General features: G+C 48.1%; 2 protein-coding genes across 5 annotated transcripts; both read right to left on the bottom strand.

Moving 5' to 3' along the window:
• Positions 1 to 46,684: 46,684 nt before the first annotated feature.
• LOC135054788 (zinc finger protein 300-like) lies at positions 46,685 to 78,821 on the bottom strand. 3 transcript variants are annotated; one of them, XM_063958114.1, is made up of 5 exons: positions 78,453 to 78,821; positions 72,577 to 72,673; positions 71,968 to 72,156; positions 71,698 to 71,779; positions 46,685 to 49,973 (listed from the first exon to the last, which is right to left on the bottom strand). In XM_063958114.1, exons 2-5 carry the CDS (start codon positions 72,652 to 72,654, stop codon positions 47,656 to 47,658), a joined length of 2,667 nt encoding a protein of 888 aa, XP_063814184.1. In that variant the 5' UTR covers positions 72,655 to 72,673; positions 78,453 to 78,821; the 3' UTR covers positions 46,685 to 47,655. The 3 variants fall into 3 exon arrangements, with proteins under 3 accessions (XP_063814184.1, XP_063814185.1, XP_063814187.1); XM_063958115.1 differs by having other exon boundaries at positions 71,698 to 71,776; XM_063958117.1 differs by lacking the exon at positions 71,968 to 72,156 and having other exon boundaries at positions 71,698 to 71,776; positions 78,453 to 78,820.
• A 13,505-nt stretch (positions 78,822 to 92,326) lies between these two features.
• Positions 92,327 to 130,044, bottom strand: LOC135054787 (zinc finger protein 432-like). 2 transcript variants are annotated; one of them, XM_063958112.1, is made up of 6 exons: positions 129,960 to 130,041; positions 115,216 to 115,576; positions 106,525 to 106,621; positions 105,563 to 105,751; positions 105,403 to 105,481; positions 92,327 to 95,233 (listed from the first exon to the last, which is right to left on the bottom strand). In XM_063958112.1, exons 2-6 carry the CDS (start codon positions 115,269 to 115,271, stop codon positions 92,871 to 92,873), a joined length of 2,784 nt encoding a protein of 927 aa, XP_063814182.1. In that variant the 5' UTR covers positions 115,272 to 115,576; positions 129,960 to 130,041; the 3' UTR covers positions 92,327 to 92,870. The 2 variants fall into 2 exon arrangements, with proteins under 2 accessions (XP_063814182.1, XP_063814183.1); XM_063958113.1 differs by lacking the exon at positions 115,216 to 115,576 and having other exon boundaries at positions 92,328 to 95,233; positions 129,960 to 130,044.
• Between the last annotated feature and the right edge of the window lie 14,135 nt (positions 130,045 to 144,179).

The raw sequence follows: 144,179 nt of genomic DNA, 5'->3' as shown, positions 1-144,179 counted from the left end.
GGCATGCCAGCGGCTCACAGAGCGCTGGGCATGCCCCCTCAGTGATGAAAACGGGGCATGGCTTGCGATCGTGGGTCCTCCGCGAAACCATGCCCCCTTTTCATAGGCCACACCTCCTTTTCGGGAGCGCGCGCGGCTTTGCCGCGCGTGTGTCCCTCTTTAGAAAACCAAGAACTTGGGAGGCATGAATACATAGGACAAATATTTCCATACAAATATAATACAGCATAATAGGCGCAAAGGTGAGCAGGAAATAAAAAGAATACATAACAAGGCAATAAAAAAAAGTCCAGATATAGTTCCTGAGAAGTACAGTAAAAGATCACCACGTACTTTACAGCACTGCTGTCAGAATACACAGCGCTTCGGGGAAAGAATTTAAATGTGCGGCCCTCTGATATTTTCCATTGCATTGCCATTTTGTGCATTGGAAGGGTGTGACTAGTTTATAGATCATTCCAATGTCAAATTCACAGATCTCATTACAGAATATAGCAATTGAAGAGGACACAGTCTATCTACAGGCACTTTTACTTAAAAGAACGACTGATACCACGCATCTATAAAACACTTATACAGATGTGTCCTCGTACATCTTTGCTCTGTGTCGGCAATCAGGTGTCCTAGTTGCAGCATGTTGTTGGCGTGCTAAGACACAAGAGAATCCACGCCATGCAGTACACAGCTTAACCACTGGGTGGCAAATGTTCCACTGATAAAAACTACAGTACTGAATTCAGGGCCCTCATTCCGAGTCGTTCGCTCTGTAAATTTCTTCGCATCGCAGCGATTTTCCGCTTAGTGCGCATGCGCAATGTCCGCACTGCGACTGCGCCAAGTAAATTTTGCTATGAAGAAAGTATTTTTACTCACGGCTTTTTCTTCGCTCCGGCGATCGTAGTGTGATTGATAGGAAATGGGTGTTACTGGGCGGAAACACGGCGTTTTATGGACGTGTGGATAAAAACGCTACCGTTTTCGGAAAAAACGCGGGAGTGGCTGGAGAAACGGGGGAGTGTCTGGGCGAACGCTGGGTGTGTTTGTGACGTCAAACCAGGAACGACAAGCACTGAACTGATCGCAGATGCCGAGTAAGTCTGAAGCTACTCTGAAACTGCTAAGTAGTTTGTAATCGCAATATTGCGAATACATTGTTCGCAATTTTAAGAAGCTAAGATACACTCCCAGTAGGCGGCGGCTTAGCGTGAGCAACTCTGCTAAAATCGCCTTGCGAGCGAACAACTCGGAATGAGGGCCCAGGTGCAGATTTATCAAGTCTTGAAGAGTGATACATTGCACGGTGATAAAGAACCCACCAATCAGCTCCTGTCATGTTACAGGCTGTGTTTGAAAAATGGAAGTTAGGAGCTGGTTGGCTGATACTGTATCATTATGCAATGTATCACTCTCCAAGGCTTGAATAATCTGCACCTACTGTATACTGTAGCAGTGAATGAAGATCCATGACAGCCTGACCAATTATGTATACTACTACTACAGTGTAAACAGTCGCAACAGGGTTTTTATTTTGCGTGTTTACAGAGTTATGGCTTTGCCGCTATCTCTAAAGACATTGTCACTAGCAGATTACTCAACATGACTCTAGTCGTTACACATACTGTATACAGTACCAAGGAACGGCAGTTGTGTAAAGACGCATTATCAGTTTTCAATAAACACTCACACTACTATACTGCACATATTCACCTAGATCTTTGCCAGTGCGCAGTCCCCTTTCTTTGACCAAGTAGGATCCGGTCTTCAGGAAACAATAAACCGCAGCTCTCGCTCCATGACAGTCACGCTGTACTATAGCGTCCAAATGACAGTTACCACATGGTTTTATTAGCCAATCATTGGGCGGTGCTAAAGAAACTACATTAGCTATTTGACGCATACACAGTGCAGTTTAGGAAAAATGACATCTGGTGGACAGAAAATTGTATCACACTCTCCATTTTTTTCAAGCATGCCATGATGTGATTTAATACACCAAGCTGTTAGGGCCGGTTCTACACCTTGTGGCGCCCAATGCGAACGTTTCCACTGGCGGTTCCCCCACCCCGTCCTGTGCGGCAAAACAGTTAGTGCTCGCCGGAGGCGCGCTGCATAAAATAGGGGTGTGGCTTCATAGGGGAGGGGCATGGCCACAGTTATGCCCCCAGATTTGCCCCAAGTAGTTGTGCCTCCCAGTTGATTTGCCCCCTGTAGCTGTGCCCCCAGTAGTTGTGCCCTCTGTTGCTGTGCCCCCTGTTACTTTTTACTAGTAGTTGTGCCCCGTTGCTTTTCCCCCAGTAGTTGTGCTCTCTGTTGCTGTGCCCCCAGTAGTTGTGCCCCAGTAGATTTGCCCCAGTAGTTGTGCCCCCTGTCGCTGTGCCCCTAGTAGTTGTGCCCTCTGCTGCTGTGCCCCCAGTAGTTGTGCTCTCTGCTGCTGTGCCCCCAGTACTTGTGCCCTCTGCTGCTGTACCCCCAGTAGTTGTGCCCCCTGTCGCTGTGCCCCTAGTAGTTGTGCCCTCTGCTGCTGTGCCCCCAGTAGTTGTGCTCTCTGCTGCTGTGCCCCCAGTACTTGTGCCCTCTGCTGCTGTACCCCCAGTAGTTGTGCCCTCTGCTGCTGTACCCCCAGTAGTTGTGCCCTCTGCTGCTGTGCCCCCAGTAGTTGTGCCCCCTGTCACTGTGTCCCCAGTACTTGTGCCCTCTGCTGCTGTACCCCCAGTAGTTGTGCCCTCTGCTGCTGTGCCCCCAGTAGTTGTGCTCTCTGCTGCTGTGCCCCCAGTACTTGTGCCCTCTGCTGCTGTACCCCCAGTAGTTGTGCCCTCTGCTGCTGTACCCCCAGTAGTTGTGCCCTCTGCTGCTGTGCCCCCAGTAGTTGTGCCCCCTGTCACTGTGTCCCCAGTACTTGTGCCCTCTGCTGCTGTACCCCCAGTAGTTGTGCCCTCTGCTGCTGTGCCCCCAGTAGTTGCGCCCTCTGCTGCTGTGCCCCCAGTAGTTGTGCCCCCTGTCGCTGTGCCCCCAGTAGTTGTGCCCCCTGTCGCTGTGCCCCCAGTACTTGTGCCCTCTGCTGCTGTACCCCCAGTAGTTGTGCCCTCTGCTGCTGTGCCCCCAGTAGTTGCGCCCTCTGCTGCTGTGCCCCCAGTAGTTGTGCCCCCTGTCGCTGTGCCCCCAGTACTTGTGCCCTCTGCTGCTGTACCCCCAGTAGTTGTGCCCTCTGCTGCTGTGCCCCCAGTAGTTGTGCCCTCTGCTGCTGTGCCCCCAGTAGTTGCGCCCTCTGCTGCTGTGCCCCCTGCACTGTCAAACACACAAAAAAGAAAGAAACAATACTTACCACTGCCCTGCTCCTGCTTCCCGAGTCCCGACTGCTGCTGCTCCTGCTCCGTCTGCCCGCCGTGGCTCCTCTCTCCATAGCAGCGCCGCACAGACACTAAAGGTCAATAATGACCTCTAGTGTCTGTCAGTGGAGCCGGCTGCAGCGGGCGACCACACAGCCCACGGCGTCTGCTGCAGCCGGGGAGCGGGGTGTGGGTAGGCGGCGGTGTCTGCAGCCGCGCCCCCAGGCGCAGGCACTGCTTTCCCACACTAAAAACCGCTCCTCCAAGCTGTGACATGGTAGGGCACAAGTAGCAGTGTACATTACATGTCATATGGACACATCTGTATCATACATTACAAAACCCACTGATATTGGCCATATTGCATCTGATTCTGCATGTTGCACTGCAGGGGGGCAGATGTAAAATGTGCAGAGAGTTAGATGTGGGTGGTGCGTGACCAAACTCATATATAAATTGCAGTGTAAAAATAAAGCTGTCCAGTATCTGCGGGCAACATGTAAAAGCAGCCAGTATTTACCCCACATGCAAATGTATTTGCACCCCTTGTATTGAAGCATGGTTAGTTCCAGGTGCACTCCTTGCACTTTTTGTTTTACTCCCACCTCAGAATCAGCCATGTTGTCAGCAATGTGCACATGAAATGCTACTGTCAGCCGGAGACCTTGCGCCATATCTGGCAACTTCTCTAGAACTGTGTAGAACGTTGGACACTCTTGATAGAGGCTCGTTAAACTTAGTGTTTTCAATACTTGCCTACCCTCCCGGAATGGCCGGGAGGTACCCGAAAATCGGGTCACCCTCCCGGCCCCCCGGAAAGGTGGGCAAGCCTCTCGTTTTCCCTTTCAGGCCCTCCACACTCCGCCTCGGCCGCCCACAGCAGGAACAGGTAGGCAAGTATGGTGTTTACTGATATATGTGGATCCATTGATATGTCCTCATAGAATGGCATATGCAACAGGCACTGCCTGTCAGGCAGCATGCGGCTGTACACTGGGAGTTGTTGTTGGTGGCGATATCAGCACTGTTCAGCCACAGGGAACCATGTAGACAATCTCAACTATCAACCAATAGAACTGTAGAAAACCCACCCCACCCCCCATCAACCTGCTCATATGACAAATTTGTAAAAGCTTAAAAATGTAGATTTTGACGTATTTCTCATTTGGAAAGTGGTAACTTCTTCACATATGTGAAAAATAAAAGTACAAATAAATTAGCTCCTGTCAGTTTTCAAATATAACCTGGAAAATGGCAGCAGTGGTGTAACTAGAGGCTTAACTCTCCTGGCAAAGTCTCAGGATGGGCCTCCTATTTGATCTCTATAAACTCTATAGTATCGTTTTATTAAAAGTTATAACTCTAAATCACTAACGAAAAGGAAGGATGGCCAATCTGTGCCCACCCTCCACAAATGATGCAGTAGGTACCAATGGAGCCAACAGGGAACCGGCAGATGAGTAGGGAGCGATACAGAATGCTGGTCTGAGGTACTGCATTGGGACAGACACACCAATCAGCAGACGCGGAGGTACTCTCAGGGACACCAACCTCCACAGACTGACCCTAATGACAGGAGGAGCTTCCTCAGATAAGAGGCAGACAGCAGAGGGTCAGGACTGCCCAGCGGGCAGCAGGTTTGGTGTGGTCATGGCAGATGATGATCCGGAAGCCCAGAAATTCAGGTCGTGGTTTCAGGCCTATCCAGATGGGTTGGATTCGGGTGACCGGCAGTTGGGAGACCGGCCGCTGGGAATCCGCTGGTCACCATACCGACGCTGGTGGGGGCTGAGCGCAACAAAGCTCCTTGCGGTCTCTCTGAGCTCGCCACGCAGTGTGCTCTGTGGCTCACTGCACTTGCCACAGGTTCTCGACACCCACAAGTGGGAATAGTTCCTGTCAGTTGAAATGCCGACCAGCGAGCTATTCAGGCTACGGGATCCCTGCATCGGTATTGTGACCGGCGGTCTCCCGACCACCGGTCACATAACCGCATCCCATCCAGACATCAGGAGGAATATGTAATAGCTTCTGAGTTTGTCAGAGGTGCAGAATGCCAGCCAATCTCTGACTTTTTTTTTTAAGCGGCTATCATTCTGCTTTAAAAAAAGTCCAAGATCGGCCATTATCCATTGCACCTCCGCCAAGGGGTGAGAGATGCAGGGGGAATCGGGAAGGTGTTAAAAAGGGAATGGGTGAGAGAGGGAAGGAGGAAGTGAGGAGTGTAGGGGGTGAGAGGGAAGGAGGGAGGGGATGAGAGGGAAGGAAAGAGTCAGAGGTGCAGCGAGTTAGAGAGGGAATAAGGGGGTGAGAGTTGCAGGTTGTAGAAGGGAGTAAGAGGTGCAGGGGTAAGAGTAAAGGAAGGCGTGTGAGAGGTAAGGAAGGGGAGAGAGGGGCAGGGGGTAAGAAAAAAGGAAGGCGTGAGAGAGGTAAGGAAGGGGTGAGAGATGTAGAGGGTAAGAGAAAAGGAAGGCATGTGAGAGGTAAGGAAGGGGTGAGAGGTGCAGGGGGTAAGAGAAAAGGAAGGCCTGTGAGAGGTAAGGAAGGGGTGAGAGGTGCAGGGGGTAAGAGAAAAGGAAGGCGTGAGAGAAGTAAGGAAGGGGTGAGAGGTGAAGGGGGTAAGAGAAAAGGAAGGCGTGAGAGAGGTAAGGAAGGGGTGAAAGGTGTAGAGGGTAAGAGAAAAGGAAGGCGTGAGAGAGGTAAGGAAGGGGTGAAAGATGTAGAGGGTAAGAGAAAAGGAAGGAGTGAGAGAGGTTAAGAAGGGGTGAGAGGTGTAGAGGGTAAGACAGAAGTAAGGAGGAAATGTTAAAAAGTATGTAAAATGAAGTTCAAAATACCGACCATTCTGTTAAAAGTTCATACCCCCACTTCCTAAAGGTCCACTTCTAGCACTGAGCTACTGTATAGTATATCAGTCTTTCATCATCAAATCCCAGCTACCAGTCACATATATAACATAACTTGGGTCCTACCAGGATGTAGCCCAGTTTTGCATAATTTTGAATGCATAATGAAATGAATTGTGTAGTCCACCTTTCTGACAATGGGCATTTTCCTCCATTAGCAGTGGCAGTTTCAGGTGCGAGCTAGCAGGGCGGCCGGTCAAGGGCACAGCTGTAGTCACCCGCAGGCGCCTGCCGCCCGCACTCTGCACAATGGCCCTCATTCCGAGTTGATCGCTCACTAGCTACTTTTAGCAGCAGTGCACACGCTAGGCCGCCGCCCTCTGGGAGTGTATTTTAGATTAGCAGAATAGCGAACGAAAGATTAGTAGAACTGCTACTAAATAATTTGCTGCAGTTTCTGAGTAGCTCCAGACCTACTCCTAGATTGCGATCACCTCAGTCCGTTTAGTTCCTGATTTGACGTCACAAACACGCCCTGAGTTCGGACAGCCACTCCCCCATTTCCCCAGCCACTCCTGCGTTTTTCAGCACACTCCCTGAAAACGCTGAGTTGCCGCCCAGAAACACCCCTTTCCTGTCAATCACACTACGAACACTCGAGCGACTGAAAAGCGTTGCTCGAGTCTGTGTAAAACTGCATAGTTTTGTGTGAAAGCACTTCGCATGTGCGCGCTGCGTACCATACGCATGCGCAGAACAGCCGGTTTTTAGCCTGATCTCTATGCTGCGAAAAACGGCAGCGAGCGATCAACTCGGAATGAACCCCCAATAACAATGGTTGCAGCTGACACCAAGGAGGAGAACGGGGGGACATACGCTAATGGTCCTACTTGACCTCTAGCATCTGGAGGAGGGCAGGGAGACAGACGCTAGAGGTCCTACTTGACCTCTCACATCTAACAGCACCAGGAACGCTGGAGGCGGGAAAAGATACAGAATTGCATCTTCTCGCATGTAAACCACTGACAACAAGCATGACCCCTCTGGCAACGAGCAGGAAACCCCTGGCAAAGAGTATGAAACCCCTTGCAATGAGCATGAGGGTCATTCCATGAAAATTGTACTTTTATGTAACGTTTGTTACCAGTTTTCATGACAAGTTGTGCATCAAAATGAAAGCATATCATGTACCACACAAACAACATTTACTTTGCACAAAATAGTCAAAACACATGAAATATATTTCAAAATGTAACTTTGATACCCGTGAGACCCCTGGCAACAAGCAGGAAACCCAGAGCATGAAACCCCTGATGAGCATGAAACCCTTGGCAACGAGCATGAGGCCCATGGCAATGAGCATGAAACCCCTGGCAATGAGCATGGAACCCAGAGCATGAAACCCTTGCCAACGAGCATGAGACCCCTGGCAACGAGCATGAAACCCCTGGCAGCGAGCAGGTAATTTAAAAGTAATTACAAGCCTACTGTGGGGCATAATTTGTAAGGGACATTATTGTGTGTGTAGAAAATAATGGTGCCAGGGGCATAACTATATGTGGCATAATGTGTAATGGGCATCACAGTGTATGGCATAATGTGTGATGGGCATTGCAATGTGTGCATAATATGTAATGGGCATTATGGTGTGTGGCATAACATGTAATGGGCATTACGGTGTGTGGTATAATGTGTAAAGAGCATTACGGTGTGGTATAAGTTGTAATAGGCATTACGGTAAGTAGCATAATGTGTAATGGGCGTTACGATGTGTGGCATAATGTGTAATGGGCATTACGGTGTGTGGCATAATGTGTAATGGGCATTACTGTGTGTAGCCTAAGTTGTAATAGGCATTATGGTGTGGCATAACATGTAAAGGGCATTACGGTGTTTGGCATAATGTGTAATGGACACTACGATGTGTGGTATAATGTGTAAGGAGCATTACAGTGTGTGGTGGAATGGGCATTATGGTGTGTGGCAAAATGGGCAATACGATGTGTGGCATAATGCGTAATGGGCATTACAGTGTGTGGAATAATGTGTAATGAGCATTATGGTATGTGGCATAGGGGGTAATTCCGAGTTGTTTGCTCGCATTGCACACGTTAGGCTGCCGCCCTCTGGGAGTGTATCTTAGCTTAGCAGAATAGCGATCAAAAGAGTAGCAGAATTGCGATTAAATAATTCTTAGCAGTTTCTGAGTAGCTCGAGACTTACTCCTACACTGCGATCAGCTCAGCCCGTTTCGTTCCTGGTTTGACGTCACAAACACGCCCTGCGTTCGGCCAGCCACTCCCCCGTTTCTTCAGACACTGCCGCGTTTTATCCTGGCACGCCTGCGTTTTTCCGCACACTCCCAGAAACACCCACTTCCTGTCAATCACACTCCGATCACTTCAACAATGAAAATTCTTTGTTTGGACGTGAGTAAATCTACTAAGTTTTGTGCTAAAATACTTAGCGCATGCGCACTGCGTACCATGCGCATTTTTGCCTTAATCGCTCTGTTGCGAAAATCAGCAACGAGCGAACAACTCGGAATGACCCCCATAATGTGTAAGGGGCATTACTAAGGAAGAAAAAATAAGATTTTACTCACCGGTAAATCTATTTCTTGTAGTCGGTAGTGGATGCTGGGGACTCCGTAAGGACCATGGGGAATAGACGGCTCCGCAGGAGACTGGGCACATGTAAAAAAAGCTTTAGGACTATCTGGTGTGCACTGGCTCCTCCCCCTATGACCCTCCTCCAAGCCTCAGTTAGGACACTATGCCCGGAAGAGCTGACACAATAAGGAAGGATTTTGAATCCCGGGTAAGACTCATACCAGCCACACCAATCACACCATATAACTCGTGATAGGAACCCCGGTTAACAGTATGATAACAATGGAACCTCTGAATAGATGGTTCACAATAACAACCCGATTTGTGTAACAATAACTATTTACAAGTATTGCAGACAATCCGCACTTGGGATGGGCGCCCAGCATCCACTACGGACTACGAGAAATAGATTTACCAGTGAGTAAAATCTTATTTTCTCTGACGTCCTAGTGGATGCTGGGGACTCCGTAAGGACCATGGGGATTATACCAAAGCTCCCAAACGGGCGGGAGAGTGCGGATGACTCTGCAGCACCGAATGAGAGAACTCAAGGTCCTTCTCAGCCAGGGTATAAAATTTGTAGAATTTTGCAACGTGTTTGCCCCTGACCAAGTAGCAGCTCGGCCAAGTTGTAGAGCCGAGACCCCTCGGGCAGCGGCCCAAGATGAGCCCCATTACTTGTGGAATGGGCTTTTACAGATTTAGGCTGCGGTAGTCCCACCGCAGAATGCGCAAGCTGAATAGTGCTACAAATCCAGCGCGCTATAGTCTGCTTAGAAGCAGGAGAACCCAGCTTGTTGGGTGCATCCAGGATAAACAGCGCGTCAGTTTTCCTGACTCCAGCCGTCCTGGAAATATAATTTTTCAGGGCCCTGACTACGTCCAGTAACTTGGAATCCTCCAGGTCCCTAGTAGCCGCAGGCACCACAATAGGTTGGTTCAAGTGAAAACCTGATACCACCTTCGGGAGAAAGTGAGGACGAGTCCTCAACTCTGCCCTATCCATATGGAAAGTCAGGTAAGGACTTTTTTACGACAAAGCCGCCAATTCTGACACATGCCTGGCCGAAGCCAGAGCCAACACATGACCACTTTTCATGTGAGATATTTCAAATCCACGGTTTTAAGTGGCTCAAACCAATGTGATTCCAGGAACTCCAAAATCACATTGAGATCCCAAGGTGCCACTGGGGCACAAAAAGGGGCTGAATATGCAGCACTCCCTTACAACGTCTGAACTTCAGGCTGACATCCTTCCTGGCTTTGATCAGGATAAGAATGACTTCCTCCGGAATGCCTTTTTCACTCAGGATCCGGTGTTCAACCGCCATGCCGTCAACGCAGCCGCGGTAAGTCTTTGAACAGACAGGGCCCCTGCTGCAGCAGATCCTGTCTGAGTGGCAGAGGCCATGGGTCCTCTGAAATCATCTCTTGAAGTTCCGGGTACCAAGCCCTTCTTGGCCAATCCGGAACAATGAGTATAGTTCTTACTCCTCTTTTTCTTATTATCCTCAGTACCTTGGGTATGAGAGGGAGAGGAGGGAACACATAAACCGACTGGTACACCCGCAGTGTCACTAGAGCTTCCACAGCGATCGCCTGAGGTTCCCTTTACCTGGCGCAATCTTTTTTTTTTTTTTTGAGGCGGGACGCCATCATGTCCACTTGCTTCGTACGAAGCTACCATTTTTCCCAGGACTCGTGTGCATTGATGTACCGACACCTGTCCCGGTCTTAGGAGGTTTCTGACTAGAGATGACAACTCCTCGGCTTTTTCCATTGGAAGAAACCCTTTTTTCTGGTCTGTTTCCAGAATCATTCCCAGGAACAGAAGACGTGTCGTCGGGACCAGCTGTGACTTTGGAATTGAGAATCCAGCCCTGCTGTTGCAGCACTTCCCGAGAAAGTGCTACCCCCTTACCAACTGTTCCTTGGACCTCGCCTTTATCAGGAGATCGTCCAAGTACGGGATAATTAAAATTCCCTTCTTGCGAAGGAGTATCATCATTTCGGTCATTACCCTGGTAAAGACCCTCGGTGCTGTGGATAATCCAAACGGCAGCGTCTGGAACTGATAGTGACAGTTCTGTACCACAACCTTGAGGTACTCCTGGTGAGGAGGGTAAATGGGGACATGCAGGTAAGTATCCTTGATGTCCAGGGAGACCATGTAATCCCCCTCTTCCAGCCTCGCAATAATCGCCCTGAGCGATTCCATCTTGAACTTGAATCTTTTGATATATGTGTTCAAGGATTTTAAATTTAAGATGGATCTCACCGAACCGTCCGGTTTCGGTACCACAAACATTGTGGAATAGTAACCCTTTCCTTGCTGAAGGAGGGGTACCTTGATAATCACTTGCTGTGAATATAGTTTTTGGATAGCCACCAACACTGCCTCCCTGGCAGAGGGAGTTGCCGGTACGGCAGATTTTAGGAAACGGCGGGGGGGGGAGACGTCTCAAATTCCAGCCTGTACCCCTGAGATACTGTTTGAAGAACCCCGGGATCCATCTGTGAGAGAGCCCACTGTGCATTGAAATTTCTGAGACGGGCCCCCACCGTACCCGGGTCCGCCTGAGCAGACCCAGCGTCATGCTGTGGACTTACCGGACGCAGGGGAGGACTTCTGCTCTTGGGAACTAGCTGTGTGCTGCAGCTTTTTCCTTCTACCTTTTCCTCTCGGCAGGAAAGATGAGCCTCTAGCCCTCTACTTTTCTGGGGCCGAAGGGACTGTACCTGATAATACAGTGCTTACTTTTGCTGTGGGGTAGCTTGTGGCAAATGTTTTGATTTCCCAGCCGTAGCTGTGGCAATGAGGTCTGAAAGACCATCCCCAAACAGTTCCACCCCCTTATAGGGCAAACTTCCATGTGCCGTTTTGAATCGGCATCGCCCGACCATTGCCGAGTCCATAACCCCCGTCTGGCGGCAATGGTTTTACATAGCGCTTATTAGTGATGCCAGTCGGCAAATATCCCTCTGTGCATCACGCATGTATAAGACAGCGTCTTTTTATAAATATTATCCGACAGGGAATCTGACCACGCAGCTGCCGCACTGCACATCCATGCCGAGGCAATAGCAGGTCTCAATATAATGCCCGTGTGTGTGTATATAGCTTTAAGGGTAGTTTTCTGCTTTTTATCAGCAGGTTACTTCAGGGCGGCCGTATCCGTGATGGTAGTGCCACCTTTTTTTAATAAGCGTGTAACCGCTTTATCTACCCTAGGGGGTATTTCCCAACGTGACCTATCCTCTGACGGAAAAGGGTACGCTGCTTAGAAATTATCAATTTCTTATCGGGGGAAGTCCACGCTTCCTCACACACCTCATATCAATTCCTCAGATACAGGAAAACTACTGGTAGTTTTCTGTCACCAAACATAATACCCTTTTTTGTGGTACCTGGGGTATTATCAGAAATGTGTAATACATTTTTCATTGCCTCAATCATGTAACGGGTGGCCCTATTGGAAGGTACACTAGTCTCATCGTCGTCGACACTGGAGTCGGTATCCGTGTCAACATCTGTGTCTGCCATCTGAGGTAGCGAGCGTTTTAGAGCCCCTGATGACATTTGAGACGCTTGGACAGGCACAAGCTGAGCAGCCGGCTGTCCTATGTCGTCAAACCTTTTATGTAAGGAGTTGACACTGTCACGTAATTCCTTCCATAAGTCCATCCACACCGGTGTCGACCCCGCAAGGGGTGACATCCCATTCACAGGCATTTGCTCCGCCTCCACATCATTATCCTCATCATACATGTCGACACAGCAGTACCGACACACAGCACACACACAGGGAATGCTCTGACAGAGGACAGGACTCCACAAAGCCCTTTGGGGAGACAGAGACAGAGTATGCCAGCACACACCAGAGCGCTATATATCACAGGGATATCACCTATAGAGAGTGTTTTCCCTTATAGCTGCATAATATATTTATACTGCGCCTAATTTGTGCACCCCCCCTCTCTTTTTTTTTTTTTTTTTTTTAAATTCTTTATTTTTCATTTTGCAAATTGAAACAGTTTCCATATAGTACAGTACATATGTCCAAAAATAAAACGTAGACATTAGTCTCATAGCATGGTGATTGTAGTTAAACAGACATATATATGTCATCTTACTCCTATATATCATACAACCGAAGACATAATATCTGGAATAAAGAGCTCCTCGTAACAGTATCACTCCTTAACATGGTAGCCATATGACATTCGAGGTAGTAAACAGTCGGACACAATTAATACTTAAAAAAAAAAAAAAGGGGGGGGGGGTGGACAAGGGGAAGAAAGGGAAAAAGGGGGAGGAGGGGAAATGAAGAGGGTCACATACATAAATCATACAGAAACCAGAGAGGAGGCTTCAACCGGTTCTGCCCTCAGTGTGTAGTCAGTGGTGCGTAATCAGCATAGGTCTTAGTGGTCTTGAACTCTATCCAGCAAAGCCAAGTGGCTAAGTAATCGGAGTATTTATCTAAGGCGGCAGAGTAAACATCCTCCATATGCATATAAAAATCAATGCGTTGGAACCATTCCCACATTATTGGTGGGCTGACGGACCGCCAGTGTACTGGGAGCACCGCTCTCGCCGCGTTACTCAAGTGTTTAAGTAGAGACTTCTTGTAATGAGACAGGGGGACATTCGAGTGTGAGAGAAGCCAAAAGTCCGGGCCCGTTGGTACTGGGCCTCCCAGAATCTCAGTGGATAGTTTAATAGTTGTGTTCCAAAAGGGGGCAATCGACGGGCAATCCCACCAAATGTGGATCAACGTGCCAGTATCCCTACCACAGCGCCAGCACAGGGGAGAGACTGACGGGTAAAATTTATGAAGAAGAGAGGGGCACCTGTACCATCTCGTCAATAATTTGTATTGTGTTTCCACAACCTCCAGGCTGGTGGAGCATTGTGCCATAACCTTGCAATGTGAATCCCAATGGATCTTAATTCCCCGATGTAGTAAATCTTTATCCCAGGCATCACAGAAAGAAGGGACAGTAGGGAAGCAGCCCTGCAGTAAGATTTTGTAAATACCCGACACTACATGTGATGGGGCCGACACCTGATTGCACATGGATTCATAGGGAGCAAGAGCCTTATAAAGGTCTATTGCCCCTTTCTGTGAGGTAATAAAATGGCGGACCTGGAGGTAAAACCAATAGTCCTTAGCGGGTATATCGCCCGTTGCCTGTATCTCGGAGAACGTTTTGAGTTTGCCACGTGCAAGCAGGTGTATTACCCTTGTCACACCCGCTCTCTCCCATCTAGAGGCAATTGTATTGGACTGTCCCGGGGGGAACAGTGGGTTATCAAAAATAGGCATTAGGGATGTCCGTCTAGACGATATTCCCATCTTGTAACGGAGTGTCCGCCATAGAGCCAAGGTGGGCCCCACAGTAGGGTGGAATGAGCGGCTAATTTTTGGAGACCAGGGCACTGCCTGCAAATTAAGATTAGTGGAAGAAGCCTCCAGATCAACCCACTGTTTCCTATATGAACCAGGACGAGACCAATCGACAATCCTATGCAGTATTGTGGCATGATAGTATGTTGAAATCATAGGCAGTTGTTGTCCGCCCTGAGACTTCAGTCTAAATAAATGGCTATGCTTGAACCTAGGTTTCCGCCCACCCCATATGAAGTGGCTGATCGCCTTGTGCGCTTCAGCTAGAAATTTAGGGGGGAGTTTCAGAGGGATGGTTTGAAAGAGATATAACAGCCTGGGAAGAATATTCATCTTTACTATATTTATGCGGCCTAGCCATGAGAACCTCTGCGTGAGCCAGCCCGCCATCTCTTGGCGCAGCTTGCGGAGAAGAGGGGTGTGGTTAATAGCAACTATGGTATCGAGTGTCGAGGGGATCTGGATCCCTAGGTATGTAATATGGGATTTCTGCCATGTAAATTGAAATGATTGCGCTAAAAGGCAAGCTGTAACAGGTGGGAGCGTAATATTCATTGCCGTGGACTTGGAATAATTGATTTTAAAATTTGATAGGCTTCCGAACCGCGTAAATTCTTTCATTAGGCTGGGCAGAGAGATCAAGGGGTTCGTTATGACCGTCAATAAGTCGTCTGCGAAGAGGGCCAAGCGGTGGCCAATCTTGACTACCTGCAGGCCCATGATGTTAGGGTTACATCTGATCGCACGGGCCAAGGCCTCCATACATAGGACAAAGATTAAAGGTGAGAGCGGACAGCCCTGGCGTGTGCCATTGGATATCGGTATTGGTTCGGAGAGAACGCCATTCACCCTAACCCGGGCAGATGGAGCTCTATACAATGAGAGAATCCTCTGCAAGAAAACATCTCCCAAACCCAGGCGTCTGAGCACCGCCTCCATAAAGTCCCAGTCTACCCGATCAAAGGCCTTTTCTGCATCTGTGGAGAGGAGCATAAGAGGGACATCATTTGCCTGTGCGTGCGCTATCAGATCAATGACTCTGATAGTATTATCCCTTGCCTCTCTGCCCATAACAAAACCTACCTGGTCGGGGTGTACTATATCTGGTAGTAGTGGCTTAAGACGATTGGCCATAAGTTTTGCAAATAATTTGATATCTACATTCAGCAGCGATATCGGTCTATAGCTAGAAGGGAGTGTCGGATCTTTGGATTTCTTCGGAATGACAGTAATATGGGCACTCAGGGACTGGCCCGATAGAGGGGTCGCTGATGATATGGCATTGCAGGCCTGCAGGAGAAGGGGGAGGAGCTTATCCTGAAAGGCCTTATAATATGTGATTGGGAAACCATCCGGTCCTGGGCTTTTACCATTGGGGGAAGACTTCAGGGCGGCCAGCAGTTCTTCCTCGGTGAAAGGGTCATCTAGGGTCTGTGCAACGCTTATCGGGATAGTTGGAAAAGTAATTTCGTCTAGAAATACCTGTATATCGCGTTTATGAGCTACGCGTGCAGATGGTGTACGTGTAGAGGTAAGATTATATAGAGCCGAGTAGTAAGTATGAAAAATCCCAGCTATTTCCGTATCAGAAGCATGGGACCGCCCGTCAGCGTCTGTGAGTTTAGGGATATATGTCAAGGATCTCTGGGCTCTAAGAGCACGTGCCAGAAGTTTACCGGGTCTATTTCCCCATCTATGGTATTTATGGCGACATTTACGAAACGCCCTGCGGGTACCATCGCTGAGCAAAGTATTAAGAGCTTGTCTCGCCGTTTGGAGATCAGCTAAAGTGTCGGACGCTAATGTGGATTTATGTGCCAATTCTAATTTTTTTATTTTCTCTAGCAAGGCGTTTCTACACTCAGCTTTTTGTTTTTTCAGGTATGTGCCCAGTTGTATGCACTTACCCCTTATCACACATTTATGCGCTTCCCACAATATCACCGGAGAGACATCACCAGTTGCGTTTGAGGAAATATAGTCCTCAATTGCCTTCTTAAGCTGGGCTCGGGATGCGGGGTCCCGAAGGAGTTGTTCATTGAACCGCCAGCGCCAGTGTTTAGGAGGTGGATGCCGGAGGCAAAGTGTGAACGTGACTGGGGCATGGTCGGATAGTGCTATTTGGCCGATGGTTGCATCAGTCAGTAGGTCTAGATGTGCATGGCTCACGCAGAGGTAATCTATTCGGGAGTAGGAGTTGTGCGGGGATGAGTAAAAGGTGAAATCCCTGTCTGATGGGTGTAGGAGACGCCAGGCGTCAACCAGTTGAAAGTCATGTAAGACAGCTCTAAACCGTCTGGATTCTCTAAGAGTAGTCCTCGGAGACCCAGAAGAGGAATCCAAGCGGGGTTCAAGGACCCAGTTAAAATCCCCTCCCACCACCAAAGTACCCACCAGGTGTTGTTCAACTAACTCCAGGGAGTCCCTGAGAAATCGGGTTTGGCCCTGGTTAGGAAGGTATAGATTAACAAAAGTGTATGTCTGATGGGCCATGGTAGCTCTAACCAGAATCCCTCTCCCATCACCTATCTACATTTCGGAAACATCCGTCAATCTCAGATGCTTGGCAAAGAGAATGGCGATACCTCTAGCCTTCGCTCCGGAGTAATCATTAAAGAAACCCTGTAGAAAGTGGCGAGAGCGGAGACCCGGAGAGGCCCCCCTCTTAAAATGTGTTTCTTGCAAGAAAACAACCTCCGCTTCATCAGTATGCAAGGTATGTAGTAGGCCTGACCTCTTTTCGGGGATGTTTAATCCTTTCACATTATAAGAGACGATTTTTAAACTAGCCATAATGGGAGGAACGTGGAAACTGACTCACTGGACGATATACCATAACTACAGCTCCAATACAATTTAGCACCAAGATCGACCTGAAGCTGGCGGTTGTATGTGAGGGAAGGGGTGAATGGGGAAACACAGGAGGAAAGAAAGGGGGACACGAATAACTCAACGTATAGAAGGGGTAGGAAAACAAAAACAAAAAACATATAAAACAACATAATATAGCAATCTCTGCATTGAAAGCCATGGGTAAGAACTAGATATCCCATGGTCTAAAAAATGTACAGCAGAGAAGGGGGTTCAAAGGGTGACAACGGGCGCAACTATCTTATGGTAATTAATTAAATGGGTAATTTAGGGGGATACGTCATGGCCAGGAAGGAGGCGGGCGGGTAAACAGAGAACAATCGCCAACCTCCCTCCCCGTCACTCAGTCTATGTAACCCACACAGAACTTCCGAAGCAAAGTTCGAGTTCAACCTCAACCATTAAAACATCGGTAAGCATTCCCAAAACAGGTTTAAGCCCACACTTTAAACAAACAGTGAGAGAATCAATGTGAGCTTTCAGTAAGAGAATGTGAGAGGGAGAGGAGAAGAAAAAAGATATCACATATCAGAGCGATGCATACATTCACGAGGCTTCTGAAACAGCATCAGTCTTGCCAGCTCGATTGCGTCGTCTGGAGTTGCCCACCTTTCTCCAAGGCTCCCTTCGGGGGAGTGATGTAGTGGGAAGTTGCAAGGGGTCCGTCCAATTAGGTAGCGACACGAACGGTAGTCCCAGTGCAGAGCAGAACGACGGGACGTCTTCATAGTCCTCTAGAACATAACGTGTCCCATCCCGGGTCACTTGGATACTTAAAGGGAATCCCCAACGGAACCTGATATCCTTCTTCCGAAGAGCTTCCGTGAGGGGGTGGAGAAGACGCCTCTGCTGTAGAGTTGTCCATGAAAGGTCCTGAAAGATCTGTATTTGATGGCCGTTGAAGTCTATAGACGGGACCTGTCTGGACTTCTGTAGGATAGTCTCTTTCACCTGAAAATAGTGCAGACGGCAAATGACGTCTCTAGGCCTTTCTGTGGGTGCTCCCTTTGGTCGGAGAGCCCGATGCACTCTGTCGAATATTATTTGGGAGTTGGGGTCTGTACCAAGAAGACTGTTGAATACTGTAGACAACGTCGCAGCTAGGCCCTGAGGGGGGACATCTTCCGGTAGACCTTTGACCCTCAGGTTGTTCCGCCTACCCCTGTTATCGATATCATCCAATCTACGTCTCATGTCAGCGGTGGTACGCGAGTATCGGGATACAAGGTCATGTAAATCAGCGAGCTTAGAGTCCGTCTCATCCCTGTGATCTTCCAGATCAACCACTCTATTCGCTACTTGCGTGAGGTCGGATTGGATGGAAGAGAGACTAGCCTGAAGAGAATCATGTATCCGCTTCTCCATGTTGGATAAATCCTGCTGAATGTCTTGACGAGTCGGAAGGGAGTGTAGCTGCGCAAGGACCGCCGCCATGTTGGCGGACTCCCTGCTGGCAGATCCAGATTGGCGTTTTTTGGGAGAAGAGGTTGGGGCCCCAGTATCCTCTATTCTATTTGATGGCAGGGATTCAGGGAGGAGCGTAGAGGCAATGGGGTCAGCTACAGGAGTACCAAATAACATACGGAAAGCTGCAGCTTGTGAAGTCGCGGATTTAGCTTTTGATGAGTTGCCAGAGCGCCGTCGCCTTGTCATTTGTCTGAGTAGAGAGAGCAGAATCCAGAACAGTGCCTCGTGAAAGGAAATATCAGGACATATCCCGGCAAGTGTTGCACCCCGTTATCCCCTCTGCGTGGTCCGGTCACATTATAGCAGAATACTTGTCAGGCTGGCCTCGATAGGCATTGGGGTCCGCTGCATGACTTCGTGCAGAGGAAGGTTGATTATGTCCTCCAGCTGGTCGTCATATAGCTCCAGCAAGCAGTCCGCAGCGGCGCCAGGGACCACTAGAAAGGCGACTGCCCTGGGACAGTGCAGACTCGTCGTAATCCTCTCCCTGATTCCGCGTCACCCCCCCCACTAACTCAGGGGAGCAGGGTATGAGATCAGGGTATGGATGCAGGGAAAAGGAAGGTTGAAGTGGGGCTGACAACAAGGCTAGTGATATGCGTGCAGGCAGGAGCTCTGGGATAATGCAGTCCTCCTAGTCGTCAGCTTAGCTACAATCCAGGTGGCCACTATGACAAGAGGGCACCACTGCTATCCTGGGGCAGCAGCTAAGATGGCCGCCGCGGCACACACAAAGCTGCCTCTCTCCCCTCTATTATCTTCCAGTGGAGCTGTGTGGGGGGTACCCCCAACCACTGCAGGGGACAGCAGGCTTCTGGGAGGCAGACAAGTTATGTGGGGAGGTCAGGAGGGGTCCCCCGTTGTCTTCCGGCGCGACCGCGGGGCACCCGCGTCCCGGAGCTCAAACCGCGGGTCGACACCCAGGGGGTCCCAGGTGGAGTGGGAGAGCCCGATGCCTGTGTTAAAAGGTGTATGGTAGAGGTTTATAAGCAGATGGGCCCCAGAGCACAGAGAAGGTAGACCACACCGCAAGGAGGTTTATTAATGTCAGAGGGGTCAGAGATGAGGACCCCCTCGGAGACGCACTGAGTCCCCCGCCTCCTGTTATATTATATGAGTGGCTGTGCAGGGAGGGAAGATGGCCGCCGCCGGAGGGTACTCACTGCCGGAGATGGTGCGGCGTCCTCCGCTTCCAGCCGTCAGGTAGGCTATCAGCCAGCACGGAGAGCCGAGGCAGCAGGTCCCCGCAAGCGATCCGGTGGGGGGGGGGGGAATAGAGATTCCCGGCACCCGCGAGCAGCTCCGTCTCCGATCCCGGAGACGTTTCAAAATCGAGGTCCCGGCTTCAGATGTGGGGGAGGGCCGCAATCCGCAGAAACAGCCCGAGCCGTTTCCCGACTCCGCAGCTCGCTCCCCCAGAGCAGGATCACGGTGTAAGAGGCCAAGGGGTATAAACAGGGAGAGTTGAGGCACAGAAGAAGGGTTTATAGGGCTTTCAGCTATCTTGCAGGCTGGAGCCCATGTAAAGTGCAACTTCCTCCGCTGCTGGCCAGGCCACGCCCCCCCCCTCTCTTTTTAACCCTTTTCTGTAGTGTAGGACTGCAGGGGAGAGCCAGGGAGCGATCCCTCCAGCGGAGCTGTGAGGGAAAATGGCGCCAGTGTGCTGAGGGAGATGGCTCCGCCCCTTTTTCGGCTGGCTTTCTCCCGCTATTGTAAAAGTTCTGGCAGAGGTTAATAAACACCCATAATGCCCCTGGGGCTATATATGGTGTCAGTTCGCCAGCCAAGGTGTTAATATTGCTGCTCAGGGCGCCCCCCCCCCCAGCGCCCTGCACCCATCAGTGACCGCAGTGTGTGGTGTGCATGAGGAGCAATGGCGCACAGCTGCAGTGCTGTGCGCTACCTTGGAGAAGACAGAAGTCTTCAGCCGCCGATTTTCCGGACCTTCTTGCTTCTGGCTCTGTAAGGGGGACGGCGGCGCGGCTCCGGGAACGGACGACGAGGTCGGGTCCTGTGTTCGATCCCTCTGGAGCTAATGGTGTCCAGTAGCCTAAGAAGCCCAAGCTACCACCACTTAGGTAGGTTCGCTTCTTCTCCCCTTAGTCCCTCGGTGCAGTGAGCCTGTTGCCAGCAGGTCTCACTGAAAATAAAAAACCTAACATATACTTTCTTCCTAGGAGCTCAGGAGAGCCCCTAGTGTGCATCCAGCTCAGCCGGGCACAGAAATCTAACTGAGGCTTGGAGGAGGGTCATACGGGGAGGAGCCAGTGCACACCAGATAGTCCTAAAGCTTTCTTTAGATGTGCCCAGTCTCCTGCGGCGCCGTCTATTCCCCATGGTCCTTACGGAGTCCCCAGCATCCACTTGGACGTCAGAGAAATGACAAATAATGTAAAGGGCATGAATCCGGTTTTATTGTACTGTTTTTTTGTTTTTCCTGAGTTGTATAAGGGGCTCTACCTGGCATAATGTGTATAAGTAGCTTTGGTCTACTGTGGCGTAATGTGTGTAAGGAGCTCTAACATGGCATAATGTGTATAAGGGTGTACTACTGTGTGGTTTAATGTGAATTGGTACTATTATGTGGCCACGCCCCTTTCCCACGATGCCATGCCCCTATTTTTTGCCACGTGCCTTTGGTATGCACTAACCCTGTTTTCCATGGGGGCGGAGCCAAAGGAAACTTTCGCCATGGGCGCCACAAGGTCTAGAACCGGCCCTGTTCATTAGCCAATATTTAGCACAAACATCCCTCACTGGCTCTGGCACTCTTTGAAACCCTGCAGATTGGACACCTTGGGGCTAATTTAGAGATGGGAGCAAAAAAATCCACAGAAAGTAGTATGCAGAGTAATACTGCGTGTGTAGAAATAAAGTACTGGACACTGCAATTTAGAGATAAGATAGGACATACCCCTCCCAACTCTAAATCTCTCTGCACGTTACATCTGTCTTGCCTGCAGTGCAACATGGTTTTACCAAGGTGCAAATCTGATCCTCCTTTTGCTTTATTCCCAATGGTAGAGCAGCCTCTTTATGCTGCCCCACCCTATAAAACTGGCCTCCAATATTGCCCCTACCCTATAATACTGGTCACCACGCTGATTTGCACTCATTTTATATCGGTTGAAAAAAACACTGTCCATGAAAGAGGGGGACTGTGTGGGTATGATGGGGTACTGTTGTCAAGGTGACACACACAGACCACCGCAACTGCAATACCCACTACAGCTGTCTGCAAGCGTTGGTCCCATCATAATGATTAAGGTGTTAGGCTGGGGGAAATATCACTGAAAACCAGCAGCAAGAATTGAGCTCCTCTGTGGAAGAGTGAAGTGGCGAGCCTATTGCTCGTGTCTCCTACATACATAACTAGGGAGCCATGAGTGGGTCCCAACCCTAGACCCACTAATGCCCACTCTCCCTCCACACATAGGGCCTAACTCAGACCTGATCGCAACAGCAACATTTTTATCTAATGGGCAAAACCATGTGCACTGCAGGTGGGGCAGATGTAACATGTGCAGAGAGAGTTACATTTGGGTGGGGTGTGTTCAAACTGAAATCTAAATTGCAGTGTAAAAATAAAGCAGCCAGTATTTACCCTGCACAGAAACAAAATAACCCACCCAAATCTAACTCTCTCTGCACGTTACATCTGCCCCACCTGCAGTGCACATGGTTTTGCCCATTAGAGAAAGATTTTGCTTTTGCAATCAGGTCTGAATTAGGCTCATAGCCTCCAGCACTGTGGTAAGGAAAGACAGCACAAGAAGCAATGCTTAGTGACAATGGGGGTTATTCAGGTTGGATCGCTCCTGTGAACTAAAAAATACACAAATCACAGCGCTTATTAAAAAGATATGTGCCTTTATTAATACAATGTAAAATTCAACAGTTAATAATACCAACAATCCCGTCCTGCGTATCGGCCGATCCTGCTAAGCATCAAACACAGTTATAATTGTAGCTCCTTATTAGTATGGTTAGTAAGTCAGTTTTCCACAGTCAGCTGATTAGTCAGTATCCTGACTTAAATTAATTAAGAGCACGTAACGGTGCAGTAATTAGTATCACTGATATTGATTAGTTGCAACAATTTGTTATTTTGATTAGTACAGCATGCTGTTCTCTTATGGCTTAAAGACAATGGCAGTGATCCACATAAGAAAATTAGTAATGAACCTGTTTTGGATTCTGGTCCCATTCATTGGTATCTCCCGGCTCCTGGTACTTTATCATCCCATCAGCGGTGCCATATCTGGAGTGTCCAATTGTTTGGAAAGTGCCTGCAGGTAATTTATAAAATCCGACCGGTACCGGACGAGTGCTGGGGGTCTCCTACGCGTTTCTCCGCCTCTATTACGTTCAGCGGCTTCCTCAGAGAAGTATAACCCCATGTCTCCGTGGCGGTGTTTAGATAGCGGTTATTCTCCCGCCTGTCACTGTACGTAGCGTCTCCTTTCCAAACCTCGTTTTCGAGTGGAGCGCATACGTAAATGCATTGTCACGCACACGTGACCTCTCTCGATCACGTGTCTGCTTCTCACGCCTCAGTTTCGAGTTACGAAGCTCCTTAGCCATTTGTCAGGTTCCACTTCAAGGATGCGTTCCACACATCTTCCGGAAATTTTAGTTAAAGTCTATTTATCTTATATACATGAATCATATATAAGTATAATCACATCAATTTAGGAGTTATTATTTCTTCCATAGGGATTTCTTCGTAGTGATTATTACTAACCATACGGAGACAATTAGATATGGATAAAAGTTTATATAAAATATATACATACATATAACATAGTAGTGTACTTAAACAAATGTATATAAAAAAAAACCAATGTTATCTGGTCATTTATTTGTATATAGTCGCCACTCAGATGTCTCCCACCAAGGGGAGGTAGATCACATATATTTTCTTTTTTCTATTTTATTAATCTTATTTTCCTTAGATACAACTTTTAAGCCTATCATAGGCAAACATTACTTTAATTTTATTTCTCATTATTAATATTTTTCATTATTATTTATTATTTATATATGGACATTTTCATATATCCATATTATGTATCCAAGATTCTATGCCCTCACTTATAACAAAATACACATACATCCCTTTATATACATCTACACATAGGGAGCTATGTGAAGTTATTCATCGAGGAGAGTAAGGAGGAAAAGAATACAGGGAGAAGGAGAAGTGAAAGAATGGGGAGTATGTTATATATTTTTAATAAGGAGTATGTTATATATTTTTAATATTATTATTTTTATTTTTATTATTATTACTATACAAAGAGAGAAACATAGGAGAATAAGAGCACAGCGCTAACATAGAGCTACTCATTTATTCTTATCAGGATTAATAAAGAGACCAAAGAGATACATATATATATATATATATATATATATATATATATATATACATGGTCAAATTAAGATACACATATATATAGGCATATACATAACAAAAAACAATATACATTATATAGTGTCACATATATATCTCCATATTAGACAGAGGTAGATATTGTATCTATGGCCATTCAGCACATCATGCCCACATACAAGTGAGCTGCTCCATCATCTATGTTCCAGAGTATTTTTAACAACTTTCAACCGTCTCTAGTGATTTTTAACAGATCTTAACAGTTTAACAGGAATAGTATTTCGAGAAAGGGATACAGGACCTATATATTGTTCAATTCTACTGTGTCATTTAGACCACATGGTGTTAGGGTCCCCAGAACATAGATCCAATATGCCTCTCTTTTACACAGTAAATTGAACTTATCCCCTCCACGCCTTGTTGGTCCTACTTGTTCTATTGCTTTAACTGACACGTTGTCCATACTTTGTTTTTGACAGCGTGATATGTGGAGTGAGAGAGGATGTGCACTATGTCCCCTCAGAATATTTCTCCTATGTTCGGAGAATCGTACATGGAGAGTACGCGTCGTACGCCCCACATACTGCTTTCCACATCCACATGTGATTAAATATATCACATATGTGGAATTACAGTTGAGAAATTTCCCTATCTGATATGTCTCCTTCGTGGAGAATGAGCTAAATTCCGTACTTTTTCTAAGGGAAGCCATGCACGTAGTACATGCATTCCTACCGCATTTATGGAAGCCGACTGGTTTGGACGGCAGCCAGGTCCCTGTCACAGGAAGGGAATTTTCAGAACTGGTGAAATGACTACGTACTAGCTTAGATTTCAAATTCTCTGATCTTCTAAAAGTAACCTGTCCAAGTGAATCCACTTGGTCTTTTAGTATCTCATCCATGTACAACAGATTAGTGTTCTTCTTAATAATCTTTTTTATTTCCTTTGCATGGCTATTGTATTGGGTGGTAAATGTTATTGATCTAAAGTTACCTTCTTTTTGGGCTCTATCCATCTTTTTTACCTTATCTACATCTACAAGCAATATATCTCTATCTATTTTTTCTACTTCTATTAGGGCTTTTTGTAACACCTCCGAGGGATAGCCTTGTTCCTCAAAGGCCCTCAATACCCCTTCTGCTTGTCGTCTGAATGTGTCACTAGATGAGCAATTCCTTTTTAGTCTAATTAGTTGACTTTTGGGGATATTCCTTTTCCACCCATTTAAATGAGAGCTTTCATAGTGAAGGTATCTATTCTGGTCGACAGGCTTTACATAGGTTTGAGTAATTAGCTTATCATCCTGTACTGTCAATGTGATGTCCAAAAAGTTAATCGTGACTGTGCTAAAAGAACAAGTGAACTTAAGACCAAATAAATTATTATTTAAACTTTCAGTGAAAACGTGTAGAGTGGATAGATCCCCTGTCCAAATCATAATGAGGTCATCAATATATCTACCATAGAGGGCCAGGTTCTCCCCGAGCCCGCCACCCCACACATGTTGCTCCTCCAGGAGCCCCATGTATAGGTTCGCGAAGCTCGGAGCGAGCCTGGTCCCCATAGCAGTCCCCCGTGTCTGTAAATAAAAAAGAGAATCAAAAGTGAAATAGTTGTGAGTAAGGATAAATCGAATAGCTTCCAAAATAAACTCTATTATATTAACTGCAACATGTGGACCCCTGTGTAGTTTCTCAATAATCCGGAAACTGAGCATGTGCTTCCCAATAATGCAAACATCTTGGGGCGTTCGGGGGGAGGGGCAGCCGGCAATTTCCGAAAGTGGCAAGGCCAAGGACTGCATCGCATATGCAGTTTCCTTGGCCTTGTAAGCCGCCCTGCGACAGGTAGTCTGAGTAAGCTCAGGCTTCAACCTGCCGCCTTCCGATGAACATCGCGACCGATGGTCGCAAAGTTCATCACAGACTGCTATACCGTCTTCTATCTCTAATGCAGGAAGGAGGTGGTATACACCGCTTCCTGCACTTGCATTGCTATGGATTACATTTGCAAAGCTGCAGCGAGCATCTTTGCAATTGCAATCCATGCCGAATGAGGGCCTATGACAGAGTTGAAGACAGGACTGTTTGGGGGCTACAGCTGTTGCCGGGTGGCTGAGGACCAAAGGCTGTGAAGGAATGCTTGGCAACAGCAGGCATAAAGCAGACTGGCTGGGTACAGTAACAGTGTGCGCCTGCCTTACCTCAAGCGCCAACCAGCCAAGGAGTGTGCCCAGTTATAGAGATGCCCCCATGGATTGGCACAATGGCTAAATAATATATAGAATTCTTTATCTGGATATTTATTTTGGTGTGAAAACTCATCCTATTTATACAATATGTGAGCTTGTAATATATGCCCTTACTTATCAATGAGTGATAAATTTCACTGTGAGTGATAAATTACACCAGACAATCCGCTCCTAACTGCCATGTTACAGACTGTGTTCGATTGAAAAGTTACAGTTAGGTGGGGTCATTCCGAGTTGCTCGCTCGCTAGCAGTTTTTAGCAGCCGTGCAAACGCATAGTCGCCCCCCATGGGGGAGTGTATTTCTCTTTGCAGGAGTGCGAATGCCTGTGCAGCAGATCGCCTGCAAACACATTTTGTGCAAAACAAGACCAGCCCTGTAGTTACTTATCCTGTGCGATGATTGCTACGACGAGTGACACGGTAATGACGTCAGATACCCGCCCAGCAAACGCCCGGCCACGCCTGCATTTTTCCAAACACTCCCAGAAAACGGTCAGTTGCCACGCAGAAACTCCTTGCGTTCGGCTGTGCGATTGGAATCGTCGCTAGAACCAGTGCAAAACCACAAAGGACTTTGTACCGTAAGATGCGCGTGCGCATTGCGGTGCATACGCATGCGCAGATTAGCCGTTTTTTTCACTGATCGCTATGCAGCGAACAACGGCAGCTAGCAATTAACCCGGAATGACCCCCTAGGAGCGGATTGCCTGGTGCAATTTATCAATCACGGTGAACTTTATCACTCATTGATAAATAAGGGCAACAGACTAGTGTGTTCTAGTAATCGCTGAGATGGGGCCACCGTGGTTACTTGTTAACGCCAGCTACATATGCTCCATCGGTGCATGCGGCTTTGTGGCATGATGCTGCCACAGCATTGTGCACCAGATGACATTGCCACTGATTTGTATCGAGTGTATCGTTTAGATTCATAAATGTCAGGACCTGTGGATTTTCTGGACTCAGTGGATTTTCTGGACGATCAGGATCGGAGGGTTGTTGGTTGGAGGCCGAATGTAAGGAACTTGGAAGTTTAATGGGATTTCTCCTCATAAGCAAAGTGGAACTATTTCTAGATGCTGGCACATGTACAGGTAGAGATCTGAGAATGCATGGTAGTACAGTCACTGTAGAGAAGGGTGAATATATAACCAGGAGCGTACTGCGGAGAGTATTGTGCTGGTGTTGAGGGTCTCTGTTGTGATGCTTGCAGTGATAGAACACTACAGCGGGTAGATGCAACACAGGAGACATTGGCAAGTCCAGCTGAGCCTCTTGTATGAAGAATATTACACAGCAGCACGTATAGTAGAAGTCTGTAGAGGATCCAGCTATGTAACTGGTGCTGAAGATGTGCACAACCATTAATGGAGCACACTGGGAACTGTGGAGAGCACCCAGCAATGGTGGCTGGTGCTGAATGGATACAGCAGCAGATGGAGCACACTGGTAACCGGCTATTCAGAGAAACCGAAAATTGAGCAATTATAGAACGACTGGGCATGTGTAGCGTTTGCATTGCGCACGCATGAGGGGTAATAGAGACAGAACTTACATACAGATCATAATCGCAATGATGCCACTGTTTGAATGACAGGAATCCAGCGTTTCTGGCCAGAAACCTGACTTTTTTCGGTGTTCGAAAAAACGCAGGCGTGCCCAGACATTTTTAGGGAGGGTTTCTGACCACTTCCAGGCCATCTCAGTCGCAGATTACGGACAGCCTCAGACCTACTCACATTTGCTCAGATAGCAAAGATTCTTATATGTTCCGGGAATTGCATATGTATCTGCGAGTGGATAGCGATCTGTAATGTATTCGCAATTTTGCACGGGGCGTTTTTTCTCCCTGTCGGGTGGCGCCTTTCTACTCGCAGACAACTGCAATTTCTCCGAATAACGATCTATGCTGAATGCTAGATCAATCTGCAACAAGCTGCCAACTATCCACGACCTCTTCATCTCCCACTCTTTTCACCTTCTCGCCATCACTGAAACCTGGCTCTTCTCCTCTGACACCACCCCTGCTGCCTTCTCCTACGGAGGCCTCTCTTTCACCTGTCAGACCTGATGGTCGCCAGGGTGGAGGTGGGCATCCTTCTCTCCCCTAACTCCACCTTTCGTGTCATCCCACCTGAGCCCTCTCTCACCTTCTCCACCTTCGAGGTCCACACTATCCGCCTCTTCTACCCCATTCACCTCCTTGTGGTAGTGATCTACCGGCCCCCTGGCCATTGTTCACTTTTTCTTGACAACTTTGCTGCCTGGCTTCCCCACTTTCTCTCCTCCGACCTCCCCTCTGTCATCCTCGGTGACTTTAACATCCCTATTGACATTACTAATGCCGCTTCCACTAATCTTCTCGCCCTTTCCACCTCCTTTGGACTTTCTCAATGGACCTCCACCCCTACTCACAAACTCGGCCACTCCCTCGACCTTGTCTTTACCCACCGATGTGATCTCTCTGATTTCTCCAACTCTTCCTTCCCCCTCTCTGACCACCATCTGCTTTCTTTCACCCTCTCATCCTCCTTCCTCCTTTCCAAGCCCAGACCCACCACCACCACCAGACGCAATCTCGGGTCTCTCAACCCCACTTTCATGTCCTCCCTTGAGACTTTCCTATCTCCTCTTTCCACTATAACTTGTCCCAACCAGACAGCCTCCTTCTATAACTCTTCCCTAACCGCTGCTCTCGACTCTGTGGCCCCCTCTCCTCTGTCCCCCTCCGCCGCTCCAAACCCCAACCCTGGCACACCAAACTAACACATTCCTTACAAAAATGCTCACGCTCCGCTGAACGCTCCTGGAGGAAATCTCACTCTCTGCCAGACTTCCTCCACTTCAAGTTTATTCTCTCCTCCTATAGCTCTGCTCTTTCCCTCGCCAAGCAATCCTTTTTCCAAGCACTCATCTCTTCTCAGTCCTCCTGTCCATGCCGTCTCTTTGAAACTTTCAACACTCTCCTTCGCCCCCCTCCTCCTCCCCTCCCATCCTCCCTCACTGCCACTGACTTTGCCTCCTTCTTCATCTCCAAAATTGAGGACATCCAACACGACATCTCCCGTCGTCACCCCCCTGCTTCCCCCCTGCCCCCTTTAGCCCTCCCCTCCATCTATCCCACCCTGTCCTGCTTCTGTCCCACTTCAGAAAAGGAAGTCCACTCCCTCATCTTATCCCCCCCCCCCTCCACCTGCCCCCTGGACCCCCTTCCCTCCCGTCTTCTCCGCTCCCTCTCCCCCACTGCCTGCTCCCACCTTGCTCACCTCTTTAACCTGTCCCTCTCCACCGGCATCTTCCACTCACCATTCAAACATGCTCTGGTCTCGCCTATTCTCAAAAAACCCAACCTCGACCCCTCATCACCCACTAACTACCGACCCATCTCTCTTCTCCCTTTCGCCTCCAAATTACTTGAACGACTAGTCTACAGCCGTCTCACAAGCTACCTCTCTGACAACTCCATCCTCGATCCACTACAATCTGGCCTTCGCCCACTCCACTCAACTGAGACTGCCCTGGTGAAAGTCACCAATGACCTGCTCTCGGCCAAATCCAGGGGCCACTTCTCTCTGCTCATCCTTCTGGACCTCTCTGCTGCCTTTGACACCGTAGATCATCCTCTCCTCCTCCGCACACTCCAAAACGCTGGCCTCTCTAGCACTGTCCTTGACTGGTTTTCTTCTTACCTCACTAACCGCACCTTCTCTGTGTCTGCCTCTGGCACCACCTCACACCCTTCCTGTTGGTGTCCCTCAGGGTTCTGTCCTAGGACCCCTTCTATTCTCCCTGTATACCTCTTCCCTGGGTGCACTCATTAACTCATTTGGCCTTCAATACCACCTCTATGCTGATGACACTCAACTCTACCTCTCATCTCCTGATCTGTCCCCCTCTGTCCTCTCTCAGGTTTCCAGCTGCCTCTCCGCAATCTCCTCCTGGATGTCTGAACGCTCTCTAAAGCTCAACATGGACAAAACTGAACTCATCATCTTCCCCCCATCCAGAGCAAGACCCCCGACCAATATCTCCATCATTGTTGACAACACCACCATCTCCCCCGTTCCCCAACTCCGCTGCTTGGGCGTCACTCTTGACTCCTCCCTCTCCTTTGCACCCCACATCCAAGCTCTGGCACAATCCTGTAGTTTCCAGCTACGCAACATTGCTCGTATCAGGCCATATCTCTCCCAGAGTGCAACTAAACTCATCATCCACTCACTGGTCATCTCACGACTTGACTACTGCAATGTCCTCCTCACTGGCCTCGCTTGCTCCCCTCCAATCTGTCCTGAACTCCGCAGCTAGGCTTATCTTCCTCTCCCGCCGCACCACATCTGCCACTCCCCTTCGACAAAATCTACACTGGCTCCCATTCCTCTACAGAATCCTCTTCAAACTCCTCACCCTCACATACAAGGCCCTCTCTATTTCCACTGCTCCCTACATCTCCAACCTCCTTTCCCTTCATACTCCCTCCCGCCCCCTACGGTCCACTAATGACCGTCGCCTCTCCACCGCCCTGGTCACTGCTTCCAATGCACAAGTTCAGGATTTTGCCCGTGCTGCACCCCTTCAGTGGAACGCACTCCCCCGCTCCATTAGACTCTCCCCGAACTTGCAAAGCTTCAAACGGACACTAAAAACCCACCTATTCATCAAAGCATACCCTCCCGATGCATAACCCAGTGCTGAAGCCGCGCCTCCACCCCCGTGCCTCCGGCCGTGAACATCTCGGCTTTGCTCGCATACTGCCATCAGGCTACCTCCCACTTGCCTGCACCTCTTGTCATCTGTCTGTCACCCCTCCCCACTAGATTGTTAGCTCTTCAGAGCAGGGCCCTCTTTCCTCGTTATCTAAGCCCTTGCCTCGACACCTTTCACTCGCAGCTCTCCCCTACTCAACGACCATCTTTATCCTGCTAGTAAAGGCTCATCTCCATCTATGGCCATCAGCCTCTAGTAGTACGATGATCACTCAATCAATACTTACATCTTAGCTGTTTTATGTCTTGAGAACGTGTGGTGCTCTGTTACCTGTACTCTATTTCTGTTATTTATTTATTTACTGTAATGCAATGTTTTGTCTCCCTGTACTGTCCTTTGTACGGCGCTGCGAAACACATGTGGCGCCTTATAAATAAAATGTAATAATAATAATAATAATTAGGACCCACATTAGAAGTTATCCTGGCAAGGATATCCTGGTCAGGGAGGAACTTAAATTGGGCACCCGGCCTGTTGATGGGCCACTGGAGTCATGTGCAGGAATCAGGAACAGGATAGGTTGGAAAATCATCACCTGACTGAAGGCATGATGGCAGCGCCCATGTTTTCCCGACAGTGATTGACTCCACATGTGGAAAAATAAGAATTTACTCACCGGTAATTCTATTTCTCGTAGTCCGTAGTGGATGCTGGGAACTCCGTAAGGACCATGGGGAATAGCGGGCTCCGAAGGAGACTGGGCACTCTAAGAAAGAATCAGGACTACCTGGTGTGCACTGTCTCCTCCCTCTATGCTCCTCCTCCAGACCTCAGTTAGGGAAACTGTGCCCGGAAGAGCTGACACAATAAGGAAAGGATTTGGAATCCCGGGTAAGACTCATACCAGCCACACCAATCACACCGTACAACTCGTGATACTATACCCAGTGACAATGTCTATAATATTTGTCCTATTAAAAACACGTTAAAGGTTAAAGAACACAGTACGCAATTGGCGTAAAAAGTACCGCAAGGGTACTCCCTTAACTATACCTTAAGGAATGTACTTATACTGTAAACCTCTGTGTAGTGGGAGAGTGTAGATGCAACACAGTATAACCTTATTACCTTTAAAGCTGTTCGAGCGTCACTGACGCTCTGAGATTACTTAATACTATAAGAAATACACAGATACCGTGCTCAGGGTCCAACGCCTAAATATATATTATGAATGATATACTTGCAAAAGAATTTAACACAATACAAGTCATACACTACAATATAACATAGACTACCTAACCAGATAACTACACAGGAAATACAATACAATACAATTACTATTTAAGGGAAAATAAGAGAGAAAGAGAAGGAGAGAGAGAGAGAGATTGAGAGAGATTGGCTCAGAGTAACAAGAAGATTAATATGATTGCGGAGAAACACTTACACATGTGAGGAACAATCGCTGCGCAGTCAGTCAATGCTGAGAATCTTTGTTTAGAAAGTACTTGAGCTTACCCATGCTGCCTGTCCCTATATACACAACACCCAGCAACACAATTGTCCCTACAATGCCGCATGGGGCAGAAGCTAGACTCCATTTTGGGAAAACTCCACTTGATTCCAAAGACTACACCACATGGCTGAAAGGGGGAGGGGAAAATACCCGGCAGCAGCCATTTTAGATTTGCAGGTCCAAACACATGGCACTCTCTACTACACCACAATCACATAGCAGAAAACACAAGGCTCCATTTTATTCCAAAATGTCCAAGCCTCAAAACAATGCATATGTTCTGATTTTACAATTCCAAACAATCTAAATCACCTTTCACAATTTCAATCCAACTTCCTAGAACCATCTTATTAAATCTCCATAGGCAAACAAATACCACAAATGCTATGCTACAGGTTGTCTAATGTTCCACTTCATCACAGACTTCACAGAGTATTCAGCACAAACAAGTTACAATCACACAGCTGCGCAAGCCTCACCATCCCCAAGCCATTTGTTTCTCCAAACCAACCACTCTATGCTTACCCATCATTCCACAACTACCCCACCACAAAACACACATTTAAAACTACTCTATGCCAATCAGCCATGAGATATTGAAATTATGATACTTAGCCTTTCGTAAGGAGCCTGGTGATGATCCAGCCATGCTTGCTGTGTGTCAGGTAGCTGTGTGAGTGAGTGAGTGAGCCCTGTGATCTCCAGTGGGTATATCATACCCTCATTCCAGCTCTGGGGGTGTGTCAACAACAAGATGTGTGTGTGTGTCCCTCACAGCATGTGAGCCAGCTGCATCAGTGGCCTTGGTTATGCAAAACAATGGGTGATGACCGACACATTCCTGTCTTGTGGGAAGCTATTGTTTGGCGAATACTGTCCCACTGTCCACTCTCAGTTGAGACAATGACATCTCAGCAATCATTCTTCTGTATACAAATCCAGCCCCATTTCGTAAACACAGGTGTTGGCCCTCCTCATTGAGTCTCAAAGCTCAGTGTAATTAAAGGCTATTGTACTCCGTCTGCGGGGAAGATACTGATTCGGAATACAATTAATCTTCAACCACTATTCCTGTGCTTTAGCTATGCATATGAAGATGTGAAGCCCTCACAACATGCAAACTATTGTTTGGGGGATCTCTAAGGTCAAAGAGCCATTTGAGACCCACTGATACCTGTTGGACTCAGGGGAATATTAACTTATAAAATACATTATATGGTTGAATTATGTAACGATTGAGTCGCACGCTGGGCACACAGAAACTCTACCGTAAATGCGCATACAGTGCGCCTGCGGGTGCACGTAACAGCGGGTATGCGCACGCACGGGAGAGCGCCCGCATGCGCAGCGCGGACATGTATGAGGTGCAAATATGGCAGTGTGCATAGTGATATTTTTCTGACTTTGACACCAGTTAACAGTATGAATAACAATTGAGCCTCTCAACAGATGGCTCCAAACAATAACCCTTTAGTTAGGCAATAACTATATACAAGTATTGCAGACAATCCGCACTAGGGATGGGCGCCCAGCGGCAGGCTGCTTCATTCATACTTTATTGGACAGCTGAGCCGTCGCTCAGCTCAGTTGTCCTGTCTGTGTGCAGCTGCTGCAGTGAGGACGGGAGCCGGGGAGCACAGCACCGCAGATCGGATCGGAAGTGAGATCCGATCTGCGGTGTGGCAGGGGGTGTGCTGCTTGGGGAGGCAAATATATATATATATATATATATATATATATATGTGTGTATATATATATATATATATATATATATATATATATTTTTTTTTTTCTGCCTTCTCTATTAGGGGCCCCACTCTCTTAAGTGCCCCGGGCCCCCCATGGTCTTAATCCGGCTCTGACTACGAGAAATAGAATTACCGATGAGTAAATTCTTATTTTCTCTGACGTCCTAGTGAATGCTGGGAACTCCGTAAGGACCATGGGGATTATACCAAAGCTCCCAAACGGGCGGGAGAGTGCGGATGACTCTGCAGCACCGAATGAGCAAACTCAAGGTCCTCCTCAGCCAGGGTATCAAACTTGTAGAATTTTGCAAATGTGTTTGAACCCGACCAAGTAGCAGCTCGGCAAAGTTGTAAGGCGCAGCCGCCCAAGAAGAGCCCACCTTCCTCGTGGAATGGGCTTTCTCTGACGTCCTAGTGGATGCTGGGGACTCCGTAAGGACCATGGGGATATAGACGGCTCCGCAGGAGACTGGGCACATCTAAAGAAAGATTTAGGACTATCTGGTGTGCACTGGCTCCTCCCCCTATGACCCTCCTCCAAGCCTCAGTTAGATTTCTGTGCCCGGCCGAGCTGGATGCACACTAGGGGCTCTCCTGAGCTCCTAGAAAGAAAGTATAGTTTAGGTTTTTTATTTTACAGTGAGACCTGCTGGCAACAGGCTCACTGCAACGAGGGACTAAGGGGAGAAGAAGCGAACCTACCTAACTGGTGGTAGCTTGGGCTTCTTAGGCTACTGGACACCATTAGCTCCAGAAGGATCGCACACAGGACCCGACCTCGTCGTCCGGTCCCGGAGCCGCGCCGCCGTCCCCCTTACAGAGCCAGAAGCAAGAAGGTCCGGAAAATCGGCGGCTGAAGACTTCTGTCTTCTCCAAGGTAGCGCACAGCACTGCAGCTGTGCGCCATTGCTCCTCATGCACACCACACACTGCGGTCACTGATGGGTGCAGGGCGGTGTGGGGGGGGGGCGGCGCCCTGAGCAGCAATATTTACACCTTGGCTGGCAAAACTAACACCATATATAACCCCAGGGGCTATATAGGTGTAAAAATACCCCTGCCAGAATTACAAAAACAGCGGGAGAAAGCCCGACGAAAAAGGGGCGGAGCCATCTCCCTCAGCACACTGGCGCCATTTTCCCTCACAGCTCCGCTGGAAGGATCGCTCCCTGGCTCTCCCCTGCAGTCCTGCACTACAGAAAGGGTTAAAAAGAGAGGGGGGGCACAAAATTTAGGCGCAGTATATTATAATAATGCAGCTATAAGGGAAAACACTCTCTATAGGTGATATCCCTGTGGTATATAGCGCTCTGGTGTGTGCTGGCATACTCTCCCTCTGTCTCCCCAAAGGGCTTTTTGGGGTCCTGTCCTCTGTCAGAGCATTCCCTGTGTGTGTGCTGTGTGTCGGTACTGCTGTGTCGACATGTATGATGAGGATAATGATGTGGAGGCAGAGCAAATGCCTGTGAATGTGATGTCACCCCCTGCGGGGTCGACACCTGTGTGGATGGACTTATGGAAGGAATTACGTGACAGTGTCAACATAAAAGGTGATGACATAGGACAGCCGGCTACTCAGCTTGTGCTTGTTCAAGCGTCTCAAATGTCATCAGGGGCTTTAAAACGCCCGCTACCTCAGATGGCAGACACAGATGTTGACACGGATACCGACTCCAGTGTCGACGACGACGAGACTAGTGTACCTTCCAATAGGGCCACCCGTTACATGAGTGAGGCAATGAAAAATGTATTACACATTTCTGATAATACCCCAGTTACCACTAAAAAGGGTATTATGTTTGGTGAGAAAAAACTACCAGTAGTTTTTCCTGCATCTGATTAATTAAATGAGGTGTGTGAGGAAACGTGGACTTCCCCCGATAAGAAATTGATAATTTCTAAGCAGCGTACCCTTTTTCGCAAGAGGATAGGTCACGTTGGGAAATACCCCCTAGGGTAGATAAAGTGTTTACACGCTTATCAAAAAAGGTGGCACTACCGTCTCCGGATACGGCCGCCCTAAAGGAACCTGCTGATAGAAAGCAGGAAACTACCCTTAAAGCTATATACACACACACGGGCATTATATTGAGACCAGCTATTGCCTCGGCATGGATGTGCAGTGCGGCAGTTGAGTGGTCAGATTCCCTGTCGGATAATATTGATACTATGGATAGGGACAATATTTTGCTGACAATAGAGCATATAAAAGACGCTGTCTTATACATGCGTGATGCACAGAGGGATATTTGCCGGCTGGCATCAAAAATAAGCGCCAGGCGGGGGTTATGGACTCGGCAATGGTCAGGCGATGCCGATTCAAAACGGCACATGGAAGTTTTGCCCTATATGGGGGTGGAACTGTTTGGGGATGGTCTTTCAGACCTCGTTTCCACAGCTACTGCTGGGAAATCAACTTTTTTGCCACAAGCTACCCCACAGCAAAAGAAAGCACCGTATTATCAGGTACAGTCCTTTCGGCCCCAGAAAAGCAAGAGGGCTAGAGGCTCATCTTTTCTGCCAAGAGGAAAAGGTAGAGTGAAAAAGCTGCAGCACACAGCTAGTTCACAAGAGCAGAAGTCCTCCCCTGCGTCCGGTAAGTCCACAGCATGACGCTGGGGCTGCTCAGGCGGACCCGGGTACGGTGGAGGCCCGTCTCAGAAATTTCAGCGCACAGTGGGCTCTCTCACAGGTGGATCCCTGGGTTCTGCAAACAGTATCTCAGGGGTACAGGCTGGAATTCGAGACGTCTCCCCCCCCCCCGCTGTTTCCTAAAATCTGCCTTACCGGCAACTCCCTCTGCCAGGGAGGCAGTGTTGGTGGCTATCCAAAAACTGTATGCACAGCACGTGATTGTCATGGTACCCCTCCTTCAACAAGGAAAGGGTTACTATTCCACAATGTTTGTGGTACCGAAACCGGACGGTTCGGTGAGACCCATCTTAAATTTAAAATCCTTGAACACATATATCAAAAGATTCAAGTTCAAGATGGAATCGCTCAGGGCGGTTATTGCGAACCTGGACGAGGGGGATTACATGGTCTCTCTGGACATCAAGGATGCTTACCTGCATGTCCCCATTTACCCTCCTCACCAGGAGTACCTCAGGTTTGTGGTACAGGACTGTCACTATCAGTTCCAGACGCTGCCGTTTGGATTATCCACGGCACCGAGGGTCTTTACCAAGGTAATGGCCGAAATGATGATAGTCTTTCGCAAGAAGGGAGTTTTAATTATCCCGTACTTGGACGATCTCCTGATAAAGGCGAGGTCAAAGGAGCAGTTGGTAGTGGGGGTAGCACTTTCTCGGGAAGTGCTGCAACAGCACGGCTGGATTCTCAATATTCCAAAGTCACAGCTGGTCCCGACGACACGTCTTCTGTTCCTGGGAATGATTCTGGCCACAGACCAGAAAAAAGTGTTTCTTCCAGTGGAAAAAGCCGAGGAGTTGTTATCTCTAGTCAGAAACCTCCTAAAACCGGGACAGGTGTCGGTACATCAATGCACACGAGTCCTGGGAAAAATGGTAGCTTCGTACGAAGCAATTCCATTTGGAAGGTTCCACGCAAGGATTTTCCAGTGGGACCTGTTGGACAAATGGTCCGGGTCCCATCTCCAGATGCAGCAGCGGATAACCCTGTCGGCAAGAACCAGGGTGTCGCTGCTGTGGTGGCTGCAGAGGGCTCATCTACTAGAGGGCCGCAGATTCGGAATACAGGACTGGGTCCTGGTGACCACGGATGCCAGCCTTCGGGGCTGGGGTGGTCACACAGGGAGTAAATTTCCAAGGACTGTGGTCCAAACAGGAGATTTCACTTCACATAAATATTCTGGAGCTAAGAGCCATTTACAAGGCCCTAAGCCAAGCAAGGCCCCTGCTTCAAAACCAGCCAGTACTGATCCAATCAGACAACATCACGGCGGTCGCCCATGTAAACAGGCAGGGCGGCACAAGAAGCAGGAGGGCAATGGCAGAAGCCACAAGGATTCTCCGTTGGGCGGAAAATCACGTGGTAGCACTGGCAGCAGTGTTCATTCCGGGAGTGGACAACTGGGAAGCAGACTTCCGCAGCAGGCACGACCTCCACCCGGGAGAATGGGGACTTCATCCAGAAATCTTCCAAATGCTGGTAAACCATTGGGAAAGACCACAGGTGGACATGATGGCGTCCCACCTCAACAAAAAGCTAAAAAGATATTGCGCCAGGTCAAGGGACCCTCAGGCGATCGCTGTGGACGCTCTAGTGACACTGTGGGTGTACCAGTCGGTTTATGTGTTCCCTCCTCTTCCTCTCATACCCAAGGTACTGAGGATAATAAGAAAAAGAGGAGTAAGAACTATACTCATTGTTCCAGATTGGCCAAGAAGGACTTGGTACCCGGAACTTCAAGAAATGATCTCAGAGGACCCATGGCCTCTGCCACTCAGACAGGACCTGCTGCAGCAGGGGCCCTGTCTGTTCCAAGACTTACCGCGGCTGCGTTGACGGCATGGCGGTTGAACACCGGATCCTGAGTGAAAAAGGCATTCCGGGTGAAGTCATTCCTACCCTGATCAAAGCCAGTAAGGATGTCAGCCTGAAGTTCAGACGTTGTAAAGGGAGTGCTGCATATTCAGCCCCTATTGTGCCCCCAGTGGCACCTTGGGATATCAATGTGGTTTTGGAGTTCCTGAAATCACATTGGTTTGAGCCACTTAAAACCGTGGATTTTAAATATCTCACATGGAAAGTGGTCATGTTGTTGGCTCTGGCTTCGGCCAGGCGTGTGTCAGAATTGGCTGCTTTGTCATGTAAAAGCCCTTACCTGACTTTCCATATGGATAGGGCAGAGTTGAGGACTCGTCCTCACTTTCTCCCGAAGGTGGTATCAGCTTTTCACTTGAACCAACCTATTGTGGTGCCTGCGGCTACTAGGGACTTGGAGGATTCCAAGTTACTGGACGTAGTCAGGGCCCTGAAAATTTATGTTTCCAGGACGGCTGGAGTCAGGAAAACTGACTCGCTGTTTATCCTGTATGCACCCAACAAGCTGGGTGCTCCTGCTTCTAAGCAGAGTATTGCGTGCTGGATTTGTAGCACTATTCAGCTTGCGCATTCTGCGGTGGGACTACCGCAGCCTAAATCTGTAAAAGCCCATTCCACAAGGAAGGTGGGCTCATCTTGGGCGTCTGCCCGAGGGGTCTCGGCTTTACAACTTGGCCGAGCTGCTACTTGGTCAGGGGCAAACACGTTTGCAAAATTCTACAAATTTGATACCCTGGCTGAGAAGGACCTTGAGTTCTCTCATTCGGTGCTGCAGAGTCATCCGCACTCTCCCGCCCGTTTGGGAGCTTTGGTATAATCCCCATGGTCCTTACGGAGTCCCCAGCATCCACTAGGACGTCAGAGAAAATAAGAATTTACTCACCGGTAATTCTATTTCTCGTAGTGGATGCTGGGCGCCCATCCCAAGTGCGGATTGTCTGCAATACTTGTAAATAGTTATTGTTACACAAATCGGGTTGTTATGGCGGGCCATCTGTTCAGAGGCTCCGTTGTTATCATACTGTTAACCGGGGTTCATATCACGAGTTGTACGGTGTGATTGGTGTGGCTGGTATGAGTCTTACCCGGGATTCAAAATCCTTCCTTATTGTGTCAGCTCTTCCGGGCACAGTGTCCTAACTGAGGCTTGGATGAGGGTCATAGGGGGAGGAGCCAGTGCACACCAGATTGTCCTAAATCTTTCTTTAGATGTGCCCAGTCTCCTGCGGAGCGGTCTATTTCCCCATGGTCCTTACGGAGTCCCCAGCATCCACTACGGTCTACGAGAAATAGAATTACCGGTGAGTAAATTCTTATTTTTACAGATTTAGGATGCGGCAGTCCAGCCGCAGAATGTGCAAGTTGAATCGTGCTACAAATCCAGCGAGCAATAGTCTGCTTTGAAGCAGGAGCACCCAGCTTGTTGGGTGCATACAGGATAAATAGCAAGTCAGTCTTCCTGACTCTATCCGTCCTGGAAACATAAATTTTCAGGGCCCTGACTACGTCCAGCAACTTGGAATCCTCCAAGTCCCGAGTAGCCGCAGGCACCACAATAGGTTGGTTCAAATGAAACACTGATACCACCTTAGGAAGAAATTGGGGACGAGTCGTCAATTCCGCCCTATCCATATGGAAAATCAGATAAGGGCTTTTACATGACAAAGCCGCCAATTCTGACACACGCCTGGCCGAAGCCAAGGCCAACAGCATGACCACTTTCCACGTGAGATATTTTAGCTCCACAGTTTTAAGTGGCTCAAACCAATGCGACTTTAGGAAATCCAACACCACGTTGAGATCCCAAGGTGCCACTGGAGGCACAAAGGGGGGCTGAATATGCAGCACTCCTTTAACACAAGTCTGAACTTCAGGCAGTGAAGCCAGTTCTTTTTGGAAGAAAATTGACAGAGCCGAAATCTGGACCTTAATGGAACCCAATTTTAGGCCCATAGTCACCCCTGACTGTAGGAAGTGCAGAAATCGACCCAGCTGGAATTCCTCCGTTGGGGCCTTCCTGGCCTCACACCAAGCAACAAATTTCCGCCATATGCGGTGATAATGTTTTGCGGTCACATCCTTCCTAGCTTTAATCAGCGTAGGAATGACTTCCTCCGGAATGCCTTTTTCCTTTAGGATCCGGTGTTCAACCGCCATCCCGTCAAACGCAGCCGCGGTAAGTCTTGGAACAGACAGGGCCCCTGCTGCAGCAGGTCCTGTCTGAGCGGCAGAGGCCATGGGTCCTCTGAGATCATTTCTTGAAGTTCTGGGTACCAAGCTCTTCTTGGCCAATCCGGAACAATGAGTATAGTTCTTACTCTTCTTCTTATTATCCTCAGTACCTTGGGTATGAGAGGAAGAGGAGGGAACACATAAACCGACTGGTACACCCATGGTGTCACTAGAGCGTCCACAGCTATCGCCTGAGGGTCCCTTGACCTGGCGCAATATGTTTTCAGCTTTTTGTTGAGGCTGGACGCCATCATGTCCACCTGTGGTCGTTCCCAACGGTTTACAATCATTTTGAAGACTTCTGGATGAAGTCCCCACTCTCCCGGGTGGAGGTCGTGTCTGCCGAGGAAGTCTGCTTCCCAGTTGTCCACTCCCGGAATGAACACTGCTGACAGTGCTACCACGTGATTTTCCGCCCATCGGAGAATCCTTGTGGCTTCTGCCATCGCCATCCTGCTTCTTGTGCCGCCCTGTCGGTTTACATGGGCGACCGCCGTGATGTTGTCTGACTGGATCAGCACCGGCTGGTTTTGAAGCAGGGGTCTTGCCTGACTTAGGGCATTGTAAATGGCCCTTAGTTCCAGAATATTTATGTGTAGGGAAGTCTCCTGGCTTGACCATAGTCCTCCGAAGCTTCTTCCCTGTGTGACTGCCCCCCAGCCTCGAAGGCTGGCATCCGTGGTCACCAGTTCCTGTATGCCGAATCTGCGGCCCTCTAGAAGATGAGCACTCTGCAGCCACCACAGAAGAGACACCCTGGCCCTCGGGGACAGGGTGATCAGCCGATGCATCTGAAGATGCGATCCGGACCACTTGTCCAACAGATCCCACTGATAGACCCTCGCATGGAACCTGCCGAAGGGAATGGCTTCGTATGAGGCCACCATCTTTCCCAGGACTCGCGTGCAGTGGTGCACCGACACCTGTTTTGGTTTTAGGAGGTCCCTGACCAGAGTCACTAGCTCCTGGGCCTTCTCCTCCGGGAGAAACACCTTCTTCTGTTCTGTGTCCAGAATCATGCCCAGGAAGGGCAGATGCGTCGTAGGAATCAGCTGCGACTTTGGAATATTCAGAATCCAGCCGTGCTGTTGTAACACTTCCCGAGATAGTGCTACTCCGACCAACAACTGCTCCCTGGACCTCGCCTTTATAAGGAGATCGTCCAAGTACGGGATAATTAAAACTCCCTTTTTCCGAAGGAGTATCATCATTTCGGCCATTACCTTGGTAAATACCCTCGGTGCCGTGGACAGACCAAACGGCAACGTCTGGAATTGGTAATGACAGTCCTGTACCACAAATCTGAGGTACTCCTGGTGAGGAGGGTAAATGGGGACATGCAGGTAAACATCCTTGATGTCCAGTGATACCATGTAATCCCCTTCGTTCAGGCTTGCAATAACCGCCCTGAGCGATTCCATCTTGAACTTGAACCTTCTTATATAAGTGTTCAAGGATTTCAAATTTCAAATGGGTCTCACCGAACCGTCCGGTTTCGGTACCACAAACATTGTGGAATAGTAACCCCGTCCTTGTTGAAGGAGGGGTACCTTGATTATCACCTGCTGAGAATACAGCTTGTGAATCGCCTCCAGCACTGCCTCCCTGTCTGGGGGAGTTGTTGGCAAGGCAGATTTGAGGAAACGGCGAGGGGGAGACGTCTCGAATTCCAGCTTATACCCCTGAGATACCACTTGTAGAATCCAGGGATCCACCTGTGAGCGAGCCCACTGGTCGCTGAAGTTTCTGAGGCGGGCCCCCACCGCACCTGGCTCCGCCTGTGGAGCCCCAGCGTCATGCGGTGGACTTAGAGGAAGCGGGGGAGGACTTTTGTTCCTGGGAACTGGCTGTATGTTGCAGCTTTTTCCCTCTACCTCTGCCTCTGGGCAGAAAGGACGCGCCTCTAACCCGCTTGCCTTTCTGGGGCCGAAAGGACTGTACCTGATAATACGGTGCTTTCTTTGGCTGTGAGGGAACATGGGGTAAAAATGTCAACTTCCCAGTTGTTGCTGTGGAAACTAGGTCCGAGAGACCGTCTCCAAACAATTCCTCACCTTTGTAAGGCAAAACCTCCATGTGCCTTTTAGAATCTGTATCACCTGTCCACTGCCGAGTCCACAATACTCTCCTGGCAGAAATGGACATTGCATTAATTCTAGATGCCAGCCGGCAAATATCCCTCTGTGCATCTCTCATGTATAAGACTGCGTCTTTAATATGCTCTATGGTTAGCAATATAGTGTCCCTGTCTAGGGTATCAATATTTTCAGACAGGGAATCTGACCACGCAGCTGCAGCACTGCACATCCATGCTGAAGTAATAGCCGGTCTCAGTATAATACCTGAGTGTGTATATACAGACTTCAGGATAGCCTCCTGCTTCCTATCAGCAGGCTCCTTTAGGGCGGCCGTGTCCGGAGACGGTAGTGCCACCTTCTTTATCCACCCTAGGGGATGTCTCCCAACGTAACCTGTCCTCTGGCGGGAAAGGGTACGCCATTAGTAACTTTTTAGAAACCACCAGTTTCTTATCGGAGGAAGCCCACGCTTCTTCACACACTTCATTTAACTCATCTGATGGGGGGAAAAAACACTGGTAGCTTTTTCTCCCCAAACATAATACCCTTTTTTGTGGTACCTGGGTTAATGTCAGAAATGTGCAACACATTTTTGATTGCCGTAATCATGTAACGGGTGGCTCTATTGGAATGTACACAAGTATCATCGTCGTCGACACTGGAGTCAGTATCCGTGTCGACATCTGTGTCTGCCATCTGAGGTAGCGGGCGTTTTTTAGCCCCTGATGGCTTTTGAGACGCCTGGGCAGGCACGGGCTGAGAAGCCGGCTGTCCCACATCTGCTATGTCGTCAAACCTTTTATGTAAGGAGTTGACACTGTCGCGTAATTCCTTCCACATATCCATCCATTCAGGTGTTGACCCCGCAGGGGGTGACATCACATTTATCGGCACCTGCTCCGCCTCCACGTAAGCCTCCTCATCAAACATGTCGACACAGCCGTACCGACACACCGCACACACACAGGGAATGCTCTGACTGAGGACAGGACCCCACAAAGTCCTTTGGGGAGACAGAGAGAGAGTATGCCAGCACACACCACAGCGCTATATAATGCAGGGAGTTACACTACACAAGTGATTTTCCCTATAGCCGCTATATATATAGTATCTGTACCTAAATTTAGTGCCCCCCCTCTCATTTTTACCCTATTGAGCCAGGAAACTGCAGGGGAGAGCCTGGGGAACGTCCTTCCAGCGGAGCTGTGAGAGGAAATGGCGCCAGTGTGCTGAGGGAGATAGCCCCGCCCCTTTTTTGGCTGACTTTTCCCGCTCTTATAATAATAATGTGGCAGGGGTATTTTACACATATATTGCTTCTTAGGCTATATTATGTGTGATTAGCCACCTTAAGGTACTCTAATTGCTGCCCAGGGCACCCCCCCAGCGCCCTGCACCCATCAGTGACCGGAGTATGTGGTGTGCACAGGGAGCAATGGCGCACAGGTGCAGTGCTGTGCGCTACCTTAATGAAGACCGGAGTCTTCAGCCGCCGATTTCCGTGAAGATCTTCTTGCTTCTGGCTCTGCAAGGGGGACGGCAGCGCAGCACCGGATGACCGAGGCTGGGCCTGTGTTCGATCCCTCTGGAGCTAATGGTGTCCAGTAGCCTAAGAAGCACAAGCTAGCTGCAAGCAGGTAGGTTCGCTTCTCTCCCCTAAGTCCCTCGTTGCAGTGAGTCTGTTGCCAGCAGATCTCACTGAAAATAAAAAACCTAACAAATACTTTCTTATCTAGGAGCTCAGGAGAGCCCCTAGTGTGCAACCAGCTCGAGCCGGGGGAGGGGCATAGAGGGAGGAGCCAGTGCACACCAGGTAGTCCTAATTCTTTCTTAGAGTGCCCAGTCTCCTTCGGAGCCCGCTATTCCCCATGGTCCTTATGGAGTTCCCAGCATCCACTAGGACGTCAAGAGAAAAAAAACAACTATTGGCAGCAGCACAGCGTAGGGAACATCCAGGCAATTGATTAAAAGCCATGAAGCGATATGTCGAATACGGTAATGGTGACCGCCTTGTGACATGAAGCAAGTCTTTGAAGTTAAATCATAAAATATATGTAAGCTTTGCTCTATGTCTTAGTAGACCAGTGGATCACAAACTGCTACTAAATTTACCCATATTAAGGGACACGTCATCGTTTTGTCAGATTCTCCCCTCAACATCAAAGGGTATGGGTCATTGGGTCGACACAACTTAGGTCGACAGGGTCACTAGGTCAACATGGTCATTAGGTCAACATGTACTAGGTTGACAGGTCAAAAGGTCGACATAAGTTTTTTTTTCTTTTTTTGGTGTCGTTTTCTTCGTAAAGTGACGGGGAACCCTAATTAGTGCACCGTGTCCCCTCGCATGGTGAGCGAGCTTCGGGCAAGGTTACTATTTCCAATCGTAGTCCACGTGGATCGTAAAGTATGAAAAAACACAAACATTTAATAAAAAAGTGAAAAACTCATGTCGACCTTTTGAACTGTCGACCTAATAACCATGTCGACCTAGTGACCTTGGCGACCAATAGTGGTCAACCTAATGACTCTCGACCTAAGTTGTGTTGACCTAATGACCGTATCCCACATCAAATGCTCCCTCATAATAGTCTTCATCCTAGCCTACCAGATCTCCGACCAATCCAGTTCTCCCACTTCCATCCCTAATACTATCTCCTTATGACTCCACCTTCCCTATTAGATTCTAAGCTTTCGAAAGCAGGGCCCTCCTTCCGCGTTACATCACTCTCCCTAGGCTCATTAACTCAGCCAATAGCTATACACTGTATCTATTCCTACACTTGTAATTATGTAAATGTATTACTCTGTTTACCGTTTTGTAACTTTTGCTATGTACGGCGCTGCAGAAATATTTAGCGCCTTATAAATGCTAATAATAATATGGTAAAGATGAGTTTATTCAGCACTGTAAAAGCAATAGCACTCTCATGTAAATTAGTTGTTCTCCTCATATATAAGCTTACCTTTGATAGAATCTAATATTAGGCTTTTCCGCTTACACACACACACACACACACACACACACGCTTTAGAATCTAAATTTAAATCTAAATATAAAGTTTAGATGGATGTGTGGGTGTGTGAGAGCCCATTTACTCTGGTATAACTGGTCATTGCTGACTTATGTTACTGCTGCCATTCAAAACAATACATAAAGAAAAAAGGAAAGGAAAGGTTAAAAAAAAAAAATCATGAACACACATGATGCACTTTTTTTCATTTGACGAGTATTTTTAATTTTTATTTGAAAAATTAATAAATAAATAATAATAATAATAGTGGGGAGTATAAGCGCTTAGAAGTGATGTAACAACTTTTCAAGGGAAAACAGAGTGAGGTGGGTATAATTAAAACCAATAGTACTTATCTGGTTTTACACAAATTTCCAACCGTGGTTGATCATTTTGGGATTCACATGTAAAGAAAGAATATAACAGAACATAGTGTGTACTGTTATCTGTTTACGTTTAAAATGTCTGGGCTATCAAATTCACAGAATTGGGAATAAGCACGTTCCCTAAATTGATTGCTCTATATTGCTATACGACAATTACTCTGTTGAAACAGTACACACTATGTTCTGTTATATTCTTTCTTTACATGTGAATCCCAAAATGATCAACCACGGTTGGAAATTTGTGTAAAACCAGATAAGTACTATTGGTTTTAATTATACCCACCTCACTCTGTTTTCCCTTGAAAAGTTGTTACATCACTTCTAAGCGCTTATACTCCCCACTATTTATTTCTGTTATTAAGTGTATACCCTACACACATTCTGTATTATGAGCAGCTACTCTTAAAAGAGATAAGGATTGTCACTCACAACTTTCTAATATTGCACACTGGTACTGAAGCGCCTAGGTCTCCGCTATTCTATAAATAATAATAATAATTTAAGACACCAAGAGCCACATTTGGAGTTAGTAGTATTTCCAGCAAGGTAGTGTAATTTTGAGCCTTGACCAAAACATGTTTCTCTGCAGGATGAGAGTGAGTATGTGGACACTAGAGTCGGGAAGAGGGCGAATCCTAGATGAACTCTAAATCTCAATGTTGAAATTAAGCTGCCCAGTGTATGTGTGCTAAATGGAAAATTGGCCTCTATTTCCTCTGTATGCAAAACAAATCCAGTCGCACACCGTTAATTGCAACATGGTTTGTCCATGTGTAAATTTGCAGTCTTTTAAGCCGATTCTGAGTTGGACCCTGCTGCAACTGCATCAGTGTCTAGTTACGTCTGTGACTTTATGCTAATGCTAGTATGAGTCCTTCCCCTGGTGTACAGCCGTGTGTCTGAATGTGGAAGGACTAGGACGCTCACTTTGAGCGGCTGCAGCTGCAACCATTGGAAGTACCACGCCCACTATCCTATAACATACCCATGAGACAGAAGAACTTTATGCGCCTGCATAGCCACCTCCCAGTCACCGCCCAGGAATGCCCAATACATTTCAAAGTCCATGTGGCTCAACCGGTTCTGCGCCTCTGTATGAAGACATCATGGGACGCATGCCCCGTGCAACTTTTTAGGGATTTATAAGTATCAGCAGTCACAAAACATTGGCATCTTATGTGAACATCAGCAATACATCTGACATTTAGCGTGATTTGCTGCTAACTCCAGACGAGCCCCCAAATTGTTTCTCCTGTTTAGAGCTCAGCAACTATTTATCTCCCTTATGAATCCTCTCGTGTTTGACAAGCGATGACTTATATTGGTAACATTTTCCACATAAGGAGCAAGCATAGGTCTTATCTCTGGTGTGCATGCTGAGATGTCTCGCAAGTGACGACTTCAATCTAAAGTCTTTTCCACATTCCGGACATGTACTTTTCTCACACGTGTGAATCCGTCGGTGCTTCACCAACTTCCCTTTATCAGCAAACCGGACTCCACATTCAGAACACTGGAATGGCCTCTCTCCGGTGTGAGTCCTCTGATGGATAACAAGTGCGGATTTGTCTCTAAAGTGTTTCCCACATTCAGGGCAGGTGTGCTTTTTAATGCCGGTGTGAGTTATTTTATGTCTCCATAATGTCCCACTGTCTGCAAACCATTTCCCACATTCGGGACATTGGAAAGGTTTCTCCCCAGTGTGAGTCCTCTTATGTTTGTCTAGTGCTCTTTTCTCTGCAAACCGCTTCCCGCATTCAGAGCACTGAAATGGTTTTTCTCCCGTGTGAGTTCTCCGATGGTTGACAAGTCTCCATTTTTCCAAAAACTGCTTCCCACATTCAGGACAGCTAAAGGATACTTCTTCTGTGTGACTAACCTGATGGCTGACTAGTCTCCACTTCTCAGTAAACCGTTTACCACAATCAGAGCACCCAAATGTTTTAGCTTTCAAGTGGCCCGCTTGATGTTTCACCAGGACCCTTTCCTCGGCAAAGCATTTCCCGCATTGGGAACATTGATGCGGCTTCTCTCCTGTGTGAGATCTTTGATGTACAACCAGTTGGGAATTGGTAAGAAATTTTTTCCCACACTCAGAACATCGAACAGGTTTCTGCCCGGTGTGAGTTATCTGGTGGGCGAGGAGTTGGGCTTTCTTCAAAAAATATTCCCCACACTCAGAACACTGCGGGGTTTTCTTCCTAGAGTTCTCTCTCCAATATTTTGTAAGATTTGAGATATCACCAATTGTTTTCTTTTTCTCAAAACCGACATGTGGTCTCTGTACGATGTGGCCACTGGTGTGTCCAGGAAAACTTGGGTCAAAGCAGAATTTTAAAATCACATTTTCCATCTTGCTCTCAGTAACTTGATGTTGAGGAGGATTCAGTGTAGCAACTATGCATTCTTGAATACTAGAGGTATTATTTGAATTACCTATGGTGGCGGACGTTTGGTGAATCACTTCTACAGGTTCATCCAATTTAATGGTTTCAGTTACTAATGATTTGTGTTTAATTTCGCCATCCGTATGACATGTAAATGTGTGATCTGAAAGTGTGAAACTATCACTGACTGGAATGTCTCCTCCATCACATGGTTCCTCCTTAATATGAGTAGATGTATACCGTGTATGACCTGTGGGTGTATACATATCAGTGTCTGTGAGGTCTCCTCCATCACATGAGACTTGTTCCTCCTTAATATGAGTAGATGTATACTGTGTATGATCTGTGGGTGTATACATGTCAGTGTCTGTGAGGTCTCCTACATCACATGAGACTGGTTCATCCTTAATATGAGTAGCTGTATACTGTGTATGACTGGTGGGTGTATAATTGTCAGTGTCTGTGAGGTCTTCTCCATCACATGAGACAGGTTCATCCTTAATATGAATAGATGTATCCTGTGTATGACCTGTGGGTGTATACATGTCAGTGTCTGTGTGGTCTCCTCCATCACATGGGACCGGTTCCTCCTTACTATGAGTAACTGTATTCTGTGTATGACCTGTGGGTGTATAGATGTCCGTGTCTGTGAGGTCTCCTCCATCACATGGGACCGGTTCCTCCTTACTATGAGTAGATATATACTGTGTATGACCTGTGGGTGTATACATGTCAGTGTGTGTGAAGTCTCCTCCATCAGATGGTTCCCCCTTAATAAGAGTAGATGTATACTGTGTATGACCTGTGGGTGTATACATGTCAGTGTGTGTGAGGTCTCCTCCATCACATGGGACCGGTTCCTCATTAATAAGAGTAGATGTATACTGTGTATGATCTGTGGGTGTATAACTAGCAGTCTCTTTGATATCTCCTTCCTCAACCGAGACTGTTTCCACTTTAAGATGAGTAGACATATAGTGTTTATGATCTGTGGACGTATAAATCTCAGTGTCTATAACATTTTTCCCCTCACGTGAGATAGATTCCTTAGTCTCATTTGTTTCTGATTTCAATCCATTTTGGATATTATATATGTTAAAGCATTGTGGCTGTTGGTAATTTCCTAAAACATGTATATCCGTGCATACACAATCGAAAGAAGAAAACTTGGTGTGGGAGACATCTTCATCCTCCAAGACGCCTGAAAAACATAAAAAAAAAAAAAATTTTATTCGATATTGTTTCAATGTAGTTTCAGCATTTTATTTTTGGCTCTAGCACGGGGGATATATGTTACCCCTGGAAGAGAAGTAAGCTCTTGTGTGTATGTCAGGATCATAGGCGTGCGCAGCACATTTTATTAGGGGGTGCACCGTTGGAGGGGTGTGTCTAGCACCGCTTTTTGGGTGTGTCTAGCACCATCTATTGACGGTCAACGCAATATAAAATATCCATTTTTGTACCAATCCTAATAAAGCAGGTACATTGTCAGATGTTGTGGTGTGCACCAAACAAACACCCCTGATGGCACTCACTGCAATTACACTGCTCCTCCTCAGCCTGGTCTGGCTCCCCCTCTCTTTCCCCTGCAAGCTGCAGCAGCTTACTTACAAGTCAGTCACTCACTGACACTGACAGTCGCAGACTAGTACTGCTGCTGGTGGAAAAACGAGTGACGTGTCAATGCTGCTGCCGACCGCCTGCCAGTATTGAATTTGTCTTCCTAAGAGGAACGCTGGCTGCATGCTGATCCTCATCAGTGGCTGGCGTTGGCATAGCATAGAAGGAGAGAGGTGGGCATGTGGCGGGTGTGACCAGTGGGCGTGCGAGCAGCATGACGTAATCACGTCACATCACACTGTTATTGTACATGGAGATGGAGCCCGGAGTTTGAAAGCCGGTGTCAGTGGCACCCTTGATTAACCCAGGCGTCCCGTCAGTAATGCAGTCCTTCAGGGTGCAGCGCAGAGGGGACAGTAATCAGCCTGCTTGGCGATTGCTGCATCAGGCATGTGAGATCAGGGTGCCGGACATTAGGGGGTGGCTGTGCGCACCAGGCACCCCCCCTGCGCACACCTATGGTCAGGATAAGTTTTGCTAAGGATTTCTATAGAGAATTGTGTAAATAAATAACAGTGTTATTTTGAATAGTTGAAACATTGTTTAGGAACAGATGCTATTCTGTTTAATATTGTAATTGTGGACATGGAGAGCTGCTGGAACCCATCAGGAGAGAATGGAGAAGTTCTGTGGTGCTCAGACCCCAGCTTTCGCTGTCGAGGTGACAGCTGCAGAGAGGGGCAGAGTGATACAGCTGCGAGTGATCTGTCCTGTCAGAGAAAGAGGGGTGGCAGTGAAAAAAATTATGTTGCGGTTTACTGTCAGTGAAAACAGCCAGTCTGTCTCACAACCCACTTAGTTGATTACAGAGGAGAGATCTGAGAGAGGAATGAGTCAATCAGTCACAGAGCCACCCACTGATGGTAACCAGCTTCTAGAGTAGGGGTGGGCAACAGGCGGCCCGCGGACCGATCGTGCCTGGCCCGCTGTGCCCCATTAGAGTGCAATGACAAGCGGCCCGACAGGCCGCTTGTCATTGCACTGCTCTCAGACGAGGCGCCGCTGAGGAAATCCCGGTCACGTCACAGGGTCAGCTGACCGGGATTTCCTCTGTTACCAATCGCGCTGGGCGCAGAGCCGGATTAAGGGGGGAGCGGGGGGTGATCTGCGGCGCTGCGCTCCCCATGGGTTGCCCTGACAACCTAATTACAGCCGCGGCACCGCATAGAAGTGAAGGACAGCTGCAACGGCTCAGCTGCAGAGACAAAAGTAAGCTGGCTGTATTTTTTTTTTCTTAGTTTTTTTTTATAATGCTGCTATTTATTAAATTGGAATATTTGGCTCTGTATCGTGTTGGCTTGGTGTGTATACGTAATGTGTGTTTGTGTGTACTAATATATATATATATATATATATATATATATATATATATATATATATGTATGTGTGTGTGTGTGTATATATATATATATATATATATATATATATACACTGGACACGGGCAGCACAACCGTTGACTAGAAGTAAAGTCCCCTCCGGAGGGCACCGGGATCCCAATAATAGACCTCCTTCAGGGAACCATTAGTACCCGGGGGCGCTGTCTGCTGTAATGTGTAAAAAGGGGGACGATGTCTGCCGTAATGTGTAAAATGGGGACGCAGTCTGCCGTAATGTGTAAAAAGGGGGACAATGTCTGCCGTAATGTGAAAAAACGGGGGCGCTGTCTGCTGTAATGTGTAAAAAGGGGACGATGTCTGCCGTAATGTGTAAAACGGGGGCGCTGTCTGCTGTAATGTGTAAAAAGGGGGACGATGTCTGCCGTAATGAGTAAAAAGGGGACGCAGTCTGCCGTAATGTGTAAAAAGGGGGACAATGTCTGCCGTAATGTGTAAAAACGGGGGCGCTGTCTGCTGTAATGTGTAAAAAGGGGGACGATGTCTGCTGTAATGTGTAAAAAGGGGACGCTATCTGCCGTAATGTGTAAAAAGGGGACTCTTTTTGAGTATTTTGTGTGTGGCCCTCGAATATTCGCTGGAAGTGTTAAGCGGCCCCCCAGCTGAAATAATTGCCCACCCCTGTTCTAGAGCCTGACTGTCACTGAATGGAAAGCACAGGAGATTACGGGTGCTGAAGGACTTTCTGAGGCTGTAAAGCAAAGGTGTGCAACCAAAGCTACACATGTAAACTAAGACACACAGACACACATCGAATTAAGCAGACATTTATTATCATCATTATTATTGTTATAAAGTCCGCTATTGCAAATGGGACCCCATCATCAGTAACACCAAAATAGGTGCACCTGTGACAGCAGCTTAGGACTATATTTAAAAAAGTTATTAGGTATCCATGATAATTTAGTAGACACGGTATCTAATTACTACGGTTTAGTTGATGAACAGATGTAGCCACGGTCATCGGTGCTGCTGCGTCATACAGGCATTCTAGTCGTGCCATACAAATAGCGCAGGCAGGCAAAGTAAGGCGTAAGAGAATCCACAGCATGCAATACACAGCTTCACCACTGGGTGGTGGTTGTTCCACTAATGAAAACTAAAGTACAGTGCTGAATAGCTGCAGATGGATATGGCAGTACAGAATACAATACAATGTAGCAAGCCTGTCTAAATTTGTGTTTAACATCATACTAAGGGGTCTATGTACCGATCCTGGGAGAGAGATAAAATGGACAGAGATAAAGTACCAACCAATCAGGTTACAGGCTGTGTTTAAAAAAATGACAGTTAGGAGCTGGTTGGCTGGTACTTTATCTCCATCCACTTTATCTCTCTCCAAAGCTTAGTACAGGTTGGGATGGGTATGCTGGAAGCCGGGATCCCGGCAGTCAGCATACCGACGCCGGGATACCGGCATGGGTGCAAGCGCAACGAAGCCGCCTCAAAAGTCACCCCACAACTGACAGTGGTGGGTAAGCTCTGAATTTTGGCCAAGATTATGCGAAAAGCCTCACATTACAGAATTTATTGCAAAATGTATTATTATTATTTGAATGAGTAATCTTTGAATTGAGCACCTGCACTTGTTCTCTTTGAGTGTGGAACTACAGGTCTCAGCAAGGTAGCACCTTTCATTACTAGCAGTTAGGGTGTGCAGTCTAGAGCCCCTTCCCTATATACTGTATATTGTGTATTTATATGTACACTTGAAGGTTTTGAGACCACCTTCATCCTAAATCAGCACCCCTCCCCCACATGTCACTTATTGATCATAAGTTGGGAACCTAGCAATGTCTGACTGCATATTTAAATTAAGGCAAAATTAAGGTAAGACCTTAAAAGTTTATATAATATGTCAGTTGTGTATCGAAAGCAAATATGCTTTTAAGCTATTGAGTTTTTTTAAACATCACAAATAAATACTTTGTGGCTTCTTGCTTCACCATTAATTAAACAAATTACAACTAGTGGGATTCTATGAGTAGAGTTTCAGAGAAAATATTAAGCGTAAAAAGAAGTAAATAGGAACTTAATACCTACCGGTAATTCCTTTTCTAGTAGTCCGTAGTGGATACTGGGATGACATTAGTACCATGGGGTTATAGATCGGGTCCAACGGAGCCTGGCACTTTAAGAAAAATAAGAATTTACTCACCGGTAATTCTATTTCTCATAGTCCGTAGTGGATGCTGGGAACTCCGTAAGGACCATGGGGAATAGACGGGCTCCGCAGGAGACTGGGCACTCTATAGAAAGATTTAGGACTATCTGGTGTGCACTGGCTCCTCCCCCTATGACCCTCCTCCAAGCCTCAGTTAGGAACTGTGCCCGGAAGAGCTGACACAATAAGGAAGGATTATTGAATCCCGGGTAAGACTCATACCAGCCACACCAATCACACCATATAACACGTGATAGGAACCCCGGTTAACAGTATGATAACAAATGGAGCCTCTGAAGAGATGGCTCACCACAAAACCCGATGTTTGTAACAATAACTATGTACAGGTATTGCAGACAATCCGCACTTGGGATGGGCGCCCAGCATCCACTACGGACTACGAGAAATAGAATTACCGGTGAGTAAATTCTTATTTTCTCTGACGTCCTAGTGGATGCTGGGAACTCCGTAAGGACCATGGGGATTATACCAAAGCTCCCACACGGGCGGGAGAGTGCAGATGACTCTGCAGCACCGAATGAGAGAACTCCAGGTCCTCCTCAGCCAGGGTATCAAATTTGTAGAATTTTGCAAACGTGTTTGCCCCTGACCAAGTAGCTGCTCGGCAAAGTTGTAAAGCCGAGACCCCTCGGGCAGCCGCCCAAGATGAGCCCACCTTCCGTGTGGAATGGGCTTTTACAGATTTAGGCTGCGGTAAGCCTACCGCAGAATGCGCCAGCTGAATAGTGCTACAAATCCAGCGCGCAATAGACTGCTTAGAAGCAGGAGCACCCAGCTTGGTGGGTGCATACAGGATAAACAGCGAGTCAGTTTTTCTGACTCCATCCGTCCTGGAAACATAAATTTTCAGGGCCCTGACTACGTCCAGCAACTTGGAATCCTCCAAGTCCCTAGTAGCCGCAGGCACCACAATAGGTTGGTTCAAGTGAAAAGCTGAGACCACCTTTGGGAGAAACTGAGGATGAGTCCTCAATTCTGCCCTATCCATATGGAAAATCAGATAAGGGCTTTTACAAGACAAAGCCGCCAATTCTGAAACCCGCCTGGCCGACGCCAGGGCCAACAGCATGACCACTTTCCACGTGAGATATTTTAAATCCACAGTCTTAAGTGGTTCGAACCAATGTGATTTTAGGAATGCCAAAACCACATTGAGATCCCAAGGTGCCACTGGGGGCACAAAAGGAGGTTGAATATGCAGAACTCCTTTGACAAAAGTCTGAACTTCAGGCAGTGAAGCCAGTTCTTTCTGGAAGAAAATCGACAGAGCCGAAATCTGGACCTTTATGGACCCCAATTTGAGGCCCAACGTCACCCCTGCTTGCAGGAATCGACCCAGTTGAAATTCCTCCGTCGGGGCCTTCATGGCCTCACACCAAGCAACATATTTCCGCCAAATGCAGTGATAATGTCTTGCGGTGACATCCTTCCTGGCTTTGATCAGGGTAGGGATGACTTCCTCCGGAATACCCTTTTCCTTCAGGATCCGGTGTTCAACCGCCATGCCGTCAAACGCAGCCGCGGTAAGTCTTGGAACATACAGGGTCCCTGCTGCAGCAGGTCTTGTCTGAGCGGCAGAGGCCAAGGGTCCTCTGCAAGCATCTCTTGAAGTTCCGGGTACCAAGCTCTTCTTGGCCAATCCGGAACCACGAGTATGGTTTTCACTCCTTGCCTTCTTATTATTCTCAGTACCTTTGGTATGAGAGGTAGAGGAGGAAACACATAAACCGACTGGTACACCCATGGTGTCACTAGAGCGTCCACTGCTATCGCCTGAGGGTCTCTTGACCGGGCGCAATATCTTTTCAACTTCTTGTTGAGGCGGGACGCCATCATGTCTACCTGTGGTTTTTCCCACCGGTTGACCAGCATTTGGAAGACTTCTGGATGAAGTCCCCATTCTCCCGGGTGGAGGTCGTGCCTGCTGAGGAAGTCTGCTTCCCAGTTGTCCACTCCCGGAATGAACACTGCTGTCAGTGCTAACACATGATTCTCTGCCCATCTGAGAATCCTTGTGGCTTCTGCCATAGCCATCCTGCTTCTCGTGCCGCCCTGTCTGTTTACATGGGCGACCGCAGTGATGTTGTCTGACTGGATCAGTACCGGCTGGTTTTGAAGCAGGGGTCTTGCCTGGCTTAGGGCATTGTAAATGGCCCTTAGCTCCAGGATATTTATGTGAAGAGAAATCTCCTGATTTGACCACAGTCCTTGGAAATTTCTTCCCTTTGTGACTGCCCCCCAGCCCCGAAGGCTGGCATCCGTGGTCATCAGGACCCAGTCCTGTATTCCGAATCTGCGGCCCTCTAGTAGATGAGCCCTCTGCAGCCACCACAGCAGCGACACCCTGGTTCTGGACGATAGGGTTATCCGCTGTTGCATCTGGAGATGGGACCCGGACCATTTGTCCAACAGGTCCCACTGGAACGTCCTTGCGTGGAACCTTCCGAATGGAATTGCTTCGTATGAAGCTACCATTTTTCCCAGGACTCGTGTGCATTGATGTACCGACACTTTTCCTGGTTTTAGGATGTCTCTGACCAGAGATGACAATTCCTCGGCTTTTTCCAGTGGAAGAAACACTCTTTTCTGGTCTGTGTCCAGAATCATTCCCAGGAACAGAAGACGTGTCGTCGGGACCAGCTGTGACTTTGGAATATTGAGAATCCAGCCGTGCTGTTGTAGCACTTCCCGAGAAAGTGCCACCCCCACTATCAACTGTTCTTTGGACCTCGCCTTTATCAGGAGATCGTCCAAGTACGGGATAATTAAAACTCCCTTCTTGCGAAGGAGTATCATCATTTCGGCCATTACCTTGGTAAAGACCCTCGGTGCCGTGGATAACCCAAACGGCAGCGTCTGAAACTGATAATGACAGTCTTGTACCACAAATCTGAGGTACTCCTGGTGCGGAGGGTAAATGGGGACATGCAGGTACGCATCCTTGATGTCCAGGGAGACCATGTAATCCCCCTCCTCCAGGCTCGCAATAACCGCCCTGAGCGATTCCATCTTGAACTTGAACCTTTTGATATAAGTGTTCAAGTTTTTTAAATTTAAGATGGGTCTCACCGAACCGTCCGGTTTCGGTACCACAAACATTGTGGAGTAGTAACCCTTTCCTTGCTGAAGGAGGGGTACCTTGACAATCACTTTCTGTGAATACAGTTTTTGAATAGCCACCAACACTGCCTCCCTGGCAGAGGGAGTTGCCGGCAAGGCAGATTTTAGGAAACGGCGGGGGGGGGGGGGGAAGACGTCTCGAATTCCAGCCTGTACCCCTGAGATACTACTTGAAGGACCCAGGGATCCACTTGTGAGAGAGCCCACTGTGTGCTGAAAAACCTGAGACGTGCCCCCACCGTTCCCGGTTCCGCCTGAGCAGCCCCAGCGTCATGCTGTGGATTTACCGGACGCAGGGGAGGACTTCTGCTCCTGGGAACTAGCTGTGTGCTGCAGCTTTTTCCCCCTTCCTCTGCCCCTCGGCAGAAAGGATGAGCCTCTAGCCCTCTTATTTTTCTGGGGCCGAAAGGACTGTACCTGATAATACGGTGCTTTCTTTTGCTGTGGGGTAGCCTGTGGCAAAAAAGTCGATTTCCCAGCAGTAGCTGTGGAAACGAGGTCTGAAAGACCTTCCCCAAAAAGTTCCACCCTTTATAGGGTAAAACTTCCATGTGCCGCTTGGAGTCGGCATCACCTGACCATTGCCTAGTCCATAACCCCCGTCTGGCGGCAATGGACATAGCGCTTATTTTTGATGCCAGTCGGCAGATATCCCTCTGTGCATCACGCATGTATAAGACCGCGTCTTTTATATGGTCAATCATTAGCAAAATATTGTCCCTATCCATGGTATCAATGTTTTCCGACAGGGAGTCTGACCACGCAGCTGCAGCACTGCACATCCAAGCTGATGCAATAGCGGGTCTCAATATAATGCCAGTGTGTGTGTATATAGCTTTTAGGGTACTTTCCTGCTTTCTATTAGCAGGTTCTTTTAGGGCGGCCGTATCCGGAGATGGTAGTGCCACCTTCTTTGATAAGCGTGTCAGCGCTTTATCTACCCTAGGGGGTGTTTCCCAGCGTGACCTATCCTCTGGCGGGAAAGGGTACGCAGCCATTAACCGTTTAGAAATGATCAATTTCTTATCTGGGGAAGTCCACGCTTCCTCACACACCTCATTTAATTCCTCAGATGCAGGAAAAACTACTGGTAGTTTTTTCTCACCAAACATAATACCCTTTTTTGTGGTACCAGGGGTATCATCAGAAATGTGTAAAACATTTTTCATTGCCTCAATCATGTAACGGGTGGATCTATTGGAGGGTACACTCGTCTCATCATCGTCGACACTGGAGTCGGTATCCGTGTCGACATCTGTATCTGTCATCTGAGGTAGCGGGCGTTTTATAGCCCCTGATGACATTTGAGACGCTTGGACAGGCACAAGCTGAGTAGCCGGCTGTCCTATGTCGTCAAACCTTTTATGTAAGGAGCTGACACTGTCACGTACTTCCTTCCATAAGTCCATCCACACTGGTGTCGACCCCGCAGGGGGTGACATCACATTCACAGGCATTTGCTCCGCCTCCACATCATTATCCTCATCATACATGTCGACACAGCAGTACCGACACCCAGCAGACACACCGGGAATGCTCTTACAGAGGACAGGACCCCACAAAGCCCTTTGGGGAGACAGAGGGAGAGTATGCCAGCACACACCAGGGCGCTATATAACACAGGGATATCACCTATACAGAGTGTTTTCCCTTATAGCTGCCTATATAATATATATACTGCGCCTAAATTTAGTGCCCCCCCTCTCTTTTTTACCCTTTCTGTAGTGCAGGACTGCAGGGGAGAGCCAGGGAGCTTCCTTCCAGCGGAACTGTGAAGGAAAAATGGCGCCAGTGTGCTGAGGGAGATGGCTCCGCCCCTTTTTCGGCGGGCTTTCTCCCGCTATTTTATCGTTTCTGGCAGGGGTTAATATACACCTATATAGCCCCTGGGACTATATATGGTGTTAGTTTTGCCAGCCAAGGTGTTAATATTGCAGCTCAGGGCGCCCCCCCCCAGCGCCCTGCACCCATCAGTGACCGCAGTGTGTGGTGTGCATGAGGAGCAATGGCGCACAGCTGCAGTGCTGTGCGCTACCTTGGAGAAGACAGAAGTCTTCAGCCGCCGATTTTCCGGACCACCTTCTTGCTTCTGGCTCTGTAAGGGGGACGGCGGCGCGGCACCAGGAACGGACGACCTGTGTTCGATCCCTCTGGAGCTAATGGTGTCCAGTAGCCTAAGAAGCCCAAGCTACCACCAGTTAGGTAGGTTCGCTTCTTCTCCCCTTAGTCCCTCGCTGCAGTGAGCCTGTTGCCAGCAGGTCTCACTGTAAAATAAAAAACCTAAACTATACTTTCTTCTAGGAGCTCAGGAGAGCCCCTAGTGTGCATCCAGCTCGGCCGGCACAGAAATCTAACTGGGGCTTGGAGGAGCGTCATAGGGGGAGGAGCCAGTGCACACCAGATAGTCCTAAATCTTTCTATAGAGTGCCCAGTCTCCTGCGGAGCCCGTCTATTCCCCATGGTCCTTACGGAGTTCCCAGCATCCACTAGGACGTCAGAGAAACATTAGTGTGTGCTGGCTCCTCCCCTCTATGCCCCTCCTAGCAGACTCAGTCTAGGAAAACTGTGCTCGAGGAGACGGACATACTTTGAGAGAAGGAAAATACACAAAAGCGGTGAGGTAACGAACCAACAGACAACAACAAGAAGGGTATCGGTGCTAACCAGAACAGAGGAAAGCAACGCTAACCGTAACTAAGGATAGCAACGCTAACTAAACCTGGAACAGGGACAGCAACAGCAGGCCCAACCAAGAACACTTACAACCAGGTAAGCAAGAACTCGAAGTACTGAGGAATTACCGGTAGGTATTAAATTCCTATTTTCCCTAACGTCCTAGTGGATACTGGGATGACATTAGTACCATGGGGAAGTCCCAAAGGTCCCAGAAAGGGTGGGAGAGTGCTGAGATCCCTGCAAAACCGCTTGACCAAACTGATGAAGGTCATCTCTGGCCAAGGTGTCGAACCTATAGAACTTTACGAACCCAGACCAATTAGCTGTGCGGCACAACTGTAAGGCCGAGACGCCCCGGGCAGCCGTCCGGGAAGAACCCACCGGCCTTGTGGAGTGGACCTGGATAGAACTCGGCAGCGGCAATGCTGCCGAAGAATAGGTGTCAGGTTCGGTCTGGTTTGTGTCCCCGGAGGGGGCGCTAGTGGGTCAGTGGAGGTTGGATGGAAGAAGTGAGGAGACTGGATTGGATTCCTGCGCATGTGCGCAATGTTGTTTTATTAAATAAAAAGTTGAACAGTAAGGCAGCAGGAATACTTGCAGAAATAAACAATAAGAAATGCAATAGGTATGATGCAGCGTGGAAGGTGAGAGTCTATGGCAATAACAGTGAGAGTCTATGGCAATAGCAGTATGACTGTATAGTTGAACAAGGAAACAATATGCTGGTATGGGAACCAGAGATTATTAAAACGTGGAGCCAGCAGAGATGGTGATATTGGTAGCAAACCTGGTAGCAGATGCAGGAGACTGGTATAAAGTTCACTGTGCAGTTGGAAATGCACAGGCAGCTTGCAGGCTGATACACAGGTGAGATGATGAGATGCACCTGGAGAGATAGTCTCTACTGCAGAGGGCTGGAGCACACTGTAGCTGTAGAAGGTGTGGAGCCAGATAACAAATGCAGGTATTGCTGGTGCTTGTTGTTCCACGGTGATACCGGTACAGACTAGAAGGTAAACAGGGACACAGGGTAACTGGAGACTGGAACACAGGAACTTGCACACTGAATGTGACTCGCAGGAGAGCTGGAGAGGTTGCTGGAACTTGTAGTTCCACAGGAACACTGGAACAGCTGGAAACTGGAACGGAACTGGAACAGCTGGGACCTGTAGTTCCACAGGTCCAATACACAGGGATATCTCTGTAGACAGAGGACTGCAAACAGGAGACGCCTGTTCACAGAATGTGACGAGTTGTCCAAGGTGATGAGACTGAGCCAGGAACTGGAGTTTAAACACCTTGGTCTGTGATGATTGGATGATCTCTGTGAGAACACACCCTGCTGGATTGGGTGTTCAGATCAGCTGTGAGTTAACTGGAGCTGGTGATTAACCGGGAGAATAACACTGTAGACAGTTAATGCCATGCACTGCTGGTTGCTGACTGGGATCAGTAGTACACCGGGAGTAAATGCTGTTTAACTAGAAACACTGTGTATTCCAGGCTGCTGGCTGAAACCAGTGGTTACTAAAAGATAGAACTGGTTAGGTGGAGCACAGTGAGCTGTGGGCTGCAGGAGACTGAAGACTGGAACTGCTGGAACCTGTAGTTCCACAGGTTCAATTCACAGGGAATACTCTGAAAACAGAGAACTGAAGCCAGGAGACCCCTGTTCACTGGAAGTGATGCAATGGAGACTGCGGATTCCTGACAGTACCCCCCCTTTTATGGGTGGGCACCGAACACCCACGCTGGAACTTGGAGGAACCTTGAAAAAGAACTTAGGAATACACAAAAGCAGAGGTCCTCAAAAGTCTTCCCAACTTTCATCTTCAGAAGACAGATTTTCCTCGTCAGAACAAGTAGACCATTCATGGTCATTTGAGACAGAATTTACTTCCTGGGAAAAGGCATAGCTAGGAAGGATAGAACCTCCCATAATGTAACTTGAGTCTTAATCAACAAACTCACTTTCAGAGTCAAAGTCCAGGTCTAGTGTGGTCATGGGAGCCTTTTGTTTAGGAATAACATTATCTGAGACAACCTGTGGACCAGTGAATTTGAAGCTATATGAGACACCAGGACTAGGGGTAACGGCAGCATAGCCAACACTTACATCAACAGATGGTAGACTTTGAACTGGTTTTTGAGCTCTCCAATTCTTGTAATTCTTGAAATCTCTGATACATTGATTCAACAGAACCTGATCGTGTTTGGAAAGAGTTGAGTCGAAAAACTGAGAACTGGAAGACTGAACAGATGTTGAATCCGGGGAGTCAATACTTTCAGAAGTGTTGCTGTAGGAGAGACACGGAAGTATATGCAACTTTCAAATCTGAAGTCTGAGAACCTTGTCTTGACTTTGCAGCTTGGAAATCTTTAATAGCTTGGTCTAATGTATCCTGATCTTGCACAGACAGAGATGTTGGAGAGGATTTAGCAGTAGACAAACTGTTGACAAATTGGCCAGAATGCCCAGATGACTTTGAATGCATAAACTTTGGAGCAAACTCCTGTTTTACGGCTTCGCAGAAAGCGGGAAGATCACTCAGTAGCGGATCTTTAGATTCAATGAGAGGATTCACCCAGTCCAGTGCTCTACCTTTGAAGAACAGGAGGAAGTATCTGATTGCATTGGCTGGAGAAATAGTCACTGAAGATTCCGACTCAGTAAAAGCGAGGTATTGGCTCGCCACTGCACGAAACTGAGCATAGTCACCATCAAAGTAGACTGGAGCTTGGGTATCTAGTGGACAATTGGAAGGCTGAATGTCAGTTGAAGTCTCGGAAGACCATGTAGGACACTTGAGAGTAGAGGACTGGAATAAGCATTCAGAAGCCGGAGTAGAATCAACTTGAAATGCTCGAGGGTGGAGAGAGGACGTCATCTCCTGGATTGACTGACGGGAATTCTCAGCTGAGGTTGACAGAACGCTAGAAGCTTCATCTTGGGGTGAGATGCTTAGAGCCTCCATCTGGGTTGAGGCAACTGCAATATCCGCAAGAACTGTAGACTCTGGACAAAGCGACAGGAGTTGCTTACTTGAAACACTGGAGAGAACCACACCGGGTTCAGAGGAACTGGAATCGGTAGGGACAGATGGCAACTTTGGACAAACGGATGGATTCGGGATTTGTACAGGACTACTTGAATTGACTTGAACTGAAGGAGGCTGATCTGGACAGACGGATGGTACCGGATTGGGTCCAGAAAAGCTTGAACCAGCTGGAACCGGAGGAGTCTTCGGACTGACGGATAGGACCGGATTTGATCCGAAGAGACTGGAATCGGCTGGAACCAAAGGAGGCTGAACCGGACAGACGGACGGGACCGGATTGGGTCCGGAAGAGCTTGAAGCGGCAGGAACCGGTGGAGTCCTCGGACTGACGGATAGGACCGGATTTGATCCGAGGATTCTGGAATCGGCTGGAACCGAAGGAGGTAGCCCATCATTGGAGCCACTCAGGCTGGCTGGAACCAGTGAAGACTTTGGACCGACGGCTGGAACCGGGCTAGGTCCATTGACACTTGACTCTGTATAGACAGAATCCGGATGTTCTGATGATCCCTCTTGGAGTGGTACTGAGCTGGTAGCACTCTCTGAAGTTGGCAAACAAAAGTTCATGTCTGTAACTGTGGCTTTAAGAATTCCTCCTGGGATCTTGGCCCTGGATTCCTCACTTGAGGCTGAAACTCCAAAGACCCCTCCTGGGGTTAATAGATCAGGCACACTTCTTTGAGTTGCATGCCCGGATGCCACTTCTGGAACCTGAACATCAGATACCCCTTCTGGGGTCACAACATCAGATGCCCCACCTGGGGCTGTAGGCACAGATGCCCCTTCTCGGGCTGTAGGCACAGATGCCCCTTCTCGAGCTGTAGGCACAGATGCCCCTTCTCGGGCTGTAGGCACAGATGCCCCTTCTCGGGCTGTAGGCACAGAAACTACTTTAGTTATGGGTAACATAGATAGTCTCTGTTGATTTCCATACTTGGGATTGGGTCTATTTGTCACAGGACCCCAATCGTAGACTTTTTGGACACTCCTGTCCGGGGTAAAGGAACTTGAAACTGTAGAGGATACGTTTGAAGGTTTGCAGGTGAAAACACTGTGATGTTGGGACCGGTCACCAACTTTTGAGTTGCGGAAGGAACAGTCCTTAATAAGATGACTAGAACTCCCACAGTAAAAGCAGAGGTAAAGCTGCTTGCGATGCCGGCGTCCAGCTTCCGTGAGTTTGGAGCGCGGGTAGCTCTGGAATCTGCCCTCTCTCTGCATAAGAGAAGAGACTTTAGTTTGAAGAAAAGTTGACACGGAGGTCGCACTAGTCTTGATACTTTGAGCAGTACTCTTCACTGCGTTTAAAGCGCCACCCAGGAATTCTGCCATTATTGGAATGATTTTTGTTAGGAGACTTTGAAGTTGTTCCAATAGATGATAAAGAGTGCTTATTGGTTCAGAGTTCACAGCAGACAACAAAGGAGTCTTGAAGCTTTCAAAGGAGGAAGTCGGTCTCTCAGGAGAATTAGCTGTGAAGGGACTGCCATAGGACTGACTTGAGCAAGATCCATCCACAGGAACGGATTGTGCAGGGAAAGTTGAAATGACTGGAGCAGGAGTGACTTGAACAGGAACTGGAGAAACAACAGAACTTGGAAGGGATTGCTGCAAGGTATCCAAACGGATAGACATTCCCTGTAGAAACAGGATCACTTGTTGTTGTGCAGCCTCATAATCATTGAGTCGTGACACCAAACTCTGGAGTAACCCTGACCCCACACTCTGACCACCATCCGGGTCCATGGGCCTTGGACAAACTGTCAGGTTCGGTCTGGTTTGTGTCCCCCGGAGGGGGCGCTAGTGGGTCAGTGGAGGTAGGATGGAAGAAGTGAGGAGACTGGATTGGATTCCTGCGCATGTGCGCAATGTTGTTTTATTAAATAAAAAGTTGAACAGTAAGGCAGCAGGAATACTTGCAGAAATAAACAATAAGAAATGCAATAGGTATGATACAGCGTGGAAGGTGAGAGTCTATGGCAATAACAGTGAGAGTCTATGGCAATAGCAGTATGACTGTATAGTTGAACAAGGAAACAATATGCTGGTATGGGAACCAGAGATTATTAAAACGTGGAGCCAGCAGAGATGGTGATATTGGTAGCAAACCTGGTAGCAGATGCAGGAGACTGGTATAAAGTTCACTGTGCAGTTGGAAATGCACAGGCAGCTTGCAGGCTGATACACAGGTGAGATGATGAGATGCACCTGGAGAGATAGTCTCTACTGCAGAGGGCTGGAGCACACTGTAGCTGTAGAAGGTGTGGAGCCAGATAACAAATGCAGGTATTGCTGGTGCTTGTTGTTCCACGGTGATACCGGTACAGACTAGAAGGTAAACAGGGACACAGGGAAACTGGAGACTGGAACACAGGAACTTGCACACTGAATGTGACTCGCAGGAGAGCTGGAGAGGTTGCTGGAACTTATAGTTCCACAGGAACAGCTGGAAACTGGAACGGAACTGGAACAGCTGGGACCTGTAGTTCCACAGGTCCAATACACAGGGATATCTCTGTAGACAGAGGACTGCAAACAGGAGACGCCTGTTCACAGAATGTGACGAGTTGTCCAAGGCGATGAGACTGAGCCAGGAACTGGAGTTTAAACACCTTGGTCTGTGATGATTGGATGATCTCTGTGAGAACACACCCTGCTGGATTGGGTGTTCAGATCAGCTGTGAGTTAACTGGAGCTGGTGATTAACCGGGAGAATAACACTGTAGACAGTTAATGCCATGCACTGCTGGTTGCTGACTGGGATCAGTAGTGCACCGGGAGTAAATGCTGTTTAACTAATAACACTGTGTATTCCAGGCTGCAGGCTGAAACCAGTGGTTACCAAAAGATAGAACTGGTTAAGTGGAGCACAGTGAGCTGTGGGCTGCAGGAGACTGAAGACTGGAACTGCTGGAACCTGTAGTTCCACAGGTTCAATTCACAGGGAATACTCTGAAAACAGAGAACTGAAGCCAGGAGACCCCTGTTCACTGGAAGTGATGCAATGGAGACTGCGGATTCCTGACAATAGGCTTGTTGAATGATCAACCTCAGCCAACGAGCGATGGACTGCTTAGAAACAAGACATCCAATTTTGGTAGTGTCTTGGACTTTGGAGAAACCGATGTGTCAGCCAGCACCAAAACCACAATTGGCTGGTTAATGTGAAAGGCCGACACCACTTTCGTCAAAAACTGCGGCCCTGTCCTGAGCACCGCACTATCTTCGTGAAATATCAAATATGGGCTCTTACAGGATAAGTGCCCCAACTCTGACATACGTCAGAGCTGAGGCTAAAGCCAGCAACAAACCAGTTTTCCAAGTAAGATATTTCAATTCCACCCTGTGTAAGGGTTCAACCCAATCCAACTGGAGACAGGTCAATATCACAGTGAGATCCCACGGAGTGGGAATGTCTGCACTTCCAGAAGTACTACCAGCTGTTTCTGGAAGAAGTTGGAGAGAGCCGAAATCTGAACTTTGATGGAGCCTAAGCATCGGCCCATATCCACGCCTGCTTGCAGGAAGAGCAGAAAACGGCCAAGTTGAAATTCCACAGGAGAGTATTTTCTACCCTCACACCAAGAAACCTATTTCTTCCAGATACGGTGGTAAAGTTTTGACGTGACCACCTTACGGGCCTGGACCATAGATGAAATAACCTTGGAGGGAAGTCCCTGTTCTGGCTAGAATTTCCTTCTCAGCCTCCAAGCCATCAAACGTAGCCACAGTAAGTCTGGATAGACGAACGGCCCTGGTTGAAGAAAGTCTTTGAGAAAAAGCAGAGGCCAGGGCTCCTCCAGAGACATGGAGGGTCATTCAGACCTGATCGCACGCTGCCGTTTTTCGCAGCGCAGCGATCAGGTCACTACTGCGCATTTGTATGCACCGCAATGAGCAGGTGCGTTGTACGGGTACAAAGCGGATCGTTGCTGGACGATGGATTTAACGAAGAATCCCTTCGCACAGCTGATCGCAGGGAGATTGGGAGATTGCCAGGAAGAAGGTGTTTATGGGTGGCAACTGACTGTTTTCTGGGAGTGTTTGGAAAAACGCAGGCATGTTCAAGCGTTTGCAGGGCAGGTGTCTGACGTCAATTCAGGGACCAGACAGGCTGAAGTGATCACAAGGGCTGAGTAAGTTCAGACCTACTCAGAAATTGCACAAACTGTTTTTGTACTGCTTGGCTGCACAAGCGTTCACACACTTGCACAGCTAAAATACACTCCCCTGTGGGTGGCGACTATGCGTTCACACAGCTGTAAAAGAACAGCTAGCGAGCAATCAACTCAAAATGACCCCCTTAGTCAGGAGGTCTGCATACCAGGCCCGTCGAGGCCAAACTGGGCAATTAGAATTGCCTGAACGCTTTTCCCTTTGAGTCTTTGTAATTGGAGGAAAAAGGTACACAAACTGGTAAGTTCATGGTGCCGTCATAGCATTCACAGCTGCCGCCTGCGAATCCCTCATTCTGTAACAGTAACGACGGAGCTTCTTGTTGAGACAATAAGCCATCTGGTCTATCTGCGGACAGCCCCACCGGTGAACCAGCTGTTGAAACACCTGAGGGTGAAGGCCCCATTCCCCTGGATGGAGGTCGTGCCTGCTGAGGAAGTCTGCTTCCCAGTTGTACACTCCTGGAATGAATATGGCTGAGATGGCCCTTGCATTGGCTTCCGCCCAGAGGAGTATCCTTGACACCTCTCGCATGTCGGCCCTGTTTCTTGTTCTTCCCTGTTGGTTAATGTACGCCACTGCTGTGGCATTGTCTGACTGCACTTGTATGGCCTGATTTCGGAGAAGATAGGAGGCCTGCAGGAGAGCATTGTAAATCGCCCTGAGTTCCAGGACGTCGATAGACAGTGAAGAATCCAGACACGACCAGCGTCTAAGAAACGGAGCTCCCTGGGTCCCAACCCTCCCAACCCCGGAGGCTGGCATCCATTGTCAGCAGGACCCAAGATTGGGTACTGAAGCTCCGACCCTTCACCAGATGAGAGATCTAGAGCCACCATAACAGGGAGATTCATGGCTTCGGCAACACGGTTATACACAGGTGCATCTGCAGGTGAGACCCTGACACTTGTCCAGGAGATCCAGCTGAAACAGGCGGGCATGGAACCTGCCTTACTTGATCGCTTCGTATGAGACCACCATCTTGCCCAGTAGACAGATGCAAAGATGACCTTGCAAGGTCTGAGCCCCGAGAGGACCATAGCCAGGATTGTCAAGGCCTTGTCCATGGGAAGGAATACCTTCTGAGCCACCATGTCCAGTATCATCCCCAGAAACTGTTCTCTGTGACGGTTCCAGGTGAGACTTTGGGAAATGTAGGATCCACCCGTGTTCTGTAGGTAGGCGAGTAGCCAAGTCGATGCTGTGTAGAAGGCGCTCCCTGGACACCGCCTTTATCAAGAGATTGCCCAAGTAGGGGGCTATGTTGATTCCCATCATGCGCAATTGCAGCTTCATCTCCGCCAAGACCTTTGTGAACACCCTTGGAGCTGTGGAGATATCAAAGGGTAAGGCCTGAAACTGGTAGTGGTGGTCCAGTATAGCGAACCAGAGGAAAGCCTGATGAGGAGGCCATATTGGGACATGCAGGTATGCATCCTTGAAATCCAGGGATACCAGAAACTCCCCCTCCTCCAGACCGGAGATCACTGCCCTTAGGGATTCCATCTTGAATTTGAACACACGAAGATACGGGTTCAGAGATTTGAGGTTCAAGATTGGCCGTACCAAGCCGTCCAGCTTCAGAACTACAAATAGACTCAAGTAAAATCCCTTGTTGTGCAGCGGAGGAGGTACTAGAACAATAACTCCTGTTAAAAGCAGTTTGTGAACGGCTTCTTGCAAGGTAACTCTTGCTGCAGGTGAAGCTGGTAAGCCTGACCTGAAGTATCTGAGAGGAGGTAGTATTAGAAATTCCAAATGGTATCCTTGGGATATGAGATCCCTCACCCAAGGATCCCGGCAGGACTTTGCCCACACATGGGTGAAGTGTTGAAGGCAAGCACCTACCTGAAAGTCGCCTTGCTGCTGGGGCCAACCGTCACGCGGAAGGCCTACTGGATGAGGATCCGGAGGCCTGGTCCAGAGATCCAGCAGCCGCTACTTTACGGGATTTACCTCGATTTCCTCTAGCAGCATTTGAGGCACTTCTAGCTCTGCCTCTGAATCTGGCCACACAAAAGGACTGCAGAGTGGGCCCAGGATAGGGACGTCTAGCAGGAGGAGCAGCAGACGGCAGATATGTAGACTTACAGATATGTTTCCTGAGAAATCCACTTGTTCAGTTTTTCCCCAAACAAGGCCTCCCCTGTAAAAGGAAGATTCTCCACACCTTTCTTGGAATCCGCATCCGCTGACCTTTGTTGCAGCCACAGAGCCCTGCGAGCCGAGACCGCCATAGCCATGGCACGGCTATTGGTGAGACATAATTCTTTAATGGCCTCACTGATAAAACGTACAGCATCCTGGATATGATGCAGTAGTGTAATGATCTCATCCTGAGGTAGGGAGTCAAACCCCCCTATTTTAATATCAGACCATTTTACCATGGCCCTTGTAATCCAGCCGCAAGCTATAGTGGGCCTCTGTGCTACGCCCACCGCTGTAGAAATTGAAGTGAGTGTAGTCCCAATTTTTCCGTCATCAGGTACAGGCAGCACAATCTTACGTGAAAGCCTGGCCACTGAAGTATCCCTGCACAGGGAATTTACCCATACTTTCCTAACATCAGGTGGGAAAGGAAAGAATTTAGCCCCATTTTGGAGTTAGGAATTTTATTTGTCAGTATTGACCCACACTTCTTTAAGAGGGAGTTTAATTCCAGAGGATAGGAAAGGTGGCAGAGGAATTTGGTTACACAATAGAACAATTCTTCCTCAGGTTCTGTCTCCTTATCCGGGTATGTTGAGGACTTCTCTAATAGAATAAACCAGAGCCTCAACACCCGGAGACAGAGTATTGTCACCTTCCACATCCAGATCTGGTATGTCAGTATCAGAGACAGACTGGAGCACCTGTGTGTGCACGTTTATGAGAGACCACCAGGGGGGGCTGAAGAGCCTGCCTGCAGTCAGCAGCACTGATTAAAAAATCATCCACATCATTTTCTAAGAGGCTACCTTTCTTGTCTGGCAGTAACCAGGTCTGTATTAATACTTGTACTCATTTCTTGAAATTATTCTAACCACTCAGGCACTTGTACATTCCTATCCTGTGAAGGTAGAGAACACTGAGTACATAGGAGAGATCCCCCGGTGAAGGGGAAAACATTGTGTTGCCTGAGGGACACGCAGCCTTTATGCCAGCCACTCTGTTTCATCAGAAATACACACAGTTCAGTGAAATAACACAGGTCAGTTAAATAACATAGGAAACCCCAGACAGTCTGAATGGAGTGACACAGAGAGGAATGAGAACATCACACTATACCAAGTTAAAGCAGCGCTCTGCTGTGTATAAACAGAGCCTTAGAAAGGCAGATTGTGGTATATTTACCTATATACTCCCCCCTTATATAAAACCCCCTGTATCAGTACAATTGTGATTTATTAGGGTCAGTGGAGGAGCAGCGCTTGCATGCAGCCTGGAGGTCAACAGCAGCTGGAAATGGCGCCTTTCAGTGTCTGGTCCCGCTCTCCGGGAGCCCCGCCCCCTCAATGGCGTGCGGTCCCTCACAGTTTATGCTGGCTGTATATATGAAATTTGTGTAAAAGATGGAGTTTAATTTACCTCAGCGCCAGTCTGGGGTCTGCAGCGGGCACCGCAGCTCGTAGCCAGGTGATCGCCGCATCCTTATGCCGCCATTTTCACCGGGGACCCGCTAACCGGGACCCCGGTGTCTGTACTCACCGCAATGCACCTTCGGCATTTGTTAGGCATGGGCTCACACCCTGGGGGCATGAGAAACAGTGCCTCAAGAGCTTAGTGTCCTGTCAGCGGAGATATGAACCATTAACCCTATAGGAGGTTGGTTCGGCACCCCCCCCCCCCTCCCCCCTAAGTCCCACGACGCAGGCAGACTGGTTGCCAACCAGTACTGCCTGAAAATAACAAACTAACTAAAAGTTTTGAAGAAAACTCTCTGGAGCACCAGGGAATGTACCCGGCTCCTTGGGCACATTTTTCTAAACTGAGTCTGCTAGGGGGAGCATAGAGGGGAGGAGCCAGCACACACTAATGTTTTCTTAAAGTGCCCATGGCTCCTAGTGGACCCGATCTATACCCCCATGGTACTAATGTCATCCCAGTATCCACTATCCATTAGGACGTTAGGGAAAAAAGGTTTTGTACATTTTTTTTAAGAATTGTTGTACTCCCTAATCCCAATCTATGGAAAACAACATCTGTAGTGCTGGGTTATCACACTATTTTACCAGACAATGGAGTAAATTTACTAAAATGGGAGTTCTATTTAAAATGGGATGTTGATAATAGCAACCAGATTCCCGGTATTATCTTCTAGAAGGTGCTAGATAAATGAGACTTAGAATCTGATTGTTTGCTATGGGCAACATCCCATCTCAAATAGAACTCCCATCTTAGTAAATTTACCCCATTAGCTTCTATGCAGGTGCCTCATGTGAAAGAGGGGACTTCCCTCTTATTCTGCTTGAATAATGAATATTTAAAAAACTGATAAGCTTAGATTATTATAACTGGATTCTGAGACTGCGCTACAGGTACTGGTTGGTGTTCGTACACCTGGTTTGCTGCTATTGGGGAACATAAGGGATCTTCCTAGCCCTTTATTTTTCTTTGTACCAAGCTTATATTCTTACTCAAAACTCAACTTAAAACAGTGGTATTAGGTAACTGCCATTCTATAATTTCCTTACTCTCACCATGACCATCTCTTACCCAGTGATCGGAGGGGCCGGTGATTCTCCATCATTGTGTTCTTGTTTTGATACTTGTGTCCTTCTATATACTCCCCCTCCTGCTTGGACAAAAAGACAGTGACATTCCAGACACCTTATAGGAACCGGAAACACACAATGACACAGTCATCACCCAGACACCTCCCCTGGTGTTACTGTATAATGTCCCATTCCCAGCAGTCACCTCTCCAGTCATCACCCAGACACTTCCCCTGGTGTTAATGTATAATGTCCCATTCCCAGCAGTCACCTCTCCAGTCAGCAGCTGAATGATCTTGTTGGCGAGTTCTAGGATCTTCTGATCATTGTGTTTCTCATGTATCAGTGAGTGAGGTGGAGGCTCCGTGATGGGGCTCTGGGTCCTGCTCAGTCCTCCAGAAACATGGTGACAACTGAGGGGTGTCATGTGCTCACTAGACTTTTTTACAACAATATAATCCTAAAAATAGAGAGAGACTAATAAATACAAACATGTCTCTGTCTGGACACAAGTAAAATATTCCCCAAGCTTCTCTACAAACAAAAACATCTTGTATGTCCCAATTACATCTATTTCCATTTTCTGCATATAAATACTCTTCACATCTCCGTTTAATTATGATGACAGTACTGTCGCTGTGACACTCCCAGGCTCCCTCACTTCCCTAGTCAGGTTCCTGTGTTACTAATAGAGATAAGAGTGATATCACTGTGACACTCCCAGACCCCCTCACCTCCCCAGTCAGGTCCCTGTGTTAGTAATAGAGATAAGAGTGATGTCACTGTGACACTCCCAGACCCCCTCACCTCCCCAGTCAGGACCCTGTGTTAGTAATAGAGATAAGAGTGATGTCACTGTGACGCTCCCAGGCCCCCTTACCTCTCCAGTCAGCAGGCAGATGATCTCCAGGGTGATATTTAATATCCTTCCACTCATCTCATTCCTGTAAGTCTCCATCCTCTGTAATTTATTACTCCTAAAGATAAAAGTTTCTGTATTACTGGCAATGTAATATACAATAAAATGTTACACAGATCAGTTATAACATTGCTGTTACTATATGACTTATTAGTAATAATAGGATTTTAATACCTACCGGTAAATCCTTTTCTCCTAGTCCGTAGAGGATGCTGGGGACGACATCAAGACCATGGGGTATAGACGGGATCCGCAGGAGACATGGGCACTCTAAAGACTTTTCATTGGGTATGCCCCTCCTCCAGACCTCAGTTGTAGGAACTGTGCCCAGGGAGACTGACATTTCGAGGAAAAGAATTACTTAACTAGTGGTGAGAAATCTACCAACTCACACCCTCAACCATGCCGCACACATGGCATTCAACATAACACACGCCAACAGGCATGAACCAATTGCAGCAACATGCTGAAACTAAGATAACACAACTTGTGTAACTGTAATAACTAAACTGCAGGTAAAATACGCACTGGGACGGGCGAAAAGGATTTACCGGTAGGTATCAAAATCCTATTTTCTCATACGTCCTAGAGGATGCTGGGGACGACTGTCACAACTGAGGGTCTGAGCTGACAGGAGGAAGCCCCAGTTGTAGGGGCTGAGATGAATTTAAACTTTGGAGATTTAATCAGACCCCTGGACATGTAAGTATAGTGTAGAAGGATTACCCAAAGGTGTGACGATGACAACCAGGATTTAAAAGTCAATAAAAGTTTTATTAACAAAACTCTGTATATACACAACAGTGAGAATTGAGTAAAAATATGCAGTGGTTAAATGCAACAGTTCCTGGATCACCAAAAGCTTGGCTGGAGCCACAGGGTACCGGTAGGATAAGGAACAGATCTTAAAGTCCCAGTGATGGATTGTCCTTACCAGTCCCGTCTGTAGTAGTGAGAGTAGCCGAGGAACACGTCAGCAGATGTAACACTTGGAGCCGACAACACTGTAGCTGAGAAGACTGCTGTGGATGCTGGATGGAACCAGCCAGATGATGGAACACGGAGTGGATGCTGGATGGAACCAGCCAGGTGGTAGAAACACGGAGTGGATGCTGGGTAGAACCAGCCAGGTGGTAGAAACACGGAGTGGATGCTGGGTAGAACCAGCCAGGTGGTAGGATGAAGCTAGGGAGCGTGGATACAGGAAAGATGAAATGTGAATACCGGTGGTTTGTGGATACTGCTGGGATGTAGGTATCCGCTGGAACAGCACCGGCACTTTAAGAAAGCTGGATACTGCTGGAAGCTGACCGCTGGAAGCAGGTGGATCCGTAGCTGGAAGCTGGAGTAGTCACAGAGGACTGCAGAGTCAGGCTGCACCGCAGGGTGGTAGGCAGGTGCGGGTCTCTTAGTGGAGGCTGGAGACAGGAGCTGGAAACCTGGAGAAACAACCACAGGAGAGAGACTGGAAACAAGGTTTGACAACCAAAGCACTGACCATTTCCTGGTTCAGGCACAGGATATTTATACCTGCAGCAAGGCAGGCATTGGCTGAGCAATTATGCAGATTCCAGTAGTGCAGCGGATTGGTGGAAACTGAGGCATGTGACTGAAACCAACATGGCTACTTGGAGGGAAAGTCAGTTTGAGAAACTATGTGGAGATTCAGCAGTAATGGCGGCGCAGGCCGCGGAGGGCAGGAGACGCCACACTGGCAACTTGCATACTGGAACCACATGGATGACAACGGAGGCCGCGGCAGACATGAGACGCCACACTGACAACCTGTAATCTGGAAACACAGGAGCGGCGGCGGAGGCCGCAGAGGGCTGGAGACGCCATTCAGAATTCAAACATGACGTCGCCATGACAGCGTCTCAGAGTGACAGGAGGGAGATGCAGAGCATGGACATCAGTAACACAGGTGAGATCCGGCCCTGGAACGCTGAGCCAGCCTCAGGAGACATCTGAATGGCAGATAATGGCGTCCAGATACCCGGATCGTGACAACGACATCAAGACCATGGGGTCTATACCAAAGCTCCAGTACGGGCGGGAGAGTGCGGATGACCCTGCAGCACCGATTGACCAAACTTGAGGTCCTCATCGGCCAAGGTGTCAAACTTGTAGAATTTAGCAAATGTGTTTGACCCTGACCAAGTAGCTGCTCGGCAAAGTTGTAATGCCGAGACCCCCCGGGCAGCCGCCCAGGATGAGCCCACCTTCCTAGTGGAGTGGGCCTTTACCGACGTCGGTAACGGCAATCTAGCCGTAGTATGAGCTTGCTGAATCGTATTTCTAATCCAACGTGCAATAGTCTGCTTGGAAGCAGGACAGCCAATCTTGTTGTGAGCATACAGGACAAACAGAGCCTCTGTTTTCCTTATACGAGCCGTTCTAGCAACAAAGATTTTCAAAGCTCTAACCACATCTAGAGATTTTGAATCAGTGAATGGGTCAGTAACTACTGGCACTACAATAGGTTGGTTTATGTGGAAAGATAAAACCACCTTCGGAAAAAAATGTTGACGAGTCCTCAGCTCTGCCCTATCCTCATGGAAGATCAGGTAAGGGCTCTTGTGAGACAAGGTCCCCAATTCAGACACCCGCCTTGCTGATGCCAAAGCCAAAAGCATCACCAATTTCCAAGTTGGAAACTTCAACTCTACCTTTTGTAGAGGTTCAAACCAATCCGACTGAAGGAACTACAATACCACGTTAAGGTCCCATGGTGCCACTGGAGGCACGAATGGAGGCTGGATGTGCAGAACCCCTTTCACAAAGGTCTGAACCTCTGGAAGAGAGGCCAATTGTTTTTGTAAGAACACTGACAAGGCCGAAATCTGGACCTTGATTGATCCCAATCGGAGGCCCGCCTCCACACCATCCTGCAAAAAATGGAGAAAACGTCCTAAGTGAAACTCTTCCGTAGGAGCTTTCTTGGATTCACACCAAGATACATATTTTCTCCAAATACGGTGGTAATGTTTCGATGTTACTCCCTTTCTGGCCTGAATAAGGGTGGGGATGACCTCCTCGGGAATACCCTTCCTGGCTAGGATACAGCGCTCAACAGCCGCGGTAAGTCTTGGTACACGCACGGCCCCTGCTGCAGCAGGTCCTCTTGAGGAGGAAGAGACCGAGGATCTTCTATGAGCAACTGCTGAAGATCTGGGTACCAAGTCCTCCTTGGCCAGTCTGGGGCAATGAAGATTGCTCGAACCCTTGTTTTTCTTAAGATCCTGAGTACTTTTGGGATCAGCGGAAGTGGAGGGAAGACATACACGGATGGAAAAACCCACTGGGTCACCAGTGCATCCATTGCTACTGCTTGAGGGTCTCTCGACCTGGAACAGTATCTCCGAAGCTTCTTGTTGAGACGAGACGCCATCATGTCTATTTGAGGAACTCCCCAAAGACTTGTCACCTCTGCGAAGACTACTTGGTGGAGGCCCCACTCTCCTGGATGGAGACCATGTCTGCTGAGGAAGTCTGCTTCCCAGTTGTCTACTCCCGGAATGAATATTGCCGACAGAGCTTGTAGATGTTTTTCTGCCCAGCGGAGGATTTTTGTCGCCTCTGCCATTGCCGCTCTGCTTTTCGTTCCGCCCTGCCTGTTTATGTATGCGACTGCTGTTACATTGTCCGCCTGGATCTGCACGGGACGGTCTTGATGAAGATGTACCGCTTGTTGAAGGCCGTTGTAAATGGCTCTTAGCTCCAGAACGTTTATGTGAAGGCAGGCTTCCTGATGTGACCAACGTCCCTGGAAGTTTTTCCTTGAGAGACTGCTCCCCAGACTGCTGGGATGTAGGTATCCGCTGGAACAGCACCGGCACTTTAAGAAAGCTGGATACTTCTGGAAGCTGACCGCTGGAAGCAGGTGGATCCGTAGCTGGAAGCTGGAGTAGTCACAGAGGACTGCAGAGTCAGGCTGCACCGCAGGGTGGTAGGCAGGTGCGGGTCTCTTAGTGGAGGAAGCCCGGATGGGCGAAACGCATTGAGAGAAACCTGAACAGGACTGCTACGTGATTGCTAAGCTAAGTTACACTTGATTTCTAAACCTATTTTATTTGAGTTCTTTATTTCTGTTTTAGTCTTTGTATACTGAATAAAAAGCCCGGCCGGGCGAAACGTGTTGAGAGAAACCTGAACAGGACTGCTACCTGATTGCTAAGCTAAGTTACACTTGATTTCTAAACCCATTTTATTTGAGTTCTTTATTTGTGTTTTAGTCTTTGTATACTGAATAAAATACTTTTTATGGTCAGTTGTCCGATACTACAGAGATCCTGGTATATTTGACCTGATGAGGGACATCTGGACAAAGACTGTTGTGTTTTGCTGATTACCTATAAGAATCCGGTACGCATACCTGTGTGCTTGTAGGGCGAATATTGGTAACCGGTATTACTACGCTATGCGGCGATCTGTGTTTTCTTGAATTGCAGATGGTGAGAAACAACCTGAGTGGAATCTTGATAGGCCTGTTACCAAGTTATTATCCGGTACGCATTTATTATTCACTGAGTGTCATCTTGCACTTTAAGAACTTACTACACAATTAGGCGCTTGTTCTTCTCCATCCTTTTTGCTACAGAACTTATGCCGTATACCTATGGTACATTGAAGAACTGAGCAGCCACCCTGAAGAGTGGAAGGTGTTTCTAAAAGACTTACTAAGCCCTGAAAGACTTTGTTCTCAGCTTTGTGTGGATATCATACTAGCAAGATTTAAATTTGTCAGATAAGTAATTTACTTCACCGTTGATTCCAAGAGGAGCGCACTGATCTATACATCTCTCAGTTATATATATATATATATATATATATATATATATATATACACACACACACAATTCTACAAAGCCTATACTGAGTTAGATATGTGCAGTGGGGTGGGAGTATGTCTGACTCCCCCCTGCCACCAATAGACGGTAGATGCTAGATTCAAGTGGCCTAAGGGACCTTTTACGTCAGGGGGCGGAGGCACGACACAGGGGGAGGAGCTAGGCCAGCGGGATAGTTCCTCTATTATCCATGCCACCAACTATTACCTTTAGTCATCAGGCCCGAAGCGTGGCGAGCGAACCAAGCCCGCAAGGGTACTTTTCGTGTACCCTGTTCGGCCGTAGCTCCTCCCCCTGGTGACGTGTCTCCTCCCCTAGTGACGTCAGAAGGTCCCTTTTCCCACTCCGATTTAGAACCAACCGTGAGGGGACCCAGGGAAAGTGCAGCTGGGGTAAATAAACTGAGGAGGGGTGGAGGGGTCAATATCTATATAATAATTATCTATGGTCTGTCCCGTCTCTGACGACATGTGTGTATATATTACAGTATAGGATGTATACCACTGACATAAATGTAAATACAATTCACATGCGTTATTACATAGTAATGTGTGTATATATTACAGTATATTATGTATACCAGTGATATAAATGATAATAGAATACAAATCAGTTATTACAGTGCTGTATGTCTAGATTACAGTATATAATGTGTATTATTCATATAATGTCATTTAGATCAGTTATTACCTTGCTAGGCGTATACTGTATATTACAATTTATGAAGTGTACTATTTATTACATTACTGTGTCTGTGTATATAGTACAGTATGAGATGCAGATTACTGATGTAATTATATAATACACAAAACATAATACATTGCTATTACTGTATATGTGTCATACTTAGTGTCATGTACAGTAGCACATGTCCATACAGATGTTACTGGATAACTGTGTGACCTTACTACAGCATAGGGTATATATTAGTCATATGAGATGCACAATAACTAAACAAACTAATATATAACACAAACAATACATCACCTCCTGCAGCTCAGAACATTCCCTGCGGCACCAGTCTGGGCCTATTAACCGGGTCCCGGAAGTACAGTATGTCTGTAAATGTCTATGGGCGTGTACAGTGCGTGTTACGTAGTAGATAGCATGAGAGGAGGGAACGGTATGTTAGATGTTTGTCTTCAGTTTGGACCACATAAACATGGCCGCCGCTCAGCATTTCTGTCCTATTCGATACGGAACGAGCACCTAGGAGACCAGCGAGTCGAGATATTCCCCACGCTCAAGCAGTAGCTGCCGTTCCTTTTACTGACCATGTGAAATTAGTTGCTTATTTCATGCACATTTGTACAATTGAATTATGTCACATTGTCCTCCATCTAAAGCTCTGGTCTACAGAAAAATGACCGCCTAGCTAGGTCTTATTTAGGTTGGATTGCCAAATTTGTGAACTGTAATGTGGCCAATTATCGAACAGCCGCTCATGCGCAGTGTTCACATCATTCAATTGCGATTGCATCGCAAAAGTCTCAAATAGAGGTTGAACCTTGCCTACGTAGCAAGGCTTTGTAAGCAGGGGCACCGCTGCCATGTTTCCGAATGCAAGACATGACACACCTGTGTTTCCCGCGACACTCCCCCCAAATGCTGTGTCAACGCACCTGGACGCTCGTTGCCTGTCAATCTTGATGCAAACACATTCTTCCAGGATGCGATTGCATCACGATAGCTTGTGCACTGTGGCGCATGTGCAGACGGACAAATATCATCTGTTTGCAATTTTCGCCCATCTGCAACAGGGTCTGAATAAGGCCCACAATTATAGGTGGTTCATTGGTATTGCAGGATCTCACTGCTTATGATAAGGAATGTATGAGGCAGCTTAATGATATGCGTACTTATGAATTGCAATCTCATGACCCTACGGTTAAATACACTATTGCCAAGATTTATCAAGCCTTAGAGAGTGATAAATAGCACATGATAAAGTACCAACCAATCAGCTCCTAACTGTCATTTGTCAAACACAGCCTGTGACATGGCAGATAAGAGCTGATTGGCTGGTACTTTATCACCGTGCTATTTATCACTCTCCAAGGCTTGATAACTGGGCCCCTTAGTAGACAAAAGTGATTGGACACCCCCGCATAAGTGAAATGGTGTGTTCCTGCAATAGCTGTAATTAGACTTACCATACGATCCCTTTAAACCGGGACACCTATGAATTACACAGGCTATGTGGCTACTGACTTCAAGCCTACATCTCGCCTGGTTTTAATCAGCCACAGAACCTGTGTAATCCGTGAGCGTCCCGGTTTAAAGGGATAGTATGATAAGCCTAGTTGTAATGCATGGTCACATTAACTCTGAGAAGTATAGAGATGTTCTCGACAACTCTGTGCTCCCTACATTGTGGCAGTTCTTCGGTAACGGGGATGACAGGATGACAATGCCACCTCTGCCACGCTGGACTGATATACGAAGAATTCGGTAACCCGGATGGACTGGCCAGCTCAGAGTCCAGATATTAACCCCACTGAGAACCTCTGGGATGAACTGGAGTGATGGATGCATTCTAAGCCGACTCGACCTTAAGTGTCACAGTTGGTCACTGTACATAAGGCGGAATGGCAAAACATACCACCAGCTGGTGTCCAGGAACTTGTGGACAGCTTGCCAAGAAGGGTGTCTGCAGTAATCAGTGCATGTGGTGGCCCTACAAAGTACTGATGTCAATAACATCTTGCTGATCTATTTGCTGTCCTTGTCTATCACTTTTGTCTACATAGTGTACTGTAGTCACCCTGATACAAGGATGTAGTGTATGGTTTGCCGTATGTCATTGGTGGTCTACTATTGCCGGTATTCTGGTGTTATTAATTCATATTTTGTTTTCTAAAGCCTCGAGAGATAAGCTTGTCTCCAGGATGAGACAAGTAGCCTGGGGAGCTACTCATCAAGTACAAAATCATCGCCGCTGTACGATGCTTTTGTACTTGTGCAGGGTGGGGGGCGTAGGGCCAGACATGCGGGGCAGACCAGCCCCGTGCTGGGCGTCCCCCCGCATGTCAGAATGAATGATCGTAGATGTGCTAAATTTAGCACATTTACGATCAATTCTGAATTACCCCCATTGTGTGTGTGTATATATATATATATATATATATATATATACATACATACATACATACATACATACACACACACACACACACACACACACACACACACACACACACAGTATACCGTTTAATAATTAGAACATGGTGACTAGTAAGAGATATGCATACCTCCTGACGATCCCTATTATAGCCGGGTATTCCTTGTTTGTGAACAAAGAACATTAGTGTTCCTTATGAAATATGGTCGGAGGTCCGTGTGGGCCTGGGTGGTTTTTAGGCGCATGGAGGCTACGATTTTTTTGTTCTTAGGTTGTCCATTGAAATACCCACCACCAATGATCAATGGTTCCTAACCACCATCAGAAAACCCCAACCACCCATGTGTAGGAGAAAGAAGACTGCTGCCCAAGCCATTGAAGTTACATCCATTAACCATGAGTAGCAGACCATCGATGGTTGCTAATCATGGGGAGTATATTAGCTATATATGGCTCCCCTGGAATTGCGGCAAAATTGCAGAATTACTGTGAGTATCACCATAGGCGTGGGCAGATGACGACACAGGGTTGCGCTCCGATCTTCCCCCCTCCGCCGGGTAACTGACTACCTCCTCCACCCCTTCCTCACCTGGGCTCCCCAGGAGAGGGGAGAGTAGACCATAATGCGGGTGTGATGCAGGATTGTGTTCCAGAACACCATCCTCACCTAACTGACGTGGCCACCATAAGTCACACTCTGACAATATACAATCTCACTATAACACTTCCTCCTGGATGACATGCCTAGACAAACCTCCAGTGTCCCCAGCAGTGTCTGAAATCTGTGGCTGCCTTCTTCCCCTGAGCACTGTCTCAAAGAGGAGGCCTATAGCAGCGGTGACAGAGCACTATACAACTGAAATAGGAACTCTCTGACTAAAGAAATCAGCCTAGCAAAAAAGCGGGTCTCGGACAAGCTGACAAACGATCTCTCCACCAATGACCCCATATCTGTATGGAAAGGAATGCAATCCATAACCAACTGCAAGAAAACATCGAAGTCCACCACCATGCACCAAGACCTAGCAGACGAACTGAACCACTTTTATTGGAGGTTCGCAAAAGAAGTCCCCTGCAACCCAAACAATCACCTCTACGATGCCCCGAACACTGACGGCCAACTAAAGGTACTGCAAGTCGCCCAAGAAGAGGTGGAGGCATTTTAGGACTCCTAAACAAGGAGTCCTAAACGCGTTTCGTCACTTCCGGTGACTTTCTCAATAGGTAACCTATTGAGAAAGTCACCGGAAGTGACGAAACGCGTTTAGGACTCCTTGTTTAGTTTCACCTTCTGAGGTTACGGACTGTTATGATTCCAGCACTCTGGTCTGAGGAGATCTTATTGCGAGGACCGGAGCACTGGAACGAGATGCTGGGAAAGGGAACGGGAATGGAAAATAGCCCCTGGCGCCCTAACTCCGTTGTCTCACCCGTGCTGTCAGAAATCCCCTGCGAGACTATGGTTGCTTGAGCCCTTGGCAGCCGCGTTTGAAGGGCGGATTATGTCTGCCCAACTTCGATGCCCCCCGGTCTTAGTGAGAGACAAAGGGAAATCCGAGACAGGGAGATAACAAGGGGCCCTCTGACTAAACAACCAGGCCAGGGGCTACAAGCTAACTCAAAACTAGAATATGTGCGGAAAAAACGCCAGAGAAAAGGACAACCAAAATATCCACTTGTCCACTTCTCCTACCCGGCACCGCCGAGTTCCAGAGAGGACTTGTGGAAGCAGAACCCTCCGCAAATGCTCCGACAACAGAAGATATAAAGATAAAGCGGCTGAGCCGCAACACACGGCAGAGCCGCAACTCACGATACACCACTTGATGTTAAACGGTGATCAGTCAGGACTCCAGGGAACAAAACGACTTCCTGGGATGAGATAACAACTCCCGAATACTGGACTTCTGAGGACAGGAATGACCGGATACAGCAGGACTGGAAACCGACTCTCAGCAAACCAAGCAGCATGCAGGAAGCTATTACCGGCGTCTGTGAGAAGCCCTGGGAAGATACTTAACAGGGAGTCCTCCAATCAGCTGCTTAGAGCCTGATTGGAATAAATGCCGTGCAGCTGCCTTGCTGCACGGCCGGAGGACAGGTGTATGTGTTAGTTCATTAAGCCCAGCAACGGGGAACGCGGTCCGCCAGTGGTGTCCCCGTTGCTAGGGTCCGTGCGGCTCAGCGCGCCCGGCGTCTAGCGTTGCTAGGGAGCCGGCGGCTGAACGCGCACAGCGTCCCTAGTTGCTAGGCGCCGGGCGGACAAGCGGACCCCGGCGCCTAACAGTACCCCCGCTTGAGGAGGGGTCAAGGAACCCCTAAAGCCAGGTTTCTGAGGAAATTCCCGAAAAAATGCCCTCTTGAGCCTAGGGGCATGAAGATCCTTATCCAGGACCCAAGACCTTTCCTCCGGACCGTAGCCTTTCCAGTGAACTAAAAAATAAAGCCGATCCCGGGATAATTTGGAATCGAGAACCTTCTCTACCAAGAAATCCTGCTGTCCCTGTACATCCACTGGAGATCTACCCTGAGAGATCCTCCGAGGAAACCTACTGGAAGAAACGTATTGTTTCAACAGGGAACAATGAAACGTATTTCCAATCCTGAGAGATCTTGGCAAACGTAGCCGAAAGGCAACTGGGTTGACTCTTTTAATAATAAGAAATGGCCCAATAAATTTGGGTCCCAGTCTAGCCGAGGATTGTCGAAGCCTGATGTTGCGAGTCGACAACCACACCCTATCTCCCACCTTAAAAGTGCAAGGACGTCGGAGCCTGTCGGAAAATTTCTTCTCTCGAAAGGCCGCTTTTCCGAGAGCGAGGTGCACTTTTTTCCAAATTGCTCTGAGATGGGAGGTCAATGCCAGCGAGGAGACTGGAAAATGATGAAAAAAAGAATTAGCTCTGGGGTGAAAACCAAAAACTGAAAAGAATGGAGTCTCTTTAGTGGAGGAATGACAGGAATTATTGTAAGCAAATTCAGCCAAAGGAAGAAACTCGGACCAATCATTCTGGAGCTTGGCCGAATACAAGCGCAGATATTGTTTCAATGACTGGTTAACTCGTTCGGTTTGCCCGTTGGATTGTGGGTGATAACCGGATGTTAATGACAGTTTCATCTTTAATGAAGCACAAAAACATCTCCAGAATTGTGCGATAAATTGTGGACCCCAATCAGAAACAATATCAGTGGGTAACCCATGAAGCCTAAACACATGGCGGAGGAACAAAACTGCCAACCCTTGAGCAGAAGGCAATCGGGGAAGAGCAATAAAATGAGCCATTTTACTAAAACGGTCCACTACCACCCATATGACTCGGAATCCGGCTGAAAGGGGAAGGTCAACCACAAAATCCATGGAAATATGAGACCATGGCCTGAGAGGAACACTTAAGGGCATAAGTTGCCCGATAGGCAAGGAACGGGGAACCTTATGCTGTGCACAAACCGGACATGAAAAAACAAATTCCCTAACGTCTTTGGATATACTAGGCCACCATACTGAGCGAGAGACTAACTCCAATGTCTTAGTGATTCCCGGATGCCCTGAAACCTTGTTGTCATGGAATTCAGTTAAAACAGTAGCTCTCAAAAATTCAGGAACGAAAAGACGACCAGCAGGAGTAAATCTAGGAGTTTGGTGTTGAAGCTGGTTTAACTGGGTAAATAAATCCTGTGTGAGGCCTGCCCGGATGACCGAAGATGGAAGTATTGGGGTAACAACAGGATTGTTATTGTGAACCGTAAGAAAACTACGTGACAGGGCATCAGCTTTAGTATTCTTGGAACCAGGCCTGAAAGTGATAACGAATTTGAAACGAGTAAAAAATAATGCCCAACGTGCCTGCCGAGCATTAAGCCGTTTAGCTGATTCAATGTATTGCAGGTTCTTATGGTCAGTCAATACCGAAATAGTATGCTTAGCTCCTTCCAGCCAATGCCTCCACTCCTCAAAAGCCCACTTTACCTCCAGTAACTCCCGATTACCAACGTCATAATTGGATTCAGCGGAGGAGAACTTCCTGGACATAAAGGCACAAGGATGTAGCTCCGAAGACTCCGGATCCTTTTGAGAAAGGACAGCCCCCACTCCAACCTCTGAGGCATCAACCTCCACAACAAAGGGCAATTCCGGATTGGGATGTCTGAGGACTGGAGCTGAGACAAAGGCTTGTTTGAGGGCCCGGAAGGACAACTCAGCTTCATGCGACCAGTTGGTAGGATCCGCTCCTTTTTTAGTCAAGAGCCACAATGGGAGCTACCAGGTCAGAAAAAGAATGAATGAACCTCCTATAATAATTCGCAAACCCTAAAAAGCGCTGAATTGCTTTTAAATTGGTGGGTTGCGCCCAATTAAGGATGGCCTGAAGCTTCTTGGGTTCCATGGAAAATCCCTGAGGGGAAATTATGTACCCAAAAAAAGATACTTCCGTGACGTGAAATTCACACTTCTCCAGCTTGGCATATAAATGATTCTCACGTAACTTTTGAAGAACCAGACGCACCTGGGTGATATGTTGTTCCATCGATTCAGAAAAAATCAAGATGTCGTCTAAATAAACGACCACGAATTTCCCTAGGAAGTCACGGAGCACATCATTTATGAGGTCCTCAAAAACTGCTGGAGCATTAGACAGGCCGAACGGCATCACCAGGTATTCGTAGTGACCCGACTGAGTACTGAAAGCCGTCTTCCACTCATCTCCAGATTTAATTCGGATGAGGTTGTAAGCTCCTCTCAGGTCAATCTTAGAAAAAATCACAGCAGAACGTAACTGGTCAAAGAGTACAGAAATCAACGGCAAAGAATAGGTGTTTTTGACTGAGATCTTATTCAGGGCTCTAAAATCAATGCATGGTCTAAGCGAGCCATCCTTCTTCTCCACAAAGAAAAAAACAGCACTTAAAGGAGATTTTGATGGTCTAATAAACCCTTTCTGTAAGCTCTCCTGAATATAGTCATTCATAGCCGAAGTTTCTGGCCCGGACAATGCATACAATCTTCCCTTTGGCAATGCGGCACCAGGAATTAGCTCAATAGCACAATAATAAGGCCGATGGGGAGGCAGAATGTCCGCATTGCCTTTGGAGAAAATATCGGCAAACTCCAGGTATTCCACAGGAATGAGTTCTGGAATGATAGCTGCTACTCTGACTGGAAACGAAATACATTCCTTAGCACAAAAAGTACCCCATTGTGAAATCTCACCGGACCGCCAATCAGTGGTGGGATTATGAAAGGCCAGCCAAGGGTGACCCAGAACAACTGGAACTGCTGGGCAATGTGTAAGATAGAACTCAATTTTTTTGGAATGTAAAACTCCTACTGTAAGTAGCACGGGAGGTGTACGGTGAGAAATAACCCCATTGGAAAGCGGACTCCCATCTAAGCCATGCATGGTGACACACCTACCCAATGGTAACTGAGGAATGCCTAAGGCCTTAGCCCAAGTTAAATCCATAAAGTTTCCTGCAGCTCCACTGTCGACAAAAGCCGACACCAAAGAACTGAGGCTGCCAAAGGAAACTTTAACTGGGACTAAAAGAGAGTTATTCGAGGAGATAAGCTGCAGACCTAGGTGAACCCCCTCACAATTCACCTGGTCAAGGCGTTTCCCGACTTGTTCGGACAGTTACGAGCAAAATGTCCCTTACCACCAGAGGCGGATTGGCCATAGGGTCTACAGGGAAGATTCCCGGTGGGCCGACGCACCAGTGGGGGACTGTTTTGTTTGAGGACATGTGGTCCTATTTATAGACATAATGAATAAGATGCCAAACAATTTGCATATATGAAAATGACTTTGCCACTTAGCCTGTGATTGCAGATGATCTAGTGTATGCTCTGTCTGCCTGCTTGGATGACATATAAGATTGAGTGAATAGTGATTGGGGTACGGTTGGTGTAATAAGCAAGAAAATATATCTTTCTAAAGAATTATATAGTTTCCTAAATTCTGAAGGTGTATCATATAATGTGCTCATAACATTTACATTTATTTCCTTTTAACTTCCCCCTTGATGCTGGACATCCCCACTATCTGGAAAGTCTTGGGGGGAGGGTGCTGCTGCCATGGCCCATGGCTAGATCTTACACCTCTGGTGCTGCCCATGTGGGGCCACTAGTACACATTTTTTCCAGGGCCGCTTTTTGTTCCCAATCCGCCCCTGCTTACCACCACAGTACAAACAAAGACCGGAATTTTGCCTTCTAGCTCTTTCCTCAGGAGACAGCCGGGAGAGACCCATCTGCATGGGCTCCTCTACGTCTTCTGGAATGGAGTAAACACACGGACTTGACCTTACAGGTGTTCCTCTTTCAGCCCTCCGCTCTCTGAGACGACGATCAATCTTAATAGAAAGCTCCATGAGTCTATCGAGAGTCTCAGGAGCGGGGTACTGGAGGAGACTGTCTTTTATTGACTCTGATAAGCCAAGGCGAAACTGACTGCGTAGGGCTGGGTCATTCCAGTCACAGTCGTTCGACCAACGGCGAAACTCAGTACAAAAAACCTCTGCAGGATTTCTACCCTGTTTGAGAGCGCGCAGCTGACTTTCAGCGGACGCCTCTCTATCAGGGTCATCATACAAAAGCCCTAAAGACTTAATAAAAGCGTCTACTGACAACAATGCAGGATCCTCTGCCCTTAAACCGAATGCCCAGGTCTGAGGATCCCCCTGGAGTAAAGAAATAATAATCCCAACCCGCTGAGATTCAGTACCAGAGGAAGTGGGTCTTAAACGGAAATAAAGTTTACAGGATTCCTTAAAATTAAAAAATTATTTTCTATCGCCAGAAAAACGGTCAGGCAAATGCATCTTTGGTTCAGGGACTACCCTTGGGGAGGCTCACAAAAGATCTTCCTGCGACTTCACCCGAAGCGAAAGATCCTGAACCATCTGAGTAAGTTCTTGAATCTGATTGACTAAGAACTGGCCAGGATTTGGCCCTACACCTGTCGGATTCATGAGGCCAAAAAATTTTAAACAAAAACTGAAAGAGAGGGAAAAAATTAAAGCCCTGTTTAATTTTAATTTTTTGGTATGGCCGGTAATAATGTTATGATTCCAGCACTCTGGTCTGAGGAGATCTTATTGCGAGGACCGGAGCACTGGAACAAGATGCTGGGAAAGGGAATGGAAAATAGCCCCTGGCGTCCTAACTCCGTTGTCTCACCCGTGCTGTCAGAAATCCCCTGCGAGACTATGGTTGCTTGAGCCCTTGGCAGCCGCGTTTGAAGGGCGGATTATGTCTGCCCAACTTCGATGCCCCCCGGTCTTAGTGAGAGACAAAGGGAAATCCGAGACAGGGAGATAACAAGGGGCCCTCTGACTAAACAACCAGGCCAGGGGCTACAAGCTAACTCAAAACTAGAATATGTGCGGAAAAACCGCCAGAGAAAAGGACAACCAAAATATCCACTTGTCCACTTCTCCTACCCGGCACCACCGAGTTCCAGAGAGGACTTGTGGAAGCGGAACCCTCCCCAGATGCTCCGACAACAGAAGATATAAAGATAAAGCGGCTGAGCCGCAACACACGGCAGAGCCGCAACTCACGAAACACCACTCGATGTTAAACGGTGATCAGTCAGGACTCCAGGGAACAAAACGACTTCCTGGGATGAGATAACTCCCGAATACTGGACTTCTGAGGACAGGAATGACCGGATACAGCAGGACTGGAAACCGACTCTCAGCAAACCAAGCAGCATGCAGGAAGCTATTACCGGCGTCTGTGAGAAGCCCTGGGAAGATACTTAACAGGGAGTCCTCCAATCAGCTGCTTAGAGCCTGATTGGAATAAATGTCGTGCAGCACGGCCGGAGGACAGGTGTATGTGTTAGTTCATTAAGCCCAGCAACGGGGAACGCGGTCCGCCAGTGGCGTCCCCGTTGCTAGGGTCCGTGCGGCTCAGCACGCCCGGCGTCTAGCGTTGCTAGGGAGCCGGCGGCTGAACGCGCACAGCGTCCCTAGTTGCTAGGAGCCGGGCCGCGCGGACAAGCGGACCCCGGCGCCTAACACGGACGGCTGTTACGAATTACCGCTCTCAGCGGCACTAACTGATCTGCTACACTGCATTGCTGGCTTCATTTTAACATCACCAGCAAACATTAGTACTGCCTGAGCTACTCACGTCTGGGAAACATCTGACTGACCGATTCTACGGTTCTGGCCGTTTAACCACAAGCCGCTCTTACGGAGCCAACCGTTTTAGTGGAGACCGCATTCACCGATCATGATCCGAGGATGCTTGGCTCTGTTTTCTCCTCATATTGCAAAATGGATCCCAGTGCCAAAGGGGTTTAGAGTGAGTAACATTTGGTTTACAATCGGATTGTATGCGGCCACTATATGTCCTTTCATTGGAGGATTAATATCTCGTCGAAATTACAGCCTTACTTCTACCTCAGAATTTAGTGACTCTCGGTATCATCTAACATATGAATATTGCATGCATATTAGCAGCCTGAACAGGGTTGTTACAAGACTTACACCGGACTGCAATTGAGACATTGTATTACTTCATAAATATTATCAGCAACTGATACATTGCATTGTTTTACAAATGTTACCAGCTACTGCTATTTTATTATGATCCATCCATCTCCAGGAGTGTGTTTTATATTTGTCTATTGATATATGTTTTTTTAGCATTCTAATAAAAAAACTTTTTTCTTTTTATGAGAACACCGGCATCTAAACTATCTATATATATATTGATCCTCCAGCACGGCTCCTTATTTTCTTTTGTTTTTGATGTCTAGAAAATAATTTTTCCTCATTAGAAATAGGAACCTGGGTTATAACTAGGAAAAGAAAAAGTCACAACTATGTTTGGTGTAACTAAAGACGCCATTGTTAGAGACACTTAGTGGTAGGGAGGACTTGTCAGGAGTAGCCCTGGCCACAGCAAATGAGGACATGAAGTAGGTTCTATGCTGATAACCATAGTAACCGATTATATATAGTATATACACCAAACCAATTTACACTCATCACCTACACCGTCCTCAGGCTCCCTCTCCCCTCCATCTTCAAACTCATCTCACCCCACTGTCCCACCAGTCCCCCCTGCTCTGCCACTGACTGGTGACTCATGTCTCTAATGATAACTGCATCACACTCCTGCCTCCAATACTTCTCCAGAGCTGCACCACACCTATGGGTCACAGTCCCATGTCCAATCAGACTCTACACCAGTCTTCTCCCATCTTGCCCAGCTGTGCATCCCCATCACTTGCCCCGAACATGCTCTTTACAAGACTTATTATGTACTTGGCTTATTACATCCTTTGCCTGGTGATCCTGTACGTATTTGTCATGTGCTCTACTCCCCACTGTAAGGTGCAGTGGGTTATTGAGGTGCCATATACATATAGGATGTTAACATTATGGGGGAGATACAAATGTTTGAAAAGTCGGTTGGGTGTCTGTTTTTTCCTGTCTATTAGATAGGGAAAACCAGACTCCCAACTTTCTTTTCAAACATTTGAATCTCCCCCTATGAAAGCCTAGACTGTACAGGATCTCTCTAATTTCCATAGCTCTATAAAATGCTACAGGCATTGTAAAGTATATGTATGTGCAATGATTCGGCCACCGTCTGGACAGAGATAGCGAGGACCCCCAAACCTGGTTGACACCCTAATTCATGTGGTAGCTACTGACCTATATCCCAATTGAAGGTTTTTGTGAAAGTGCTGGTGAATAGACTTATTACCCTATTTGGTACATCCAGGCAAGGTTGGACGTGTCCCTGGGCACCAGGCAATATATCGTACACTGCAGGTGATCTTTGGTGCTGAAGTCATATGACAGGGTCTACTGGCCCTAAATGCAAATGATCCTCTACCACGGTGAAATAGTGGTTAGCATTTCTGCCTTACACCATTAAGGTCATGAGTTTCATTCCCAGGCATAGGTGATGGGTGTGGAGTATGTATGTTCTCTGTACGGCTCCTCCAGATGTTCCACTTTTGTATGACTATATAAAGAAATAATAATAATAAATCAACTTTTTAAGCACACTGGTGATTCATTGCAATCCAGTGTAGTTTTATGCTGTAAATCACACACACAACCGCTAAGACCCCTAGAGGTAGCAGCTGGGCTTTCTGGCACCTACTCCAGGCCCAAGAAAGAAAGTTGTCACGTGGAAAACCCACACACAGCGGCAGCTCCCATCCTCCAATAATGCTAACACTTTCCACCATACCGCAAGCTAACATGAAGGGTCCATTCTTTGAGGAAAGATGCCCATAAGCCACACATACAGTAGCTTCTAAACATTGTCTCTCAATATGCATCCTCCTATGTATGTGTGTTCCAGGGGCGATTCAGGGCAAAATCAGCGTGGATTTAGGATGCCGTTCCTAGGGTTCTGACACATTGCCAGTGATTCACCCTTGATTGAATTGACCCCTAAAAGTTATTTTGTACCCCACACTGCTCCCAATTCGCTTGGGCTTCTGTACAAGAGACAAATTTGTGGACATCCAAATCAAAGTCTTAAGGGCCCTCATACACTTACGCGACGGGTGTAGTACTGGTGACCGCCGGTCACCTTACCGTCACCGGGATCCCGGCAGCATACCGACGCCGGGATCCCGGCGGGGAGGGGCGAATGCAGCAAGCCCCTTGCGGGCTCGGTGGCGACCCACTCTATGGGGATAGTGAGCCGTCGGGCTCGTGGAGGAGGTCATGTGAGTCAGCTGACCGGCGGTCACATGAATACCACCCCTACGCGACATGTCCGTCTGACATGTGGCAAGCGATCAGCCCGGCAGCCTCCCAGGGGGCAGGATCGACCAAGATACATCATATGCTGTCCTTTTGAATACGATGTATCTTGGGCGATCCCAGCCATGCCTGCGGTGTCGGACATGATTGAATGTGCAGCACATTCAATCTGGAGGATCCAATCCAATGCTCACGGGAACGCGCATCAGGTTGGATTGGAAACACCTCCAAAATGCCCGATTTCATCCGATATATTAGGCCGAATGCCCGAAATCGGATGAAATCGGGCATTATTGTCCTAGTGTATGGGGCCCTTTAGAGTTGACTACATGATAGAATAATACAGTATGTACGTATGTGAGAGGACCTTACAAGAATTTTTTTTTCAAAGTGCACATTTATGGTTCGTCATAAGTATTAGAGTCATAAACATTAGTTACATTTGATTGCATACTGGAATGAAGTGTGTAGTCCATCTCTCTGGCAATGGCCATTTTCCTCCATTAGCCAATATCCAGCACAAACACCCCTCACTGGCTCAGACATTATTTCAAACCCCGCAGATCAGACACTTTGGGGCTAATTCAGCTGTAAAAGTGTAAAAACCAGGTAGCGTGTGGGAAAACACGATTTTTCTCAAGAAATCAGCCAATTTATCAAAATTAAAATATAAAGATTGTAGCAAAGATATTGGGACCTTCATCTAGGCAAATAATCGTCCGATTGTCACCCCGATAAAAAAAAATAAAAAAATCGGACAGTGTATACCTATCTTTACACATGTACCTCTCACCCTGTCCTTATGACACAATCCATCTGCAGACAAAATATATACGTTATCCCGGAGCCCAGGATGCTGACTGTCAAAATACCGACAACGGCATCCCGGAGGTGAAAATCCCGACAGTCCCCCTAAACCTAAGCTCCCTCCCATAGCCTAAACATCCCCCCTAGTGCTTAATCCTAACCCAACAATGTTAAAATAAACATGAAAAACATGTGTCGACCATTTGAGCTGTTGACCATTCTATCTGTTGACCGTTTGACTATGTTGAACCCAATGCATGTCGACCTAGAGAATGCCGATCATTCATCAGGATAACAAAAATGGTGCACTATTTCTTTTTTATTTGAACATTTTTTTTATTTGAGAAGGGACTTTAAAAAAAACAACTATCCATTAAAGACACCAAGGGCCACAGTCAGCAGTATATCCAGCAATGTGATGTAATATTGGACCTTGGCCAAAACATGTTACTCTGCAGGGTGGGAGTAAGTGTGTGGACACATTTAGAGTTGGAAAGAGGATGAGTCCTGGCTGAACTCTAAATCTCAATGTTGAAACTAAGCTGTCCAGTATGTGTGTGCTACATACAAAATCAGTCACTATTTCCTCTGTATGCAAAAAAATAAAATAAAATTGAAGCACACCCCCATCCATCGCAACACGGTTTTTCCATGTGCAATGACTTTTCCCTAAATTCTTCCCCACATTCAGGGCAGGCATACTTTTTGATGCAGGTGTGTTATGTTATGTCTGTCTAATGTCCATCTCTCTGCAAACCGGTTCCCAATTCGGGACATTGGAAAGGTTTCTCCCCAGTGTGACTTCTATTATGATTATTTAATGCCCTTCTACTTGCAAACCGTTTTCTACATTCGGAGCATTGGAATGGCTTCCCCTCTCCCGTGTGAGTTCTCCTATGGTTGACTAATTTCCATCTCTCTGCAAACCGTTTCCCACATTCGGGACATTGGAAAGGTTTCTCCCCAGTGTGAGTTTTATTATGTCTGTCTAATGCTCTTCTCTCTGCAAACCGTTTTCCGCATTCGGAACATTGAAAGGGCTTCTCCTCTCCCGTGTGAGTTCCCTGATGGCTGACTAATTTCCATCTCTCTGCAAACTGTTTCCCACATTCGGAACATTGGAAAGGTTTCTCCCCAGTGTGACTTCTGTTATGTCTGACTAATGTCTTTCTATCTGCAAACCGCTTTCCGCATTCGGAGCACTGAAATAGCTTCTCCCCTCCTGTGTGAGTTCTCTGATGGCAGACTAATGTCCATTTCGCTGCGTACCGTTTCCCACATTCGGAACATTGGAAAGGTTTTTCCCCAGTGTGACTTCTGTTATGTAACCCTAATCCATTTCTATCTGCAAACCGTTTTCCACATTCGGAGCACTGAAATGGCTTCTCCTCTCCCGTGTGAGTTCTCTGATGGTTGACTAATGTCCTTCTCTCTGCAAACCGCATCCCGCATTCAGAACAATGGAAAGGTTTCTCCCCAGTGTGAGTTCTCTGATGGATGCCTAATTTCGCTTTCTCACCAAACCGTTTCCCACATTTGGAGCACTGAAATGGCTTCTGCTCTCCCGTGTGATTTCTCCAATGGCTGACTAATGACCTTCTCACAGCAAACTGTTTCCCGCATTCGGAGCACTGAAATGGCTTCTCTCCCGTGTGAGATCTCAGATGGCGGACTAGTCTCCATTCTCCCGGAAATTGCTTCCCACATACAGAACAGCTAAATGATTCTTCTACTGTGTGAGTTACCTGATGGCTGACTAGCCTCTGCTCTTCAGGAAACTGCTCACCACAAATGGAACGCCCAAATGTCTGAGCTTCCAAGTGGGCCGTTTGATGTTTCACCAGCACCTTTTTCTTGGCAAAGCGTTTCCCGCATTGGGAACATTGGTGCGGCTTTTCTTCTGTGTGAGATCTTTGATGTACAACCAGTCGGAAATTGGTAAGAAAATGTTTTCCACACTCAGAACACTGAAAGGGTTTCTGCCCGGTGTGAGTTATCTGGTGGGCGATGAGCTGGGCTTTCCTCAAAAAATATTCCCCACACTCCAAACACTGCGGCGTTTTCTTCCTAGAGTTCTCTCTCCAATATTTAGTAGTATTTGAGATATCACCAAAGGTTTTCTTTTGCTCAAAAGCGACGTATGGTCTCTGTACAAGGTGACCACTGGTGTGTCCAGGTTGAGCATCGTCAGAGCACAGTTTCAATTTTAAAACAACATTTTCCGTCTCTTTCTCCATAACTTGATCTTGAGATCGGTGCAATGTACCAATGGTGTATTCTGGACTACAAGAGGAAATATTAAGATTACCTTCGGTGGGGGACACTTTGTGGATAATTTCTACAGGTTCATCAAATTTAAAATTTTCTGTTACTAATAAGTTGTTCGGTTTCATATCTCTGTCAGTATGACCTGATGTAAATGTATGATCTGAAAGTATGCATCTATCACTGACTAAGAGGTCTCCATCACATGAGACCGATTCCTCCTTAATACGAGTAGATGTATACTGTGTAAGATAGGTAGGAGTATACATGTCAGTGTCTGTGAGGTCTCCATCACATGAGACTAATCCCTCCTTAATGTGAGAAGTATATTGTGTATGATATGTGGGTGTATAATTCTGAGTGTGTATGAGGTCTCCTCCATCACACAAGACAGGTTCCTCCTTACTATGAGTAGATGTATACGGTGTATGACCTGTAGGTGTATACATGTCAGTGTGTGTGAGGTCTCCTCCATCACATGAGCCTGGTTCCTCCTTAATATGAGTAGATGTAGACTGTGTATGACCTGTGGGTGTATAATTGTCAGTGTCTGTGAGGTCTCCTCCATCACATGAGCCTAGTTCCTCCTTAATATGAGTAGATGTATACTGTCTATGATATGTGGACATATAAATGTCAGAGTTTATAACATTTTCTCCCTCATGCGAGATGGATTCCTTAGTCGCATTTGTTACTGATGTCAATCCATTTTGGATATTATATATGTTAAAGCATTGTGGCTGTTGGTTATTTCCGATAACATGTATATCCGTGTCTCCACAGTCTAAAGAAGACAACTTGGTGTGGGAGACATCGTCATCCTCCGAGACATCTGAAAAACAAAAAAAAACACCTTTTGGTTAAGACTTTGTTTCAGTTTGTTTTTTCCTCTATCTTAGGGAAATATATATGATCAACCTGGTTGTATGTTGTCCCTTTGGGCTATCAGAAAACACAGGCCATTCCCAAATGACTGTTTTGTAAAAGGAGTATCGCATAGCTATAAAAGACTGACAGGAACGCTCTGAAGGAAATAAGTAGAATATATGAGGCAGATAACCTGAGTTTTATACTTACATTAAACCCTCCTCTCTAAACTCCATGGTGGCCACCTAATCATGGTTTCTAAAGACATCTTCAGGACTTTGGAACTTTAAAATGTTCAATCTGTTTTGTGCTCCTCCCTTTTGTATAAAACCACCCTGCAGGGTGCTCCGCTATTTCTCCCACTCAAAGCTACCCCAACATGTGAGTGTGCGCTGAGGATGCAGAGAGTGCTAATGAGGAACAATAAATACTACCTTTGGCAATGATGCCATCAAAACTGCAGCAAATCTATAATTAATGTCTTGCGCCAAGTCTGGGCCTTCCCTAGCAACCTTTTCCAGCAAGTACGCTGCAATCATACGGAGTATTATATGTCCCCCATAGAAACAGCTCTGCAAGAAATCACTAGGTGTAGTAATTAATCTAATAATATTATCTCATCAGGGCCATGTATAAGGTTGACTAGAGTTATGGCTGGCAGAGCAGCAAGAGGAGGACCTCAGTGACTCAGAGAGGGGTGATTGTAGGGATGCTTTGTGACACAAGAGCAAGGGTTTCTCAGGAGAAGTCAGGATGGACCTTAGGAATCATCAATGACGGGAAAGAAGATGAGAAGTCGCATATTCCGGAACCCTGATATCCATTCATTAGTCAAGATGAAACAGATCTTTAGCTCCAGATCACCTGAGCGCAAGTTGTAGCCTGTGGAAGGGGCAGCGCACTACATGCCAAAATAGTCCTGAGAGCAGGTTTCCTACAGTGGAGGGTCCAGCTAAGGCTGTAATGTAGAGGTGACACATCTGCCTGGCATGGTTTGTATGCAAACATTCCCTTAGAAGTGAGGTCAGTGCTGATTGCTCATTTTAAGGAGTGAGTATCTTGCTGTCTACTGCGTGTTTCCTTGCTTGCCCAATGCTTTCATTAGCGAAACCATCACCCATGTAACCAGTGGGGTTAATTCTTTGATTTCAGCATAGCATAAGTGTTAATATGTGATTATGGCCCCTTGAGGCTTTAAGAAGAATCTAGTCAGGCTGAGAATTGTTGTAATCTTTAGGGTCAAACAAGACATAAAGACATAAGACATCTGTACCGATCATTCGCATTAGAGGGGTCATCTAGTAAGGTATATTACCTTATATGGTTTAGCAGTAGACACTCAAGACATTCCATAAGAATGAGCATTTAGAGAAGCAAAGGATTATGGGTTAATTCTAGACAAAGGGTCCACGACGACACCATAGACTACATTTTCCATCACCACAACCTGGCATTAGTTGAATTCGGAAAGACAGTGCAGTAGAAATCCATTAATGCGGTTATTGCTATAACACATGCAGGAATTAGTGGCCACATGCTTTATGGCACTTTCACTTCTTTTTCCTATATGTATGTGGGCTAGAACTGGTCTTTACGCAGGCTAAATTAGTACATTGGACCCCCACCCCCGCTCCAGCCCTCTATTGTTCTCTGCTCTGTACAGTCCCACCCTCTTCTCTGCTCACGTGCCCCCCACTCCGTCACTGCACAATCCCACACACTACCGCTCCTATAATTACTCCAACGCTCCGTTCCACCTTCGCATGCACTACCACTCCCATACTTACCCTGTGTAGACAGCAGGTTCTCCTCCTCTCCAGTGGCTGGAGTTGTTATATAGGTGGTTATTGGGGGGGGGATGAACACTTTTGTTTGCAAAACATTTTCAAAGTGACAGAGTAGATTCTGCAGTTAACCCCTTCGCTGCTGAGATTTTTTTCACCCCTGTGAGGAGACCATTTCTCGCTGTTAGCGCTCGTTACATTCCAACATCCATATCAGTGATTTTTTGATTTGTTTTTTAATGCGGCACCCACTCAAATTATTCCTTGTTTTTTTTCAGAAGATTTTGTATTTTCAGAAAATGCCATTATCCTTTTGCTTATTCTGAAACATCGAATAAAACAGGACTAAGATGGCACATAAAGTGTTTTTCTATTGAAATTTCAAGTAACTTCTAAGAAACCAAATGCGATTTTTAGTTTTTATTTAATTTTTATTTATTTTTCTAACCGTCCGCCACTATGCAGGACAAGCCTGAGTCCTCCTCTGCAGCTTTAAGGTATATCTACCGGATGAGTCAGGCTCGTCCTTAGCAGCTAAGGGGTTAGAGCAGTGATTACAATTTAAAGTACTGTACAAAGGAAGAAATAAAAGGATTTTAATTACCTACCGGTAAATCCTTTTCTGGTAGTCCATAAGGGATATTGAGGGAGACTTAGTACGATGGGGTATAGACAGGGTCCAAAGGAGACAGTGCACTTTAAATTTTCTTCACCGAGTGTGCTGGCTCTTCCCCTCTATGCCCCCTCTCACAGGCAGTTATAGGTAAAACAGTGCCCAAAGGAGAAAGGACATATATGAGAGAAGGAAACATGATAACAAAGAGTGGTGAGATTTATATACCAGCACACCACTAACATAAAACAACCAGCAACAGCTGGTAACAACAACAGCAACAGCTGAACAGGTAACCACAGAAAAGAGAACCTACAGAAAAGTCACCGCACTGAGGCGGGCGCCCAATATCCCTTATGGACTACAAGAAAAGGATTTACCAGTAGGTAATTAAAATCCTATTTTCTCTAGCATCCATAAGGGATATTGGGGAGACTTAGTACGATGGGGACGTCCCAAAGCTTCCAGAACGGGCGGGAACATGCAGAGACTGCTGCAGCACCGCCTGCCCAAACTGGGTATCCTCTTTGGCCAGGGTATCAAACTTGTAGAACTTGACAAAAGTGTTCTTCCCCGACCAGGTAGCAGCTCGGCATAGTTGCAAGGCCGAGACTCCACTGGCAGCCGCCCAGGAAGAGCCCACTGATCTTGTAGAGTGAGCCTTCAGAGACTTAGGAACAGGTAAGGCTGCCGACACATAGGCCTGTTGAATAGTAAGCCTAATCCAACGAGCAATGGACTGCTTCGAAGCAGCACAACCTTTTTTCTGCGCATCATAGAGCACGAACAAGGAATCAGTCTTGCTGATCCGAGCTGTTCGCTTGACATAGATTTTCAAGTCACGCACAGCATCCAATGCCTCCGGAGGAGCAGAAGAACCAGAACCCGACGGAACCACAATAGGTTGATTTAGGTGAAACACGGAGACAACCTTCGGCAGGAACTGCTGTCTAGTCCTGAGCTCCGCTCTGTCCAAGTATGGACTTTTACACGATAAGGCCCCCAATTCTGAGACACGTCAAGCAGAAGCTAAGGCCAGTAACATCACCGTCTTCCATGTGAGGTATTTGTCTTCTACCGTCATCAAAGGTTCAAACCAGGAGGACTGTAGAAATCCCAACACAACATTCAAATCCCAGGGTGCTGTGGGCGGCACAAAAGGAGGTTGTATGTGTAGTACCTCTTGCAAGAAGGTCTGAACTTCTGGCAACACTGCCAATTTCCTCTGGAAGAAATTTGAGAGAGCTGAAATCTGAACCTTAATAGAACCCAGATGTAAGCCCTTATCCACACCAGCCTGCAGGAAACGCAAGAAGCGTCCCAAGTGGAACTCTGCAGGTGGATATGTGCGTTCTTTGCACCAGGAGACATCTTCTCCAGATATGATGATAATGTTTTAACGTCACAGGTTTCCTGGCCTGAACCCAGTGGCGGATCTAGACTTAACTTTTAGGGGGGGGGGCGGTTTAAGAATTATGACTCCTCCCCCTAATCATAGCCCCTCCCACTTAGTAATGCCCTTCCCGTTCGCTTCTAAAATGTCCTATTGTTGCCATTACTAATAAAATTTTGCCAGTTAGTGGAGAGAACCCTGCGCACTGGTGATACAGACTGGCGAATCGCCATTCCTTCCATCAGGGGTGGTAGAGGCTAAGACAGTAGGGCAATTTAAACATGCATGGGATAGACATAAGGATATTCTTACAAAGAAATAAGGATCAAATAAGGTTAGAGATAAAAATAATGTAAAAAAATAAATAAAGGGGCAGACTAGATGGGCCAAGTGGTTCTTATCTGCCGACAAATTCTGTTTCTACAGCACACAGAATGAGCCGAAATTCACATTATAGCACACTGTATGAGCTGAAATTCACATTGTAGCACACAGTATGATCCGAAATTCACATTATAGCACACGGAATGAGCCGAAATTCACGTTATAGCACGCTGAATGAGCCGAAATTCACATCATAGCACACTGAATGAGCCGAAATTCACATCATAGCAAGCAGAATGAGCCGAAATTCACATCATAGCACGCTGTATGATCTGAAATTCACATTATAGCACACTGTATGATCCGAAATTCACGTTATAGCACACTGTATGATCCGAAATTCACATCATAGCACGCTGAATGAGCCGAAAATTCACATCATAGCACGCTGTATGAGCCGAAATTCACATCATAGCACGCTGAATGAGCCGAAATTCACATTATAGCACACTGAATGATCCGAAATTCATATCATAGCACACAATGAGCCGAAATTCACATCATAGCACGCTGAATGAGCCGAAATTCACATCATAGCACGCTGTATGAGCCGAAATTCACATAGCACACTGTATGAGCCGAAATTCACATCATAGCACAATGTATGAGCCGAAATTCACATTATAGCACGCTGAATGATCAGAAATTCACATTATAGCAGTAGCACGCTGAATGAGCCAAAATTCACATTATAGCACAGTGAATCACACACACACACACATACACAAACACACATACACACACACTGACACCTACTCATAGATGGCGGTATTGGGAACGGGTGGAGAGCGGTGCAGCGCGGCGGGGGACGAGGAGAGAGAGCGTCCTGACGCGCGTACAGGGAAGAGACTAGATCCTCTTCAGTTTCAGTAACTGAAGAGGAACTAGACTATTTATTATAAGCCCTGTTCCCCCTGCTCCCTAAGTGCTCAGTGCCCCACTCCCCTGCTCCCCAAGTGCTCAGTGCCCCACTCCCCTGCTCCCCAAGTGCTCCGTGCCTCCCACTGCTGCACCCCAGGTGCTCCTTCCCCCCCTGCAGCCTGGCCCCTAGTGCTCCCCTACCCTGCTCCCCAGGTGGTCCGTGCCCTCCTCCGCTGCTCCCCAAGTGCTCCGTGCCCCCTGCAGCCTGGTCCCCTAGTGCTCCGTGCCCCCCCTGCAGCCAGCTCCCCAGGTGCTCCATGCCCCCCTGCAGCCTGGTCCCCTAGTGCTCCCCTCCCCTGCTCACCAGGTGGTCCGTGCCCTCCTCCGCTGCAGCCTGCTCCCTCCATGTGCCTAGTTTGTTCCACAGCTCTATAGAACAGAATTTGTTACCTGTCATAACAGCGAAGTCAATTTGAGGTGCGCGCCAAGAAACGCTGCAGTGTGTGTCACATGGTCTGGTCACATGGCCTGTGACGTCACCGGCTCACATCTACGGAAGGGGAACTAGTCCCTTCCGCGCGTACAGGGAGGAGGGGGCGTGGTAAAAACAGAGGCCGCTGTACGCGCGTCAGGAGGACGCTCTCGCGCTCTCTCTCTCTCTCTCTCTCCTCGTCCCCCGCCGCGCTGCACCGCTCTGCGCTCTCCACCCGTTCTTAACACCGTGGTGGGACCCGGCCTCCATCCCGGTCACGGTACATGTAGGGGGGGCGTTCACCCTAATCGCCCCCCGCTAAATCCGCCACTGCCTGAACCATGGTAGCAATAACCTTTTTGGAAAGGCCCTTGTCAGCTAGGATGTTCCGCTCAACCTCCATGCTGTCAAAGTCGCCGTATGTCCGGGTAGACAAATGGTCCCTGTTGAAGAAGATCTCTTCTTAGTGGTAGAGGCTAAGGGTCTTCGATGAACATGTCCAGAAGATCCGCGTTCCACGCCCTCCGAGGCCAATCCGGGGCAATTAGAATTGCCTGGACTCCCTGCTTTTTGATTCGCTTAAGCACCCTTGGGAGCAACGGAATCGGATGAAACAGATAAACCAGCTGGTAAGGCCAAGGCGACGTCAATGCATCTACTGCCCTCACCTGAGGGTCCCTGGTTCGTGAGCAATACCAATGAAGCTTCTTGTTGAGACGAGAAGCCATCATGTCTATCTCTGGGCAGCCCCACCAGTGGACGATCTGTTGGAACACCTGCTGGTGGAGACCCCACTCACCCCGGGTGGAGATCGTGACTCAATAAATCTGTTTGCTTTCCAGTTGTCCACACCCGGAATGAAGATTGCCGATATTGCTCCTGCATTTCTTTCCGCCCAGAGGAGTATTTTTGACACCTCTCGCATGCAAGCTCTGCTTTTTGTTCCTTCTTGTCGAATGATGTACGCCACTGCTGTGGCGTTGTCCGACTGTACATGGATCACGCAATCCTTGAGCAGAGGAGAGGCCCGAAGCAGAGCATTGTAGATCGCCTGAAGTTCCAGAATGTTGATCAGAAGGAGGGCTTAGTGGGCTGACCACCTGCCCTGGAACTGCGCCCCTTGGGTGACAGCTCCCCATCCTCTCAGACTCGCATCCGTTGTGAGGAGGATCCAATCCTGAATCCCGGAACGCCGGCCCTCCAGTAGATTGGAGGACTGCAGCCTGAGGCGACAACTGTATCATCCGGTGCATCTGAAGATGCAATCCGGACCATTTGCTCAGGAGATCTAGCTGAAAAGTTCTGGCATGGAACCTTCCATATTGGATCGCCTCGTACAAGGCGACTATCTTCCCCAACAATCTTATGCAAAGATGGATGGAAACTCGAGCAGGTCGGAGTACCATTCAGACCATCTCCTGAAGCGTTCTCACCTTGTCCTCTGGCAGGAACACCTTCTGGGCCACAGTATCTAGCAACATCCCCAGGAACAGGAGTCGCTGAGTCGGCTCCAGGTGGGACTTCTGCAAGTTGAGGATCCACCCATGGTGTGATAAAAGATGGATAGTGTGGGCGATCTGGAGCTACAAGAGCTCCCTGGATCTTGCCTTGATCAGAAGGTCGTCCAGGTATGGGACAATATTGACTCCCTGGACCCGGAGCTGGAACATCATCTCCACCATCACTTTCGTGAACACTCTTGAAGCTGTGGACAGGCTAAAGGGCAGCGCCTGGAATTGGTAATGATTGTCCAGTAGTGCAAACCGCAGGTACACCTGATGAGGCGGCCAAATCGGAATATGGAGGTAGGCATCCTTGATATCCAAGGAGACCATAAATTCCTGTTCTTCCAGGCCCGCAATCACTGCTTGCAATGATTCCATTTTCAACTTGAACACCTTCAAGTGAGGATTCAAGGACTTTAGATTCAAAATGGGTCTTACCGAACCGTCCGGTTTCGGTACCACAAACAGGTTGGAGTAATAATCCTTGCCGCGTTGCGGTATTGGAACTGGAACAACGACGTGGGACTGGACCAACTTTAGGATGGCCTGTTGCAACTTAACTTGCATATCCTCCAAAGCTGGTAAGCTTTATTTGAAAAATCGTTGGGGAGGAGTACTGTCGAACTCCAGTTTGTAGCCCTGAGAAACGAGATCTCTGACCCAGGTATCCTGGCAGGAAGCCTCCCAGAAGCAGCTGAAGTGACACAGTCGAGCTCCCACCTCAAGTTCCCCTTGGGGTATGTGGGCACCGTCATGCTGGGGCCTTAGCGGAAGCGAACTGGTGGTCTGTTCCTGAGAGCTGGTGCTCGCAGGCTTTCTGGGCTTACCTCTGGTGCCTCTAGTTGCACTGGAGGCACCTCTGGCCTTAGATCGAAATCTGTGAGACCGAAAGGACTGGAGAGATGTCCCTGGGTAGGAGCGTCTCACCGGTGGGGCCCCAGAGGGGAGAAACGTGGATTTCCCAGCTGTAACTTTGGAAATCCAGGTGTCCAATTCAACTCCAAAGAGCCATTCCCCAGAAGAGGGGAGGGATTCCACACTACGTTTGGATTCTGTGTCCGCAATCCACTGACACAACCACAAGGCCCTGTGCGTCGACACTGCCATAGCAGAAGTCCTAGCATTAATGTTCCCCATCTTCTTGAGTGAATCACAGAGGACACGTGTAGTGTCCTGAATGTTTTTGAGGAGGGTCACCATAGTGACCAAGGACATATCCCCCGAGAGGCCCCCCTGAATTTGGGTGGCCCAGGAATGAATGGCATGGGTCATTCAGCAACCCGCAATGACCGGCCTTTGTGATACACCTGCTACCATGTAAATAGATTTGAGTGTAGATTCTATTTTCCTATCCCCAGGATCCTTTATGGTAAAGGAGCCGGGGCAGGCAGTACCGCCTTTTTGGACAGATGAGAGACTGATACATCAACCCCTGGGGGTTTCTCCCAAAATTTCCTACCTTCAGGAGAAAATGGGAAAGTGCGCAAACATTTTTGGGACACTTGGAATCTTTTGTCTGGATTTTTCCAGGCCAGCTTGAACAGGTCATCTAACTTTGCAGAATCAGGGAAAGTGACATTAGGCTTGTTTTGTACAAATAAAAATGACTGCTGTAACGCAGCGTCCTCCAGAGGGAGCTTTAACACGTCCTGTATAGTCAAAATTAGGGGTTCAATACCCTGAGCAGAATCAGGATCCCCACTAACGGGGTCCAAGTCATCCCCATCCTCTAATACATCGTCATCTGTGTCAGAGAGTAGGCAGGTAAACCACGCTTTTGTGGTCCTGCATGGGAGGAGGGGAGCTGTACTGCATCTGCCCTAGCAGCTAAATCTGCAACAGCTTGTTGTAGTATCAGAGTTATCTGTACATTAGCAGTGAGCTGGGATGACATTTGACATCATACTTTTAAGAGACCCTAGCCATGTGGGCTCTGGACCCTCTCCCCCAGCCTCTTCACGGAGTTGTGAAGATTGGCTGCATTTTTCACATGAAACAGAATCAGATGATAATGGAGAGAATCTGGTGTGGCATACACTGCACAGCTTGTGTTTATCCATATTTCACAGTAAGTACAATAACATACACATACTCCCAGACAGTCATATTGCAAGCCTGCCCTACTGTATGTGAGAGGAGACAGATAGAGAAGGACACCAGCACACCCTTAGCTGTACAACCCCACTATATTACTGTAAACACTAACAAATTCTGTCCTGTAAAGGACCCAGATAGTGTACACAAGCAGCTCTCCCCCTTTGCTACACCCTTTACCAGATAACCAGCGTGGCTGAGGAGTCAGGAAGCGCTGTGTGTGCTGTAGATGGTTGCAGTAAGCAGAGGAAGGCGCCAAAATGCCTCTGGTCCCGCTTTGAGGTAGCTCCGCCCCCTCCAATGGTGCTGGAGCTAGTGATATTTTATACTGGCAAAGTCTCCTTTCAGCTTAAAAATATCACACAAGTGCTAGTCTGAGCGGTTTTGTGCCAGTCTATACAAGGGATCTTAGCGGGACCCCCCCAGGAGGGTCCCGTACGCCGCGCCTGCGGTCAGCCGCATAGTGATCCCCCCTAGTGGGGCCCCCGTTTTGTACTCACCACCGATGTCACATTCAGGCAGTGTTAGGGGTGTGCATCGTGCTGCGGCTGTGACAGCCAAGGCGCAGTGCCCCGCTGAACAAACAACCCCTCAGGACGGTGGTCCTGCAGTGGGGAAGCGGCTCTGCACCTCGTAAGGCTGGTGACCGCCCCCACAACCCCCCCCCCCCCCCCCCCCCCCCCCAAACTCCCATGGTGCAGGTATGCTGTTGCCCAAACAACATACAGAAAATAACAAACATGAAAAAGACATTGAAGAAAACGCTCTGGAGCTCAGAGATGTACAGCCTCTCCTGAGGGCACTTTTTTCTAATCTGCCTGTTGGAGGGGGCATAGAGGGGAAGAGCCAGGACACCCAGCGAAGAAAATGTAAAGTGCACTGGCTCCTTTGGACCCTGTCTATACCCCATCGTACTAAGTCTCCCCCAATATCCCTTATAGATGCTTGAGAAATAACAGATGATTTCGGGAACTCACAAACATTGGTACAGGTTATTGCCATCTTGCAACACCATGATCGTCCCTTACCCGGTGAAGTCAGGAGCTGGTGATTATCCATCATCACGTCCTTGTACAGATCCTTGTGTCCCTCTATATACTCCCCCTCCTGCATAGAGAGATAGACAGTGACATCCTCACACCTTATAGGAACCTGACACACACACAATGTCCCATTCCCAGCAGTCACCTCTCCAGTCAGCAGCTGAATGATCTTGTTGGTGAGTTCCAGGATCTTCTGCTCATTGTCTCTGTCATGTGTCAGTGAGTGAGGTGGAGGCACCGTGATGGGGCTCTGGGTCCTGCCCAATCGTACAAAGACATGATGACTACTGTTGGGTGTAAAGCACTCAGCTGACTTTTTTACAATAATATAATCCTAGAAATAGAGAGACACAGATAAGTACAAACATGTCTCTGCCTGGATATAATATTCCTTTATTCCCAATCTTCTCTTTAAACAGAAACATTCTGATCTAATTACATCTATTTCCACATTCTGCATATTATTTCTCTTCCCATCCTTATTTATTTATGATGAGAGCGATGTCAATGTGACACTCCCAGACTCCCTCACCTCCCCAGTCAGGTCCCTGTGTTAGTAATAGAGATAAGAGTGATGTCACTATGACACTCCCAGACTCCCTCACCTCCCCAGTCAGGTCCCTGTGTTAGTAACAGAGATAAGAATGATGTCACTGTGACACTCCCAGACTCCCTCACCTCCACAGTCAGGTCCCTGTGTTAGTAATACCCCTATTCCACTAGCTCAAAAAACCCGGGTAAATGCAAAAACCCGGATCAAGTGACCCGGGAATCCTACACGTGGGGGGCTACCTGGGTAGGACATGGGAATGATCCGGGTAAGATTGTATTGTAAACGGATGCCGTGTCGATGCGACACGGCTCCCGTTTACACTGTATGGAAGGGCGGCGTTGGGAGATCATGTGATCTCCCAGCGCCGCCCCTGCCGCGTCACCAACCCGGCAATATGCCGGGATGGTGACTGCTGATGGGAAAGGGGCCATCGATGCGGGTCGCAGCCAGGCAGCACCCGTATCAGGCTCCCGGCTGCGACCCGCATCGTACATGGAAAAGGGGTATCATAGAGATAAGAGTGATGGTACTATGACACTCCCAGACTCCCTCACCTCCCCAGTCAGCAGGTAGATGATCTCCATGGTGAGATTTAATATTCTTTCAGTCATCTCGTTCCTGTATGTCTCCATCTTCTGTAGTATTTTATTCCTAAAATATAATAGAGATCAGTTATCATATAGTATATAGGGCCTAATTCAGACCTGATCACAAAAGAAAAATCTCTCTCTAATGGGAAAAACCATGTTGCGCTGCTGGTGGAGCAGATGTAACATGTGCAGAGAGAGTTAGATTTGGGTGGGTTAAGTTGTTCCTGTGCGGGGTAAATACTGGCTGCTTTATTTTTCAGTTTGAACACACCCCACCCAAATCTAACTCTCTCTGCACATGTTACATCTGTTCCCCCCCCCCTTTACATTCTAAACATACTGTATATTGGTAATATAGAAACAGCATAATTACAATTCAGTTGTTACATTGAAGTGTGAATACATTATAGTATGTAATATTAGTGATAAACCACAAAAACGGAAGGAGGTTCCCGGCCACTCCCTCCATCTCTACACTGGACCGACCTGCACTGGAGGCCAGCACTGCAGACTTACAGCCTCCCCCTCTGCTACTCGGTGTCTGCAAAATAGTGAGATGCTGGATGGGGGAGCGTGGACGATAGGCTGCTACTTACCTGATGTGATAGGGTCCGATGAGCTACCCGGTCTGTGCTCCCCCCACCCCTGCACTATCCAGTTTGTATGCACCCCAATCCCCCCCACCCTTCTCCCTTCGGCTGTCTCATAACGCTGTCCAGCAAAAACTGAGGTGACTTTGTCTTCCCCATACTGTTACCGCAGACCACAGCACCATCTAAGCCTCAGCACCATCTAGGCCTCACCAGCCTATTGTCTCTACTTCCCCCTTTCCTTTACAATGTAAGATCTCATGGGCAGGGTTCTCTATATTTCATCTCATGTCTGTCCTCTCCCTGTCACGTTTTATTGGCTCTGTATGCGTTTTGCTCAAGCTGCACCTGCATAACGGCTCAAGTCTCCCATGCCTGTCCTCCATGAATGAGGCTGAACTCCTCCATCTATTCACAGTAAGGGGAGAAGTTGGGGGAAGCCCAGCATACACGCCCCCCCATTAGTGACGACAGCTGGGCATGCACCCATTAGTGATGCTGACAGGGGCCGCCCCCAATAATGGTGTTGGGATACGGGGGCCACACCTGCTGCCCCCCGTATATCTGCCTACTTCCTAGTAGGATCAATAGTAACTGTGATATAGAAACAAGATTTTTCTAAGCACCTACCAAAACGCGCACACGGCTGCTGAAAGGTGAATATTCCCACTTTTACACCTCAATTTGTTATAAACCAATAAAAGTATGGATTAGAACACATATAAACTGGGTAGATCATTCATGTCCCGGGCAAGCATAAGCTCCAAAACGAACGAATCGTCTTCTCCTGATCTAGTCAATGGGCCACTCCTCTTTCTAACGCGTTTCAATCAGTCCTCTGATCTTTGTGAAGGCATGATAAGGGCCCTACACACTGTGCGATAGTATTGAAAGATATGAACGCTATACCGTTCATACCTTTCAGTGTGGAGGCACCAGCGATGAACGATGCGCGGCCCCGTGCTCGTTCATCGCTGGTGCCCCGTCGCTTGTGGATGCAGGCCAATATGGACGATATTGTCCATATTTGCATGCACTGCTATGGAGCCGGATGACGGGGGGAGTGAAGAAACTTCACTCCCCCCGTCACTGCAACCCTGCCGCCAGGTCGGCCTTCGGGCAACTCGGCGGTGGATCGCGCTGTGTAGGTGTTATGCACACCAGTGCCTGCAGGAATGTACTGGTCTCTGAACTGTTATGCACACCAGTGCCTGCAGGAATGTACTGGTGTCTGAACTATTATGCACACCAGTGCCTGCAGGAATGTACTGGTGTCTGAACGGATAGGGATGCAAAACAAATGAACTCACAGACAGACTGGGGAATATGACATTACGTACACAGAAGGTGATAGGGTAACACAATAAACACAAAGTGAACAGAGAAGCCCAGAGGCTAAGAAACTGGGTGTCTCCCTATTATTAGGAATGCTCAGATGGAAAAAGCAAGATGTTGTGTTTTAATACGTAGAGAACCCAAAATGCTGTTGCTAAGGGCAACAGCAAAACCCTAAAGGGTTACCAACGGGTGTGGCAGTAAACTCCTTGGTCAGAGATGGAATGATAGACACAAGGAGAGTCTCCACAATCCTAATCCTCACTTGCAGTGCACAGGTTCACCTTACTGCCACTAAACTGACACCTGAACACCTTGCACAGTGAGACAGGATTTAGGCAGGCAAATCTGAGAATACAGCCGCAAACTTGCTAAGTTCACAGAGTAGCAAAAGAACCCCAGCAAGTTAAATGACTGACTCCAGTCTTACTGCTAGGTCTGGATTGGCAGAGTGTAGTACCAAATCCCCAGGCCTATTTGCAGTAAGCAACAACAAATACAAAGCTACACAGTACTGGCTAACTTTCAGGAACTAACTAACCAACCAAGATTCAGCAGCATCTGCTTAACCTGAGAAGAGGGTTTATAAAGCAGGTGCTGTCCACACCCCACTCAGACCTCACAGACTGTGAGCACAAAAACCAGCACCGGATCCCCTCCGTGCACAGAGCCTGTAACCACTGCACAGCAAAAGACCCGAACCGGAGTATCAGCTGCGCTCAGGTTACTCCGCTAGTACTTGTCTCCCGGTTGCCATGATGACGTGGCAGCACAGGGCACAGTACCCCCCTCTGACGTAGAACCCCTACCACCGGGTTTATCGGGGAACTGCGAGAAGAAAGAGCGTATCAGTCTGGGGGCATGAAGATCACAACTGCGCACCCACGACCGCTCCTCCGGGCCATACCCCTTCCAGTGCACCAAAAATGACAGCCAACCCCGAACCATCTTGGAGTCAAGAATCCTTTCAACAACAAACTCCTTCTGGCCACGTATCAGAAGAGGGGAAGGTCTTCCACTGGAAGAAGGATTACTAATCGCCCGTTTTAAAAGGGAACAATGAAATGTTTTATTGATACCCAAAGAACGGGGCAGATCTAACTGAAATGCCACCGGATTAATAACCCTGGTGATCTTATAAAGGCCGATGAACCGGGGGCCTAACTTATGAGATGGCTGTCTCAACTTCAAATTCTTGGTAGACAACCAGATGAAGTCTCCTAATTTGAAGCTGCAGGGTCTTTTCCGCTTATCAAAAACCCTTTTGGTCACTAATGACACAGACACAAGGGCTTTCTTCACTTTCCTCCAAATACCTCTAAGGACCGAAACCACAGAGGAACCACCAGGCGTGGAGTCCAGTGGGTCAAAAGAATTGGCCTTAGGATGATGCCCATACACACAAAGGAAGGGAGAGATCCCTGAAGCAGAGTGAGCCGCGTTGTTATAGGCAAACTCCGCCATGGACAGATGAGCAACCCAGTCAGTCTGACACTTGGAAACATAACACCTGAGGAACTGCTCCAAGGACTGGTTCACCCTTTCAGTCTGCCCATTAGACTGCGGACAGTAGCCTGACGACAAGCTGACAGAAATCTGGAGATTGGAACAAAATGCCCTCCAGAATTTGGCCACAAACTGGGATCCGCGGTCAGAGACCACATCAAGTGGCAACCCGTGGAGACGCACAACATGCGGCATAAATAATTCAGACAGGCGTCTGGCCGATGGCAGCCCAACCAGTGGAACGAAGTGCGCCATCTTCGAAAACCTGTCAACGACAACCCAGATGGCTGTCATCCCCGAGGATTTGGGCAAGTCCACCACAAAATCCATTGAAATGTGGGTCCATGGCTTAGATGGAATAGAGAGTGGATGTAATGGGCCAACAGGAACCCCTCTAGGAGTCTTATTTCGGGCACAGATGTCACATGCCCGAACCCACTGATCCACATCCTTAGCCACCGAGGGCCACCACACCACCCTAGATAGCAACTCCCGAGTTATGGCAATACCCGGGTGACCTGCCGACTTCTTGGCATGGAATTCCAGGAACACTTGCTGTCTTAACCTAGGAGGTACAAACAAAAGACCTACTGGAAGGTCTGGAGGAGCCTGCTCCTGTGCTCTAAGGACTAATGACAAGAGGTCCTGGGTAATGCCCACTTTAATACATGATGGGGACACAATGGGCAACGGCTCCTCGGTGGTCTCCTGGATTGGAGCAAAACTCTGCGAGAGCGCATCAGCCTTGATGTTTTTTGACCCAGGGCGATATGTTATCAAAAAATTAAAGCGAGCAAAAAACAAAGCCCATCGTGCCTGCCTGGCATTGAGAAGCTTCGCTGACTCTAAATATGCCAGATTCTTATGGTCGGTGAGAATTGAGACCACAAACTTAGCCCCCTCAAGCCAGTGTCTCCACTCCTTGAGTGCATCCTTAATAGCCAACAATTCCCGGTTACCCACGTCATAATTCATCTCGGCAGGCGAAAATTTACGGGAAAAGTAAGCACAGGGATGAAGGCGATTATCAGACACTCCCATCTGAGAAGCACTGCCCCAATACCCATCTCAGAGGCATCCACCTCCACCACAAAAGGACGCTCTGGATCTGGGTGTCGCAGCACCTTGGCCGAGACAAATGCCCTTTTGAGACGGGCAAAAGCCGCTTTAGCCTCACAAGACCAGTGAGCAACATCCGCCCCTTTCTTAGTGAGTGCCACCAAGGGCGCCACTATAGACGAAAATCCAGCGATAAATCGTCTATAAAAATTCGCAAAGCCCAGGAAACGCTGAAGCGCCTTCAAACTAGTGGGCTGCACCCAATCCAGGACTGCCTGTACCTTGGAACCCTCCATTTGGAAACCTTCTGGGGAGATAATATATCCTAGAAATGCGATTTGCTGAACTTCAAATTCGCACTTCTCCAGCTTCGCCCCAAGCTGGTGGTCTCTGAGTTTCTGGAGGACATCGCCCCATGCTTCCGATGTTCCTCCAGGGAATGGGAGAAGATTAGGTTGTCATCTAAGTATACAACTAAGAATCTATCCAAATATTCCCTGAGTACATCGTTCATGAAATCCTGGAAGACTGCCGGGGCATTACAGAGCCCAAAAGGCATCACCAAATATTCATAATGCCCTGAGTGGGTATTAAAGGCAGTCTTCCATTCATCCCCCTCTCTTATTCGGATTAGATTGTACGCCCCGCGTAGGTCAATCTTAGAAAAAATGGTGGCAGTACGAAGCTGGTCAAACAAGACAGAAATGAGAGGCAGTGGGTATGAGTTTTTAATCGTGATACGGTTCAATTCCCTGAAGTCGATGCAGGGTCGCAACGAACCGTCCTTTTTACCCACGAAGAAGAACCCCGACCCAACTGGAGACTGTGAAGGTCTGATAAATCCCTAAGCCAAGTTCTCCTGAATGTACTCTGCCATAGCCTGAGTCTCAGGACGTGACAGGGAGTACAACCTGCTCTTGGGAAGCTTAGCATTTGGCAACAAATCAATGGCACAGTCATAGGGGCGATGGGGAGGTAGTACCTCTGCAACTTTTTTGGAGAACACGTCCGCAAAATCTGCATAACACCCTGGCAATCCTGGCAAACTTAGCTGCGAGAGCCTGACTGGAAGGCTCAAGCAACTCCTGAAACAATCAGTACCCCATCTAAGAATCTCCCCAGAGACCCAGTCAAATTGAGGATTGTGGGCCCTTAACCAGGGTAACCCCAACACCAATGGGGCAAAAGTACAGACAGTCACATAAAAGGACAATTTTTCAGAGTGTGTGGCTCCAATAAACAAAGAAATCTGGCTAGTGCAAGAGGTAATTTTACCTTGGGATAATGGTTCCCCGTTTAACCCACAAATCTCAATTTCCGATGCCAAGGGTACTAAGGGAACAGAGTTTTTCAGGGCGAATTGGCGGTCCATAAAAACCCCGTCGGCCCCACTGTCCACAAAGGCCTCAGTCTTGACAGTTTGACCGAGGATCTTCAAGGTCACCGGAATGATAAAAGTCTTCTTGGGAAATTCTGACTTCTGGCCTGACAGGATATTTCCCATCACCCTCAGGCCCTGAAGTTTTCCGGCTTTTCTGGGCATGATACTACCACATGACCTTTATTCCCACAGTACAAACACAACCCCTGCTGTCTCCTCCGCGTCTTCTCACGCGAGGAGAGGCGGGTAGCCCCAATCTGCATAGGCTCCTCGGAAAATTCCTCAGAGTCTGAGGTTTCCTTGGGAAAGAAGGAAACCTCTGTCTCCTTTTCAAGCCTACGCTCTCTCAGCCGTCTATCCACCCGGATGGATAACTGCATGAGCTGATCCAAGCTATCAGGCAAGGGATATTGTACCAGTTGGTCTTTTATCTGGTTAGAAAGACCTCTTCGGTACTGGTGTCTCAGGGCTGGGTCATACCACTGGGTATCATGGGCCAACCTCCGAAACTCCGTACAGTAAACCTCAACTGGCCTTCGCCCTTGCTTAAGGATCGAAATCTGAGCCTCGGCTGAGGCCGTCTTGTCAGGGTCATCATACAACATGCCCAGTGCCGTAAAAAAAGCATCAACACTTTTAAGCGATGGACAGTCAGGCTGCAACCCATATGCCCAGACCTGTGGGTCTCCTTGTAGCAAGGAAATCACTATGCCCACCCGCTGAATCTCCGACCCAGAAGACTGAGGCCTAAGCCGGAAGTACAGCTTGCAGCTCTCCTTGAAACAAAAGAACTGCGAGCGATCTCCAGAAAAACGATCCGGGAGATTTACTTTCGGCTCCTTAACCCCTGAAGGTGCTGCTGCTGCGGGAGCTCCGCCAGCGGCCTGGGAGGTGTGCATTTTAATGGACAAATCATTAAATTGTCGAGTCAGGACCTGCACCTGATCGACCACCTGTTGCAACGTATTTTGAGGGGTATGCTCCATATTCCCACAAAATTTCAACAGAAGTATTAGGCTGCTGAATATGTTATGCACACCAGTGCCTGCAGGAATGTACTGGTCTCTGAACTGTTATGCACACCAGTGCCTGCAGGAATGTACTGGTGTCTGAACTGTTATGCACACCAGTGCCTGCAGGAATGTACTGGTGTCTGAACGGATAGGGATGCAAAACAAATGAACTCACAGACAGACTGGGGAATATGACATTACGTACACAGAAGGTGATAGGGTAACACAATAAACACAAAGTGAACAGAGAAGCCCAGAGGCTAAGAAACTGGGTGTCTCCCTATTAATAGGAATGCTCAGATGGAAAAAGCAAGATGTTGTGTTTTAATACGTAGAGAACCCGAAATGCTGTTGCTAAGGGCAACAGCAAAACCCTATAGGGTTACCAACGGGTGTGGCAGTAAACTCCTTGGTCAGAGATGGAATGATAGACACAAGGAGAGTCTCCATAATCCTAATCCTCACTTGCAGTGCACAGGTTCTCCTTACTGCCACTAAACTGACACCTGAACACCTTGCACAGTGAGACAGGATTTAGGCAGGCAAATCTGAGAATACAGCCGCAAACTTGCTAAGTTCACAGAGTAGCAAAAGAACCCCAGCAAGTTAAATGACTGACTCCAGTCTTACTGCTAGGTCTGGATTGGCAGAGTGTAGTACCAAATCCCCAGGCCTATTTGCAGTAAGCAACAACAAATACAAAGCTACACAGTACTGGCTAACTTTCAGGAACTAACTAACCAACAAAGATTCAGCAGCATCTGCTTAACCTGAGAAGAGGGTTTATAAAGCAGGTGCTGTCCACACCCCACTCAGACCTCACAGACTGTGAGCACAAAAACCAGCACCGGATCCCCTGCCGTGCACAGAGCCTGTAACCACTGCACAGCAAAAGACCCGAACCGGAGTATCAGCTGCGCTCAGGTTACTCCGCTAGCACTTGTCTCCCGGTTGCCATGATGATGTGGCAGCACAGGGCAGGAGACCCTAACAGTAGGGCCCTTAAGTTGGCCTCTCCTTTCAGGCTATACCTAATGAACTCTTATTCCTAATTGCTGGGAGGAACCACCTTCATTTACAAATCCACACATTACATACATATCTCTTTTTGGTCTAGATTTTTTAGTACGTTTAGTTGTCATCTTTCTCAACCTTCTTTAGTGAAAAACGCCATCATACAGTGCAAATAAACCATTTAAAAAAAAAAATGTATAGAAATCCTGGAAGCCACAAGTATACGGTACTTCCAACGCGCTCTGTATTTCCAGTACTCGTGATATACTGTATGTTACAGTGATCCCGCCTTATAGTAACTGTGATACGTCTGTATGTTTACCCCATGTATTGCACTGCGGGCACTTTGAGGAGCCTTAGCCATAATACATAATAAGAATATAAAATAATACAGACCAGTTATCGCACTGCTGTGTCTATATTACAGTACTGTATAAGATGTATATTAGTGACGTATAGTATACAGATCAGTTATCTCACTGCTGTGTGTATATATTACAGTACTGTATATGATGTATATATGCTATGACGGGACAGACCACTGCTCCAGGGGAAGAGCGACTGACTGTGCTGGGAATGTATAAGGGTACCAGGGTGGGGTCTAAAATGAGGCAGACTGAGGTGACCCGGCATATGCTGGCTCCCTGTACTAGTGATCATATAATACACATTAGTTATTACATTGGCATGTGTCAACCTATTACAGTATATGATGTATACCCGTGATATAAATTATAATAGGCTTTTAATTACCTACCGCTCAATCCTTTTCTCGTAGTCTGTAGGGGATACTGGGAATCCATTTAGTACCATGGGGTATAGACGGGTCCCCTTGGAGCCATGGGCACTATAGAGGTTTGATTGTGTGGGCAGGCTCCTCCCTCTATGCCCCTCCTACCAGACTCAGTCTAGGAAACTGTGCCCGAGGAGACGGAGATACTTTGAGAGAAGGATACAGAAAAGGAAAGTGGTGAGATTTCGAACCAGCACAACCAGACCAAGAGGAAAGCCATGCTAACCAAACTTGTAAACAGTAACAGCAACAGCTGAGCAAACCAGAATACTTAACCAAGTAACAGTGCAAGAAGTACGAAGCACCAGGCGGGCGCCAGTATCCCCTACGGATGAAAAAAAATAAGAATTTACTCACCGGTAAATCTATTTCTCGTAGTCCGTAGTGGATGCTGGGTACTCCGTAAGGACCATGGGGTATAGACGGGCTCCGCAGGAGACTGGGCACTCTAAAAGAAAGATTAGGTACTACTGGTGTGCACTGGCTCCTCCCTCTATGCCCCTCCTCCAGACCTCGGTTAGGGAAACTGTGCCCGGAAGAGCTGACATTACAAGGAAAGGATTTGGAATCCAAGGTAAGACTCATACCAGCCACACCAATCACACCGTACAACTCGTGGTAACCATACCCAGTTAACAGTATGAAAACAATAATGAGCCTCAGTAACAGATGGCTCAAAACAATAACCCTTTAGTTATGCAATAACTACATACATGTATTGCAGAGAGTCCACACATGGGACGGGCTCCCAGCATCCACTACAGACTACGAGAAATAGATTTACCGGTGAGTAAAATCTTATTTTCTCTAACGTCCTAGTGGATGCTGGGTACTCCGTAAGGACCATGGGGATTATACCAAAGCTCCCAAACGGGCGGGAGAGTGCGGATGACTCTGCAGCACCGAATGAGCAAACTCAAGGTCCTCCTCAGCCAGGGTATCAAACTTGTAGAATTTTGCAAAAGTGTTTGAACCCGACCAAGTAGCAGCTCGGCAAAGTTGTAAAGCCGAGACCCCTCGGGCAGCCGCCCAAGAAGAGCCCACCTTCCTTGTGGAATGGGCTTTTACAGTCCAGCCGCGGAATGTGCAAGTTGAATCGTGCTACAGATCCAGCGAGCAATTGTCTGCTTAGAAGCAGGAGCACCCAGCTTGTTGGGTGCATGCAGGATAAATAGCGAGTCAGTCTTCCTGACTCTAGCGGTCCTTGAAATATAAATTTTCAGGGCCCGGACTACGTCCAGTAACTCGGAATCCTCCAAGTCCCGAGTAGCCGCAGGCACCACAATAGGTTGGTTCAAATGAAACGGTGATACCACCTTAGGGAGAAACTGGGGACGAGTCCTCAGTTCCGCCCTGTCCATATGGAAAATCAGATATGGGCTTTTACACGACAAAGCCGCTAATTCTGACACCCGCCTGGCCGAAGCCAAGGCCAATAGCATGACCACCTTCCACGTGAGATATTTTAGCTCCACGGTCTTAAGTGGCTCAAACCAGTGTGATTTTAGGAAATCCAACACCACGTTGAGATCCCACGGTGCCACTGGAGGCACAAAAGTAGGCTGAATATGCAGCACTCCCTTAACAAACGTCTGAACTTCAGGCAGTGAAGCCAGTTCTTTCTGAAAGAAAATAGATAGGGCCAAAATCTGGACTTTTATAGATCCCAATTTTAGGCCCATAGTCACTCCTGCCTGTAGGAAGTGCAGGAATCGACCCAGCTGGAATTCTTCCGTTGGGGCCTTCCTGGCCTCACACCAAGCAACATATTTTCGCCATATGCGATGATAATGCTTTGCTGTCACATCCTTCCTAGCTTTTATTAGCGTAGGAATGACTTCGTCTGGAATGCCCTTCTCCGCTAGGAGCCGGCGTTCAACCGCCATGCCGTCAAACGCAGCCGCGGTAAGTCTTGGAACAGACAGGGCCCCTGCTGTAGCAGGTCCTGTCTGAGGGGCAGAGGCCATGGGTCCTCTGATATCATTTCTTGTAGTTCTGGGTACCAAGTTCTTCCTGGCCGATCCGGAACGATGAGTATTGTCCTTACTCCTCTCTTTCTTACTATCCTCAGTACCTTGGGTATGAGAGGAAGAGGAGGGAACACATAAACCGACTGGTACACCCACGGTGTCACCAGAGCGTCCACAGCTATCGCCTGAGGGTCCCTTGACCTGGCGCAATATCTTTTTAGCTTTTTGTTGAGGCGGGACGCCATCATGTCCACCTGTGGTCGTTCCCACCGGTGCACAATCAGCTTGAAGACTTCTGTATGAAGTCCCCACTCTCCCGGGTGTCTGCTGAGGAAGTCTGCTTCCCAGTTGTCCACTCCCGGAATGAACACTGCTGACAGTGCTAGCACGTGATTCTCCGCCCATCGAAGAATCCTTGTGGCTTCTGCCATTGCCATCCTGCTTCTTGTGCCGCCCTGTCGATTTACATGGGCAACTGCCGTGATGTTGTCTGACTGAATCAGCACCGGTTGGCTTTGAAGCAGGGATTCTGCTTTCTTTTCTAGAAGCTCAGGAGAGCCCCTAGTGTGCATCCAGCTCTGGCCGGGCACAGATACTAACTGAGGTCTGGAGGAGGGGCATAGAGGGAGGAGCCAGTGCACACCAGATAGTACCTAATCTTTCTTTTAGAGTGCCCAGTCTCCTGCGGAGCCCGTCTATACCCCATGGTCCTTACGGAGTACCCAGCATCCACTAGGACGTCAGAGAAAAAAAGATTTACCGGTAGGTAATTAAAATCCTATTTTCTCTAACGTCCTAGGGGATACTGGGAATCCATTTAGTACCATGGGGAAGTACCAAAGCTACCAAACCGGGTGGGAGAGTGCTGAGGTTCCTGCAGAACCCACTGACCAAACTGAAGGTCCTCAGAGGCCAAGGCATCAAACTTGTACAACTTGGCAAACATTTTCGAACCCGACCAAGTAGCTGCTCGGCAGAGCTGTAAAGCCGAGACACCCCGGGCAGCCGCCCAAGAGGAACCCACAAACCTAGTAGAGTGGGCTTGTACAGATTTTGGAATTGGCAAACCTCCCGTGTAATAAGCATGCTGGATAGTGAGCCTGATCCAGGATGCAATTGACTGCTTCGAAGCAGGACACCCAATCTTATTGGGATCATAAAGAACGAGCAGCGAATCCATTTTCCTGTGACGAGCTGTTCTCTTTACATACACCTTCAAAGCCCTCACAACATCCAAAGACTTTGAAGTAGCAGAGGTGTCCATAACAACCAATAGGTTGGTCGAATTGAAAAGCCGATACCACCTTACGAAGAAATTGCTGATGAGTCCTGAGGTCAGCTCTGTCCTCATGGAAAATCAAGTAGGGGCTCTTGCAATACAATGCTCCCAGCTCCGACACACGTTTTGCTAAAGCCAAGGCCAACAGTGTGACGGTCTTCCATATAAGGTACTTAGGTGGTCATTCCGAGTAGATCGTTAGCTGCTTTCGTTCCCTCTGCAGCGATGAGGCAAAAAAAACGGCACTTCTGCGCATGTGGCGCAATGCGCACGCACGTCTTTCTATTGCAACGAACACACAAGGTCTAGCGAAGCTTTTCAGTCGCACTGGCAGCCGCAGAGTGATTGACAGGAAGAGGGCGTTTCTGGGTGTCAACTGACCGTTTTCAGGAAGTGTTTGGAAAAATGCAGGCGTGCCAGGAAAACCGCAGGCGTGGCTGGGCGAACGCAGGGCGTGTTCACAACGTCAAAACAGGAACTGAACAGTCTGAAGTGATCGCAAACACTGAGTAGGTATTGAGCTACTCTAAAACTGCACAAAAAAAGTTTGCCGCCGCTTTGCAATCCTTTCGTTCGCACTTCTGCCAAGCTAAAATACACTCCGATTGGGAGGCGGCATAGCGTTTGCACAGCTGCAAAAAACTGCTAGCGAGCGAACAACTCGGATGACCACCTTAACGTCCACCTCCTGTAATGGTTAAAACCAGTCCGATTGGAGGAACTGCAGCACTAAATTGAGATCCCAAGGTACCGTAGGTGGCACAAAGGGAGGCTGGATATGAAGAACACCCTTCAAGAACGTCTGAACCTCAGGGAGAGAAGCCAAGTGTTTCTGAAAGAAAATAGACAAGGCCGAAATCTCAACTTTAATGGAGCCTAAACGTAGGCCTACATCAATTCCCGACTGCAGAAAAAGCAGGAAACGTCCCAGATGAAATTTCACAGCAGAATATTGTCTGCTCTCACACCAAGAGACATATTTCTTCCAGATACGATGGTAATGTTTAGATGTTATCCCCTTCCTGGCTTGGATCATAGTCAGAATGACCTTGTCAGGAATCCCTCTCCTGGCTAGAATCAGCCGTTCAACTTCTATGCCGTTAAACATAGGGGATCAGTACGTAATCCCGCTGGACGGGATCCCGACCACACAATCCCGACAGGGGTGGCGAGCGGAACGCAGCCCCTTGCGGGCTCGCTTCGCTCGCCACACTATTATATTCTCCCTCTATGGGTGTCGTGGACACCCACGGAGGGAGAATATGTCGGGATTGTGGCGGTTGGGATTCCGGCGTCGGTATTTCGACCGCCGGGATCCCGTCCAGCGGGATGTTGACCGCATCCCATAGATAGCCGTGGTAAGTCTTGATAGACAAACAGCCCCTGTTGCAGAAGATCCTCTCGAAGAGGCAGAAGCCACGGATCTTCGATTAGCATCTCTAAAAGAACTGCATACCAGGCCCTTCGCGGCCAGTCCGGAGCAATGAGGACTGCTTGAACCCTTTCCCTTTTTATTCTTTTGAGAATTTTTGGGATCAGAGGAATGGGAGGAAACAAGTACACCAGCTGGTAGAACCACAGAGTTGTCAGGGCGTCTATCGCTACTGCCTGTGGATCCCTCGACCTGGAACAATACCGCTTGAGCTTCTTGTTGAGTCGAGAGGCCATCATGTCGATTTGTGGATACCACCACCGACGTGTTAACCACCGGAACACCTCCGGGTGGAGGCCCCATTCCCCCGGGTGCAGTCCGTGTCTGCTGAGGAAGTCTGCTTCCCAGTTGTCTACTCCCGGAATGAAGATCACCGACAACGCTACGGCGTGTTTTTCCACCCAGAGGAGAATTCCTTACACCTCTGACATTGCGGCTCTGCTTTTCGTTCCGCCCTGTCGGTTTATGTATGTTATCACCGTCACATTGTCCGACTGGACCTGAATGGCCTGATTCTGAAGAAGACATGAGCCCTGCAGAAGGGCATTGTAGATAGCCCTGATTTTCAGGATGTTTATTGGAAGAACTATTCCTGACTTGACCATCTTCCCTGAAACTGTACCCTCTGGGTGACCGCGCCCCAACCTCTGAGGCTTGTATCTATGGTTATCAGAATCCAATTCTGAATCCCGAAACGCCGACCCTCGAATACGGGAGAAGTCTGTAGCCACCACAGAAGGGAGATCCTGGCTTTTGGCGACAGACGAATCCTCTGGTGCATGTGAAGATGCGAACCGGAACCTTTGTCCAACAGATCCAGCTAGAAGGGCCTCGCATGAAACCTACCGTACTGAATCGCTTCGTAAGAAGCCACCATTTTCTCCAGAAGGCGTATGCAAAGATGCACAGAGATCTGGGTTGGATTCAAGATAGCCCGAACCATCGAGTGGATTACCATTGCCTTTTCCAAGGGAAGGAACACTTTGAGACTCTGTGTCCAGTATCATTCCCAGGAAATGAAGCCTCTGCGTTGGTTCTAGGTGAGATTTTGGCAGGAGCAGAATCCACCCATGATCCAGGAGATGTCTGGTTGAGAGACCAATGTTCTCCAACAACGGCTCCCTGGACGGTGCCTTTATCAGCAGATAGTCCAGGTACGGAATTATGTTCACTCCTTGTTTGCAGAGCAGAATAATCATCTCTGCCATCACTTTGGTGAACATACTCGGTGCCGTGGAAAGACCAAATGGCAGGGCCTGGAACTGGTAGTGACAGTCCTGCAGTGCAAACAGTAGTTAAGCCTGATGAGGTGGCCAGATCGGAATATGAAGGTATGCATTCTTGATAGTCAGAGATACTAGGAATTCGCCCTCCTCTAGATCTGAGATCACCGATCTCAGAGACTGCATCTTGAATTTGAACACAGGTTCATCGACATGAGGTTCAGAATCGGTCTTACTGAACCGTCCAGTTTTGATACTACAAACAAGATGGAGTAGTAACCCTTGTTTTGTAGATGAGGTGGAACTGGAACAATGACTTGGGTCTGTAACAGTTTTTGAATGGCGTCCTGTAAGGTTATTCTTGCCTCTTGTGAAACTGTAAGCCTGAATTGAAGAATCTGTGAGGTGGGAGCTCCTTGAACTCCAGTCTGTAGCCCTCGGATATAAGGTCTATGACCCAGGGATCCTGGCATGATCTTGTCCAGTTTTGACTGAAGAATTTTAGCCGGGCTCCCACCTGCCTGTCTTCCAGGCATTGCAATCCACCGTCATGCTGAAGGTTTTGAGGAAGCAGAGCCTGAGCCCTGTTCCTGTGAACCCAGCAGTCGCTGGTTTGCGTGGTTTTCCTCTAGCACCTCTGGCAGCGGAAGAAGAACCTCTGGCCTTGCCCCTAAACTTGGCAGTCCGAAAGGACTGTAAATTGGGTCCTAAGTAGGCCTTCCTAGCTGGCGGAGCTGCAGAAGGTAGGTATGTGGACTTACCTGCAGTAGCTCGGGAGATCCATTTGTCGAGTTCATCTCCAAATAAGGCCTCACCTGTGAAAGGCAGGCCTTCCACGCCTTTCCTGGAGTTCGCGTCAGCACTCCACTGCGTAACCATAATCCCCTACGTGCCGACATTGCCATAGCTGTAGTGAGTACATTAAGCAAACCTATCTACTTTATGGCTTCCACCATAAAGTTTGCAGAATCTTGATTATGTTGCAGGAGCAAAACAATTTCCTCTTGAGGTAAGGTGTCTAACCCCTCAATTAAATTACCTGACCATTTAGCAATGGCTCGTGTAATCCACCCACATGCTATAGTGGGTCTCTGGGCCACCCCAGCAGCAGTGTACAAAGATTTGAGTGTAGTCTCAATCTTGCGATCAGCCACATCTTTTAGGGAGGCTGCACCGGGGACAGGCAATACAATTTTGCGGGAGAGCCTGGAGACTAACGCATCCACTATCGGTGGATTTTCCCATTTTATTCCTATCCTCAGGAGGAAAAGGAAAAGATGATAACAACCGTCTAGGAATTTGAAATTTCTTATCTGGATTAACCCACGGTTCTTCAAACAGGGTATTTAGTTCCTTTGACACAGGAAAAATGGCTGAGGATTTTTTCTTTATGTTAAAATAAGAATTTACTTACCGATAATTCTATTTCTCATAGTCCGTAGTGGATGCTGGGGACTCCGTAAGGACCATGGGGAATAGCGGCTCCGCAGGAGACTGGGCACATCTAAAGAAAGCTTTAGGACTATCTGGTGTGCACTGGCTCCTCCCCCTATGACCCTCCTCCAAGCCTCAGTTAGGATACTGTGCCCGGACGAGCGTACACAATAAGGAAGGATTTTGAATCCCGGGTAAGACTCATACCAGCCACACCAATCACACCGTACAACTTGTGATCTGAACCCAGTTAACAGCATGATAACAGAGGAGCCTCTAGAAAAGATGGCTCACTACAGCAATAACCCGATTTTTTGGTAACAATAACTATGTACCAGTATTGCAGACAATCCGCACTTGGGATGGGCGCCCAGCATCCACTACGGACTATGAGAAATAGAATTATCGGTAAGTAAATTCTTATTTTCTCTAACGTCCTAAGTGGATGCTGGGGACTCCGTAAGGACCATGGGGATTATACCAAAGCTCCCAAACGGGCGGGAGAGTGCGGATGACTCTGCAGCACCAAATGAGAGAACTCCAGGTCCTCCTCAGCCAGGATATCAATTTTGTAGAATTTTACAAACGTATTTGCTCCTGACCAAGTAGCTGCTCGGCAAAGTTGTAAAGCCGAGACCCCTCGGGCAGCCGCCCAAGATGAGCCCACCTTCCTTGTGGAGTGGGCATTTACAGATTTTTTGCTGTGGCAGGCCTGCCACAGAATGTGCAAGCTGAATTGTACTACAAATCCAACGAGCAATAGTCTGCTTAGAAGCAGGAGCACCCAGCTTGTTGGGTGCATACAGGATACACAGCGAGTCAGATTTCCTGACTCCAGCCGTCCTGGAAACATATTTTCAGGGCCCTGACAACGTCTAGCAACTTGGAGTCCTCCAAGTCCCTAGTAGCCGCAGGCACCACAAATAGGTTGGTTCAGGTGAAACGCTGAAACCACCTTAGGGAGAAACTGAGGACGAGTCCTCAATTCCGCCCTGTCCGAATGGAAAATCAGATAAGGGCTTTTTCAGGATAAAGCCGCCAATTCTGACACGCGCCTGGCCCAGGCCAGGGCCAACCGCATGACCACTTTCCATGTGAGATATTTTAACTCCACAGATTTAAGTGGTTCAAACCAATGTGACTTTTGGAACCCAAAACTACATTGAGATCCCAAAGTGCCACTGGAGGCACAAAAGGAGGCTGTATATGCAGTACCCCTTTTACAAACGTCTGAACTTCAGGGACTGAAGCTAGTTCTTTTTGGAAGAAAATTGACAGGGCCGAAATTTGAACCTTAATGGACCCCAATTTCAGGCCCATAGACACTCCTGTTTGCAGGAAATGTAGGAATCAACCCAGTTGAATTTCCTCCGTCGGGCCTTACTGGCCTCGCACCACGCAACATATTTTCGCCAATTGCGGTGATAATGTTTTTGCGGTTACATCCTTCCTGGCTTTGATCAGGATAGGGATGACTTCATCCGGAATGCCTTTTTTCCTTCAGGATCCGGCGTTCAACCGCCATGCCGTCAAACGCAGCCGCGGTAAGTCTTGGAACAGACAGGGTCCTTGCTGGAGCAGGTCCCTTCTTAGAGGTAGAGGCCACGGATCCTCCGTGAGCATCTCTTGAAGTTCCGGTTACCAAGTCCTTCTTGGCCAATCCGGAGCCATGAATATAGTGCTTACTCCTCTCCATCTTATCAATCTCAGTACCTTGGGTATGAGAGGCAGAGGAGGGAACACATACCCTGACTGGTACACCCACGGTGTTACCAGAGCGTCTACAGCTATTGCCTGAGGGTCCCTTGACCTGGCGCAATACCTGTCGAGTTTTTCCCAACGGTTTATAATCATGTGGAAGACTTCTGGATGAAGTCCCCACTCTCCCGGGTGGAGGTCGTGCTGAGGAAGTCTGCTTCCCAGTTGTCCACTCCCGGAATGAATACTGCCGACAGTGCTATCACATGATTTTCCGCCCAGCGAAGAATCCTTGCAGCTTCTGCCATTGCCCTCCTGCTTCTTGTGCCACCCTGTCTGTTTACGTGGGTGACTGCCGTGATGTTGTCCGACTGGATCAACACCGGCTGACCTTGAAGCAGAGGTCTTGCTAAGCTTAGAGCATTGTAAATGTCCCTTAGCTTCAGGATATTTATGTGAAGTGATGTCTCCAGGCTTGACCATAAGCCCTGGATATTCCTTCCCTGTGTGACTGCTCCCCAGCCTCGCAGGCTGGCATCCGTGGTCACCAGGACCCAGTCCTGAATGCCGAATCTGCGGCCCTCTAGAAAGTGAGCACTCTGCAACCACCACAGGAGGGACACCCTTGTCCTTGGTGACAGGGTTATCCGCTGATGCATCTGAAGATGCGACCCGGACCATTTGTCCAGCAGGTCCCACTGGAAAGTTCTTGCGTGGAATCTGCCGAATGGGATTGCTTCGTAGGAAGCCACCATTTTACCCAGAACCCTTGTGCATTGATGCACTGAGACTTGGCTCGGTTTTAGGAGGTTCCTGACTAGCTCGGATAACTCCCTGGCTTTCTCCTCCGGGAGAAACACCTTTTTCTGGACTGTGTCCAGGATCATCCCTAGGAACAGAAGACAAGTCGTCGGAACCAGCTGCGATTTTGGAATATTGAGAATCCAATCGTGCTGCCGCAACACTACCTGAGATAGTGCTACACCGACCTCCAACTGTTCCCTGGATCTTACCCTTATCAGGGAATTGTCCAAGTAAGGGATAACTAAAATTCCCTTCCTTCGAAGGAATATCATCATTTCGGCCATTACCTTGGTAAAGACCCGGGGTGCCGTGGACCATCCATACGGCAGCGTCTGAACTGATAGTGACAGTTCTGTACCATAAACCTGAGGTACCCTTGGTGAGAAGGGTAAATTTTGACATGAAGGTAAGCATCCTTGATGTCCCGAGACATCATGTAGTCCCCTTCTTCCAGGTTCGCAATCACTGCTCTGAGTGACTCAATCTTGAATTTGAACCTCTGTATGTAAGTGTTCAAAGATTTTAGATTTAGAATCGGTCTCACCGAGCCGTCCGGCTTCGGTACCACAACAGTGTGGAATAATACCCCGTTCCCTGTTGCAGGAGGGGTATCTTGATTATCACCTGCTGGGAATACAGCTTGTGAATGGCTTCCAAAACTGTCTCCCTGTCAGAAGGAGACATCGGTAAAGCCGACTTTAGGAAACGGCGAGGGGGAGACGTCTCGAATTCCAATTTGTACCCCTGAGATATCACCTGAAGGATCCAGGGGTCTACTTGCGAGTGAGCCCACTGCGCGCTGAAATTCATTGAGACGGGCCCCCCACCGTGCCTGATTCTGCTTGTAAAGCCCCAGCGTATACTGAGGGCTTGGCAGAGGCGGGAGAGGGTTTCTGTTCCTGGGAACTGGCTGATTTCTGCAGCCTTTTTCCTCTCCCTCTGTCACGGGGCAGAAATGAGGAACCTTTTGCCCGCTTGTCCACGAAAAGACTGCGCCTGATAATACGGCGTCTTCTCATGTTGAGAGGCGACCTGGGGTACAAACGTGGATTTCCCAGCTGTTGCCGTGGCCACCAGGTCTGAAAGACCGACCCCAAATAACTCCTCCCCTTAATAAGGCAATACTTCCAAATGCCGTTTGGAATACGCGTCACCTGACCACTGACGTGTCCATAACCCCCTATACTGGTAGAAATGGACAACGCACTTAGACTTGATGCCAGTCGGCAAATATTCCGCTGTGCATCACGCATATATAGAAATGCATCTTTTAAATGCTCTATAGGCAAAAATATACTGTCCCTATCTAGGGTATCAATATTTTCAGTCAGGGAATCCGACCACGCCAACCCAGCACTGCACATCCAGGCTGAGGCGATTGCTGGTCGCAGTATAACACCAGTATGTGTGTAAATACATTTTAGGATACCCTCCTGCTTTCTATCAGCAGGATCCTTAAGGGCGGCCATCTCAGGAGAGGGTAGAGCCCTTACAAGCGTGTGAGCGCTTTATCCACCCTAGGGGGTGTTTCCCAACGCACCCTAACCTCTGGCGGGAAAGGATATAATGCCAATAACATTTCAGAAATTATCAGTTGTTATCGGGGGAAAACCACGCATCATCACACACCTCATTTAATTTCTCAGATTTAGGAAAACTACAGGTAGTTTTTCCTCACCGAACATAATACCCCTTTTTGGTGGTACTCGTATTATTAGAAATGTGTAAAACATTTTTCATTGCCTCAATCATGTAACGTGTGGCCCTACTGGAAGTCACATTTGTCTCTTCACCGTCGACACTGGAGTCAGTATCCGTGTCGGCGTCTATATCTGCCATCTGAGGTAACGGGCGCTTTAGAGCCCCTGACGGCCTATGAGACGTCTGGACAGGCACAAGCTGAGTAGCCGGCTGTCTCATGTCAACCACTGTCTTTTATACAGAGCTGACACTGTCACGTAATTTCTTCCAACAGTTCATCCACTCAGGTGTCGACCCCCTAGGGGGTGACATCACTATTACAGGCAATCTGCTCCGTCTCCACATCATTTTTCTCCTCATACATATCGACACAAAAGTACCGACATACAGCACACACACAGGGAATGCTCTGATAGAGGACAGGACCCCACTAGCCCTTTGGGGAGACAGAGGGAGAGTTTGCCAGCACACACCAGAGCGCTATATATATACAGGGATAACCTTATATAAGTGTTTTTCCCCTTATAGCTGCTGTATAGTTAATACTGCGCCTAATTAGTGCCCCCCTCTCTTTTTTAACCCTTTCTGTAGTGTAGTGACTGCAGGGGAGAGCCAGGGAGCTTCCCTCCAACGGAGCTGTGAGGGAAAATGGCGCCAGTGTGCTGAGGAGATAGGCTCCGCCCCCTTATCGGCGGCCTTATCTCCCGTTTTTCTATGTATTCTGGCAGGGGTTAAATGCATCCATATAGCCCAGGAGCCTGTGTTCGTCCCTCTGGAGCTAATGTCCAGTAGCCTAAGAAGCCCAATCCACTCTGCACGCAGGTGAGTTCGCTTCTTCTCCTCTTAGTCCCTCGATGCAGTGAGCCTGTTGCCAGCAGGTCTCACTGAAAATAAAAAACCTAAACTAAAACTTTCACTAAGAAGCTCAGGAGAGCCCCTAGTGTGTACCCTTCTCGTTCGGGCACAGAGATCTAACTGAGGCTTGGAGGAGGGTCATAGGGGGAGGAGCCAGTGTACACCAGATAGTCCTAAAGCTTTCTTTAGATGTGCCCAGTCTCCTGCGGAGCCGCTATTCCCCATGGTCCTTACGGAGTCCCCAGCATCCACTTAGGACGTTAGAGAAAGTAAGATTCCTCACACTCCTTTGTCACCTTATCAGGGATATTTAGAACTTCTCTGATAGCATCTATGAGAGCTTCTACACCCTGCAACAGAGTACCCTCCCCTACAATCTATGTCTTCCTCACCTTCCTCCATTTTTGACACTTCATTATCAGAGTCAGAATGCAGGATATGGGACAAGGTACGTTTTTGCGGACAAATGGTAGAGTACTGAGATGCTGGTCTGGGTACTGAGTCCTTTTTCATAAACTCAGCCATAGACTGCCTTAAATATTACGTCTCCTACTCATTACGAGATAATTTTGTAGAAATGGTGGAAATCATTCCCCTAATGGGGTCCAGCCATGCTGGTAACCCCTCCCCCTGGGTTTTTCCGCTGTTCTTTATACTGGCTTTATGTGTCTGTGTGCATAAAATGGAGTGAGCCCCCTTTTATGGCTGTAGTGCCAGTCTGGGTACTGTGTACACTATAGTGTACTTAGTCAGGAGACTCAGTCTGCCCTGTTTAGAGGCCATGCGATGCGTCTCCGTACAATCATGCCGACGTAATGGCTGGCGACCCACTAACCAGGACGCCGGCTTAGTACTCACCACTCTTTATTCTTCTGGCTGTTAGGGGTGGGCACGTGCTGCGGGAATGTACGCTCGCCGAATAGGACCCTCAGGAGCTCAGTGTCCTGTCAGCGGAAAACGGGACCATTAACCCTAGGGAGGTTGGGCCGTTCTCCCCCTTCCCAAGTCCCACGAAGCAGTCAGCCTGGTGCCATCCAGCCCTGCCTGAAAATAACAAACTTTTAAAATAAAGTTTGGTAGGAGGGGCATAGAATGAGGAGCCAGAACACGTAACCAAACTTCTATAGTGCCCATGGCTCCAAGTGGACCCGTCTATACCCCATGGTACTAAATGGATACCCAGTATGCCCTAGGACATGAGAAAATAAAATAAATATCAATTATTACCGAAATGTGTGTATATATTATAGTATTTTATGCATATTAGTGCTAAAATTTAGAATCTAAATCAGTTATTACCTTGCCTGGTGTACATTTAGTCATTTATGGAGTGTACTATTTAGTACATTACTGCGTATGTATATTACAGTATGGGATGCAGATTAGTGATGTTTATATATATATATATATATATATATCGAAAGAGAAGTGGAGGGCGCAGGTATGAGTAAAAGATTCACAATTTCATTTATTTAGAAACAAATGCTCACATACATCTCAGCTTAAAATGTTGCGTTCCGTCCTTCACATAGCAGTCAAGCCACGGATCCGCTCTCTCACACAGCCGGTCTTCCGTCTCTTATCCGAGAAACGCCAGCAGTTGATTTTTCTCACAGAGACTGGGATCAGGTTGTGACCGTCTCTCACCAGCTCCACAGGCCACGCCCAACGCGTTTCGTCTACGGACTTCGTCAGGGGGTGTGACACCCCCTGACGAAGTCCGTAGACGAAACGCGTTGGGCGTGGCCTGTGGAGCTGGTGAGAGACGGTCACAACCTGATCCCAGTCCCGGTGAGAAAAATCAACTGCTGGCGTTTCTCGGATAAGAGACGGAAGACCGGCTGTGTGAGAGAGCGGATCCGTGGCTTGACTGCTATGTGAAGGACGGAACGCAACATTTTAAGCTGAGATGTATGTGAGCATTTGTTTCTAAATAAATGAAATTGTGAATCTTTTACTCATACCTGCGCCCTCCACTTCTCTTTCGTTACATGTGTATTGGAATTGGTGGTTACAATTCCTAAACGGAGGAAGCGGCAGCATACATCATTAAGAAAACGGGACATGGGACTTTTCAAATCTTTTATTGGATATGAGAAAAAGGAAAGTGTATCTACTGCGCAGCTCTTTTATTGAAATATATATATATATATATATATATATATATATTAATTATTACATTGTTGCATTAGCATATATGTTTGTTAGTGTCATATACAGTAGCACATTATAATCCAGATGTTATTGGATGACTGTCATATAAGAGGCACAATAACTGAATATAGCAATATATAACACAGACAATACATCACCTCCTGCAGCTGAAGACATTCCCTGCGGCACCAGACTGGGACTATTACCCTGTTCCTGGCCGTATTTCTTTGTCGTGGGCGTTTACATTGAATATCACCTGCACAAGGATGATAGGCTATAACAATGTGTTAAATTGCTGTCTTCAGTTTGGGCCACAGCAAAATGGCGGCCGCTCTCCACCCCTTTTCTATTTGATGCAGAGGCTGCAGAGCTACTACCTAGGAGACCATAATTGCTGTAGCCCACTCCTTTCCTATTTGATGCAGAGGCTGCCGAGCTAGTACCTAGGAGACCATAATTGCTGTAGCCCACGTAGAATCTGCCCTTCAGGCAATATGTGAAATTAGGTATTTATGACCTATCTGTACAGTGTTACATCTTACAGCTCTGGGGTCAGGGGCAAACGCAGGATTTAGTGAGGGGGGTTTCTGCGGGTGTGTGTATGTTTGTGTGCATGTGTATCTCTCTCTCTCTCTCTCTATAGATATATCTATCTCATACGCCCTAGAGGATGCTGGGGTCACATCAAGAACCATTGGGTATAGACGGGATCCGCAGGAGACATGGGCACTTTAAGACTTTCAAAGGGGTGTGAACTGGCTCCTCCCTCTATGCCCCTCCTCCAGACTCCAGTTTAGAATCTGTGCCCAGGCAGACTGGAGGCACTCTGAGGAGCTCTACTGAGTTTCTCTGAAAATACTTTTTTATGTTAGGTTTATTATTTTCAGGGAGATCTGCTGGCAACAGGCTCCCTGCTTTGTGGGACTTAGGGGAGAGAAGTCAGACCTACTTCTGTGAGTTTCAGGGCTCTGCTTCTTTGGCTACAGGACACCATTAGCTCCTGAGGGTTTGATCTGTAGGTACGCCTAGGGGTTCATTCCCAGAGCCGGCCGTCACCACCCTTGTAGAGCCAGAAGTCAGAAGACAGGTGAGTAGAAGAAGAAAAGAAGACTTCAGTGACGGCTTTGAGGTACCGCACAGCAATCGCACGCTGCACGCCATGCTCCCACACGCAGCGGCACTACAGGGTGCGGGGGGGAGGGGGCGCCCTGGGCAGCATATCTAACCTCTATAACTAACTGGCAAGAGCGGACATAGTGCCAGGGCACTGTCCGGACCCCCGCCCAGAAGCGGTACTAGCGCCAGTGCAGGCAGTGCCTTGCACTGGGGCCCGCCTCTCTCAAGGGGCCCAAAGCCAGAGCGGCATGTAATGAATCAAACTGACTCATTACATGTCGCCTGGCTGCCGCTGTGTGCCGCCGCCGAGGAGAGGATGCGCACCGGCCACGGAGGGTGAGGAGGAGGAGGGGGGGTGGAGGAGGGAGCCGCAGCAGCGCTGTGTCATTGGTAGAAGCGCTGCTGCTGCTGGCCCTCTCCTTTACCATAGGCTGCCCTCCGCCGCTGTGAATGCTGGGATGCGCATCGCATCCCAGCATTCACAGCGGCGGAGGGCAGCCTATGGTAAAGGAGAGGGCCAGTAGCAGCAGCGCTTCTACCAATGACACAGCGCTGCTGCGGCTCCCTCCTCCACCCCCTCCTCCTTCTTCTCCCCTGCCAGAGGCTGCAAGAAGAGCCTGGGTTGCGTACGTCCAGGTCCTTTGCACGAAGGCAACATAGACACAACCGAGGAGCCTGAGCCAGCGGAAACGGTAAGTAAACCTATTCTGTCTGTCTGTCTATCTATCTATCCTGTTTGCCATAATGTGTAAAAAATGGGACGCTGTCTGCCGTAATGTGTAAAAAATGGGTTGCTGTCTGCCGTAATGTGCAAAAAATAGGACGCTGTCTGCCGTAATGTGTAATAAATGGGACGCTGTCTGCTGTAATGTGCAAAAAAATGGGACGCTGTCTGCCGTAATGTGTAATAAATGGGACGCTGTCTGCCGTAATGTGTAATAAATGGGACGTTGTCTGCTGTAATGTGCAAAAAATGGGACACTGTCTGCCGTAATGTGTTAAAAGGGGACGCTGTCTGCCGTAATGTGTAAAAAAGGGGAAGCTGTCCGCCATAATGTGTAAAAGGGTCTCTACCTGTTGTAGTGGTAGTACCGTGCGGCGTAATTTAAATAATGGAGACTACTCTGCACCGTTATATGAATTGGTATTATTTTGTGGCCACACCCCTTCCTCACGAAACCACGCCCCTATTTCTCTATCGTCCTAGTGGATGCTGGGGTTCCTGAAAGGACCATGGGGAATAGCGGCTCCGCAGGAGACGGCACAAAAAGTAAAGCTTTAGGATCAGGTGGTGTGCACTGGCTCCTCCCCCTATGACCCTCCTCCAAGCCTCAGTTAGATTTTTGTGCCCGGCCGAGAAGGGTGCAATCTAGGTGGCTCTCCTGAGCTGCTTAGAATAAAAGTTTAGTTAGGTTTTTTTATTTTCAGTGAGTCCTGCTGGCAACAGGCTCACTGCATCGTGGGACTAAGGGGAGAAGAAACGGACTCACCTGAGTGCAGAGTGGATCGGGTTTCTTAGGCTACTGGACACTAGCTCCAGAGGGACGATCACAGGTTCAGCCTGGATGGGTCACCGGAGCCGCGCCGCCGTCCCCCTTACAGAGCCAGAAGAGACGAAGAGGTCCGGTGAAATCGGCGGCAGAAGACATCCTGTCTTCAGACTAAGGTAGCGCACAGCACCGCAGCTGTGCGCCATTGCTCTCAGCACACTTCACACTCCGGTCACTGAGGGTGCAGGGCGCTGGGGGGGGAGCGCCCTGAGACGCAATATAACGGAATACCTTAGGTGGCAAAACAGAATACATCACATATAGCTCCTGGGCTATATGGATGTATTTTAATCCCCTGCCATTTTACACAGAAAAGCGGGAGATAAGGACGTCGTGAAGGGGCGGAGCCTATCTCCTCAGCACACAAGCGCCATTTTCCCTCACAGCTCCGCTGGAAGGACGGCTCCCTGACTCTCCCCTGCAGTCCTGCTTCAGAATCAGGGTAAAAAAGAGAAGGGGGGGCATTTTTGGCAGCAAATAACGATAATAACAGCAGCTATAAGGGAATAACACTTATATAAGGTTATCCCTGTATATATATATATAGCGCTGGGTGTGTGCTGGCAGACTCTCCCTCTGTCTCTCCAAAGGGCTAAGTGGGGTCCTGTCCTCTATCAGAGCATTCCCGGTGTGTGTGCTGTGTGTCGGTACGCGTGTGTCGACATGTATGAGGAGGAAAATTATGTGGAGGCGGAGCAGTTGCCTGTGTTGGTGATGTCACCCCCTAGGGAGTCGACACCTGACTGGATGATTGTATTTAAACAATTAAGTGATAATGTCAGCAATTTGCAGAAAACTGTTGACGACATGAGACAGCCGGCAAATCAATTAGTGCCTGTCCAGGCGTCTCAGACACCGTCAGGGGCGCTAAAACGCCCGTTACCTCAGTGGGTCGACACAGACCCTGACACAGATACTGAGTCTAGTGTCGACGGTGACGAGACAAACGTAATGTCCAGTAGGGCCACACGTTACATGATCACGGCAATGAAAGAGGCATTGAACCTTTCTGACACTACAAGTACCACAAAGAAGGGTATTATGTGGGGAGAGAAAAAACTACCAATATTTTTTCCTGAGTCAGAGGAAATAAATGAGGTGTGTGAAAAAGCGTGGGTTTCCCCCGATAAAAAACAGCTAATTTCTAAAAAATTATTAGCATTATATCCTTTCCCGCCAGAGGTTAGGGCGCGTTGGGAAACACCCCCTAGGGTAGATAAGGCGCTCACACGTTTATCAAAACAAGTAGCGTTACCGTCTCCTGATACGGCTACCCTCAAAGAACCAGCTGATAGAAGGCTGGAATATATCCTAAAAAGTATATACACACATACTGGTGTTATACTGCGACCAGCAATCGCCTCAGCCTGGATGTGCAGTGCTGGAGTCGCATGGTCGGATTCCCTGACCGAGAATATTGATACCCTGGATAGGGACAATATTTTGTTAACTATAGAACATTTAAAGGATGCACTACTATATATGCGTGATGCACAGAGGGATATTTGCACCCTGGCATCAAGAATAAGTGCTATGTCCATCTCTGCCAGAAGAGCGTTATGGACGCGACAGTGGTCAGGGGATGCGGATTCCAAACGGCACATGGAAGTATTGCCGTATAAAGGGGAGGAGTTATTTGGGGCTGGTCTATCGGACCTGGTGGCCACGGCAACGGCTGGAAAATCCACCTTTTTACCCCAGGTCACTCCACATCAGCAGAAAAAGACACCGTCTTTTCAAACTCAGTCCTTTCGTTCCCATAAGTACAAGCGAGCAAAAGGCCACTCTTTTCTGCCCCGGGGCAGAGGAAGAGGAAAAAGACTGCACCATGCAGCCGCTTCACAGGAGCAGAAGCCCTCCCCTGCTTCTGCCAAGTCTTCAGCATGACGCTGGGGCTTTACAAGCAGACTCAGATATGGTGGGGGCCCGTCTCAAGAATTTCAACGCGCAGTGGGCTCACTCGCAAGTGGATCCCTGGATTCTACAGGTAGTATCGCAGGGGTACACACTGGAATTCGAGGCGTTTCCCCCTCGTCGTTTCCTGAAGTCTGCTTTACCAAAGTCTCCCTCCGACAGGGAGGCAGTTTTGGCAGCCATTCACAAGCTGTATTCCCAGCAGGTGATAATCAAGGTACCCCTCCTGCAACAAGGAAAGGGGTATTATTCCACGCTGTTTGTGGTACCGAAGCCGGACGGCTCGGTGAGACCAATTTTAAATCTGAAATCCTTGAACACTCACATAAAAAGGTTCAAATTCAAGATGGAGTCACTCAGAGCAGTGATAGCAAACCTGGAAGAAGGGGACTATATGGTGTCTCTGGACATCAAGGATGCTTATCTCCACGTCCCGATATACCCTTCTCACCAAGGGTACCTCAGGTTTGTAGTACAAAACTGTCATTATCAGTTTCAGACGCTGCCGTTTGGATTGTCCACGGCACCTCGGGTCTTTACCAAGGTAATGGCCGAAATGATGATTCTTCTAAGAAGAAAAGACATTTTAATGATCCCTTACTTGGACGATCTCCTGATAAGGGCAAGATCCAGGGAACAGTTAGAAGTCGGAGTAGCACTATCTCAGGTAGTGTTACGTCAGCATGGGTGGATTCTAAATATTCCAAAATCGCAGCTGATTCCAACGACACGTCTACTGTTCCTAGGAATGATTCTGGACACAGTCCAGAAGAAGGTGTTTCTCCCGGAGGAGAAGGCCAGGGAGTTATCCGAGCTAGTCAGGAACCTCCTAAAACCAGGACAGGTCTCAGTGCATCAGTGCACGAGGGTCCTGGGGAAAATGGTGGCTTCTTACGAAGCGATTCCATTCGGAAGATTCCATGCAAGAACATTTCAGTGGGATCTACTGGACAAATGGTCCGGATCGCATCTGCAGATGCATCAGCGGATAACCCTGTCGCCAAGGACAAGGGTGTCTCTCCTGTGGTGGCTGCAGAGTGCTCATCTACTAGAGGGCCGCAGATTTGGCATTCAGGATTGGATCCTGGTAACCACGGATGCCAGCCTGAGAGGCTGGGGAGCAGTCACACAGGGAAGGAATTTCCAGGGCCTGTGGTCAAGCCTGGAAACGTCTCTTCATATAAACATTCTGGAACTAAGGGCCATTTACAATGCCCTAAGTCAAGCAAAACCTCTGCTTCAGGGTCAGGCGGTGTTGATCCAATCGGACAACATCACGTCAGTCGCCCACGTAAACAGACAGGGCGGCACGAGAAGCAGGAGGGCAATGGCAGAAGCCGCAAGGATTCTTCGCTGGGCGGAAAATCATGTGATAGCACTGTCAGCAGTATTCATTCCGGGAGTGGACAACTGGGAAGCAGACTTCCTCAGCAGACACGACCTTCACCCGGGAGAGTGGGGACTTCACCCAGAAGTCTTCCACCTGATTGTAAACCGTTGGGAAAAACCAAAGGTGGACATGATGGCGTCCCGCCTCAACAAAAAACTGGACAGATATTGCGCCAGGTCAAGGGACCCTCAGGCAATAGCAGTGGACGCTCTGGTAACGCCGTGGGTGTACCAGTCAGTGTATGTGTTCCCTCCTCTGCCTCTCATACCAAAAGTACTGAGAATCATAAGAAGGAGAGGAGTAAGAACTATACTCGTGGTTCCGGATTGACCAAGACGGACTTGGTACCCGGAACTTCAAGAGATGCTCACGGACGAACCGTGGCCTCTACCTCTAAGAAAGGACCTGCTACTGCAGGAGCCTTGTCTGTTCCAAGACTTACCGCGGCTGCGTTTGACGGCATGGCGGTTGAACGCCGGATCCTGAGGGAAAAAGGCATTCCAGAAGAAGTCATCCCTACTCTGGTCAAAGCCAGGAAGGACGTAACCGCAAAACATTATCACCGCATTTGGCGTAAATATGTTGCGTGGTGTGAGGCCAAGAAGGCCCCTACAGAGGAATTTCAACTGGGTCGTTTCCTTCATTTCCTGCAAACAGGACTGTCTATGGGCCTAAAATTAGGGTCCATTAAGGTTCAAATTTCGGCCCTGTCGATTTTCTTCCAGAAAGAACTGGCTTCAGTACCTGAAGTTCAGACATTTGTAAAAGGGGTCCTGCACATACAGCCTCCTTTTGTGCCTCCAGTGGCACCTTGGGATCTCAATGTGGTGTTGAGTTTTCTAAAGTCACATTGGTTTGAACCACTTTCCACTGTGGACTTAAAATATCTCACATGGAAGGTGTCGATGCTGTTAGCCTTGGCTTCAGCCAGGCGTGTGTCAGAATTGGCGGCTTTATCATATAAAAGCCCTTACTTAATTTTTCATTCTGACAGGGCGGAATTGAGGACTCGTCCTCAATTTTTACCTAAGGTGGTTTCTGCATTTCACATGAACCAACCTATTGTGGTACCTGCGGCTACCAGGGACTTAGAGGACTCTAAGTTGCTTGACGTTGTCAGGGCCTTGAAAATATATGTTTCCAGGACGGCTGGAGTCAGAAAATCTGACTCGCTGTTTATCCTGTATGCACCCAACAAGCTGGGTGCTCCTGCTTCTAAGCAGACGATTGCTCGTTGGATTTGTAGTACAATTCAGCTTGCACATTCTGTGGCAGGATTGCCACAGCCAAAATCAGTAAAAGCCCATTCCACAAGGAAAGTGGGCTCATCTTGGGCGGCTGCCCGAGGGGTCTTGGCTTTACAACTTTGCCGAGCAGCTACTTGGTCAGGGGCAAACACGTTTGCTTAATTCTACAAATTTGATACCCTGGCTGAGGAGGACCTGGAGTTCTCTCATTCGGTGCTGCAGAGTCATCCGCACTCTCCCGCCCGTTTGGGAGCTTTGGTATAATCCCCATGGTCCTTTCAGGAACCCCAGCATCCACTAGGACGATAGAGAAAATAAGAATTTACTTACCGATAATTCTATTTCTCGGAGTCCGTAGTGGATGCTGGGCGCCCATCCCAAGTGCGGATTATCTGCAATACTTGTACATAGTTACAAAAATCGGGTTATTATTGTTGTGAGCCATCTTTTCAGAGGCTCCGCTGTTATCATACTGTTAACTGGGTTCAGATCACAGGTTGTACAGTGTGATTGGTGTGGCTGGTATGAGTCTTACCCGGGATTCAAAATCCTTCCTTATTGTGTACGCTCGTCCGGGCACAGTATCCTAACTGAGGCTTGGAGGAGGGTCATAGGGGGAGGAGCCAGTGCACACCACCTGATCCTAAAGCTTTACCATTCCCCATGGTCCTTTCAGGAACCCCAGCATCCACTACGGACTCCGAGAAATAGAATTATCGGTAAGTAAATTCTTATTTTTGTTTGCGCGCCTGCGGTGCGCACTGCCCCTATTTTACATAGAGGAGCAGGACTCCGGTGCCGTTTCTTGCACACAGCACTAAAATGACTAATTACGGCACTGTTGCTAGGTTACCATTTCCCTGGCCCTGAGCAGGTCCCCCTCACCAGATCCTCTCCAGGGGTGAGGCGGTGGACTTAGATGGGGGCCCAAAGCATTTTGTCGCACATGGGCCCACCGCTCGCTAGTTCCGCCACTGCCCCAGCCATTATATAAAATTCTTTAAAAAGAGCCGGTCTGAAGCGCGCCATTGTGGGGGCGGAGCTTAGCCCTCTCATCACACAGACCGTCGCCATTTTCTCTACACAAGGCTGCAGAGACGCTGGTCCTTCCTCACACTGCTGCATAAGTATCAGGGTGAAAAATGGGGGAGGGGGGGCACTGGGGCATTTCTGTGGTGTTTCAGACCGGATTGGGCGCTGAGGTGTGTGCTGGCAATAACTCCCTCTGTGTCTCTCTGACAGGCTTTACTGTGGGTCTGTCCCCTATAGGCTCAGTGTGTCTACGTGTGTTGGCTGCACGTGTGTCAGCATGTCTGAGGCGGAGGGCTCTTCCCAGGAGGAGACTATGTTAGGGACACAAACGGCTGTGGGAGTGACCCTGTCGGCACCGCCGACACCTGATTGGGTGAATGTTTTGAGTGGTCTGAATGCTAATGTGGCTCTGATAAATAAGAGATTGGATAAATCTGAGTCTCAGAACCAGGCTTGGAAGAAATCCTTAGAGGATGTGTTGTTACAAGTCCAGACCCCCTCAGGGTCACAAAAACGTTCATTTACCCAGCTGGCAGACACGGATACCGACACGGACACTGACTCAAGTGTGGACTATAGTGATGCCAGATTAGATCCAAAACTGGCAAAGAGCATTCAGTACATGATTGTGGCTATAAAAGACGTATTACATATCGCTGAGGATCCTACTGTTCCTGATACTAGGGTCTGTATGTATAAAGGAAAGAAACCTGAGGTAACGTTTCCTCCCTCTCATGAACTAAACACGCTTTGTGAAAAGATTTGGGAAAATCCTGACAAAAAGTTTCAGTTTCCCAAAAGGTTTCCAGTGGCATATCCGTTTCCCTCTGGGGACAGGGAAAAATGGGAGTCACCCCCCATTGTGGACAAAGCTCTATCACGTCTGTCCAAAAAGGTAGCTCTTCCGTCCCCTGACACGGCAGCCCTAAAGGATCCTGCGGATCGTAGGCAGGAAAATACATTGAAATCTATTTATGTCACCACAGGTACGCTACTCGGACCAGCCATTGCATCTGCGTGGGTGAGTAGTGCTATCGAAAAATGGGCAGATAATTTGTCATCTGAAATAGATACCCTAGATAGGGATAGCGTTCTTTTGACACTAGGTTATATCAGGGACGCTGCAGTCTACCTAAAATAAGCTGCAAGGGATATTGGCCTCTTGGGATCAAGGGCCAATGCCATGGCTGTCTCGGCTAGGAGGGCATTGTGGATTCATCAATTGAATGCTGACTCTAAGAAAGCTATGGAGTCTCTACCGTATAAAGGTGGTGTATTGTTTGGTGACGGCCTCGCTGAGTTGGTATCTACGGCTACCGCGGGTAAGTAATCATTTCTCTGACGTCCTAGTGGATGCTGGGAACTCCGAAAGGACCATGGGGATAGCGGCTCCGCAGGAGACTGGGCACAACTAAAGAAAGCTTTTAGGTCACCTGGTGTGCACTGGCTCCTCCCACTATGACCCTCCTCCAAGCCTCAGTTAGATTTTGTGCCCGGCCGAGGTTGGATGCACACTAGGGGCTCTCCTGAGCTTCTAAAAAGAAAGTATATAATTAGGTTTTTTATTTTACAGTGAGACCTGCTGGCAACAGGCTCACTGCAGCGAGGGACTAAGGGGAGAAGAAGCGAACCTACCTGCTTGCAGCTAGCTTGGGCTTCTTAGGCTACTGGACACCATTAGCTCCAGAGGGATCGACCGCATGGAACTGGCCTTTGTGTTCGGTCCCGGAGCCGCGCCGCCGTCCCCCTTACAGAGCCAGAAGCAAGAAGAGGTCCGGAAAATCGGCGGCAGAAGACATCAGTCTTCACCAAGGTAGCGCACAGCACTGCAGCTGTGCGCCATTGCTCCTCATACACACTTCACACTCCGGTCACTGAGGGTGAAGGGCGCTAGGGGGGGGCGCCCTGAGCAGCAATAAAAACACCTTGGCTGGCAAAAATACCACAATATATAGCCCCAGAGGCTATATATGTGATAATTACCCCTGCCAGAATCCACGGGAGAAAAGTCCGCGAAAAAGGTGCGGAGCTATCTCCTTCAGCACACTGGCGCCATTTCGCCCTCACAGCTCCGCTGGAAGGAAGCTCCCTGGCTCTCCCCTGCAGTCTACACTACAGAAAAGGGTAAAAAAGAGAGGGGGGGGCACTAAATTTAGGCGCAGTATATATAACAGCAGCTATAGGGGACATAATTCAGTTAGTCCCTGCATTATATAGCGCTCTGGTGTGTGCTGGCATACTCTCACTCTGTCTCCCCAAAGGGCTTTTGTGGGTCCTGTCCTCTGTTAGAGCATTCCCTGTGTGTGTGCGGTGTGTCGGTACGGCTGTGTCGACATGTTTGATGAGGATAATGATGTGGAGGCGGAGCAGATGCCTATAGAAGGGATGTCACCCCCTGCGGGGCAGACACCTGAGTGGATGGACTTATGGAAGGAATTGCGTGCACGTGTCGACTCCTTACACAAAAAATTTGACGACATGCCAAATGCGGGACAGCCGGCTTCTCAGCTCGTGCCTGTCCAGGCGTCTCAAAGGCCATCGGGGGCTCTAAAACGCCCGCTACCTCAGATGGCAGACGCGGATGTCGACACGGATACTGACACCAGTGTCGACGACGATGAGTCTAGTCTAATGTCCACTAAGGCCATTCGTTGCATGATTGAAGCAATGAAAGAGGTGTTAGAAATTTCTGATATAAACCCAGGTACCACTAAAAAGGGTATTATGTTTGGGGAGAAAAAACTACCCGTAGTTTTTCCCCCATCAGAAGAATTAAATGAAGTGTGTGAAGAAGCGTGGGCTTTCCCTGATAAAAGATTGGTAATCTCTAAGAAGTTACTAATGGCGTTCCCTTTCCCGCCAGAGGATAGGTCACGTTGGGAGACACCCCCTAGGGTGGATAAAGCGCTCACACGTTTGTCTAAAAAGGTGGCACTACCGTCTCCGGATACGGCCGCCCTCAAGGAACCTGCTGATAGAAAGCAGGAGGCGATCCTGAAGTCTGTATATACACACTCAGGCATTATACTTAGACCAGCTATTGCGTCAGCATGGATGTGCAGTGCTGCCGCTGCGTGGTCAGATTCCCTGTCAGAAAATATTGACACCCTAGACAGGGACACTATTCTGCTAACCATAGAGCATATAAAAGACTCAGTCTTATACATGAGAGATGCACAGAGGGAGATCTGCCGGCTGGCATCTAAAATAAGTGCATTGTCCATTTCTGCTAGGAGAGGCTTATGGACTCGCCAGTGGACAGGGGATGCAGATTCAAAAAGGCACATGGAACTTTTGCCTTATAAGGGTGAGGAGTTATTTGGGGATGATCTCTCGGACCTAGTTTCCACAGCAACTGCTGGGAAGTCAGCATTTTTACCCCATGTTCCCTCACAGCCTAAAAAGGCGCCGTTTTATCAGGTACAGTCCTTTCGGACTCAGAAAAACAGGCGTGGAAAAGGCGGGTCCTTTCTGTCCAGAGGCAGAGGTAGGGGAAAAAGGCTGCAACAAACAGCAGGTTCCCAGGAGCAAAAGTCCTCCCCCGCTTCTTCCAAGTCTGCCGCATGACGGTGGGGCTCCACAGGCGGAGCCAGGTACGGTGGGGGGCCGCCTCAAAAATTTCAGCGATCAGTGGGCTCGCTCACAGGTGGATCCCTGGATCCTGCAAGTAGTATCTCAAGGGTACAAACTGAAATTCGAGGCGTCTCCACCCCACCGGTTCCTAAAATCTGCCTTGCCGATTACTCCTTCAGACAGGGAGGCTGTGCTAGCGGCAATTCACAAGCTGTATTCCCAGCAGGTGATAATCAAGGTGCCCCTACTTCAACAAGGACGGGGTTACTATTCCACACTGTTTGTGGTACCGAAACCGGACGGTTCGGTGAGACCCATTTTAAATTTGAAATCCTTGAACACATACATAAAAAAATTCAAGTTCAAGATGGAATCGCTCAGGGCGGTTATTGCAAGCCTGGACGAGGGGGATTACATGGTATCCCTGGACATCAAGGATGCTTACCTGCATGTCCCCATTTACTATCCTCACCAGGAGTACCTCAGATTTGTGGTACAGGATTGCCATTACCAATACCAGACGCTGCCGTTTGGACTCTCCACGGCACTGAGGGTGTTTACCAAGGTAATGGCGGAAATGATGATACTCCTTCGAAGAAAGGGAGTTTTAATTATCCCGTACTTGGACGATCTCCTAATAAAGGCGAGGTCCAAGGAGCAGTTGTTGGTGGGAGTAGCACTATCTCAGGAGGTGCTACACCAGCACGATTGGATTCTGAATATTCCAAAATCACAGCTGGTTCCGACGACACGTCTACTGTTCCTGGGTATGATTCTGGATACAGTCCAGAAAAAAGTGTTTCTCCCGGAGGAGAAAGCCAAGGAGCTGTCATCTCTAGTCAGAGACCTCCTGAAACCAAAACAAGTATCGGTGCATCACTGCACGCGGGTCCTGGGAAAGATGGTGGCTTCTTACGAAGCAATTCCTTTCGGCAGGTTCCATGCCAGAATCTTTCAGTGGGACCTGTTGGACCAATGGTCCGGATCGCATCTTCAGATGCATCGCCTAATAACCCTGTCTCCAAGAACCAGGGTGTCTCTGCTGTGGTGGCTGCAGAGTGCTCATCTTCTAGAGGGCCGCAGATTCGGCATACAGGACTGGGTCCTGGTGACCACGGATGCCAGCCTTCGAGGCTGGGGGGCAGTCACACAGGGAAGAAAGTTCCAAGGACTATGGTCGAGTCAGGAGACTTCCCTACACATAAATATTCTGGAACTAAGGGCCATTTACAATGCCCTAAGTCAGGCAAAATCCCTGCTTCTACACCAGCCGGTACTAATCCAGTCAGACAACATCACGGCAGTCGCCCATGTAAATCGACAGGGCGGCACAAGAAGCAGGATGGCAATGGCAGAAGCCACAAGGATTCTCCGATGGGCGGAAAATCACGTACTAGCACTGTCAGCAGTGTTCATTCCAGGAGTGGACAACTGGAAAGCAGACTTTCTCAGCAGGCACGACCTCCACCCGGGAGAGTGGGGACTTCATCCAGAAGCCTTCACGCTGATTGTAAATCGATGGGAACGGCCACAGGTGGACATGATGGCGTCCCGCCTAAACAAAAAACTAGAGAGATATTGCGCCAGGTCAAGGGACCCTCAGGCGATAGCTGTGGACGCTCTAGTGACACCGTGGGTGTACCAGTCAGTTTATGTGTTCCCTCCTCTGCCTCTCATACCAAGGGTACTGAGAATAATAAGAAAACGAGGAGTAAGAACAATACTCGTGGTTCCGGATTGGCCAAGACGAGCGTGGTACCCGGAACTTCAAGAGATGATCTCAGAGGACCCATGGCCTCTGCCGCTCAGACAGGACCTGCTGCAGCAGGGGCCCTGTCTGTTCCAAGACTTACCGCGGCTGCGTTTGACGGCATGGCGGTTGAACGCCGGATCCTGAAGGAAAAGGGCATTCCGGAGGAAGTCATTCCTACGCTGATTAAAGCCAGGAAAGATGTAACTGCAAAGCATTATCACCGCATATGGCGGAAATATGTTGCTTGGTGCGAGGCCAAAAAGGCCCCAACAGAGGAATTTCAACTAGGTCGATTTCTACAAAATGGAAAAAAGGGGGTATGATCAAAGGCGCCTGAATGGGTGGGAAGGGAAAAACGGGAAGGGATACAGGGTATACGAGGTGATTAGTTGGATTATGACATAAGCAAAATAAATAAATATAATTAATTTCAACAATACTTGATGTATTCTTCAAACGGGTCTCAATCAGAACGTCCGTCTATGGTGAGAAGCCTCAATGGATATATAAAATAGAGAAAATAAAAGAAAGACCAATGTGTAGTATGTTTAAGAGAGTCTATAAAGCAGTGGTGTCCGGAAGATGGAGCCCTGGTGATTGGGGAACTTGATAGCAGAAAGGACAGGGCCTCACCACCAATTCTTTCGAGAGTAGGGACGTACCAAGACTCACAGTGAGAAAGATGGGAGAAAGCACATAAAGGTATCTTTATCTTTTTCTGATCGATGGAAGGTACAGCGTACCTCACTCACATGTACAGCAGAAAATTTCCTCATATAATGGTATCTTTCAAAAATGGATCC

The sequence above is a fragment of the Pseudophryne corroboree genome, chromosome 3 (genome assembly GCF_028390025.1).
Source record: "Pseudophryne corroboree isolate aPseCor3 chromosome 3, aPseCor3.hap2, whole genome shotgun sequence".
Lineage (NCBI taxonomy): Eukaryota > Metazoa > Chordata > Amphibia > Anura > Myobatrachidae > Pseudophryne > Pseudophryne corroboree.
This window is presented reverse-complemented; position numbering and strand designations above follow the sequence as displayed.

Coding starts and splice junctions, on each gene's coding strand:
- LOC135054787 (XM_063958112.1), bottom strand. CDS start 115,271: ATGGTACTAAATGGATTCCCAGTATCCCCTACAGACTACGAGAAAAGG. Junction 106,622..115,215: donor TACGAGAAAAGGATTGAGCG/GTAGGTAATTAA, acceptor ATTATATTTTAG/GAATAAAATACTACAGAAGA. Junction 105,482..105,562: donor TTCAGCTGCTGACTGGAGAG/GTGACTGCTGGG, acceptor CTCTCTATGCAG/GAGGGGGAGTATATAGAGGG.
- LOC135054788 (XM_063958114.1), bottom strand. CDS start 72,654: ATGGAGACTTACAGGAATGAGATGAGTGGAAGGATATTAAATATCACC. Junction 72,157..72,576: donor TCTGCCTGCTGACTGGAGAG/GTAAGGGGGCCT, acceptor CTCTATTTTTAG/GATTATATTGTTGTAAAAAA. Junction 49,974..71,697: donor CCGGCCCCTCCGATCACTGG/GTAAGAGATGGT, acceptor TATGTTTTTCAG/GCGTCTTGGAGGATGAAGAT.